Here is a 143,767-nt window from a genome sequence, read left to right on the forward strand (position 1 = left end):
AGTATTTGTCGATCAGTGCATTCATAAGAGTCTTCGAGAGATGTGCTGCTCCATGTGCCCATTGTACCACAGCAGGATACAGTGCCCGTGGCAGACAAAGTTTCTTCTTGTACTCGTAAATTCCTTCTTGGGGTGATCCACCTCTTTTCTTCCAGCTTTCCTTTTCTTCCTTTGTTGCAGATTCTTGCAACTTCTTCAGATATTCTCGATTCACTGGGAGGTTCTGCATTAACGGAACCATCCTTATCGTGTCCACTCGATCTTCCACTTCTCGTATCCCACTGGCAGCTTGTTTTGCCGCCACATCCGCCAGATGGTTTCCTCTGGCTTCTTCTGTGTTCAGTTTCCCATGGGCTTTTACCTTTAGGATGGCCACATGGCTTGGAAGGAGTAGGGCGTCCATCAGAGCTTGTATGGCTGAGCTGTGTTTCACTGGTGTTCCTGCTGCTGTCAGAAATCCCCTGGTTTGCCAAATGACGCCAAAATCGTGTGCTACACCAAAGGCATATCTAGAGTCAGTGTAGATATTCGCCGTATGTCCTTCGGCCAGTTTACACGCTGCAGTGAGAGCTTGTAGTTCGGCCTCTTGTGCGGATGCTGTTGACGGTAGTGTGCTTGCCAGTAGGACCACAGAGTCTGTGGTGACAGCATAACCCGTATGGTAGGTGCCTTGTTGATCAGCATATCGAGAACCATCCACAAACAGGATTAGATCGGGGTTCTGTATCAGCGTTTCACTCACCGTGGGCAGATGAGCTGTTTCTAGCTTCATGAGTTCGAAGCAATCATGGGGTGGGTCGGCTCCAGCTGTGCTTTGTTCTTGTTCGTGTCCCTGCACATCTCCCCCTCGGGAAGTGGAAGAAGAGTGGAGGGGTTAAGCACTTGGCACCGGAGAAGTGTGACATTGTCTGGAATGAGAAGCGAGCATTGCAACCTGAGGTGTCTGGCAGCGGACAGATGTTTTGGCTGTGTCTGATTGAGAATAGCAGCAATGTCATGTGGTGCCAGGAGAATGAGATCATGCCCTAGAACGATATCCGAAGTTTTATCCAGCAGTGCTTGAGCAGCAAAAACAGCACGAAGACAGGACGGTCCACCACGAGCCACAGCGTCGAGACGGCTGGAGTAATAACCAATAGGTCGACATCGGCCAGCGTGTGGCTGTGTTAAAACTCCAGTTGCATGTCCATTTCGTTCTGATACGAAAAGCTTGAAGGGTAAATCATAGTCTGTGAGGCCCAAGGTAGGGGCCGAAGATATTACCTGTTTGAGAATAGTGAAATTCTTGGAAGCCTCTGGGGTCATCTGGAAGGGATTTGTTGTTAAGACATCGTACAATGGTTGCATCAATGCTCGAAGATCTTGAACCATTCTATACTTATCAGGTTCACCCTTCGCGGTGCGTTTCTTCACAGGGAAAAGAGGTGTATTGCAGGGTGAGGTGCAAGGTATTAATGCGCCATTTGCAAGGAGAGCCTTAACATGTTTCATGATAGCATCAGCTTGTGCTATCTTTAGTGGGTATTATAACCTGGGCTAGGGGACCTTCTCCTTCCCGGGCAGCTACGGCTAGAAGGGGGGTTGACACAGGCCGGATTCCTAGCGGGGCTGGTCCCCACCATGATTGGTGGGCTGAAAGGGCATTTGACGGGGAGGAAGCTGATCATCATGGGGGTAGCGGTTGTCCCTGCTTTGGTTCCACTGGGAGTAAGGGGAGTTACTATTATTCCCGGTATTATATTGTATCCTGCGAGGACGCCTGGGTGCCGTGCAGTCCCTTTTGAAGTGGCCAGGTTGGCCGCAATTAAAACAAGTGGGAGGTGGTCGTGGCTCATACTGCACATGATTGTAACCTTGGCCATAAGTGGGGGCAGAGACATTCTCCGCCACCATAATAGGGGTGGTTTTCTTCAGGGCCTGGCTTGATTCAAGACTCTTCACTTACCAACAAAAGGGTATCTAGAGGGAGTACCCGGAATTCTGGTCGTGTCATAATTAAACCTTTCCGAATGGGTGCCTCGAGTCCTGGCTACAAATGCAGCAGATAACATCTGACTATGGGCTTTGTTGTAGGGGGAAAAACCTAAATCGGAAAAAACCTGGGACAATCTGATATGGAATTTCTCCACTGATTCCCCTTTTTCCTGAGTCACGTCCTGTATATTGATGGCTTGGTCAGCCAGCTTTTCCCTGGCCCAGTCACGTAATTGGTCACAAAAGTCCACCCCGGAGGCATATGTATCATCACCTGTCACCATAGCGTCCGTTAGGCTTTTTTCCATTATGGGCCAGTATGCTTCCCCCGCCTTAATCTCGCATAAGCTAACCAAATCCCGTCGAGCTGCCGAGTATGTTTTTTGAATCTGGGCCACTCTACGATAAAAGGGCATAGGTTTTTTCTCTGGGTCTGGTAGGGTGGTTACCAGGGAGGAGGCTTTGGGGGGTTGAAGGTGACATACATTATTGGGGCGCCTTCTACCTGCTTGGGCGTCTGCCCATATAACCTTGGGCCACGGTCGGGTACTGGGGGAGGTCTGGGGTTGGTGTTCCAGGTCATGTTCGCCTCCTGTGCAGCGGCCTGTGACTCAACATCTGAGTCAAAACTATCGGGCGCACTGTAGTGGACACTGCTGCTGGGTCTGTGTGCTATTGTTGTGTCGGGGTAGACTTGAATCCCTACCGCTGGGGCAGTTTTTGTTTGGGGTTAAAGGGCTGGCATCAGGGGCATTAGGGATGCAGTCGGGGTGTAATAGGAACCGTCCGCCTGCAGCACAGGATATAGTTGTGCTACATGGGCAGTCAAGGTTGGTTTGTCATTCGTGGGCGGGGTAGTGGGTTGTATAGGTGGGGGTGCTGTTGGAGCTGGGAGCGAAGGTAACAAAGGAGTGAGTACAGGTGAATCAGTCACACCGGGGCACTGCTCACCACAATTATAACAATCTTCCCTGCATTGGGGGTTTCGGGTGCCACACCTTAAACATGTCCAGGGGGGTGGGTCAGCACCAGCATCAACCACCCCGACTCTTGCGTTCTTCTCAAGGATGTCTTCTTTCTACCCCCTTTGTATCTAAAGCCCTCTCCCGCCTTAAACCTTTCTCACTGACTGCCACGCACCTCTGGAATGCCCTTCCCCTCAATACCCGACTAGCACCCTCTCTATCCACCTTTAAGACTCACCTTAAGACACATTTGCTTAAAGAAGCATATGAATAGCACTGGATAATCCTGGACACATGATACATAAAGCGTGGCCCCCTGCAGACGCACTTACTAGAATTCCCTCCTACTGTCTCTATATGTTCCCCTACCTACCAATTAGATTGTAAGCTCCTCGGAACAGGGACTCCTCTTCCTTAATGTTACTTTTATGTCTGAAGCACTTATTCCCATGACCTGTTATTTATATTATTTGTTATTTATATGATTACAACATGTATTACTACTGTGAAGCGCTATGTACATTTATGGCGCTATATAAATAAAGACATACAATACAATAAACATTTGAACTCTGATGTTTTTTCATGCAGTCTCATGTACGACAAAAACACTTTCTAAGTATGTCAGGATGGCCGAGCGGTCTAAGGCGCTGCGTTCAGGTCGCAGTCTCCTCTGGAGGCGTGGGTTCGAATCCCACTTCTGACAACTGTTTTTGTTCTTTGCACAATGTTATTTTCAAATTGCATTTCCATTTCAGAACTGATATATGTAGCTGCCATTAAATAATAAAAACTTTTACATAGCGCTGGCTGTGTATTCAGCGCTATACATATAATTTTCCAGGCATGGTCTATGAGTTTACTATCTATTTTTTGGTGTCTGAAGTACAGGGGAGATAAAGTGAAGTCTTATAATTTTATATGTCGGTCTAAAACTTTTCATTATTTATCTCACATTGTGAAAAGCTTTAATAGCAATGAAGTATCTATCTATCTATCTATCTATCTATCTATCTATCTATCTATCTATCTATCTATCTATCTATCTATCTATCTATCTATCTTTCTATCTATCTATCTATCTATCTATCTATCTATCTATCTATCTATCTAATCTAATCTAATCTAATACTGCTCCTGTTGTCACCCATGCAAGTACAGGATACAAGCACTACAAGGAGGCCTTTTTAAGTGCCGATTGAATTCTAGCCCAAGAGTCCTGTAGGAGGGAGATGTGTTCATCCATAGCTGGAACTCCAGAGGAGATATTGGAAATAGCGAGCCGGGTGAAATCCGTAATTAATAAAGAAAGGTGTCTCACGAGTGGATTAATTCCTGGAGGAATTAAAGGCATACTCAGCCCAGGGAAGTAATTCTGCCCAGTCATACTGGGAGTCAGAGACAAAGCACCTTAAATACTTCTCGAGAGATTGATTAACCCTCCTCCTTGATTAACCATCCTCCTTCAAGCATGCAACCGTTATACAATTACTCAAAAACAGCAAGCTTGACCCTACCTGTCTTAACTATCGACCTGTCTCCCTCCTGCCTTTTGCCTCCAAACTCCTTGAACGTCATGTATTCTCTCGTTTGCTCCACTTTCTCAACACCTATTTTCTTCTAGACCCTCTAAATTTGGCTTCCGCACTGCTCACTCTACTGAAACAGCCCTCACTAAAATAACCGACGACCTCCATGCTGCCAAAGACAGAGGTCATTACACTCTGCTCCTATTACTCGACCTCTCTGCCACATTTGACACCGTGGACCACCCTCTTCTCCACATTCTCCATACTCTTGGTATTCAGAACAAAGCTCTATCCTGGATCTCCTCTTACCTCTCCCATTGTAATTTCAGTGTCTCTTTTGCCAACACCTCCTCCACCTCTATCGATCTCTCTGTGGGGGTACCCCATGGCTCTGTCCTGGGACCCCTTCTCTTTTCTTTTTACACACTCTCCAGGTAACCTAATCACATCTTTTGGGTTTAAATATCACCTCTATGCTGACGACACACAAATTTACCTTTCAACCCCTGACCTTACACCTGCTATACAGACCAAAATTTCTGAATGTCTCTCTGGAATATCATCCTGGATGGCTATCCGCCGACTGAAACTTAACATGGCAAAAACAGAGCTCCTTATACTTCCTCCCAAACCTGGCCCTACTACCTCCTTCCACAATACTGTTGGAAATACGATCATTCACCCAGTAGCCCAAGCACGCTGCCTATGGGTCACACTCGATTCCTCTCTCACATACTCCTCTCACATTCAAAACGTTTCTAAAACTTGTCGCTTTTTCCTCTGCAATATCACAAAGATACGCCCTTTCCTCTGTTACTCGACTGCTAAAACTCTGACTCAGGCCCTCATTCTCTCCCGTCTCGATTACTGCAACCTCCTGCTGTCCGGCCTTCCTGCCTCTCACCTGTCTCGCCTACAATCTATCCTAAACGCTGCTGCCAGAATCACTCTACTCTTTCCTAAATCTGTCTCCGCGTCCCCCTTCTGAAATCCCTCTCCTGGCTTCCGATCAAATCCCGCATCTCACACTCAATTCTCCTCCTCACTTTTAAAGCTTTACACTCTTCTGCCCCTCCTTACATCTCAGCCCTAATTTCTCGCTATCAACCATCCCGACTCTTGCGTTCTTCTCAAGGATGTCTTCTTTCTACCCCCTTTGTATCTAAAGCCCTCTCCCGCCTTAAACCTTTCTCACTGACTGCCCCGCACCTCTGGAATGCCCTTCCCCTCAATACCCGACTAGCACCCTCTCTATCCACCTTTGAACGGAAACTTTTTGGAAACGTTTGAGAAGCCCAGGTGTGTGAATGTCTTTAAGAGATACCCATGATCTCTCTTCGGGTCCAAAGCCCTTCCAATGGACCAAGAATTGAACCTTACCTCTCGAGAGGCGGGAATCCAGTATGGCTTGGACTGGGTCTGGTCTCAGAGTGTGGTCCGGAAAGAGAGGACTGTAAATGAATGGTTTGAGAAGACCCCTTCTCTTTTCTTTTTACACACTCTCCAGGTAACCTAATCACATCTTTTGGGTTTAAATATCACCTCTATGCTGACGACACACAAATTTACCTTTCAACCCCTGACCTTACACCTGCTATACAGACCAAAATTTCTGAATGTCTCTCTGGAATATCATCCTGGATGGCTATCCGCCGACTGAAACTTAACATGGCAAAAACAGAGCTCCTTATACTTCCTCCCAAACCTGGCCCTACTACCTCCTTCCACAATACTGTTGGAAATACGATCATTCACCCAGTAGCCCAAGCACGCTGCCTATGGGTCACACTCGATTCCTCTCTCACATACTCCTCTCACATTCAAAACGTTTCTAAAACTTGTCGCTTTTTCCTCTGCAATATCACAAAGATACGCCCTTTCCTCTGTTACTCGACTGCTAAAACTCTGACTCAGGCCCTCATTCTCTCCCGTCTCGATTACTGCAACCTCCTGCTGTCCGGCCTTCCTGCCTCTCACCTGTCTCGCCTACAATCTATCCTAAACGCTGCTGCCAGAATCACTCTACTCTTTCCTAAATCTGTCTCCGCGTCCCCCTTCTGAAATCCCTCTCCTGGCTTCCGATCAAATCCCGCATCTCACACTCAATTCTCCTCCTCACTTTTAAAGCTTTACACTCTTCTGCCCCTCCTTACATCTCAGCCCTAATTTCTCGCTATCAACCATCCCGACTCTTGCGTTCTTCTCAAGGATGTCTTCTTTCTACCCCCTTTGTATCTAAAGCCCTCTCCCGCCTTAAACCTTTCTCACTGACTGCCCCGCACCTCTGGAATGCCCTTCCCCTCAATACCCGACTAGCACCCTCTCTATCCACCTTTAAGACCCACCTTAAGACACATTTGCTTAAAGAAGCATATGAATAGCACTGGATAATCCTGGATACATGATACATAAAGCTTGGCCCCTTGCAGACGCACTTACTAGAATTCCCTCCTACTGTCTCTATATGTTCCCCTACCTACCAATTTTATTGTAAGCTCCTCGGAACAGGGACTCCTCTTCCTTAATGTTACTTTTATGTCTGAAGCATTTATTCCCATGACCTGTTATTTATATTATTTGTTATTTATATGATTACAACATGTATTACTACTGTGAAGCGCTATGTACATTTATGGCGCTATATAAATAAAGACATACAATACAATAAACATTTGAACTCTGATGTTTTTTCATGCAGTCTCATGTACGACAAAAACACTTTCTAAGTATGTCAGGATGGCCGAGCGGTCTAAGGCGCTGTGTTCAGGTCGCAGTCTCCTCTGGAGGCGTGGGTTCGAATCCCACTTCTGACAACTGTTTTTGTTCTTTGCACAATGTTATTTTCAAATTGCATTTCCATTTCAGAACTGATATATGTAGCTGCCATTAAATAATAAAAACTTTTACATGGCTTTGTATTCAGCGCTATACATATAATTTTCCAGGCATGGTCTATGAGTTTACTATCTATTTTTTGGTGTCTGAAGTACAGGGGAGATAAAGTGAAGTCTTATAATTTTATATGTCGGTCTAAAACTTTTCATTATTTATCTCACATTGTGAAAAGCTTTAATAGCAATGAAGTATCTATTTATCTATCTATCTATCTATCTATCTATCTATCTATCTATCTATCTATCTATCTATCTATCTAATCTAATCTAATACTGCTCCTGTTGTCACCCATGCAAGTACAACCCGATGTTGCCTAACTTCAGTGATCAGAAACCTTGGTTTGCAGAATATAATCCTTGGATTCAGAAATCCGTTGGCGGATTGCTGAATTCGTGGATTGTATTCTACAAATCCATCGGTGGATTGTATCCAATGGCGGTTTTTGATGAATCCACGTGGATTAAAACCGCCCAAATCCGTTTGCGGATAGCAGATTGATCTTCCACAGATCCCTTTTACCACTGCACACGCAGGCTAATACAACAGATAACAAGGATGTAGTGCTTCTTGGTATAATAAAGAATGGACTGTGGGGAAGACCCTGGTAATTGCACCCAGTGCTAGGATAGATCAATTGATCTAAGGCAGTGAATAAATTATCCTTGCCCGGCACGCGTTCTGTAAAGTCGGAGAGCGCGCGCCCAGGACCAGAGAGAAGCGCCAGAAAACCTGAGAGACCGCGGGGCAGTGCTGGTCTGTCGGGAACGAGGGGGGCGCCCCCGCACAGCGGGAGCAGGTTGAGAGAGGTGAGGAAGCCGTCTCACGACAGCGGGGGCATTTGGAGGTAAGGAGGGGCCGCGCTGTGAGCGCCGCGATCCACGCATCCTTACAGTACCCCCCCTCCGTCGGCCTCAGGATGATCCTCCCATGGTTTGAACGGAAACTTTTTGGAAACGTTTGAGAAGCCCAGGTGTGTGAATGTCTTTAAGAGATACCCATGATCTCTCTTCGGGTCCAAAGCCCTTCCAATGGACCAAGAATTGAACCTTACCTCTCGAGAGGCGGGAATCCAGTATGGCTTGGACTGGGTCTGGTCTCAGAGTGTGGTCCGGAAAGAGAGGACTGTAAATGAATGGTTTGAGAAGAGATGTGTGAAAAACATTAGGAATTCTCATGCTTTGAGGTAATTGAAGAAGGAAGGCCACCGGGTTTATTTGCTCCATGATAGGAAATGGCCCCAGAAACCTAGGTGCCAATTTAGGGGAAGGGGTTTTGAGGTGGATATTTTTAGTAGACAACCAAACCTTGTCCCCTGGTTTGTAGTTGGTTGCAGGTCGGCGACGGTGGTCAGTCTGGATTTTAGAAGTCAAGGAGGCCTTTTTAAGTGCCGATTGAATTCTAGCCCAAGAGTCCTGTAGGAGGGAGATGTGTTCATCCACAGCTGGAACTCCAGAGGAGATATTGGAAATAGCGAGCCGGGTGAAATCCGTAATTAATAAAGAAAGGTGTCTCACGAGTGGATTAATTCCTGGAGGAATTAAAGGCATACTCAGCCCAGGGAAGTAATTCTGCCCAGTCATACTGGGAGTCAGAGACAAAGCACCTTAAATACTTCTCGAGAGATTGATTAACCCTCCTCCTTGATTAACCATCCTCCTTCAAGCATGCAACCGTTATACAATTACTCAAAAACAGCAAGCTTGACCCTACCTGTCTTAACTATCGACCTGTCTCCCTCCTGCCTTTTGCCTCCAAACTCCTTGAACGTCATGTATTCTCTCGTTTGCTCCACTTTCTCAACACCTATTTTCTTCTAGACCCTCTAAATTTGGCTTCCGCACTGCTCACTCTACTGAAACAGCCCTCACTAAAATAACCGACGACCTCCATGCTGCCAAAGACAGAGGTCATTACACTCTGCTCCTATTACTCGACCTCTCTGCCACATTTGACACCGTGGACCACCCTCTTCTCCACATTCTCCATACTCTTGGTATCCATCGGTGGATTGTATCCAATGGCGGTTTTTGATGAATCCACGTGGATTAAAACCGCCCAAATCCGTTTGCGGATAGCAGATTGATCTTCCACAGATCCCTTTTACCACTGCACACGCAGGCTAATACAACAGATAACAAGGATGTAGTGCTTCTTGGTATAATAAAGAATGGACTGTGGGGAAGACCCTGGTAATTGCACCCAGTGCTAGGATAGATCAATTGATCTAAGGCAGTGAATAAATTATCCTTGCCCGGCACGCGTTCTGTAAAGTCGGAGAGCGCGCGCCCAGGACCAGAGAGAAGCGCCAGAAAACCTGAGAGACCGCGGGGCAGTGCTGGTCTGTCGGGAACGAGGGGGGCGCCCCCGCACAGCGGGAGCAGGTTGAGAGAGGTGAGGAAGCCGTCTCACGACAGCGGGGGCATTTGGAGGTAAGGAGGGGCCGCGCTGTGAGCGCCGCGATCCACGCATCCTTACAGTACCCCCCCTCCGTCGGCCTCAGGATGATCCTCCCATGGTTTGAACGGAAACTTTTTGGAAACGTTTGAGAAGCCCAGGTGTGTGAATGTCTTTAAGAGATACCCATGATCTCTCTTCGGGTCCAAAGCCCTTCCAATGGACCAAGAATTGAACCTTACCTCTCGAGAGGCGGGAATCCAGTATGGCTTGGACTGGGTCTGGTCTCAGAGTGTGGTCCGGAAAGAGAGGACTGTAAATGAATGGTTTGAGAAGAGATGTGTGAAAAACATTAGGAATTCTCATGCTTTGAGGTAATTGAAGAAGGAAGGCCACCGGGTTTATTTGCTCCATGATAGGAAATGGCCCCAGAAACCTAGGTGCCAATTTAGGGGAAGGGGTTTTGAGGTGGATATTTTTAGTAGACAACCAAACCTTGTCCCCTGGTTTGTAGTTGGTTGCAGGTCGGCGACGGTGGTCAGTCTGGATTTTAGAAGTCAAGGAGGCCTTTTTAAGTGCCGATTGAATTCTAGCCCAAGAGTCCTGTAGGAGGGAGATGTGTTCATCCACAGCTGGAACTCCAGAGGAGATATTGGAAATAGCGAGCCGGGTGAAATCCGTAATTAATAAAGAAAGGTGTCTCACGAGTGGATTAATTCCTGGAGGAATTAAAGGCATACTCAGCCCAGGGAAGTAATTCTGCCCAGTCATACTGGGAGTCAGAGACAAAGCACCTTAAATACTTCTCGAGAGATTGATTAACCCTCCTCCTTGATTAACCATCCTCCTTCAAGCATGCAACCGTTATACAATTACTCAAAAACAGCAAGCTTGACCCTACCTGTCTTAACTATCGACCTGTCTCCCTCCTGCCTTTTGCCTCCAAACTCCTTGAACGTCATGTATTCTCTCGTTTGCTCCACTTTCTCAACACCTATTTTCTTCTAGACCCTCTAAATTTGGCTTCCGCACTGCTCACTCTACTGAAACAGCCCTCACTAAAATAACCGACGACCTCCATGCTGCCAAAGACAGAGGTCATTACACTCTGCTCCTATTACTCGACCTCTCTGCCACATTTGACACCGTGGACCACCCTCTTCTCCACATTCTCCATACTCTTGGTATTCAGAACAAAGCTCTATCCTGGATCTCCTCTTACCTCTCCCATTGTAATTTCAGTGTCTCTTTTGCCAACACCTCCTCCACCTCTATCGATCTCTCTGTGGGGGTACCCCATGGCTCTGTCCTGGGACCCCTTCTCTTTTCTTTTTACACACTCTCCAGGTAACCTAATCACATCTTTTGGGTTTAAATATCACCTCTATGCTGACGACACACAAATTTACCTTTCAACCCCTGACCTTACACCTGCTATACAGACCAAAATTTCTGAATGTCTCTCTGGAATATCATCCTGGATGGCTATCCGCCGACTGAAACTTAACATGGCAAAAACAGAGCTCCTTATACTTCCTCCCAAACCTGGCCCTACTACCTCCTTCCACAATACTGTTGGAAATACGATCATTCACCCAGTAGCCCAAGCACGCTGCCTATGGGTCACACTCGATTCCTCTCTCACATACTCCTCTCACATTCAAAACGTTTCTAAAACTTGTCGCTTTTTCCTCTGCAATATCACAAAGATACGCCCTTTCCTCTGTTACTCGACTGCTAAAACTCTGACTCAGGCCCTCATTCTCTCCCGTCTCGATTACTGCAACCTCCTGCTGTCCGGCCTTCCTGCCTCTCACCTGTCTCGCCTACAATCTATCCTAAACGCTGCTGCCAGAATCACTCTACTCTTTCCTAAATCTGTCTCCGCGTCCCCCTTCTGAAATCCCTCTCCTGGCTTCCGATCAAATCCCGCATCTCACACTCAATTCTCCTCCTCACTTTTAAAGCTTTACACTCTTCTGCCCCTCCTTACATCTCAGCCCTAATTTCTCGCTATCAACCATCCCGACTCTTGCGTTCTTCTCAAGGATGTCTTCTTTCTACCCCCTTTGTATCTAAAGCCCTCTCCCGCCTTAAACCTTTCTCACTGACTGCCCCGCACCTCTGGAATGCCCTTCCCCTCAATACCCAACTAGCACCCTCTCTATCCACCTTTAAGACCCACCTTAAGACACATTTGCTTAAAGAAGCATATGAATAGCACTGGATAATCCTGGATACATGATACATAAAGCTTGGCCCCTTGCAGACGCACTTACTAGAATTCCCTCCTACTGTCTCTATATGTTCCCCTACCTACCAATTTTATTGTAAGCTCCTCGGAACAGGGACTCCTCTTCCTTAATGTTACTTTTATGTCTGAAGCATTTATTCCCATGACCTGTTATTTATATTATTTGTTATTTATATGATTACAACATGTATTACTACTGTGAAGCGCTATGTACATTTATGGCGCTATATAAATAAAGACATACAATACAATAAACATTTGAACTCTGATGTTTTTTCATGCAGTCTCATGTACGACAAAAACACTTTCTAAGTATGTCAGGATGGCCGAGCGGTCTAAGGCGCTGCGTTCAGGTCGCAGTCTCCTCTGGAGGCGTGGGTTCGAATCCCACTTCTGACAACTGTTTTTGTTCTTTGCACAATGTTATTTTCAAATTGCATTTCCATTTCAGAACTGATATATGTAGCTGCCATTAAATAATAAAAACTTTTACATGGCTTTGTATTCAGCGCTATACATATAATTTTCCAGGCATGGTCTATGAGTTTACTATCTATTTTTTGGTGTCTGAAGTACAGGGGAGATAAAGTGAAGTCTTATAATTTTATATGTCGGTCTAAAACTTTTCATTATTTATCTCACATTGTGAAAAGCTTTAATAGCAATGAAGTATCTATTTATCTATCTATCTATCTATCTATCTATCTATCTATCTATCTATCTATCTATCTATCTAATCTAATCTAATCTAATACTGCTCCTGTTGTCACCCATGCAAGTACAACCCGATGTTGCCTAACTTCAGTGATCAGAAACCTTGGTTTGCAGAATATAATCCTTGGATTCAGAAATCCGTTGGCGGATTGCTGAATTCGTGGATTGGATTCTACAAATCCATCGGTGGATTGTATCCAATGGCGGTTTTTGATGAATCCACGTGGATTAAAACCGCCCAAATCCGTTTGCAGATTGATCTTCCACAGATCCCTTTTACCACTGCACACGCAGGCTAATACAACAGATAACAAGGATGTAGTGCTTCTTGGTATAATAAAGAATGGACTGTGGGGAAGACCCTGGTAATTGCACCCAGTGCTAGGATAGATCAATTGATCTAAGGCAGTGAATAAATTATCCTTGCCCGGCACGCGTTCTGTAAAGTCGGAGAGCGCGCGCCCAGGACCAGAGAGAAGCGCCAGAAAACCTGAGAGACCGCGGGGCAGTGCTGGTCTGTCGGGAACGAGGGGGGCGCCCCCGCACAGCGGGAGCAGGTTGAGAGAGGTGAGGAAGCCGTCTCACGACAGCGGGGGCATTTGGAGGTAAGGAGGGGCCGCGCTGTGAGCGCCGCGATCCACGCATCCTTACAGTACCCCCCCTCCGTCGGCCTCAGGATGATCCTCCCATGGTTTGAACGGAAACTTTTTGGAAACGTTTGAGAAGCCCAGGTGTGTGAATGTCTTTAAGAGATACCCATGATCTCTCTTCGGGTCCAAAGCCCTTCCAATGGACCAAGAATTGAACCTTACCTCTCGAGAGGCGGGAATCCAGTATGGCTTGGACTGGGTCTGGTCTCAGAGTGTGGTCCGGAAAGAGAGGACTGTAAATGAATGGTTTGAGAAGAGATGTGTGAAAAACATTAGGAATTCTCATGCTTTGAGGTAATTGAAGAAGGAAGGCCACCGGGTTTATTTGCTCCATGATAGGAAATGGCCCCAGAAACCTAGGTGCCAATTTAGGGGAAGGGGTTTTGAGGTGGATATTTTTAGTAGACAACCAAACCTTGTCCCCTGGTTTGTAGTTGGTTGCAGGTCGGCGACGGTGGTCAGTCTGGATTTTAGAAGTCAAGGAGGCCTTTTTAAGTGCCGATTGAATTCTAGCCCAAGAGTCCTGTAGGAGGGAGATGTGTTCATCCACAGCTGGAACTCCAGAGGAGATATTGGAAATAGCGAGCCGGGTGAAATCCGTAATTAATAAAGAAAGGTGTCTCACGAGTGGATTCATTCCTGGAGGAATTAAAGGCATACTCAGCCCAGGGAAGTAATTCTGCCCAGTCATACTGGGAGTCAGAGACAAAGCACCTTAAATACTTCTCGAGAGATTGATTAACCCTCCTCCTTGATTAACCATCCTCCTTCAAGCATGCAACCGTTATACAATTACTCAAAAACAGCAAGCTTGACCCTACCTGTCTTAACTATCGACCTGTCTCCCTTCTGCCTTTTGCCTCCAAACTCCTTGAACGTCATGTATTCTCTCGATTGCTCCACTTTCTCAACACCTATTCTCTTCTAGACCCTCTACAATCTGGCTTCCGCACTGCTCACTCTACTGAAACAGCCCTCACTAAAATAACCGATGACCTCCATGCTGCCAAAGACAGAGATCATTACATTCTGCTCATATTACTCAACCTCTCTGCCACATTTGACACCGTGGACCACCCTCTTCTCCACATTCTCCATACTCTTGGTATTCAGAACAAAGCTCTATCCTGGATCTCCTCTTACCACTCCTATCGTACTTTCAGTGTCTCTTTTGCCAACACCTCCTCCTCCTCTATCGATCTCTCTGTGGGGGTACCCCATGGCTCTGTCCTGGGACCCCTTCTCTTTTCTTTTTACACACTCTTCAGGTAACCTAATCACATCTTTTGGGTTTAAATATCACCTCTATGCTGACGACACACAAATTTACCTTTCAACCCCTGACCTTACACCTGCTATACAGACCAAAGTTTCTGAATGTCTCTCTGGAATATCATCCTGGATGGCTATCCGCCGACTGAAACTTAACATGGCAAAAACAGAGCTCCTTATACTTCCTCCCAAACCTGGCCCTACTACCTCCTTCCACAATACTGTTGGAAATACGATCATTCACCCAGTAGCCCAAGCACGCTGCCTATGGGTCACACTCGATTCCTCTCTCACATACTCCTCTCACATTCAAAACGTTTCTAAAACTTGTCGCTTTTTCCTCCGCAATATCACAAAGATACGCCCTTTCCTCTGTTACTCGACTGCTAAAACTCTGACTCAGGCCCTCATTCTCTCCCGTCTCGATTACTGCAACCTCCTGCTGTCCGGCCTTCCTGCCTCTCACCTGTCTCGCCTACAATCTATCCTAAACGCTGCTGCCAGAATCACTCTACTCTTTCCTAAATCTGTCTCCGCGTCCCCCTTCTGAAATCCCTCTCCTGGCTTCCGATCAAATCCCGCATCTCACACTCAATTCTCCTCCTCACTTTTAAAGCTTTACACTCTTCTGCCCCTCCTTACATCTCAGCCCTAATTTCTCGCTATCAACCACCCCGACTCTTGCGTTCTTCTCAAGGATGTCTTCTTTCTACCCCCTTTGTATCTAAAGCCCTCTCCCACCTTAAACCTTTCTCACTGACTGCCCCGCACCTCTGGAATGCCCTTCCCCTCAATACCCGACTAGCACCCTCTCTATCCACCTTTAAGACCCACCTTAAGACACATTTGCTTAAAGAAGCATATGAATAGCACTGGATAATCCTGGACACATGATACATAAAGCTTGGCCCCCTGCAGACGCACTTACTAGAATTCCCTCCTACTGTCTCTATATGTTCCCCTACCTACCAATTAGATTGTAAGCTCCTCGGAACAGGGACTCCTCTTCCTTAATGTTACTTTTATGTCTGAAGCATTTATTCCCATGACCTGTTATTTATATTATTTGTTATTTATATGATTACAACATGTATTACTACTGTGAAGCGCTATGTACATTTATGGCGCTATATAAATAAAGACATACAATACAATAAACATTTGAACTCTGATGTTTTTTCATGCAGTCTCATGTACGGCAAAAACACTTTCGAAGTATGTCAGGATGGCCGAGCGGTCTAAGGCGCTGCGTTCAGGTCGCAGTCTCCTCTGGAGGCGTGGGTTCGAATCCCACTTCTGACAACTGTTTTTGTTCTTTGCACAATGTTATTTTCAAATTGCATTTCCATTTCAGAACTGATATATGTAGCTGCCATTAAATAATAAAAACTTTTACATAGCGCTGGCTTTGTATTCAGCGCTATACATATAATTTTCCAGGCATGGTCTATGAGTTTACTATCTATTTTTTGGTGTCTGAAGTACAGGGGAGATAAAGTGAAGTCTTATAATTTTATATGTCGGTCTAAAACTTTTCATTATTTATCTCACATTGTGAAAAGCTTTAATAGCAATGAAGTATCTATTTATCTATCTATCTATCTATCTATCTATCTATCTATCTATCTATCTATCTATCTATCTATCTATCTATCTTTCTATCTTTCTATCTATCTATCTATCTATCTATCTATCTAATCTAATCTAATCTAATACTGCTCCTGTTGTCACCCATGCAAGTACAACCCGGTGTTGCCTAACTTCAGTGATCAGAAACCTTGGTTTGCAGAATATAATCCTTGGATTCAGAAATCCGTTGGCGGATTGCTGAATTCGTGGATTGGATTCTACAAATCCATCGGTGGATTGTATCCAATGGCGGTTTTTGATGAATCCACGTGGATTAAAACCGCCCAAATCCGTTTGCGGATTTTACACCGCAAAATGGATTTTGGGGGGGAAATGCGAGAAATTCCAGGAAACGGACTTGGCCGGATTCGCCGATCGCTTGTCACAAAGCCGAACGTTTAAATAAATATGCCTTTACCTACCTAAAAAGGAAGATAGCAGATTGATCTTCCACAGATCCCTTTTACCACTGCACACGCAGGCTAATACAACAGATAACAAGGATGTAGTGCTTCTTGGTATAATAAAGAATGGACTGTGGGGAAGACCCTGGTAATTGCACCCAGTGCTAGGATAGATCAATTGATCTAAGGCAGTGAATAAATTATCCTTGCCCGGCACGCGTTCTGTAAAGTCGGAGAGCGCGCGCCCAGGACCAGAGAGAAGCGCCAGAAAACCTGAGAGACCGCGGGGCAGTGCTGGTCTGTCGGGAACGAGGGGGGCGCCCCCGCACAGCGGGAGCAGGTTGAGAGAGGTGAGGAAGCCGTCTCACGACAGCGGGGGCATTTGGAGGTAAGGAGGGGCCGCGCTGTGAGCGCCGCGATCCACGCATCCTTACAGTACCCCCCCTCCGTCGGCCTCAGGATGATCCTCCCATGGTTTGAACGGAAACTTTTTGGAAACGTTTGAGAAGCCCAGGTGTGTGAATGTCTTTAAGAGATACCCATGATCTCTCTTCGGGTCCAAAGCCCTTCCAATGGACCAAGAATTGAACCTTACCTCTCGAGAGGCGGGAATCCAGTATGGCTTGGACTGGGTCTGGTCTCAGAGTGTGGTCCGGAAAGAGAGGACTGTAAATGAATGGTTTGAGAAGAGATGTGTGAAAAACATTAGGAATTCTCATGCTTTGAGGTAATTGAAGAAGGAAGGCCACCGGGTTTATTTGCTCCATGATAGGAAATGGCCCCAGAAACCTAGGTGCCAATTTAGGGGAAGGGGTTTTGAGGTTGATATTTTTAGTAGACAACCAAACCTTGTCCCCTGGTTTGTAGTTGGTTGCAGGTCGGCGACGGTGGTCAGTCTGGATTTTAGAAGTCAAGGAGGCCTTTTTAAGTGCCGATTGAATTCTAGCCCAAGAGTCCTGTAGGAGGGAGATGTGTTCATCCACAGCTGGAACTCCAGAGGAGATATTGGAAATAGCGAGCCGGGTGAAATCCGTAATTAATAAAGAAAGGTGTCTCACGAGTGGATTCATTCCTGGAGGAATTAAAGGCATACTCAGCCCAGGGAAGTAATTCTGCCCAGTCATACTGGGAGTCAGAGACAAAGCACCTTAAATACTTCTCGAGAGATTGATTAACCCTCCTCCTTGATTAACCATCCTCCTTCAAGCATGCAACCGTTATACAATTACTCAAAAACAGCAAGCTTGACCCTACCTGTCTTAACTATCGACCTGTCTCCCTTCTGCCTTTTGCCTCCAAACTCCTTGAACGTCATGTATTCTCTCGATTGCTCCACTTTCTCAACACCTATTCTCTTCTAGACCCTCTACAATCTGGCTTCCGCACTGCTCACTCTACTGAAACAGCCCTCACTAAAATAACCGATGACCTCCATGCTGCCAAAGACAGAGATCATTACATTCTGCTCATATTACTCAACCTCTCTGCCACATTTGACACCGTGGACCGCCCTCTTCTCCACATTCTCCATACTCTTGGTATTCAGAACAAAGCTCTATCCTGGATCTCCTCTTACCACTCCTATCGTACTTTCAGTGTCTCTTTTGCCAACACCTCCTCCTCCTCTATCGATCTCTCTGTGGGGGTACCCCATGGCTCTGTCCTGGGACCCCTTCTCTTTTCTTTTTACACACTCTTCAGGTAACCTAATCACATCTTTTGGGTTTAAATATCACCTCTATGCTGACGACACACAAATTTACCTTTCAACCCCTGACCTTACACCTGCTATACAGACCAAAGTTTCTGAATGTCTCTCTGGAATATCATCCTGGATGGCTATCCGCCGACTGAAACTTAACATGGCAAAAACAGAGCTCCTTATACTTCCTCCCAAACCTGGCCCTACTACCTCCTTCCACAATACTGTTGGAAATACGATCATTCACCCAGTAGCCCAAGCACGCTGCCTATGGGTCACACTCGATTCCTCTCTCACATACTCCTCTCACATTCAAAACGTTTCTAAAACTTGTCGCTTTTTCCTCCGCAATATCACAAAGATACGCCCTTTCCTCTGTTACTCGACTGCTAAAACTCTGACTCAGGCCCTCATTCTCTCCCGTCTCGATTACTGCAACCTCCTGCTGTCCGGCCTTCCTGCCTCTCACCTGTCTCGCCTACAATCTATCCTAAACGCTGCTGCCAGAATCACTCTACTCTTTCCTAAATCTGTCTCCGCGTCCCCCTTCTGAAATCCCTCTCCTGGCTTCCGATCAAATCCCGCATCTCACACTCAATTCTCCTCCTCACTTTTAAAGCTTTACACTCTTCTGCCCCTCCTTACATCTCAGCCCTAATTTCTCGCTATCAACCACCCCGACTCTTGCGTTCTTCTCAAGGATGTCTTCTTTCTACCCCCTTTGTATCTAAAGCCCTCTCCCGCCTTAAACCTTTCTCACTGACTGCCCCGCACCTCTGGAATGCCCTTCCCCTCAATACCCGACTAGCACCCTCTCTATCCACCTTTAAGACCCACCTTAAGACACATTTGCTTAAAGAAGCATATGAATAGCACTGGATAATCCTGGACACATGATACATAAAGCTTGGCCCCCTGCAGACGCACTTACTAGAATTCCCTCCTACTGTCTCTATATGTTCCCCTACCTACCAATTAGATTGTAAGCTCCTCGGAACAGGGACTCCTCTTCCTTAATGTTACTTTTATGTCTGAAGCATTTATTCCCATGACCTGTTATTTATATTATTTGTTATTTATATGATTACAACATGTATTACTACTGTGAAGCGCTATGTACATTTATGGCGCTATATAAATAAAGACATACAATACAATAAACATTTGAACTCTGATGTTTTTTCATGCAGTCTAATGTACGACAAAAACACTTTTGAAGTATGTCAGGATGGCCGAGCGGTCTAAGGCGCTGCGTTCAGGTCGCAGTCTCCTCTGGAGGCGTGGGTTCGAATCCCACTTCTGACAACTGTTTTTGTTCTTTGCACAATGTTATTTTCAAATTGCATTTCCATTTCAGAACTGATATATGTAGCTGCCATTAAATAATAAAAACTTTTACATAGCGCTGGCTTTGTATTCAGCGCTATACATATAATTTTCCAGGCATGGTCTATGAGTTTACTATCTATTTTTTGGTGTCTGAAGTACAGGGGAGATAAAGTGAAGTCTTATAATTTCATATGTCGGTCTAAAACTTTTCATTATTTATCTCACATTGTGAAAAGCTTTAATAGCAATGAAGTATCTATTTATCTATCTATCTATCTATCTATCTATCTATCTATCTATCTATCTATCTATCTATCTATCTATCTATCTATCTTTCTATCTATCTATCTATCTATCTAATCTAATCTAATCTAATACTGCTCCTGTTGTCACCCATGCAAGTACAACCCGGTGTTGCCTAACTTCAGTGATCAGAAACCTTGGTTTGCAGAATATAATCCTTGGATTCAGAAATCCGTTGGCGGATTGCTGAATTCGTGGATTGGATTCTACAAATCCATCGGTGGATTGTATCCAATGGCGGTTTTTGATGAATCCACGTGGATTAAAACCGCCCAAATCCGTTTGCGGATTTTACACCGCAAAATGGATTTTGGGGGGGAAATGCGAGAAATTCCAGGAAACGGACTTGGCCGGATTCGCCGATCGCTTGTCACAAAGCCGAACGTTTAAATAAATATGCCTTTACCTACTTAAAAAGGAAGATAGCAGATTGATCTTCCACAGATCCCTTTTACCACTGCACACGCAGGCTAATACAACAGATAACAAGGATGTAGTGCTTCTTGGTATAATAAAGAATGGACTGTGGGGAAGACCCTGGTAATTGCACCCAGTGCTAGGATAGATCAATTGATCTAAGGCAGTGAATAAATTATCCTTGCCCGGCACGCGTTCTGTAAAGTCGGAGAGCGCGCGCCCAGGACCAGAGAGAAGCGCCAGAAAACCTGAGAGACCGCGGGGCAGTGCTGGTCTGTCGGGAACGAGGGGGGCGCCCCCGCACAGCGGGAGCAGGTTGAGAGAGGTAAGGAAGCCGTCTCACGACAGCGGGGGCATTTGGAGGTAAGGAGGGGCCGCGCTGTGAGCGCCGCGATCCACGCATCCTTACAGTACCCCCCCTCCGTCGGCCTCAGGATGATCCTCCCATGGTTTGAACGGAAACTTTTTGGAAACGTTTGAGAAGCCCAGGTGTGTGAATGTCTTTAAGAGATACCCATGATCTCTCTTCGGGTCCAAAGCCCTTCCAATGGACCAAGAATTGAACCTTACCTCTCGAGAGGCGGGAATCCAGTATGGCTTGGACTGGGTCTGGTCTCAGAGTGTGGTCCGGAAAGAGAGGACTGTAAATGAATGGTTTGAGAAGAGATGTGTGAAAAACATTAGGAATTCTCATGCTTTGAGGTAATTGAAGAAGGAAGGCCACCGGGTTTATTTGCTCCATGATAGGAAATGGCCCCAGAAACCTAGGTGCCAATTTAGGGGAAGGGGTTTTGAGGTGGATATTTTTAGTAGACAACCAAACCTTGTCCCCTGGTTTGTAGTTGGTTGCAGGTCGGCGACGGTGGTCAGTCTGGATTTTAGAAGTCAAGGAGGCCTTTTTAAGTGCCGATTGAATTCTAGCCCAAGAGTCCTGTAGGAGGGAGATGTGTTCATCCACAGCTGGAACTCCAGAGGAGATATTGGAAATAGCGAGCCGGGTGAAATCCGTAATTAATAAAGAAAGGTGTCTCACGAGTGGATTAATTCCTGGAGGAATTAAAGGCATACTCAGCCCAGGGAAGTAATTCTGCCCAGTCATACTGGGAGTCAGAGACAAAGCACCTTAAATACTTCTCGAGAGATTGATTAACCCTCCTCCTTGATTAACCATCCTCCTTCAAGCATGCAACCGTTATACAATTACTCAAAAACAGCAAGCTTGACCCTACCTGTCTTAACTATCGACCTGTCTCCCTTCTGCCTTTTGCCTCCAAACTCCTTGAACGTCATGTATTCTCTCGATTGCTCCACTTTCTCAACACCTATTCTCTTCTAGACCCTCTACAATCTGGCTTCCGCACTGCTCACTCTACTGAAACAGCCCTCACTAAAATAACCGATGACCTCCATGCTGCCAAAGACAGAGATCATTACATTCTGCTCATATTACTCAACCTCTCTGCCACATTTGACACCGTGGACCACCCTCTTCTCCACATTCTCCATACTCTTGGTATTCAGAACAAAGCTCTATCCTGGATCTCCTCTTACCACTCCTATCGTACTTTCAGTGTCTCTTTTGCCAACACCTCCTCCTCCTCTATCGATCTCTCTGTGGGGGTACCCCATGGCTCTGTCCTGGGACCCCTTCTCTTTTCTTTTTACACACTCTTCAGGTAACCTAATCACATCTTTTGGGTTTAAATATCACCTCTATGCTGACGACACACAAATTTACCTTTCAACCCCTGACCTTACACCTGCTATACAGACCAAAGTTTCTGAATGTCTCTCTGGAATATCATCCTGGATGGCTATCCGCCGACTGAAACTTAACATGGCAAAAACAGAGCTCCTTATACTTCCTCCCAAACCTGGCCCTACTACCTCCTTCCACAATACTGTTGGAAATACGATCATTCACCCAGTAGCCCAAGCACGCTGCCTATGGGTCACACTCGATTCCTCTCTCACATACTCCTCTCACATTCAAAACGTTTCTAAAACTTGTCGCTTTTTCCTCCGCAATATCACAAAGATACGCCCTTTCCTCTGTTACTCGACTGCTAAAACTCTGACTCAGGCCCTCATTCTCTCCCGTCTCGATTACTGCAACCTCCTGCTGTCCGGCCTTCCTGCCTCTCACCTGTCTCGCCTACAATCTATCCTAAACGCTGCTGCCAGAATCACTCTACTCTTTCCTAAATCTGTCTCCGCGTCCCCCTTCTGAAATCCCTCTCCTGGCTTCCGATCAAATCCCGCATCTCACACTCAATTCTCCTCCTCACTTTTAAAGCTTTACACTCTTCTGCCCCTCCTTACATCTCAGCCCTAATTTCTCGCTATCAACCACCCCGACTCTTGCGTTCTTCTCAAGGATGTCTTCTTTCTACCCCCTTTGTATCTAAAGCCCTCTCCCGCCTTAAACCTTTCTCACTGACTGCCCCGCACCTCTGGAATGCCCTTCCCCTCAATACCCGACTAGCACCCTCTCTATCCACCTTTAAGACCCACCTTAAGACACATTTGCTTAAAGAAGCATATGAATAGCACTGGATAATCCTGGACACATGATACATAAAGCTTGGCCCCCTGCAGACGCACTTACTAGAATTCCCTCCTACTGTCTCTATATGTTCCCCTACCTACCAATTAGATTGTAAGCTCCTCGGAACAGGGACTCCTCTTCCTTAATGTTACTTTTATGTCTGAAGCATTTATTCCCATGACCTGTTATTTATATTATTTGTTATTTATATGATTACAACATGTATTACTACTGTGAAGCGCTATGTACATTTATGGCGCTATATAAATAAAGACATACAATACAATAAACATTTGAACTCTGATGTTTTTTCATGCAGTCTAATGTACGACAAAAACACTTTCGAAGTATGTCAGGATGGCCGAGCGGTCTAAGGCGCTGCGTTCAGGTCGCAGTCTCCTCTGGAGGCGTGGGTTCGAATCCCACTTCTGACAACTGTTTTTGTTCTTTGCACAATGTTATTTTCAAATTGCATTTCCATTTCAGAACTGATATATGTAGCTGCCATTAAATAATAAAAACTTTTACATAGCGCTGGCTTTGTATTCAGCGCTATACATATAATTTTCCAGGCATGGTCTATGAGTTTACTATCTATTTTTTGGTGTCTGAAGTACAGGGGAGATAAAGTGAAGTCTTATAATTTTATATGTCGGTCTAAAACTTTTCATTATTTATCTCACATTGTGAAAAGCTTTAATAGCAATGAAGTATCTATTTATCTATCTATCTATCTATCTATCTATCTATCTATCTATCTATCTATCTATCTATCTATCTATCTATCTTTCTATCTATCTATCTATCTATCTAATCTAATCTAATCTAATACTGCTCCTGTTGTCACCCATGCAAGTACAACCCGGTGTTGCCTAACTTCAGTGATCAGAAACCTTGGTTTGCAGAATATAATCCTTGGATTCAGAAATCCGTTGGCGGATTGCTGAATTCGTGGATTGGATTCTACAAATCCATCGGTGGATTGTATCCAATGGCGGTTTTTGATGAATCCACGTGGATTAAAACCGCCCAAATCCGTTTGCGGATTTTACACCGCAAAATGGATTTTGGGGGGGAAATGCGAGAAATTCCAGGAAACGGACTTGGCCGGATTCGCCGATCGCTTGTCACAAAGCCGAACGTTTAAATAAATATGCCTTTACCTACTTAAAAAGGAAGATAGCAGATTGATCTTCCACAGATCCCTTTTACCACTGCACACGCAGGCTAATACAACAGATAACAAGGATGTAGTGCTTCTTGGTATAATAAAGAATGGACTGTGGGGAAGACCCTGGTAATTGCACCCAGTGCTAGGATAGATCAATTGATCTAAGGCAGTGAATAAATTATCCTTGCCCGGCACGCGTTCTGTAAAGTCGGAGAGCGCGCGCCCAGGACCAGAGAGAAGCGCCAGAAAACCTGAGAGACCGCGGGGCAGTGCTGGTCTGTCGGGAACGAGGGGGGCGCCCCCGCACAGCGGGAGCAGGTTGAGAGAGGTGAGGAAGCCGTCTCACGACAGCGGGGGCATTTGGAGGTAAGGAGGGGCCGCGCTGTGAGCGCCGCGATCCACGCATCCTTACAGTACCCCCCCTCCGTCGGCCTCAGGATGATCCTCCCATGGTTTGAACGGAAACTTTTTGGAAACGTTTGAGAAGCCCAGGTGTGTGAATGTCTTTAAGAGATACCCATGATCTCTCTTCGGGTCCAAAGCCCTTCCAATGGACCAAGAATTGAACCTTACCTCTCGAGAGGCGGGAATCCAGTATGGCTTGGACTGGGTCTGGTCTCAGAGTGTGGTCCGGAAAGAGAGGACTGTAAATGAATGGTTTGAGAAGAGATGTGTGAAAAACATTAGGAATTCTCATGCTTTGAGGTAATTGAAGAAGGAAGGCCACCGGGTTTATTTGCTCCATGATAGGAAATGGCCCCAGAAACCTAGGTGCCAATTTAGGGGAAGGGGTTTTGAGGTGGATATTTTTAGTAGACAACCAAACCTTGTCCCCTGGTTTGTAGTTGGTTGCAGGTCGGCGACGGTGGTCAGTCTGGATTTAAGAAGTCAAGGAGGCCTTTTTAAGTGCCGATTGAATTCTAGCCCAAGAGTCCTGTAGGAGGGAGATGTGTTCATCCACAGCTGGAACTCCAGAGGAGATATTGGAAATAGCGAGCCGGGTGAAATCCGTAATTAATAAAGAAAGGTGTCTCACGAGTGGATTAATTCCTGGAGGAATTAAAGGCATACTCAGCCCAGGGAAGTAATTCTGCCCAGTCATACTGGGAGTCAGAGACAAAGCACCTTAAATACTTCTCGAGAGATTGATTAACCCTCCTCCTTGATTAACCATCCTCCTTCAAGCATGCAACCGTTATACAATTACTCAAAAACAGCAAGCTTGACCCTACCTGTCTTAACTATCGACCTGTCTCCCTTCTGCCTTTTGCCTCCAAACTCCTTGAACGTCATGTATTCTCTCGATTGCTCCACTTTCTCAACACCTATTCTCTTCTAGACCCTCTACAATCTGGCTTCCGCACTGCTCACTCTACTGAAACAGCCCTCACTAAAATAACCGATGACCTCCATGCTGCCAAAGACAGAGATCATTACATTCTGCTCATATTACTCAACCTCTCTGCCACATTTGACACCGTGGACCACCCTCTTCTCCACATTCTCCATACTCTTGGTATTCAGAACAAAGCTCTATCCTGGATCTCCTCTTACCACTCCTATCGTACTTTCAGTGTCTCTTTTGCCAACACCTCCTCCTCCTCTATCGATCTCTCTGTGGGGGTACCCCATGGCTCTGTCCTGGGACCCCTTCTCTTTTCTTTTTACACACTCTTCAGGTAACCTAATCACATCTTTTGGGTTTAAATATCACCTCTATGCTGACGACACACAAATTTACCTTTCAACCCCTGACCTTACACCTGCTATACAGACCAAAGTTTCTGAATGTCTCTCTGGAATATCATCCTGGATGGCTATCCGCCGACTGAAACTTAACATGGCAAAAACAGAGCTCCTTATACTTCCTCCCAAACCTGGCCCTACTACCTCCTTCCACAATACTGTTGGAAATACGATCATTCACCCAGTAGCCCAAGCACGCTGCCTATGGGTCACACTCGATTCCTCTCTCACATACTCCTCTCACATTCAAAACGTTTCTAAAACTTGTCGCTTTTTCCTCCGCAATATCACAAAGATACGCCCTTTCCTCTGTTACTCGACTGCTAAAACTCTGACTCAGGCCCTCATTCTCTCCCGTCTCGATTACTGCAACCTCCTGCTGTCCGGCCTTCCTGCCTCTCACCTGTCTCGCCTACAATCTATCCTAAACGCTGCTGCCAGAATCACTCTACTCTTTCCTAAATCTGTCTCCGCGTCCCCCTTCTGAAATCCCTCTCCTGGCTTCCGATCAAATCCCGCATCTCACACTCAATTCTCCTCCTCACTTTTAAAGCTTTACACTCTTCTGCCCCTCCTTACATCTCAGCCCTAATTTCTCGCTATCAACCACCCCGACTCTTGCGTTCTTCTCAAGGATGTCTTCTTTCTACCCCCTTTGTATCTAAAGCCCTCTCCCGCCTTAAACCTTTCTCACTGACTGCCCCGCACCTCTGGAATGCCCTTCCCCTCAATACCCGACTAGCACCCTCTCTATCCACCTTTAAGACCCACCTTAAGACACATTTGCTTAAAGAAGCATATGAATAGCACTGGATAATCCTGGACACATGATACATAAAGCTTGGCCCCCTGCAGACGCACTTACTAGAATTCCCTCCTACTGTCTCTATATGTTCCCCTACCTACCAATTAGATTGTAAGCTCCTCGGAACAGGGACTCCTCTTCCTTAATGTTACTTTTATGTCTGAAGCATTTATTCCCATGACCTGTTATTTATATTATTTGTTATTTATATGATTACAACATGTATTACTACTGTGAAGCGCTATGTACATTTATGGCGCTATATAAATAAAGACATACAATACAATAAACATTTGAACTCTGATGTTTTTTCATGCAGTCTCATGTACATTTATGGCGCTATATAAATAAAGACATACAATACAATAAACATTTGAACTCTGATGTTTTTTCATGTAGTCTCATGTACGACAAAAACACTTTCAAAGTATGTCAGGATGGCCGAGCGGTCTAAGGCGCTGCGTTCAGGTCGCAGTCTCCTCTGGAGGCGTGGGTTCGAATCCCACTTCTGACAACTGTTTTTGTTCTTTGCACAATGTTATTTTCAAATTGCATTTCCATTTCAGAACTGATATATGTAGCTGCCATTAAATAATAAAAACTTTTACATAGCGCTGGCTTTGTATTCAGCGCTATACATATAATTTTCCAGGCATGGTCTATGAGTTTACTATCTATTTTTTGGTGTCTGAAGTACAGGGGAGATAAAGTGAAGTCTTATAATTTTATATGTCGGTCTAAAACTTTTCATTATTTATCTCACATTGTGAAAAGCTTTAATAGCAATGAAGTATCTATCTATCTATCTATCTATCTATCTATCTATCTATCTATCTATCTATCTATCTATCTATCTATCTATCTATCTATCTTTCTATCTTTCTATCTATCTATCTATCTATCTAATCTAATCTAATCTAATACTGCTCCTGTTGTCACCCATGCAAGTACAACCCGGTGTTGCCTAACTTCAGTGATCAGAAACCTTGGTTTGCAGAATATAATCCTTGGATTCAGAAATCCGTTGGCGGATTGCTGAATTCGTGGATTGGATTCTACAAATCCATCGGTGGATTGTATCCAATGGCGGTTTTTGATGAATCCACGTGGATTAAAACCGCCCAAATCCGTTTGCGGATTTTACACCGCAAAATGGATTTTGGGGGGGAAATGCGAGAAATTCCAGGAAACGGACTTGGCCGGATTCGCCGATCGCTTGTCACAAAGCCGAACGTTTAAATAAATATGCCTTTACCTACCTAAAAAGGAAGATAGCAGATTGATCTTCCACAGATCCCTTTTACCACTGCACACGCAGGCTAATACAACAGATAACAAGGATGTAGTGCTTCTTGGTATAATAAAGAATGGACTGTGGGGAAGACCCTGGTAATTGCACCCAGTGCTAGGATAGATCAATTGATCTAAGGCAGTGAATAAATTATCCTTGCCCGGCACGCGTTCTGTAAAGTCGGAGAGCGCGCGCCCAGGACCAGAGAGAAGCGCCAGAAAACCTGAGAGACTGCGGGGCAGTGCTGGTCTGTCGGGAACGAGGGGGCGCCCCCGCACAGCGGGAGCAGGTTGAGAGAGGTGAGGAAGTCGTCTCACAACAGCGGGGGCATTTGGAGGTAAGGAGGGGCCGCGCTGTGAGCGCCGCGATCCACGCATCCTTACAGTACCCCCCCTCCGTCGGCCTCAGGATGATCCTCCCATGGTTTGAACGGAAACTTTTTGGAAACGTTTGAGAAGCCCAGGTGTGTGAATGTCTTTAAGAGATACCCATGATCTCTCTTCGGGTCCAAAGCCCTTCCAATGGACCAAGAATTGAACCTTACCTCTCGAGAGGCGGGAATCCAGTATGGCTTGGACTGGGTCTGGTCTCAGAGTGTGGTCCGGAAAGAGAGGACTGTAAATGAATGGTTTGAGAAGAGATGTGTGAAAAACATTAGGAATTCTCATGCTTTGAGGTAATTGAAGAAGGAAGGCCACCGGGTTTATTTGCTCCATGATAGGAAATGGCCCCAGAAACCTAGGTGCCAATTTAGGGGAAGGGGTTTTGAGGTGGATATTTTTAGTAGACAACCAAACCTTGTCCCCTGGTTTGTAGTTGGTTGCAGGTCGGCGACGGTGGTCAGTCTGGATTTTAGAAGTCAAGGAGGCCTTTTTAAGTGCCGATTGAATTCTAGCCCAAGAGTCCTGTAGGAGGGAGATGTGTTCATCCACAGCTGGAACTCCAGAGGAGATATTGGAAATAGCGAGCCGGGTGAAATCCGTAATTAATAAAGAAAGGTGTCTCACGAGTGGATTCATTCCTGGAGGAATTAAAGGCATACTCAGCCCAGGGAAGTAATTCTGCCCAGTCATACTGGGAGTCAGAGACAAAGCACCTTAAATACTTCTCGAGAGATTGATTAACCCTCCTCCTTGATTAACCATCCTCCTTCAAGCATGCAACCGTTATACAATTACTCAAAAACAGCAAGCTTGACCCTACCTGTCTTAACTATCGACCTGTCTCCCTTCTGCCTTTTGCCTCCAAACTCCTTGAACGTCATGTATTCTCTCGATTGCTCCACTTTCTCAACACCTATTCTCTTCTAGACCCTCTACAATCTGGCTTCCGCACTGCTCACTCTACTGAAACAGCCCTCACTAAAATAACCGATGACCTCCATGCTGCCAAAGACAGAGATCATTACATTCTGCTCATATTACTCAACCTCTCTGCCACATTTGACACCGTGGACCACCCTCTTCTCCACATTCTCCATACTCTTGGTATTCAGAACAAAGCTCTATCCTGGATCTCCTCTTACCACTCCTATCGTACTTTCAGTGTCTCTTTTGCCAACACCTCCTCCTCCTCTATCGATCTCTCTGTGGGGGTACCCCATGGCTCTGTCCTGGGACCCCTTCTCTTTTCTTTTTACACACTCTTCAGGTAACCTAATCACATCTTTTGGGTTTAAATATCACCTCTATGCTGACGACACACAAATTTACCTTTCAACCCCTGACCTTACACCTGCTATACAGACCAAAGTTTCTGAATGTCTCTCTGGAATATCATCCTGGATGGCTATCCGCCGACTGAAACTTAACATGGCAAAAACAGAGCTCCTTATACTTCCTCCCAAACCTGGCCCTACTACCTCCTTCCACAATACTGTTGGAAATACGATCATTCACCCAGTAGCCCAAGCACGCTGCCTATGGGTCACACTCGATTCCTCTCTCACATACTCCTCTCACATTCAAAACGTTTCTAAAACTTGTCGCTTTTTCCTCCGCAATATCACAAAGATACGCCCTTTCCTCTGTTACTCGACTGCTAAAACTCTGACTCAGGCCCTCATTCTCTCCCGTCTCGATTACTGCAACCTCCTGCTGTCCGGCCTTCCTGTCTCTCACCTGTCTCGCCTACAATCTATCCTAAACGCTGCTGCCAGAATCACTCTACTCTTTCCTAAATCTGTCTCCGCGTCCCCCTTCTGAAATCCCTCTCCTGGCTTCCGATCAAATCCCGCATCTCACACTCAATTCTCCTCCTCACTTTTAAAGCTTTACACTCTTCTGCCCCTCCTTACATCTCAGCCCTAATTTCTCGCTATCAACCACCCCGACTCTTGCGTTCTTCTCAAGGATGTCTTCTTTCTACCCCCTTTGTATCTAAAGCCCTCTCCCGCCTTAAACCTTTCTCACTGACTGCCCCGCACCTCTGGAATGCCCTTCCCCTCAATACCCGACTAGCACCCTCTCTATCCACCTTTAAGACCCACCTTAAGACACATTTGCTTAAAGAAGCATATGAATAGCACTGGATAATCCTGGACACATGATACATAAAGCTTGGCCCCCTGCAGATGCACTTACTAGAATTCCCTCCTACTGTCTCTATATGTTCCCCTACCTACCAATTAGATTGTAAGCTCCTCGGAACAGGGACTCCTCTTCCTTAATGTTACTTTTATGTCTGAAGCATTTATTCCCATGACCTGTTATTTATATTATTTATATGATTACAACATGTATTACTACTGTGAAGCGCTATGTACATTTATGGCGCTATATAAATAAAGACATACAATACAATAAACATTTGAACTCTGATGTTTTTTCATGCAGTCTCATGTACGACAAAAACACTTTCAAAGTATGTCAGGATGGCCGAGCGGTCTAAGGCGCTGCGTTCAGGTCGTAGTCTCCTCTGGAGGCGTGGGTTCAAATCCCACTTCTGACAACTGTTTTTGTTCTTTGCACAATGTTATTTTCAAATTGCATTTCCATTTCAGAACTGATATATGTAGCTGCCATTAAATAATAAAAACTTTTACATAGCGCTGGCTTTGTATTCAGCGCTATACATATAATTTTCCAGGCATGGTCTATGAGTTTACTATCTATTTTTTGGTGTCTGAAGTACAGGGGAGATAAAGTGAAGTCTTATAATTTTATATGTCGGTCTAAAACTTTTCATTATTTATCTCACATTGTGAAAAGCTTTAATAGCAATGAAGTATCTATCTATCTATCTATCTATCTATCTATCTATCTATCTATCTATCTATCTATCTATCTAATCTAATCTAATACTGCTCCTGTTGTCACCCATGCAAGTACAACCCGATGTTGCCTAACTTCAGTGATCAGAAACCTTGGTTTGCAGAATATAATCCTTGGATTCAGAAATCCGTTGGCGGATTGCTGAATTCGTGGATTGGATTCTACAAATCCATCGGTGGATTGTATCCAATGGCGGTTTTTGATGAATCCGCGTGGATTAAAACCGCCCAAATCCGTTTGCGGATTTTACACCGCAAAATGGATTTTGGGGGGGAAATGCGAGAAATTCCAGGAAACGGACTTGGCCGGATTCGCCGATCGCTTGTCACAAAGCCGAACGTTTAAAAAAATATGCCTTTACCTACCTAAAAAGGAAGATAGCAGATTGATCTTCCACAGATCCCTTTTACCACTGCACATGCAGGCTAATACAACAGATAACAAGGATGTAGTGCTTCTTGGTATAATAAAGAATGGACTGTGGGGAAGACCCTGGTAATTGCACCCAGTGCTAGGATAGATCAATTGATCTAAGGCAGTGAATAAATTATCCTTGCCCGGCACGCGTTCTGTAAAGTTTGAGAGCGCGCGCCCAGGACCAGAGAGAAGCGCCAGAAAACCTGAGAGACCGCGGGGCAGTGCTGGTCTGTCGGGAACAAGGGGGCGCCCCCGCACAGCGGGAGCAGGTTGAGAGAGGTGAGGAAGTCGTCTCACGACAGCGGGGGCATTTGGAGGTAAGGAGGGGCCGCGCTGTGAGCGCCGCGATCCACGCATCCTTACAGTACCCCCCCTCCGTCGGCCTCAGGATGATCCTCCCATGGTTTGAACGGAAACTTTTTGGAAACGTTTGAGAAGCCCAGGTGTGTGAATGTCTTTAAGAGATACCCATGATCTCTCTTCGGGTCCAAAGCCCTTCCAATGGACCAAGAATTGAACCTTACCTCTCGAGAGGCGGGAATCCAGTATGGCTTGTACTGGGTCTGGTCTCAGAGTGTGGTCCGGAAAGAGAGGACTGTAAATGAATGGTTTGAGAAGAGATGTGTGAAAAACATTAGGAATTCTCATGCTTTGAGGTAATTGAAGAAGGAAGGCCACCGGGTTTATTTGCTCCATGATAGGAAATGGCCCCAGAAACCTAGGTGCCAATTTAGGGGAAGGGGTTTTGAGGTGGATATTTTTAGTAGACAACCAAACCTTGTCCCCTGGTTTGTAGTTGGTTGCAGGTCGGCGACGGTGGTCAGTCTGGATTTTAGAAGTCAAGGAGGCCTTTTTAAGTGCCGATTGAATTCTAGCCCAAGAGTCCTGTAGGAGGGAGATGTGTTCATCCACAGCTGGAACTCCAGAGGAGATATTGGAAATAGCGAGCCGGGTGAAATCCGTAATTAATAAAGAAAGGTGTCTCACGAGTGGATTCATTCCTGGAGGAATTAAAGGCATACTCAGCCCAGGGAAGTAATTCTGCCCAGTCATACTGGGAGTCAGAGACAAAGCACCTTAAATACTTCTCGAGAGATTGATTAACCCTCCTCCTTGATTAACCATCCTCCTTCAAGCATGCAACCGTTATACAATTACTCAAAAACAGCAAGCTTGACCCTACCTGTCTTAACTATCGACCTGTCTCCCTTCTGCCTTTTGCCTCCAAACTCCTTGAACGTCATGTATTCTCTCGATTGCTCCACTTTCTCAACACCTATTCTCTTCTAGACCCTCTACAATCTGGCTTCCGCACTGCTCACTCTACTGAAACAGCCCTCACTAAAATAACCGATGACCTCCATGCTGCCAAAGACAGAGATCATTACATTCTGCTCATATTACTCAACCTCTCTGCCACATTTGACACCGTGGACCACCCTCTTCTCCACATTCTCCATACTCTTGGTATTCAGAACAAAGCTCTATCCTGGATCTCCTCTTACCACTCCTATCGTACTTTCAGTGTCTCTTTTGCCAACACCTCCTCCTCCTCTATCGATCTCTCTGTGGGGGTACCCCATGGCTCTGTCCTGGGACCCCTTCTCTTTTCTTTTTACACACTCTTCAGGTAACCTAATCACATCTTTTGGGTTTAAATATCACCTCTATGCTGACGACACACAAATTTACCTTTCAACCCCTGACCTTACACCTGCTATACAGACCAAAGTTTCTGAATGTCTCTCTGGAATATCATCCTGGATGGCTATCCGCCGACTGAAACTTCACATGGCAAAAACAGAGCTCCTTATACTTCCTCCCAAACCTGGCCCTACTACCTCCTTCCACAATACTGTTGGAAATACGATCATTCACCCAGTAGCCCAAGCACGCTGCCTATGGGTCACACTCGATTCCTCTCTCACATACTCCTCTCACATTCAAAACGTTTCTAAAACTTGTCGCTTTTTCCTCCGCAATATCACAAAGATACGCCCTTTCCTCTGTTACTCGACTGCTAAAACTCTGACTCAGGCCCTCATTCTCTCCCGTCTCGATTACTGCAACCTCCTGCTGTCCGGCCTTCCTGCCTCTCACCTGTCTCGCCTACAATCTATCCTAAACGCTGCTGCCAGAATCACTCTACTCTTTCCTAAATCTGTCTCCGCGTCCCCCTTCTGAAATCCCTCTCCTGGCTTCCGATCAAATCCCGCATCTCACACTCAATTCTCCTCCTCACTTTTAAAGCTTTACACTCTTCTGCCCCTCCTTACATCTCAGCCCTAATTTCTCGCTATCAACCACCCCGACTCTTGCGTTCTTCTCAAGGATGTCTTCTTTCTACCCCCTTTGTATCTAAAGCCCTCTCCCGCCTTAAACCTTTCTCACTGACTGCCCCGCACCTCTGGAATGCCCTTCCCCTCAATACCCGACTAGCACCCTCTCTATCCACCTTTAAGACCCACCTTAAGACACATTTGCTTAAAGAAGCATATGAATAGCACTGGATAATCCTGGACACATGATACATAAAGCTTGGCCCCCTGCAGACGCACTTACTAGAATTCCCTCCTACTGTCTCTATATGTTCCCCTACCTACCAATTAGATTGTAAGCTCCTCGGAACAGGGACTCCTCTTCCTTAATGTTACTTTTATGTCTGAAGCATTTATTCCCATGACCTGTTATTTATATTATTTGTTATTTATATGATTACAACATGTATTACTACTGTGAAGCGCTATGTACATTTATGGCGCTATATAAATAAAGACATACAATACAATAAACATTTGAACTCTGATGTTTTTTCATGCAGTCTCATGTACGACAAAAACACTTTCAAAGTATGTCAGGATGGCCGAGCGGTCTAAGGCGCTGCGTTCAGGTCGCAGTCTCCTCTGGAGGCGTGGGTTCGAATCCCACTTCTGACAACTGTTTTTGTTCTTTGCACAATGTTATTTTCAAATTGCATTTCCATTTCAGAACTGATATATGTAGCTGCCATTAAATAATAAAAACTTTTACATAGCGCTGGCTTTGTATTCAGCGCTATACATATAATTTTCCAGGCATGGTCTATGAGTTTACTATCTATTTTTTGGTGTCTGAAGTACAGGGGAGATAAAGTGAAGTCTTATAATTTTATATGTCAGTCTAAAACTTTTCATTATTTATCTCACATTGTGAAAAGCTTTAATAGCAATGAAGTATCTATTTATCTATCTATCTATCTATCTATCTATCTAATCTAATCTAATACTGCTCCTGTTGTCACCCATGCAAGTACAACCCGATGTTGCCTAACTTCAGTGATCAGAAACCTTGGTTTGCAGAATATAATCCTTGGATTCAGAAATCCGTTGGCGGATTGCTGAATTCGTGGATTGGATTCTACAAATCCATCGGTGGATTGTATCCAATGGCGGTTTTTGATGAATCCACGTGGATTAAAACCGCCCAAATCCGTTTGCGGATTTTACACCGCAAAATGGATTTTGGGGGGGAAATGCGAGAAATTCCAGGAAACGGACTTGGCCGGATTCGCCGATCGCTTGTCACAAAGCCGAACGTTTAAAAAAATATGCCTTTACCTACCTAAAAAGGAAGATAGCAGATTGATCTTCCACAGATCCCTTTTACCACTGCACACGCAGGCTAATACAACAGATAACAAGGATGTAGTGCTTCTTGGTATAATAAAGAATGGACTGTGGGGAAGACCCTGGTTATTGCACCCAGTGCTAGGATAGATCAATTGATCTAAGGCAGTGAATAAATTATCCTTGCCCGGCACGCGTTCTGTAAAGTCGGAGAGTGCGCGCCCAGGACCAGAGAGAAGCGCCAGAAAACCTGAGAGACCGCGGGGCAGTGCTGGTCTGTCGGGAACGAGGGGGGCGCCCCCGCACAGCGGGAGCAGGTTGAGAGAGGTGAGGAAGCCGTCTCACGACAGCGGGGGCATTTGGAGGTAAGGAGGGGCCGCGCTGTGAGCGCTGCGATCCACGCATCCTTACAGTACCCCCCCTCTGTCGGCCTCAGGATGATCCTCCCATGGTTTGAACGGAAACTTTTTGGAAACGTTTGAGAAGCCCAGGTGTGTGAATGTCTTTAAGAGATACCCATGATCTCTCTTCGGGTCCAAAGCCCTTCCAATGGACCAAGAATTGAACCTTACCTCTCGAGAGGCGGGAATCCAGTATGGCTTGTACTGGGTCTGGTCTCAGAGTGTGGTCCGGAAAGAGAGGACTGTAAATGAATGGTTTGAGAAGAGATGTGTGAAAAACATTAGGAATTCTCATGCTTTGAGGTAATTGAAGAAGGAAGGCCACCGGGTTTATTTGCTCCATGATAGGAAATGGCCCCAGAAACCTAGGTGCCAATTTAGGGGAAGGGGTTTTGAGGTGGATATTTTTAGCAGACAACCAAACCTTGTCCCCTGGTTTGTAGTTGGTTGCAGGTCGGCGACGGTGGTCAGTCTGGATTTTAGAAGTCAAGGAGGCCTTTTTAAGTGCCGATTGAATTCTAGCCCAAGAGTCCTGTAGGAGGGAGATGTGTTCATCCACAGCGGGAACTCCAGAGGAGATATTGGAAATAGCGAGCCGGGTGAAATCCGTAATTAATAAAGAAAGGTGTCTCACGAGTGGATTCATTCCTGGAGGAATTAAAGGCATACTCAGCCCAGGGAAGTAATTCTGCCCAGTCATACTGGGAGTCAGAGACAAAGCACCTTAAATACTTCTCGAGAGATTGATTAACCCTCCTCCTTGATTAACCATCCTCCTTCAAGCATGCAACCGTTATACAATTACTCAAAAACAGCAAGCTTGACCCTACCTGTCTTAACTATCGACCTGTCTCCCTTCTGCCTTTTGCCTCCAAACTCCTTGAACGTCATGTATTCTCTCGATTGCTCCACTTTCTCAACACCTATTCTCTTCTAGACCCTCTACAATCTGGCTTCCGCACTGCTCACTCTACTGAAACAGCCCTCACTAAAATAACCGATGACCTCCATGCTGCCAAAGACAGAGATCATTACATTCTGCTCATATTACTCAACCTCTCTGCCACATTTGACACCGTGGACCACCCTCTTCTCCACATTCTCCATACTCTTGGTATTCAGAACAAAGCTCTATCCTGGATCTCCTCTTACCACTCCTATCATACTTTCAGTGTCTCTTTTGCCAACACCTCCTCCTCCTCTATCGATCTCTCTGTGGGGGTACCCCATGGCTCTGTCCTGGGACCCATTCTCTTTTCTTTTTACACACTCTTCAGGTAACCTAATCACATCTTTTGGGTTTAAATATCACCTCTATGCTGACGACACACAAATTTACCTTTCAACCCCTGACCTTACACCTGCTATACAGACCAAAGTTTCTGAATGTCTCTCTGGAATATCATCCTGGATGGCTATCCGCCGACTGAAACTTAACATGGCAAAAACAGAGCTCCTTATACTTCCTCCCAAACCTGGCCCTACTACCTCCTTCCACAATACTGTTGGAAATACGATCATTCACCCAGTAGCCCAAGCACGCTGCCTATGGGTCACACTCGATTCCTCTCTCACATACTCCTCTCACATTCAAAACGTTTCTAAAACTTATCGCTTTTTCCTCCGCAATATCACAAAGATACGCCCTTTCCTCTGTTACTCGACTGCTAAAACTCTGACTCAGGCCCTCATTCTCTCCCGTCTCGATTACTGCAACCTCCTGCTGTCCGGCCTTCCTGCCTCTCACCTGTCTCGCCTACAATCTATCCTAAACGCTGCTGCCAGAATCACTCTACTCTTTCCTAAATCTGTCTCCGCGTCCCCCTTCTGAAATCCCTCTCCTGGCTTCCGATCAAATCCCGCATCTCACACTCAATTCTCCTCCTCACTTTTAAAGCTTTACACTCTTCTGCCCCTCCTTACATCTCAGCCCTAATTTCTCGCTATCAACCACCCCGACTCTTGCGTTCTTCTCAAGGATGTCTTCTTTCTACCCCCTTTGTATCTAAAGCCCTCTCCCGCCTTAAACCTTTCTCACTGACTGCCCCGCACCTCTGGAATGCCCTTCCCCTCAATACCCGACTAGCACCCTCTCTATCCACCTTTAAGACCCACCTTAAGACACATTTGCTTAAAGAAGCATATGAATAGCACTGGATAATCCTGGACACATGATACATAAAGCTTGGCCCCCTGCAGACGCACTTACTAGAATTCCCTCCTACTGTCTCTATATGTTCCCCTACCTACCAATTAGATTGTAAGCTCCTCGGAACAGGGACTCCTCTTCCTTAATGTTACTTTTATGTCTGAAGCATTTATTCCCATGACCTGTTATTTATATTATTTGTTATTTATATGATTACAACATGTATTACTACTGTGAAGCGCTATGTACATTTATGGCGCTATATAAATAAAGACATACAATACAATAAACATTTGTACTCTTATGTTTTTTCATGCAGTCTCATGTACGACAAAAACAATTTCGAAGTATGTCAGGATGGCCGAGCGGTCTAAGGCGCTGCGTTCAGGTCGCAGTCTCCTCTGGAGGCGTGGGTTCGAATCCCACTTCTGACAACTGTTTTTGTTCTTTGCACAATGTTATTTTCAAATTGCATTTCCATTTCAGAACTGATATATGTAGCTGCCATTAAATAATAAAAACTTTTACATAGCGCTGGCTTTGTATTCAGCGCTATACATATAATTTTCCAGGCATGGTCTATGAGTTTACTATCTATTTTTTGGTGTCTGAAGTACAGGGGAGATAAAGTGAAGTCTTATAATTTTATATGTCGGTCTAAAACTTTTCATTATTTATCTCACATTGTGAAAAGCTTTAATAGCAATGAAGTATCTATTTATCTATCTATCTATCTATCTATCTATCTATCTATCTATCTATCTATCTATCTATCTTTCTTTCTATCTATCTATCTATCTAGCTATCTATCTAATCTAATCTAATACTGCTCCTGTTGTCACCCATGCAAGTACAACCCGATGTTGCCTAACTTCAGTGATCAGAAACCTTGGTTTGCAGAATATAATCCTTGGATTCAGAAATCCGTTGGCGGATTGCTGAATTCGTGGATTGGATTCTACAAATCCATCGGTGGATTGTATCCAATGGCGGTTTTTGATGAATCCGCGTGGATTAAAACCGCCCAAATCCGTTTGCGGATTTTACACCGCAAAATGGATTTTGGGGGGGAAATGCGAGAAATTCCAGGAAACGGACTTGGCCGGATTCGCCGATCGCTTGTCACAAAGCCGAACGTTTAAAAAAATATGCCTTTACCTACCTAAAAAGGAAGATAGCAGATTGATCTTCCACAGATCCCTTTTACCACTGCACACGCAGGCTAATACAACAGATAACAAGGATGTAGTGCTTCTTGGTATAATAAAGAATGGACTGTGGGGAAGACCCTGGTAATTGCACCCAGTGCTAGGATAGATCAATTGATCTAAGGCAGTGAATAAATTATCCTTGCCCGGCACGCGTTCTGTAAAGTCGGAGAGCGCGCGCCCAGGACCAGAGAGAAGCGCCAGAAAACCTGAGAGACCGCGGGGCAGTGCTGGTCTGTCGGGAACGAGGGGGCGCCCCCGCACAGCGGGAGCAGGTTGAGAGAGGTGAGGAAGCCGTCTCACGACAGCGGGGGCATTTGGAGGTAAGGAGGGGCCGCGCTGTGAGCGCCGCGATCCACGCATCCTTACAGTACCCCCCCTCCGTCGGCCTCAGGATGATTCTCCCATGGTTTGAACGGAAACTTTTTGGAAACGTTTGAGAAGCCCAGGTGTGTGAATGTCTTTAAGAGATACCCATGATCTCTCTTCGGGTCCAAAGCCCTTCCAATGGACCAAGAATTGAACCTTACCTCTCGAGAGGCGGGAATCCAGTATGGCTTGGACTGGGTCTGGTCTCAGAGTGTGGTCCGGAAAGAGAGGACTGTAAATGAATGGTTTGAGAAGAGATGTGTGAAAAACATTAGGAATTCTCATGCTTTGAGGTAATTGAAGAAGGAAGGCCACCGGGTTTATTTGCTCCATGATAGAAAATGGCCCCAGAAACCTAGGTGCCAATTTAGGGGAAGGGGTTTTGAGGTGGATATTTTTAGTAGACAACCAAACCTTGTCCCCTGGTTTGTAGTTGGTTGCAGGTCGGCGACGGTGGTCAGTCTGGATTTTAGAAGTCAAGGAGGCCTTTTTAAGTGCCGATTGAATTCTAGCCCAAGAGTCCTGTAGGAGGGAGATGTGTTCATCCACAGCTGGAACTCCAGAGGAGATATTGGAAATAGCGAGCCGGGTGAAATCCGTAATTAATAAAGAAAGGTGTCTCACGAGTGGATTCATTCCTGGAGGAATTAAAGGCATACTCAGCCCAGGGAAGTAATTCTGCCCAGTCATACTGGGAGTCAGAGACAAAGCACCTTAAATACTTCTCGAGAGATTGATTAACCCTCCTCCTTGATTAACCATCCTCCTTCAAGCATGCAACCGTTATACAATTACTCAAAAACAGCAAGCTTGACCCTACCTGTCTTAACTATCGACCTGTCTCCCTTCTGCCTTTTGCCTCCAAACTCCTTGAACGTCATGTATTCTCTCGATTGCTCCACTTTCTCAATACCTATTCTCTTCTAGACCCTCTACAATCTGGCTTCCGCACTGCTCACTCTACTGAAACAGCCCTCACTAAAATAACCGATGACCTCCATGCTGCCAAAGACAGAGATCATTACATTCTGCTCATATTACTCAACCTCTCTGCCACATTTGACACCGTGGACCACCCTCTTCTCCACATTCTCCATACTCTTGGTATTCAGAACAAAGCTCTATCCTGGATCTCCTCTTACCACTCCTATCGTACTTTCAGTGTCTCTTTTGCCAACACCTCCTCCTCCTCTATCGATCTCTCTGTGGGGGTACCCCATGGCTCTGTCCTGGGACCCCTTCTCTTTTCTTTTTACACACTCTTCAGGTAACCTAATCACATCTTTTGGGTTTAAATATCACCTCTATGCTGACGACACACAAATTTACCTTTCAACCCCTGACCTTACACCTGCTATACAGACCAAAGTTTCTGAATGTCTCTCTGGAATATCATCCTGGTTGGCTATCCGCCGACTGAAACTTAACATGGCAAAAACAGAGCTCCTTATACTTCCTCCCAAACCTGGCCCTACTACCTCCTTCCACAATACTGTTGGAAATACGATCATTCACCCAGTAGCCCAAGCACGCTGCCTATGGGTCACACTCGATTCCTCTCTCACATACTCCTCTCACATTCAAAACGTTTCTAAAACTTGTCGCTTTTTCCTCCGCAATATCACAAAGATACGCCCTTTCCTCTGTTACTCGACTGCTAAAACTCTGACTCAGGCCCTCATTCTCTCCCGTCTCGATTACTGCAACCTCCTGCTGTCCGGCCTTCCTGCCTCTCACCTGTCTCGCCTACAATCTATCCTAAACGCTGCTGCCAGAATCACTCTACTCTTTCCTAAATCTGTCTCCGCGTCCCCCTTCTGAAATCCCTCTCCTGGCTTCCGATCAAATCCCGCATCTCACACTCAATTCTCCTCCTCACTTTTAAAGCTTTACACTCTTCTGCCCCTCCTTACATCTCAGCCCTAATTTCTCGCTATCAACCACCCCGACTCTTGCGTTCTTCTCAAGGATGTCTTCTTTCTACCCCCTTTGTATCTAAAGCCCTCTCCCGCCTTAAACCTTTCTCACTGACTGCCCCGCACCTCTGGAATGCCCTTCCCCTCAATACCCGACTAGCACCCTCTCTATCCACCTTTAAGACCCACCTTAAGACACATTTGCTTAAAGAAGCATATGAATAGCACTGGATAATCCTGGACACATGATACATAAAGCTTGGCCCCCTGCAGACGCACTTACTAGAATTCCCTCCTACTGTCTCTATATGTTCCCCTACCTACCAATTAGATTGTAAGCTCCTCGGAACAGGGACTCCTCTTCCTTAATGTTACTTTTATGTCTGAAGCATTTATTCCCATGACCTGTTATTTATATTATTTGTTATTTATATGATTACAACATGTATTACTACTGTGAAGCGCTATGTACATTTATGGCGCTATATAAATAAAGACATACAATACAATAAACATTTGAACTCTGATGTTTTTTCATGCAGTCTCATGTACGACAAAAACACTTTCAAAGTATGTCAGGATGGCCGAGCGGTCTAAGGCGCTGCGTTCAGGTCGCAGTCTCCTCTGGAGGCGTGGGTTCGAATCCCACTTCTGACAACTGTTTTTGTTCTTTGCACAATGTTATTTTCAAATTGCATTTCCATTTCAGAACTGATATATGTAGCTGCCATTAAATAATAAAAACTTTTACATAGCGCTGGCTTTGTATTCAGCGCTATACATATAATTTTCCAGGCATGGTCTATGAGTTTACTATCTATTTTTTGGTGTCTGAAGTACAGGGGAGATAAAGTGAAGTCTTATAATTTTATATGTCGGTCTAAAACTTTTCATTATTTATCTCACATTGTGAAAAGCTTTAATAGCAATGAAGTATCTATTTATCTATCTATCTATCTATCTATCTATCTATCTATCTATCTTTCTATCTTTCTATCTATCTAATCTAATCTAATCTAATACTGCTCCTGTTGTCACCCATGCAAGTACAACCCGGTGTTGCCTAACTTCAGTGATCAGAAACCTTGGTTTGCAGAATATAATCCTTGGATTCAGAAATCCGTTGGCGGATTGCTGAATTCGTGGATTGGATTCTACAAATCCATCGGTGGATTGTATCCAATGGCGGTTTTTGATGAATCCGCGTGGATTAAAACCGCCCAAATCCGTTTGACGATTTTACACCGCAAAATGGATTTTGGGGGGGAAATGCGAGAAATTCCAGGAAACGGACTTGGCCGGATTCGCCGATCGCTTGTCACAAAGCCGAACGTTTAAAAAAATATGCCTTTACCTACCTAAAAAGGAAGATAGCAGATTGATCTTCCACAGATCCCTTTTACCACTGCACACGCAGGCTAATACAACAGATAACAAGGATGTAGTGCTTCTTGGTATAATAAAGAATGGACTGTGGGGAAGACCCTGGTAATTGCACCCAGTGCTAGGATAGATCAATTGATCTAAGGCAGTGAATAAATTATCCTTGCCCGGCACGCGTTCTGTAAAGTCGGAGAGCGCGCGCCCAGGACCAGAGAGAAGCGCCAGAAAACCTGAGAGACCGCGGGGCAGTGCTGGTCTGTCGGGAACGAGGGGGCGCCCCCGCACAGCGGGAGCAGGTTGAGAGAGGTGAGGAAGCCGTCTCACGACAGCGGGGGCATTTGGAGGTAAGGAGGGGCCGCGCTGTGAGCGCCGCGATCCACGCATCCTTACAGTACCCCCCCTCCGTCGGCCTCAGGATGATTCTCCCATGGTTTGAACGGAAACTTTTTGGAAACGTTTGAGAAGCCCAGGTGTGTGAATGTCTTTAAGAGATACCCATGATCTCTCTTCGGGTCCAAAGCCCTTCCAATGGACCAAGAATTGAACCTTACCTCTCGAGAGGCGGGAATCCAGTATGGCTTGGACTGGGTCTGGTCTCAGAGTGTGGTCCGGAAAGAGAGGACTGTAAATGAATGGTTTGAGAAGAGATGTGTGAAAAACATTAGGAATTCTCATGCTTTGAGGTAATTGAAGAAGGTAGGCCACCGGGTTTATTTGCTCCATGATAGGAAATGGCCCCAGAAACCTAGGTGCCAATTTAGGGGAAGGGGTTTTGAGGTGGATATTTTTAGTAGACAACCAAACCTTGTCCCCTGGTTTGTAGTTGGTTGCAGGTCGGCGACGGTGGTCAGTCTGGATTTTAGAAGTCAAGGAGGCCTTTTTAAGTGCCGATTGAATTCTAGCCCAAGAGTCCTGTAGGAGGGAGATGTGTTCATCCACAGCTGGAACTCCAGAGGAGATATTGGAAATAGCGAGCCGGGTGAAATCCGTAATTAATAAAGAAAGGTGTCTCACGAGTGGATTCATTCCTGGAGGAATTAAAGGCATACTCAGCCCAGGGAAGTAATTCTGCCCAGTCATACTGGGAGTCAGAGACAAAGCACCTTAAATACTTCTCGAGAGATTGATTAACCCTCCTCCTTGATTAACCATCCTCCTTCAAGCATGCAACCGTTATACAATTACTCAAAAACAGCAAGCTTGACCCTACCTGTCTTAACTATCGACCTGTCTCCCTTCTGCCTTTTGCCTCCAAACTCCTTGAACGTCATGTATTCTCTCGATTGCTCCACTTTCTCAATACCTATTCTCTTCTAGACCCTCTACAATCTGGCTTCCGCACTGCTCACTCTACTGAAACAGCCCTCACTAAAATAACCGATGACCTCCATGCTGCCAAAGACAGAGATCATTACATTCTGCTCATATTACTCAACCTCTCTGCCACATTTGACACCGTGGACCACCCTCTTCTCCACATTCTCCATACTCTTGGTATTCAGAACAAAGCTCTATCCTGGATCTCCTCTTACCACTCCTATCGTACTTTCAGTGTCTCTTTTGCCAACACCTCCTCCTCCTCTATCGATCTCTCTGTGGGGGTACCCCATGGCTCTGTCCTGGGACCCCTTCTCTTTTCTTTTTACACACTCTTCAGGTAACCTAATCACATCTTTTGGGTTTAAATATCACCTCTATGCTGACGACACACAAATTTACCTTTCAACCCCTGACCTTACACCTGCTATACAGACCAAAGTTTCTGAATGTCTCTCTGGAATATCATCCTGGTTGGCTATCCGCCGACTGAAACTTAACATGGCAAAAACAGAGCTCCTTATACTTCCTCCCAAACCTGGCCCTACTACCTCCTTCCACAATACTGTTGGAAATATGATCATTCACCCAGTAGCCCAAGCACGCTGCCTATGGGTCACACTCGATTCCTCTCTCACATACTCCTCTCACATTCAAAACGTTTCTAAAACTTGTCGCTTTTTCCTCCGCAATATCACAAAGATACGCCCTTTCCTCTGTTACTCGACTGCTAAAACTCTGACTCAGGCCCTCATTCTCTCCCGTCTCGATTACTGCAACCTCCTGCTGTCCGGCCTTCCTGCCTCTCACCTGTCTCGCCTACAATCTATCCTAAACGCTGCTGCCAGAATCACTCTACTCTTTCCTAAATCTGTCTCCACGTCCCCCTTCTGAAATCCCTCTCCTGGCTTCCGATCAAATCCCGCATCTCACACTCAATTCTCCTCCTCACTTTTAAAGCTTTACACTCTTCTGCCCCTCCTTACATCTCAGCCCTAATTTCTCGCTATCAACCACCCCGACTCTTGCGTTCTTCTCAAGGATGTCTTCTTTCTACCCCCTTTGTATCTAAAGCCCTCTCCCGCCTTAAACCTTTCTCACTGACTGCCCCGCACCTCTGGAATGCCCTTCCCCTCAATACCCGACTAGCACCCTCTCTATCCACCTTTAAGACCCACCTTAAGACACATTTGCTTAAAGAAGCATATGAATAGCACTGGATAATCCTGGACACATGATACATAAAGCTTGGCCCCCTGCAGACGCACTTACTAGAATTCCCTCCTACTGTCTCTATATGTTCCCCTACCTACCAATTAGATTGTAAGCTCCTCGGAACAGGGACTCCTCTTCCTTAATGTTACTTTTATGTCTGAAGCATTTATTCCCATGACCTGTTATTTATATTATTTGTTATTTATATGATTACAACATGTATTACTACTGTGAAGCGCTATGTACATTTATGGCGCTATATAAATAAAGACATACAATACAATAAACATTTGAACTCTGATGTTTTTTCATGCAGTCTCATGTACGACAAAAACACTTTCAAAGTATGTCAGGATGGCCGAGCGGTCTAAGGCGCTGCGTTCAGGTCGCAGTCTCCTCTGGAGGCGTGGGTTCGAATCCCACTTCTGACAACTGTTTTTGTTCTTTGCACAATGTTATTTTCAAATTGCATTTCCATTTCAGAACTGATATATGTAGCTGCCATTAAATAATAAAAACTTTTACATAGCGCTGGCTTTGTATTCAGCGCTATACATATAATTTTCCAGGCATGGTCTATGAGTTTACTATCTATTTTTTGGTGTCTGAAGTACAGGGGAGATAAAGTGAAGTCTTATAATTTTATATGTCGGTCTAAAACTTTTCATTATTTATCTCACATTGTGAAAAGCTTTAATAGCAATGAAGTATCTATTTATCTATCTATCTATCTATCTATCTATCTATCTATCTATCTATCTATCTATCTATCTATCTATCTTTCTTTCTATCTATCTATCTATCTAATCTAATCTAATACTGCTCCTGTTGTCACCCATGCAAGTACAACCCGATGTTGCCTAACTTCAGTGATCAGAAACCTTGGTTTGCAGAATATAATCCTTGGATTCAGAAATCCGTTGGCGGATTGCTGAATTCGTGGATTGGATTCTACAAATCCATCGGTGGATTGTATCCAATGGCGGTTTTTGATGAATCCGCGTGGATTAAAACCGCCCAAATCCGTTTGCGGATTTTACACCGCAAAATGGATTTTGGGGGGGAAATGCGAGAAATTCCAGGAAACGGACTTGGCCGGATTCGCCGATCGCTTGTCACAAAGCCGAACGTTTAAAAAAATATGCCTTTACCTACCTAAAAAGGAAGATAGCAGATTGATCTTCCACAGATCCCTTTTACCACTGCACACGCAGGCTAATACAACAGATAACAAGGATGTAGTGCTTCTTGGTATAATAAAGAATGGACTGTGGGGAAGACCCTGGTAATTGCACCCAGTGCTAGGATAGATCAATTGATCTAAGGCAGTGAATAAATTATCCTTGCCCGGCACGCGTTCTGTAAAGTCGGAGAGCGCGCGCCCAGGACCAGAGAGAAGCGCCAGAAAACCTGAGAGACCGCGGGGCAGTGCTGGTCTGTCGGGAACGAGGGGGCGCCCCCGCACAGCGGGAGCAGGTTGAGAGAGGTGAGGAAGCCGTCTCACGACAGCGGGGGCATTTGGAGGTAAGGAGGGGCCGCGCTGTGAGCGCCGCGATCCACGCATCCTTACAGTACCCCCCCTCCGTCGGCCTCAGGATGATTCTCCCATGGTTTGAACGGAAACTTTTTGGAAACGTTTGAGAAGCCCAGGTGTGTGAATGTCTTTAAGAGATACCCATGATCTCTCTTCGGGTCCAAAGCCCTTCCAATGGACCAAGAATTGAACCTTACCTCTCGAGAGGCGGGAATCCAGTATGGCTTGGACTGGGTCTGGTCTCAGAGTGTGGTCCGGAAAGAGAGGACTGTAAATGAATGGTTTGAGAAGAGATGTGTGAAAAACATTAGGAATTCTCATGCTTTGAGGTAATTGAAGAAGGAAGGCCACCGGGTTTATTTGCTCCATGATAGGAAATGGCCCCAGAAACCTAGGTGCCAATTTAGGGGAAGGGGTTTTGAGGTGGATATTTTTAGTAGACAACCAAACCTTGTCCCCTGGTTTGTAGTTGGTTGCAGGTCGGCGACGGTGGTCAGTCTGGATTTTAGAAGTCAAGGAGGCCTTTTTAAGTGCCGATTGAATTCTAGCCCAAGAGTCCTGTAGGAGGGAGATGTGTTCATCCACAGCTGGAACTCCAGAGGAGATATTGGAAATAGCGAGCCGGGTGAAATCCGTAATTAATAAAGAAAGGTGTCTCACGAGTGGATTCATTCCTGGAGGAATTAAAGGCATACTCAGCCCAGGGAAGTAATTCTGCCCAGTCATACTGGGAGTCAGAGACAAAGCACCTTAAATACTTCTCGAGAGATTGATTAACCCTCCTCCTTGATTAACCATCCTCCTTCAAGCATGCAACCGTTATACAATTACTCAAAAACAGCAAGCTTGACCCTACCTGTCTTAACTATCGACCTGTCTCCCTTCTGCCTTTTGCCTCCAAACTCCTTGAACGTCATGTATTCTCTCGATTGCTCCACTTTCTCAATACCTATTCTCTTCTAGACCCTCTACAATCTGGCTTCCGCACTGCTCACTCTACTGAAACAGCCCTCAGTAAAATAACCGATGACCTCCATGCTGCCAAAGACAGAGATCATTACATTCTGCTCATATTACTCAACCTCTCTGCCACATTTGACACCGTGGACCACCCTCTTCTCCACATTCTCCATACTCTTGGTATTCAGAACAAAGCTCTATCCTGGATCTCCTCTTACCACTCCTATCGTACTTTCAGTGTCTCTTTTGCCAACACCTCCTCCTCCTCTATCGATCTCTCTGTGGGGGTACCCCATGGCTCTGTCCTGGGACCCCTTCTCTTTTCTTTTTACACACTCTTCAGGTAACCTAATCACATCTTTTGGGTTTAAATATCACCTCTATGCTGACGACACACAAATTTACCTTTCAACCCCTGACCTTACACCTGCTATACAGACCAAAGTTTCTGAATGTCTCTCTGGAATATCATCCTGGTTGGCTATCCGCCGACTGAAACTTAACATGGCAAAAACAGAGCTCCTTATACTTCCTCCCAAACCTGGCCCTACTACCTCCTTCCACAATACTGTTGGAAATACGATCATTCACCCAGTAGCCCAAGCACGCTGCCTATGGGTCACACTCGATTCCTCTCTCACATACTCCTCTCACATTCAAAACGTTTCTAAAACTTGTCGCTTTTTCCTCCGCAATATCACAAAGATACGCCCTTTCCTCTGTTACTCGACTGCTAAAACACTGACTCAGGACCTCATTCTCTCCCGTCTCGATTACTGCAACCTCCTGCTGTCCGGCCTTCCTGCCTCTCACCTGTCTCGCCTACAATCTATCCTAAACGCTGCTGCCAGAATCACTCTACTCTTTCCTAAATCTGTCTCCGCGTCCCCCTTCTGAAATCCCTCTCCTGGCTTCCGATCAAATCCCGCATCTCACACTCAATTCTCCTCCTCACTTTTAAAGCTTTACACTCTTCTGCCCCTCCTTACATCTCAGCCCTAATTTCTCGCTATCAACCACCCCGACTCTTGCGTTCTTCTCAAGGATGTCTTCTTTCTACCCCCTTTGTATCTAAAGCCCTCTCCCGCCTTAAACCTTTCTCACTGACTGCCCCGCACCTCTGGAATGCCCTTCCCCTCAATACCCGACTAGCACCCTCTCTATCCACCTTTAAGACCCACCTTAAGACACATTTGCTTAAAGAAGCATATGAATAGCACTGGATAATCCTGGACACATGATACATAAAGCTTGGCCCCCTGCAGACGCACTTACTAGAATTCCCTCCTACTGTCTCTATATGTTCCCCTACCTACCAATTAGATTGTAAGCTCCTCGGAACAGGGACTCCTCTTCCTTAATGTTACTTTTATGTCTGAAGCATTTATTCCCATGACCTGTTATTTATATTATTTGTTATTTATATGATTACAACATGTATTACTACTGTGAAGCGCTATGTACATTTATGGCGCTATATAAATAAAGACATACAATACAATAAACATTTGAACTCTGATGTTTTTTCATGCAGTCTCATGTACGACAAAAACACTTTCAAAGTATGTCAGGATGGCCGAGCGGTCTAAGGCGCTGCGTTCAGGTCGCAGTCTCCTCTGGAGGCGTGGGTTCGAATCCCACTTCTGACAACTGTTTTTGTTCTTTGCACAATGTTATTTTCAAATTGCATTTCCATTTCAGAACTGATATATGTAGCTGCCATTAAATAATAAAAACTTTTACATAGCGCTGGCTTTGTATTCAGCGCTATACATATAATTTTCCAGGCATGGTCTATGAGTTTACTATCTATTTTTTGGTGTCTGAAGTACAGGGGAGATAAAGTGAAGTCTTATAATTTTATATGTCGGTCTAAAACTTTTCATTATTTATCTCACATTGTGAAAAGCTTTAATAGCAATGAAGTATCTATTTATCTATCTATCTATCTATCTATCTATCTATCTATCTATCTATCTATCTATCTATCTATCTATCTATCTATCTATCTATCTATCTTTCTATCTATCTATCTATCTATCTAATCTAATCTAATACTGCTCCTGTTGTCACCCATGCAAGTACAACCCGATGTTGCCTAACTTCAGTGATCAGAAACCTTGGTTTGCAGAATATAATCCTTGGATTCAGAAATCCGTTGGCGGATTGCTGAATTCGTGGATTGGATTCTACAAATCCATCGGTGGATTGTATCCAATGGCGGTTTTTGATGAATCCGCGTGGATTAAAACCGCCCAAATCAGTTTGCGGATTTTACACCGCAAAATGGATTTTGGGGGGGAAATGCGAGAAATTCCAGGAAACGGACTTGGCCGGATTCGCCGATCGCTTGTCACAAAGCCGAACGTTTAAAAAAATATGCCTTTACCTACCTAAAAAGGAAGATAGCAGATTGATCTTCCACAGATCCCTTTTACCACTGCACACGCAGGCTAATACAACAGATAACAAGGATGTAGTGCTTCTTGGTATAATAAAGAATGGACTGTGGGGAAGACCCTGGTAATTGCACCCAGTGCTAGGATAGATCAATTGATCTAAGGCAGTGAATAAATTATCCTTGCCCGGCACGCGTTCTGTAAAGTCGGAGAGCGCGCGCCCAGGACCAGAGAGAAGCGCCAGAAAACCTGAGAGACCGCGGGGCAGTGCTGGTCTGTCGGGAACGAGGGGGCGCCCCCGCACAGCGGGAGCAGGTTGAGAGAGGTGAGGAAGCCGTCTCACGACAGCGGGGGCATTTGGAGGTAAGGAGGGGCCGCGCTGTGAGCGCCGCGATCCACGCATCCTTACAGTACCCCCCCTCCGTCGGCCTCAGGATGATTCTCCCATGGTTTGAACGGAAACTTTTTGGAAACGTTTGAGAAGCCCAGGTGTGTGAATGTCTTTAAGAGATACCCATGATCTCTCTTCGGGTCCAAAGCCCTTCCAATGGACCAAGAATTGAACCTTACCTCTCGAGAGGCGGGAATCCAGTATGGCTTGGACTGGGTCTGGTCTCAGAGTGTGGTCCGGAAAGAGAGGACTGTAAATGAATGGTTTGAGAAGAGATGTGTGAAAAACATTAGGAATTCTCATGCTTTGAGGTAATTGAAGAAGGAAGGCCACCGGGTTTATTTGCTCCATGATAGGAAATGGCCCCAGAAACCTAGGTGCCAATTTAGGGGAAGGGGTTTTGAGGTGGATATTTTTAGTAGACAACCAAACCTTGTCCCCTGGTTTGTAGTTGGTTGCAGGTCGGCGACGGTGGTCAGTCTGGATTTTAGAAGTCAAGGAGGCCTTTTTAAGTGCCGATTGAATTCTAGCCCAAGAGTCCTGTAGGAGGGAGATGTGTTCATCCACAGCTGGAACTCCAGAGGAGATATTGGAAATAGCGAGCCGGGTGAAATCCGTAATTAATAAAGAAAGGTGTCTCACGAGTGGATTCATTCCTGGAGGAATTAAAGGCATACTCAGCCCAGGGAAGTAATTCTGCCCAGTCATACTGGGAGTCAGAGACAAAGCACCTTAAATACTTCTCGAGAGATTGATTAACCCTCCTCCTTGATTAACCATCCTCCTTCAAGCATGCAACCGTTATACAATTACTCAAAAACAGCAAGCTTGACCCTACCTGTCTTAACTATCGACCTGTCTCCCTTCTGCCTTTTGCCTCCAAACTCCTTGAACGTCATGTATTCTCTCGATTGCTCCACTTTCTCAATACCTATTCTCTTCTAGACCCTCTACAATCTGGCTTCCGCACTGCTCACTCTACTGAAACAGCCCTCACTAAAATAACCGATGACCTCCATGCTGCCAAAGACAGAGATCATTACATTCTGCTCATATTACTCAACCTCTCTGCCACATTTGACACCGTGGACCACCCTCTTCTCCACATTCTCCATACTCTTGGTATTCAGAACAAAGCTCTATCCTGGATCTCCTCTTACCACTCCTATCGTACTTTCAGTGTCTCTTTTGCCAACACCTCCTCCTCCTCTATCGATCTCTCTGTGGGGGTACCCCATGGCTCTGTCCTGGGACCCCTTCTCTTTTCTTTTTACACACTCTTCAGGTAACCTAATCACATCTTTTGGGTTTAAATATCACCTCTATGCTGACGACACACAAATTTACCTTTCAACCCCTGACCTTACACCTGCTATACAGACCAAAGTTTCTGAATGTCTCTCTGGAATATCATCCTGGTTGGCTATCCGCCGACTGAAACTTAACATGGCAAAAACAGAGCTCCTTATACTTCCTCCCAAACCTGGCCCTACTACCTCCTTCCACAATATTGTTGGAAATACGATCATTCACCCAGTAGCCCAAGCACGCTGCCTATGGGTCACACTCGATTCCTCTCTCACATACTCCTCTCACATTCAAAACGTTTCTAAAACTTGTCGCTTTTTCCTCCGCAATATCACAAAGATACGCCCTTTCCTCTGTTACTCGACTGCTAAAACTCTGACTCAGGCCCTCATTCTCTCCCGTCTCGATTACTGCAACCTCCTGCTGTCCGGCCTTCCTGCCTCTCACCTGTCTCGCCTACAATCTATCCTAAACGCTGCTGCCAGAATCACTCTACTCTTTCCTAAATCTGTCTCCGCGTCCCCCTTCTGAAATCCCTCTCCTGGCTTCCGATCAAATCCCGCATCTCACACTCAATTCTCCTCCTCACTTTTAAAGCTTTACACTCTTCTGCCCCTCCTTACATCTCAGCCCTAATTTCTCGCTATCAACCACCCCGACTCTTGCGTTCTTCTCAAGGATGTCTTCTTTCTACCCCCTTTGTATCTAAAGCCCTCTCCCGCCTTAAACCTTTCTCACTGACTGCCCCGCACCTCTGGAATGCCCTTCCCCTCAATACCCGACTAGCACCCTCTCTATCCACCTTTAAGACCCACCTTAAGACACATTTGCTTAAAGAAGCATATGAATAGCACTGGATAATCCTGGACACATGATACATAAAGCTTGGCCCCCTGCAGACGCACTTACTAGAATTCCCTCCTACTGTCTCTATATGTTCCCCTACCTACCAATTAGATTGTAAGCTCCTCGGAACAGGGACTCCTCTTCCTTAATGTTACTTTTATGTCTGAAGCATTTATTCCCATGACCTGTTATTTATATTATTTGTTATTTATATGATTACAACATGTATTACTACTGTGAAGCGCTATGTACATTTATGGCGCTATATAAATAAAGACATACAATACAATAAACATTTGAACTCTGATGTTTTTTCATGCAGTCTCATGTACGACAAAAACACTTTCAAAGTATGTCAGGATGGCCGAGCGGTCTAAGGCGCTGCGTTCAGGTCGCAGTCTCCTCTGGAGGCGTGGGTTCGAATCCCACTTCTGACAACTGTTTTTGTTCTTTGCACAATGTTATTTTCAAATTCCATTTCCATTTCAGAACTGATATATGTAGCTGCCATTAAATAATAAAAACTTTTACATAGCGCTGGCTTTGTATTCAGCGCTATACATATAATTTTCCAGGCATGGTCTATGAGTTTACTATCTATTTTTTGGTGTCTGAAGTACAGGGGAGATAAAGTGAAGTCTTATAATTTTATATGTCGGTCTAAAACTTTTCATTATTTATCTCACATTGTGAAAAGCTTTAATAGCAATGAAGTATCTATCTATCTATCTATCTATCTATCTATCTATCTATCTATCTATCTATCTATCTATCTATCTATCTATCTATCTATCTATATTTCTTTCTATCTATCTATCTATCTAATCTAATCTAATACTGCTCCTGTTGTCACCCATGCAAGTACAACCCGATGTTGCCTAACTTCAGTGATCAGAAACCTTGGTTTGCAGAATATAATCCTTGGATTCAGAAATCCGTTGGCGGATTGCTGAATTCGTGGATTGGATTCTACAAATCCATCGGTGGATTGTATCCAATGGCGGTTTTTGATGAATCCGCGTGGATTAAAACCGCCCAAATCAGTTTGCGGATTTTACACCGCAAAATGGATTTTGGGGGGGAAATGCGAGAAATTCCAGGAAACGGACTTGGCCGGATTCGCCGATCGCTTGTCACAAAGCCGAACGTTTAAAAAAATATGCCTTTACCTACCTAAAAAGGAAGATAGCAGATTGATCTTCCACAGATCCCTTTTACCACTGCACACGCAGGCTAATACAACAGATAACAAGGATGTAGTGCTTCTTGGTATAATAAAGAATGGACTGTGGGGAAGACCCTGGTAATTGCACCCAGTGCTAGGATAGATCAATTGATCTAAGGCAGTGAATAAATTATCCTTGCCCGGCACGCGTTCTGTAAAGTCGGAGAGCGCGCGCCCAGGACCAGAGAGAAGCGCCAGAAAACCTGAGAGACCGCGGGGCAGTGCTGGTCTGTCGGGAACGAGGGGGCGCCCCCGCACAGCGGGAGCAGGTTGAGAGAGGTGAGGAAGCCGTCTCACGACAGCGGGGGCATTTGGAGGTAAGGAGGGGCCGCGCTGTGAGCGCCGCGATCCACGCATCCTTACAGTACCCCCCCTCCGTCGGCCTCAGGATGATTCTCCCATGGTTTGAACGGAAACTTTTTGGAAACGTTTGAGAAGCCCAGGTGTGTGAATGTCTTTAAGAGATACCCATGATCTCTCTTCGGGTCCAAAGCCCTTCCAATGGACCAAGAATTGAACCTTACCTCTCGAGAGGCGGGAATCCAGTATGGCTTGGACTGGGTCTGGTCTCAGAGTGTGGTCCGGAAAGAGAGGACTGTAAATGAATGGTTTGAGAAGAGATGTGTGAAAAACATTAGGAATTCTCATGCTTTGAGGTAATTGAAGAAGGAAGGCCACCGGGTTTATTTGCTCCATGATAAGAAATGGCCCCAGAAACCTAGGTGCCAATTTAGGGGAAGGGGTTTTGAGGTGGATATTTTTAGTAGACAACCAAACCTTGTCCCCTGGTTTGTAGTTGGTTGCAGGTCGGCGACGGTGGTCAGTCTGGATTTTAGAAGTCAAGGAGGCCTTTTTAAGTGCCGATTGAATTCTAGCCCAAGAGTCCTGTAGGAGGGAGATGTGTTCATCCACAGCTGGAACTCCAGAGGAGATATTGGAAATAGCGAGCCGGGTGAAATCCGTAATTAATAAAGAAAGGTGTCTCACGAGTGGATTCATTCCTGGAGGAATTAAAGGCATACTCAGCCCAGGGAAGTAATTCTGCCCAGTCATACTGGGAGTCAGAGACAAAGCACCTTAAATACTTCTCGAGAGATTGATTAACCCTCCTCCTTGATTAACCATCCTCCTTCAAGCATGCAACCGTTATACAATTACTCAAAAACAGCAAGCTTGACCCTACCTGTCTTAACTATCGACCTGTCTCCCTTCTGCCTTTTGCCTCCAAACTCCTTGAACGTCATGTATTCTCTCGATTGCTCCACTTTCTCAATACCTATTCTCTTCTAGACCCTCTACAATCTGGCTTCCGCACTGCTCACTCTACTGAAACAGCCCTCACTAAAATAACCGATGACCTCCATGCTGCCAAAGACAGAGATCATTACATTCTGCTCATATTACTCAACCTCTCTGCCACATTTGACACCGTGGACCACCCTCTTCTCCACATTCTCCATACTCTTGGTATTCAGAACAAAGCTCTATCCTGGATCTCCTCTTACCACTCCTATCGTACTTTCAGTGTCTCTTTTGCCAACACCTCCTCCTCCTCTATCGATCTCTCTGTGGGGGTACCCCATGGCTCTGTCCTGGGACCCCTTCTCTTTTCTTTTTACACACTCTTCAGGTAACCTAATCACATCTTTTGGGTTTAAATATCACCTCTATGCTGACGACACACAAATTTACCTTTCAACCCCTGACCTTACACCTGCTATACAGACCAAAGTTTCTGAATGTCTCTCTGGAATATCATCCTGGTTGGCTATCCGCCGACTGAAACTTAACATGGCAAAAACAGAGCTCCTTATACTTCCTCCCAAACCTGGCCCTACTACCTCCTTCCACAATATTGTTGGAAATACGATCATTCACCCAGTAGCCCAAGCACGCTGCCTATGGGTCACACTCGATTCCTCTCTCACATACTCCTCTCACATTCAAAACGTTTCTAAAACTTGTCGCTTTTTCCTCCGCAATATCACAAAGATACGCCCTTTCCTCTGTTACTCGACTGCTAAAACTCTGACTCAGGCCCTCATTCTCTCCCGTCTCGATTACTGCAACCTCCTGCTGTCCGGCCTTCCTGCCTCTCACCTGTCTCGCCTACAATCTATCCTAAACGCTGCTGCCAGAATCACTCTACTCTTTCCTAAATCTGTCTCCGCGTCCCCCTTCTGAAATCCCTCTCCTGGCTTCCGATCAAATCCCGCATCTCACACTCAATTCTCCTCCTCACTTTTAAAGCTTTACACTCTTCTGCCCCTCCTTACATCTCAGCCCTAATTTCTCGCTATCAACCACCCCGACTCTTGCGTTCTTCTCAAGGATGTCTTCTTTCTACCCCCTTTGTATCTAAAGCCCTCTCCCGCCTTAAACCTTTCTCACTGACTGCCCCGCACCTCTGGAATGCCCTTCCCCTCAATACCCGACTAGCACCCTCTCTATCCACCTTTAAGACCCACCTTAAGACACATTTGCTTAAAGAAGCATATGAATAGCACTGGATAATCCTGGACACATGATACATAAAGCTTGGCCCCCTGCAGACGCACTTACTAGAATTCCCTCCTACTGTCTCTATATGTTCCCCTACCTACCAATTAGATTGTAAGCTCCTCGGAACAGGGACTCCTCTTCCTTAATGTTACTTTTATGTCTGAAGCATTTATTCCCATGACCTGTTATTTATATTATTTGTTATTTATATGATTACAACATGTATTACTACTGTGAAGCGCTATGTACATTTATGGCGCTATATAAATAAAGACATACAATACAATAAACATTTGAACTCTGATGTTTTTTCATGCAGTCTCATGTACGACAAAAACACTTTCAAAGTATGTCAGGATGGCCGAGCGGTCTAAGGCGCTGCGTTCAGGTCGCAGTCTCCTCTGGAGGCGTGGGTTCGAATCCCACTTCTGACAACTGTTTTTGTTCTTTGCACAATGTTATTTTCAAATTGCATTTCCATTTCAGAACTGATATATGTAGCTGCCATTAAATAATAAAAACTTTTACATAGCGCTGGCTTTGTATTCAGCGCTATACATATAATTTTCCAGGCATGGTCTATGAGTTTACTATCTATTTTTTGGTGTCTGAAGTACAGGGGAGATAAAGTGAAGTCTTATAATTTTATATGTCGGTCTAAAACTTTTCATTATTTATCTCACATTGTGAAAAGCTTTAATAGCAATGAAGTATCTATTTATCTATCTATCTATCTATCTATCTATCTATCTATCTATCTATCTATCTATCTATCTATCTATCTATCTATCTTTCTATCTATCTATCTATCTATCTATCTAATCTAATCTAATACTGCTCCTGTTGTCACCCATGCAAGTACAACCCGATGTTGCCTAACTTCAGTGATCAGAAACCTTGGTTTGCAGAATATAATCCTTGGATTCAGAAATCCGTTGGCGGATTGCTGAATTCGTGGATTGGATTCTACAAATCCATCGGTGGATTGTATCCAATGGCGGTTTTTGATGAATCCACGTGGATTAAAACCGCCCAAATCCGTTTGCGGATTTTACACCGCAAAATGGATTTTGGGGGGGAAATGCGAGAAATTCCAGGAAACGGACTTTTCCGGATTCGCCGATCGCTTGTCACAAAGCCGAACGTTTAAAAAAATATGCCTTTACCTACCTAAAAAGGAAGATAGCAGATTGATCTTCCACAGATCCCTTTTACCACTGCACATGCAGGCTAATACAACAGATAACAAGGATGTAGTGCTTCTTGGTATAATAAAGAATGGACTGTGGGGAAGACCCTGGTAATTGCACCCAGTGCTAGGATAGATCAATTGATCTAAGGCAGTGAATAAATTATCCTTGCCCGGCACGCGTTCTGTAAAGTCGGAGAGTGCGCGCCCAGGACCAGAGAGAAGCGCCAGAAAACCTGAGAGACCGCGGGGCAGTGCTGGTCTGTCGGGAACGAGGGGGGAGCCCCCGCACAGCGGGAGCAGGTTGAGAGAGGTGAGGAAGCCGTCTCACGACAGCGGGGGCATTTGGAGGTAAGGAGGGGCCGCGCTGTGAGCGCCGTGATCCACGCATCCTTACAGTACCCCCCCTCCGTCGGCCTCAGGATGATCCTCCCATGGTTTGAACGGAAACTTTTTGGAAACGTTTGAGAAGCCCAGGTGTGTGAATGTCTTTAAGAGATACCCATGATCTCTCTTCGGGTCCAAAGCCCTTCCAATGGACCAAGAATTGAACCTTACCTCTCGAGAGGCGGGAATCCAGTATGGCTTGGACTGGGTCTGGTCTCAGAGTGTGGTCCGGAAAGAGAGGACTGTAAATGAATGGTTTGAGAAGAGATGTGTGAAAAACATTAGGAATTCTCATGCTTTGAGGTAATTGAAGAAGGAAGGCCACCGGGTTTATTTGCTCCATGATAGGAAATGGCCCCAGAAACCTAGGTGCCAATTTAGGGGAAGGGGTTTTGAGGTGGATATTTTTAGTAGACAACCAAACCTTGTCCCCTGGTTTGTAGTTGGTTGCAGGTCGGCGACGGTGGTCAGTCTGGATTTTAGAAGTCAAGGAGGCCTTTTTAAGTGCCGATTGAATTCTAGCCCAAGAGTCCTGTAGGAGGGAGATGTGTTCATCCACAGCTGGAACTCCAGAAGAGATATTGGAAATAGCGAGCCGGGTGAAATCCGTAATTAATAAAGAAAGGTGTCTCACGAGTGGATTCATTCCTGGAGGAATTAAAGGCATACTCAGCCCAGGGAAGTAATTCTGCCCAGTCATACTGGGAGTCAGAGACAAAGCACCTTAAATACTTCTCGAGAGATTGATTAACCCTCCTCCTTGATTAACCATCCTCCTTCAAGCATGCAACCGTTATACAATTACTCAAAAACAGCAAGCTTGACCCTACCTGTCTTAACTATCGACCTGTCTCCCTTCTGCCTTTTGCCTCCAAACTCCTTGAACGTCATGTATTCTCTCGATTGCTCCACTTTCTCAACACCTATTCTCTTCTAGACCCTCTACAATCTGGCTTCCGCACTGCTCACTCTACTGAAACAGCCCTCACTAAAATAACCGATGACCTCCATGCTGCCAAAGACAGAGATCATTACATTCTGCTCATATTACTCAACCTCTCTGCCACATTTGACACCGTGGACCACCCTCTTCTCCACATTCTCCATACTCTTGGTATTCAGAACAAAGCTCTATCCTGGATCTCCTCTTACCACTCCTATCGTACTTTCAGTGTCTCTTTTGCCAACACCTCCTCCTCCTCTATCGATCTCTCTGTGGGGGTACCCCATGGCTCTGTCCTGGGACCCCTTCTCTTTTCTTTTTACACACTCTTCAGGTAACCTAATCACATCTTTTGGGTTTAAATATCACCTCTATGCTGACGACACACAAATTTACCTTTCAACCCCTGACCTTACACCTGCTATACAGACCAAAGTTTCTGAATGTCTCTCTGGAATATCATCCTGGATGGCTATCCGCCGACTGAAACTTAACATGGCAAAAACAGAGCTCCTTATACTTCCTCCCAAACCTGGCCCTACTACCTCCTTCCACAATACTGTTGGAAATACGATCATTCACCCAGTAGCCCAAGCACGCTGCCTATGGGTCACACTCGATTCCTCTCTCACATACTCCTCTCACATTCAAAACGTTTCTAAAACTTGTCGCTTTTTCCTCCGCAATATCACAAAGATACGCCCTTTCCTCTGTTACTCGACTGCTAAAACTCTGACTCAGGCCCTCATTCTCTCCCGTCTCGATTACTGCAACCTCCTGCTGTCCGGCCTTCCTGCCTCTCACCTGTCTCGCCTACAATCTATCCTAAACGCTGCTGCCAGAATCACTCTACTCTTTCCTAAATCTGTCTCCACGTCCCCCTTCTGAAATCCCTCTCCTGGCTTCCGATCAAATCCCGCATCTCACACTCAATTCTCCTCCTCACTTTTAAAGCTTTACACTCTTCTGCCCCTCCTTACATCTCAGCCCTAATTTCTCGCTATCAACCACCCCGACTCTTGCGTTCTTCTCAAGGATGTCTTCTTTCTACCCCCTTTGTATCTAAAGCCCTCTCCCGCCTTAAACCTTTCTCACTGACTGCCCCGCACCTCTGGAATGCCCTTCCCCTCAATACCCGACTAGCACCCTCTCTATCCACCTTTAAGACCCACCTTAAGACACATTTGCTTAAAGAAGCATATGAATAGCACTGGATAATCCTGGACACATGATACATAAAGCTTGGCCCCCTGCAGACGCACTTACTAGAATTCCCTCCTACTGTCTCTATATGTTCCCCTACCTACCAATTAGATTGTAAGCTCCTCGGAACAGGGACTCCTCTTCCTTAATGTTACTTTTATGATGAATCCACGTGGATTAAAACCGCCCAAATCCGTTTGCGGATTTTACACCGCAAAATGGATTTTGGGGGGGAAATGCGAGAAATTCCAGGAAACGGACTTTTCCGGATTCGCCGATCGCTTGTCACAAAGCCGAACGTTTAAAAAAATATGCCTTTACCTACCTAAAAAGGAAGATAGCAGATTGATCTTCCACAGATCCCTTTTACCACTGCACATGCAGGCTAATACAACAGATAACAAGGATGTAGTGCTTCTTGGTATAATAAAGAATGGACTGTGGGGAAGACCCTGGTAATTGCACCCAGTGCTAGGATAGATCAATTGATCTAAGGCAGTGAATAAATTATCCTTGCCCGGCACGCGTTCTGTAAAGTCGGAGAGTGCGCGCCCAGGACCAGAGAGAAGCGCCAGAAAACCTGAGAGACCGCGGGGCAGTGCTGGTCTGTCGGGAACGAGGGGGGAGCCCCCGCACAGCGGGAGCAGGTTGAGAGAGGTGAGGAAGCCGTCTCACGACAGCGGGGGCATTTGGAGGTAAGGAGGGGCCGCGCTGTGAGCGCCGTGATCCACGCATCCTTACAGTACCCCCCCTCCGTCGGCCTCAGGATGACTGCCCCGCACCTCTGGAATGCCCTTCCCCTCAATACCCGACTAGCACCCTCTCTATCCACCTTTAAGACCCACCTTAAGACACATTTGCTTAAAGAAGCATATGAATAGCACTGGATAATCCTGGACACATGATACATAAAGCTTGGCCCCCTGCAGACGCACTTACTAGAATTCCCTCCTACTGTCTCTATATGTTCCCCTACCTACCAATTAGATTGTAAGCTCCTCGGAACAGGGACTCCTCTTCCTTAATGTTACTTTTATGTCTGAAGCATTTATTCCCATGACCTGTTATTTATATTATTTGTTATTTATATGATTACAACATGTATTACTACTGTGAAGCGCTATGTACATTTATGGCGCTATATAAATAAAGACATACAATACAATAAACATTTGAACTCTGATGTTTTTTCATGCAGTCTCATGTACGACAAAAACACTTTCAAAGTATGTCAGGATGGCCGAGCGGTCTAAGGCGCTGCGTTCAGGTCGCAGTCTCCTCTGGAGGCGTGGGTTCGAATCCCACTTCTGACAACTGTTTTTGTTCTTTGCACAATGTTATTTTCAAATTGCATTTCCATTTCAGAACTGATATATGTAGCTGCCATTAAATAATAAAAACTTTTACATAGCGCTGGCTTTGTATTCAGCGCTATACATATAATTTTCCAGGCATGGTCTATGAGTTTACTATCTATTTTTTGGTGTCTGAAGTACAGGGGAGATAAAGTGAAGTCTTATAATTTTATATGTCGGTCTAAAACTTTTCATTATTTATCTCACATTGTGAAAAGCTTTAATAGCAATGAAGTATCTATTTATCTATCTATCTATCTATCTATCTATCTATCTATCTATCTATCTATCTATCTATCTTTCTATCTTTCTATCTATCTATCTATCTAATCTAATCTAATACTGCTCCTGTTGTCACCCATGCAAGTACAACCCGATGTTGCCTAACTTCAGTGATCAGAAACCTTGGTTTGCAGAATATAATCCTTGGATTCAGAAATCCGTTGGCGGATTGCTGAATTCGTGGATTGGATTCTACAAATCCATCGGTGGATTGTATCCAATGGCGGTTTTTGATGAATCCACGTGGATTAAAACCGCCCAAATCCGTTTGCGGATTTTACACCGCAAAATGGATTTTGGGGGGGAAATGCGAGAAATTCCAGGAAACGGACTTGGCCGGATTCGCCGATCGCTTGTCACAAAGCCGAACGTTTAAAAAAATATGCCTTTACCTACCTAAAAAGGAAGATAGCAGATTGATCTTCCACAGATCCCTTTTACCACTGCACATGCAGGCTAATACAACAGATAACAAGGATGTAGTGCTTCTTGGTATAATAAAGAATGGACTGTGGGGAAGACCCTGGTAATTGCACCCAGTGCTAGGATAGATCAATTGATCTAAGGCAGTGAATAAATTATCCTTGCCCGGCACGCGTTCTGTAAAGTCGGAGAGTGCGCGCCCAGGACCAGAGAGAAGCGCCAGAAAACCTGAGAGACCGCGGGGCAGTGCTGGTCTGTCGGGAACGAGGGGGGCGCCCCCGCACAGCGGGAGCAGGTTGAGAGAGGTGAGGAAGCCGTCTCACGACAGCGGGGGCATTTGGAGGTAAGGAGGGGCCGCGCTGTGAGCGCCGCGATCCACGCATCCTTACAGTACCCCCCCTCCGTCGGCCTCAGGATGATCCTCCCATGGTTTGAACGGAAACTTTTTGGAAACGTTTGAGAAGCCCAGGTGTGTGAATGTCTTTAAGAGATACCCATGATCTCTCTTCGGGTCCAAAGCCCTTCCAATGGACCAAGAATTGAACCTTACCTCTCGAGAGGCGGGAATCCAGTATGGCTTGGACTGGGTCTGGTCTCAGAGTGTGGTCCGGAAAGAGAGGACTGTAAATGAATGGTTTGAGAAGAGATGTGTGAAAAACATTAGGAATTCTCATGCTTTGAGGTAATTGAAGAAGGAAGGCCACCGGGTTTATTTGCTCCATGATAGGAAATGGCCCCAGAAACCTAGGTGCCAATTTAGGGGAAGGGGTTTTGAGGTGGATATTTTTAGTAGACAACCAAACCTTGTCCCCTGGTTTGTAGTTGGTTGCAGGTCGGCGACGGTGGTCAGTCTGGATTTTAGAAGTCAAGGAGGCCTTTTTAAGTGCCGATTGAATTCTAGCCCAAGAGTCCTATAGGAGGGAGATGTGTTCATCCACAGCTGGAACTCCAGAGGAGATATTGGAAATAGCGAGCCGGGTAAAATCCGTAATTAATAAAGAAAGGTGTCTCACGAGTGGATTCATTCCTGGAGGAATTAAAGGCATACTCAGCCCAGGGAAGTAATTCTGCCCAGTCATACTGGGAGTCAGAGACAAAGCACCTTAAATACTTCTCGAGAGATTGATTAACCCTCCTCCTTGATTAACCATCCTCCTTCAAGCATGCAACCGTTATACAATTACTCAAAAACAGCAAGCTTGACCCTACCTGTCTTAACTATCGACCTGTCTCCCTTCTGCCTTTTGCCTCCAAACTCCTTGAACGTCATGTATTCTCTCGATTGCTCCACTTTCTCAACACCTATTCTCTTCTAGACCCTCTACAATCTGGCTTCCGCACTGCTCACTCTACTGAAACAGCCCTCACTAAAATAACCGATGACCTCCATGCTGCCAAAGACAGAGATCATTACATTCTGCTCATATTACTCAACCTCTCTGCCACATTTGACACCGTGGACCACCCTCTTCTCCACATTCTCCATACTCTTGGTATTCAGAACAAAGCTCTATCCTGGATCTCCTCTTACCACTCCTATCGTACTTTCAGTGTCTCTTTTGCCAACACCTCCTCCTCCTCTATCGATCTCTCTGTGGGGGTACCCCATGGCTCTGTCCTGGGACCCCTTCTCTTTTCTTTTTACACACTCTTCAGGTAACCTAATCACATCTTTTGGGTTTAAATATCACCTCTATGCTGACGACACACAAATTTACCTTTCAACCCCTGACCTTACACCTGCTATACAGACCAAAGTTTCTGAATGTCTCTCTGGAATATCATCCTGGATGGCTATCCGCCGACTGAAACTTAACATGGCAAAAACAGAGCTCCTTATACTTCCTCCCAAACCTGGCCCTACTACCTCCTTCCACAATACTGTTGGAAATACGATCATTCACCCAGTAGCCCAAGCACGCTGCCTATGGGTCACACTCGATTCCTCTCTCACATACTCCTCTCACATTCAAAACGTTTCTAAAACTTGTCGCTTTTTCCTCCGCAATATCACAAAGATACGCCCTTTCCTCTGTTACTCGACTGCTAAAACTCTGACTCAGGCCCTCATTCTCTCCCGTCTCGATTACTGCAACCTCCTGCTGTCCGGCCTTCCTGCCTCTCACCTGTCTCGCCTACAATCTATCCTAAACGCTGCTGCCAGAATCACTCTACTCTTTCCTAAATCTGTCTCCGCGTCCCCCTTCTGAAATCCCTCTCCTGGCTTCCGATCAAATCCCGCATCTCACACTCAATTCTCCTCCTCACTTTTAAAGCTTTACACTCTTCTGCCCCTCCTTACATCTCAGCCCTAATTTCTCGCTATCAACCACCCCGACTCTTGCGTTCTTCTCAAGGATGTCTTCTTTCTACCCCCTTTGTATCTAAAGCCCTCTCCCGCCTTAAACCTTTCTCACTGACTGCCCCGCACCTCTGGAATGCCCTTCCCCTCAATACCCGACTAGCACCCTCTCTATCCACCTTTAAGACCCACCTTAAGACACATTTGCTTAAAGAAGCATATGAATAGCACTGGATAATCCTGGACACATGATACATAAAGCTTGGCCCCCTGCAGACGCACTTACTAGAATTCCCTCCTACTGTCTCTATATGTTCCCCTACCTACCAATTAGATTGTAAGCTCCTCGGAACAGGGACTCCTCTTCCTTAATGTTACTTTTATGTCTGAAGCATTTATTCCCATGACCTGTTATTTATATTATTTGTTATTTATATGATTACAACATGTATTACTACTGTGAAGCGCTATGTACATTTATGGCGCTATATAAATAAAGACATACAATACAATAAACATTTGAACTCTGATGTTTTTTCATGCAGTCTCATGTACGACAAAAACACTTTCAAAGTATGTCAGGATGGCCGAGCGGTCTAAGGCGCTGCGTTCAGGTCGCAGTCTCCTCTGGAGGCGTGGGTTCGAATCCCACTTCTGACAACTGTTTTTGTTCTTTGCACAATGTTATTTTCAAATTGCATTTCCATTTCAGAACTGATATATGTAGCTGCCATTAAATAATAAAAACTTTTACATAGCGCTGGCTTTGTATTCAGCGCTATACATATAATTTTCCAGGCATGGTCTATGAGTTTACTATCTATTTTTTGGTGTCTGAAGTACAGGGGAGATAAAGTGAAGTCTTATAATTTTATATGTCGGTCTAAAACTTTTCATTATTTATCTCACATTGTGAAAAGCTTTAATAGCAATGAAGTATCTATTTATCTATCTATCTATCTATCTATCTATCTATCTATCTATCTATCTATCTATCTATCTATCTATCTATCTATCTATCTATCTTTCTATCTATCTATCTATCTATCTATCTAATCTAATCTAATACTGCTCCTGTTGTCACCCATGCAAGTACAACCCGATGTTGCCTAACTTCAGTGATCAGAAACCTTGGTTTGCAGAATATAATCCTTGGATTCAGAAATCCGTTGGCGGATTGCTGAATTCGTGGATTGGATTCTACAAATCCATCGGTGGATTGTATCCAATGGCGGTTTTTGATGAATCCACGTGGATTAAAACCGCCCAAATCCGTTTGCGGATTTTACACCGCAAAATGGATTTTGGGGGGGAAATGCGAGAAATTCCAGGAAACGGACTTTTCCGGATTCGCCGATCGCTTGTCACAAAGCCGAACGTTTAAAAAAATATGCCTTTACCTACCTAAAAAGGAAGATAGCAGATTGATCTTCCACAGATCCCTTTTACCACTGCACATGCAGGCTAATACAACAGATAACAAGGATGTAGTGCTTCTTGGTATAATAAAGAATGGACTGTGGGGAAGACCCTGGTAATTGCACCCAGTGCTAGGATAGATCAATTGATCTAAGGCAGTGAATAAATTATCCTTGCCCGGCACGCGTTCTGTAAAGTCGGAGAGTGCGCGCCCAGGACCAGAGAGAAGCGCCAGAAAACCTGAGAGACCGCGGGGCAGTGCTGGTCTGTCGGGAACGAGGGGGGAGCCCCCGCACAGCGGGAGCAGGTTGAGAGAGGTGAGGAAGCCGTCTCACGACAGCGGGGGCATTTGGAGGTAAGGAGGGGCCGCGCTGTGAGCGCCGTGATCCACGCATCCTTACAGTACCCCCCCTCCGTCGGCCTCAGGATGATCCTCCCATGGTTTGAACGGAAACTTTTTGGAAACGTTTGAGAAGCCCAGGTGTGTGAATGTCTTTAAGAGATACCCATGATCTCTCTTCGGGTCCAAAGCCCTTCCAATGGACCAAGAATTGAACCTTACCTCTCGAGAGGCGGGAATCCAGTATGGCTTGGACTGGGTCTGGTCTCAGAGTGTGGTCCGGAAAGAGAGGACTGTAAATGAATGGTTTGAGAAGAGATGTGTGAAAAACATTAGGAATTCTCATGCTTTGAGGTAATTGAAGAAGGAAGGCCACCGGGTTTATTTGCTCCATGATAGGAAATGGCCCCAGAAACCTAGGTGCCAATTTAGGGGAAGGGGTTTTGAGGTGGATATTTTTAGTAGACAACCAAACCTTGTCCCCTGGTTTGTAGTTGGTTGCAGGTCGGCGACGGTGGTCAGTCTGGATTTTAGAAGTCAAGGAGGCCTTTTTAAGTGCCGATTGAATTCTAGCCCAAGAGTCCTGTAGGAGGGAGATGTGTTCATCCACAGCTGGAACTCCAGAAGAGATATTGGAAATAGCGAGCCGGGTGAAATCCGTAATTAATAAAGAAAGGTGTCTCACGAGTGGATTCATTCCTGGAGGAATTAAAGGCATACTCAGCCCAGGGAAGTAATTCTGCCCAGTCATACTGGGAGTCAGAGACAAAGCACCTTAAATACTTCTCGAGAGATTGATTAACCCTCCTCCTTGATTAACCATCCTCCTTCAAGCATGCAACCGTTATACAATTACTCAAAAACAGCAAGCTTGACCCTACCTGTCTTAACTATCGACCTGTCTCCCTTCTGCCTTTTGCCTCCAAACTCCTTGAACGTCATGTATTCTCTCGATTGCTCCACTTTCTCAACACCTATTCTCTTCTAGACCCTCTACAATCTGGCTTCCGCACTGCTCACTCTACTGAAACAGCCCTCACTAAAATAACCGATGACCTCCATGCTGCCAAAGACAGAGATCATTACATTCTGCTCATATTACTCAACCTCTCTGCCACATTTGACACCGTGGACCACCCTCTTCTCCACATTCTCCATACTCTTGGTATTCAGAACAAAGCTCTATCCTGGATCTCCTCTTACCACTCCTATCGTACTTTCAGTGTCTCTTTTGCCAACACCTCCTCCTCCTCTATCGATCTCTCTGTGGGGGTACCCCATGGCTCTGTCCTGGGACCCCTTCTCTTTTCTTTTTACACACTCTTCAGGTAACCTAATCACATCTTTTGGGTTTAAATATCACCTCTATGCTGACGACACACAAATTTACCTTTCAACCCCTGACCTTACACCTGCTATACAGACCAAAGTTTCTGAATGTCTCTCTGGAATATCATCCTGGATGGCTATCCGCCGACTGAAACTTAACATGGCAAAAACAGAGCTCCTTATACTTCCTCCCAAACCTGGCCCTACTACCTCCTTCCACAATACTGTTGGAAATACGATCATTCACCCAGTAGCCCAAGCACGCTGCCTATGGGTCACACTCGATTCCTCTCTCACATACTCCTCTCACATTCAAAACGTTTCTAAAACTTGTCGCTTTTTCCTCCGCAATATCACAAAGATACGCCCTTTCCTCTGTTACTCGACTGCTAAAACTCTGACTCAGGCCCTCATTCTCTCCCGTCTCGATTACTGCAACCTCCTGCTGTCCGGCCTTCCTGCCTCTCACCTGTCTCGCCTACAATCTATCCTAAACGCTGCTGCCAGAATCACTCTACTCTTTCCTAAATCTGTCTCCACGTCCCCCTTCTGAAATCCCTCTCCTGGCTTCCGATCAAATCCCGCATCTCACACTCAATTCTCCTCCTCACTTTTAAAGCTTTACACTCTTCTGCCCCTCCTTACATCTCAGCCCTAATTTCTCGCTATCAACCACCCCGACTCTTGCGTTCTTCTCAAGGATGTCTTCTTTCTACCCCCTTTGTATCTAAAGCCCTCTCCCGCCTTAAACCTTTCTCACTGACTGCCCCGCACCTCTGGAATGCCCTTCCCCTCAATACCCGACTAGCACCCTCTCTATCCACCTTTAAGACCCACCTTAAGACACATTTGCTTAAAGAAGCATATGAATAGCACTGGATAATCCTGGACACATGATACATAAAGCTTGGCCCCCTGCAGACGCACTTACTAGAATTCCCTCCTACTGTCTCTATATGTTCCCCTACCTACCAATTAGATTGTAAGCTCCTCGGAACAGGGACTCCTCTTCCTTAATGTTACTTTTATGTCTGAAGCATTTATTCCCATGACCTGTTATTTATATTATTTGTTATTTATATGATTACAACATGTATTACTACTGTGAAGCGCTATGTACATTTATGGCGCTATATAAATAAAGACATACAATACAATAAACATTTGAACTCTGATGTTTTTTCATGCAGTCTCATGTACGACAAAAACACTTTCAAAGTATGTCAGGATGGCCGAGCGGTCTAAGGCGCTGCGTTCAGGTCGCAGTCTCCTCTGGAGGCGTGGGTTCGAATCCCACTTCTGACAACTGTTTTTGTTCTTTGCACAATGTTATTTTCAAATTGCATTTCCATTTCAGAACTGATATATGTAGCTGCCATTAAATAATAAAAACTTTTACATAGCGCTGGCTTTGTATTCAGCGCTATACATATAATTTTCCAGGCATGGTCTATGAGTTTACTATCTATTTTTTGGTGTCTGAAGTACAGGGGAGATAAAGTGAAGTCTTATAATTTTATATGTCGGTCTAAAACTTTTCATTATTTATCTCACATTGTGAAAAGCTTTAATAGCAATGAAGTATCTATTTATCTATCTATCTATCTATCTATCTATCTATCTATCTATCTATCTATCTATCTATCTATCTTTCTATCTTTCTATCTATCTATCTATCTAATCTAATCTAATACTGCTCCTGTTGTCACCCATGCAAGTACAACCCGATGTTGCCTAACTTCAGTGATCAGAAACCTTGGTTTGCAGAATATAATCCTTGGATTCAGAAATCCGTTGGCGGATTGCTGAATTCGTGGATTGGATTCTACAAATCCATCGGTGGATTGTATCCAATGGCGGTTTTTGATGAATCCACGTGGATTAAAACCGCCCAAATCCGTTTGCGGATTTTACACCGCAAAATGGATTTTGGGGGGGAAATGCGAGAAATTCCAGGAAACGGACTTTTCCGGATTCGCCGATCGCTTGTCACAAAGCCGAACGTTTAAAAAAATATGCCTTTACCTACCTAAAAAGGAAGATAGCAGATTGATCTTCCACAGATCCCTTTTACCACTGCACATGCAGGCTAATACAACAGATAACAAGGATGTAGTGCTTCTTGGTATAATAAAGAATGGACTGTGGGGAAGACCCTGGTAATTGCACCCAGTGCTAGGATAGATCAATTGATCTAAGGCAGTGAATAAATTATCCTTGCCCGGCACGCGTTCTGTAAAGTCGGAGAGTGCGCGCCCAGGACCAGAGAGAAGCGCCAGAAAACCTGAGAGACCGCGGGGCAGTGCTGGTCTGTCGGGAACGAGGGGGGAGCCCCCGCACAGCGGGAGCAGGTTGAGAGAGGTGAGGAAGCCGTCTCACGACAGCGGGGGCATTTGGAGGTAAGGAGGGGCCGCGCTGTGAGCGCCGTGATCCACGCATCCTTACAGTACCCCCCCTCCGTCGGCCTCAGGATGATCCTCCCATGGTTTGAACGGAAACTTTTTGGAAACGTTTGAGAAGCCCAGGTGTGTGAATGTCTTTAAGAGATACCCATGATCTCTCTTCGGGTCCAAAGCCCTTCCAATGGACCAAGAATTGAACCTTACCTCTCGAGAGGCGGGAATCCAGTATGGCTTGGACTGGGTCTGGTCTCAGAGTGTGGTCCGGAAAGAGAGGACTGTAAATGAATGGTTTGAGAAGAGATGTGTGAAAAACATTAGGAATTCTCATGCTTTGAGGTAATTGAAGAAGGAAGGCCACCGGGTTTATTTGCTCCATGATAGGAAATGGCCCCAGAAACCTAGGTGCCAATTTAGGGGAAGGGGTTTTGAGGTGGATATTTTTAGTAGACAACCAAACCTTGTCCCCTGGTTTGTAGTTGGTTGCAGGTCGGCGACGGTGGTCAGTCTGGATTTTAGAAGTCAAGGAGGCCTTTTTAAGTGCCGATTGAATTCTAGCCCAAGAGTCCTGTAGGAGGGAGATGTGTTCATCCACAGCTGGAACTCCAGAAGAGATATTGGAAATAGCGAGCCGGGTGAAATCCGTAATTAATAAAGAAAGGTGTCTCACGAGTGGATTCATTCCTGGAGGAATTAAAGGCATACTCAGCCCAGGGAAGTAATTCTGCCCAGTCATACTGGGAGTCAGAGACAAAGCACCTTAAATACTTCTCGAGAGATTGATTAACCCTCCTCCTTGATTAACCATCCTCCTTCAAGCATGCAACCGTTATACAATTACTCAAAAACAGCAAGCTTGACCCTACCTGTCTTAACTATCGACCTGTCTCCCTTCTGCCTTTTGCCTCCAAACTCCTTGAACGTCATGTATTCTCTCGATTGCTCCACTTTCTCAACACCTATTCTCTTCTAGACCCTCTACAATCTGGCTTCCGCACTGCTCACTCTACTGAAACAGCCCTCACTAAAATAACCGATGACCTCCATGCTGCCAAAGACAGAGATCATTACATTCTGCTCATATTACTCAACCTCTCTGCCACATTTGACACCGTGGACCACCCTCTTCTCCACATTCTCCATACTCTTGGTATTCAGAACAAAGCTCTATCCTGGATCTCCTCTTACCACTCCTATCGTACTTTCAGTGTCTCTTTTGCCAACACCTCCTCCTCCTCTATCGATCTCTCTGTGGGGGTACCCCATGGCTCTGTCCTGGGACCCCTTCTCTTTTCTTTTTACACACTCTTCAGGTAACCTAATCACATCTTTTGGGTTTAAATATCACCTCTATGCTGACGACACACAAATTTACCTTTCAACCCCTGACCTTACACCTGCTATACAGACCAAAGTTTCTGAATGTCTCTCTGGAATATCATCCTGGATGGCTATCCGCCGACTGAAACTTAACATGGCAAAAACAGAGCTCCTTATACTTCCTCCCAAACCTGGCCCTACTACCTCCTTCCACAATACTGTTGGAAATACGATCATTCACCCAGTAGCCCAAGCACGCTGCCTATGGGTCACACTCGATTCCTCTCTCACATACTCCTCTCACATTCAAAACGTTTCTAAAACTTGTCGCTTTTTCCTCCGCAATATCACAAAGATACGCCCTTTCCTCTGTTACTCGACTGCTAAAACTCTGACTCAGGCCCTCATTCTCTCCCGTCTCGATTACTGCAACCTCCTGCTGTCCGGCCTTCCTGCCTCTCACCTGTCTCGCCTACAATCTATCCTAAACGCTGCTGCCAGAATCACTCTACTCTTTCCTAAATCTGTCTCCACGTCCCCCTTCTGAAATCCCTCTCCTGGCTTCCGATCAAATCCCGCATCTCACACTCAATTCTCCTCCTCACTTTTAAAGCTTTACACTCTTCTGCCCCTCCTTACATCTCAGCCCTAATTTCTCGCTATCAACCACCCCGACTCTTGCGTTCTTCTCAAGGATGTCTTCTTTCTACCCCCTTTGTATCTAAAGCCCTCTCCCGCCTTAAACCTTTCTCACTGACTGCCCCGCACCTCTGGAATGCCCTTCCCCTCAATACCCGACTAGCACCCTCTCTATCCACCTTTAAGACCCACCTTAAGACACATTTGCTTAAAGAAGCATATGAATAGCACTGGATAATCCTGGACACATGATACATAAAGCTTGGCCCCCTGCAGACGCACTTACTAGAATTCCCTCCTACTGTCTCTATATGTTCCCCTACCTACCAATTAGATTGTAAGCTCCTCGGAACAGGGACTCCTCTTCCTTAATGTTACTTTTATGTCTGAAGCATTTATTCCCATGACCTGTTATTTATATTATTTGTTATTTATATGATTACAACATGTATTACTACTGTGAAGCGCTATGTACATTTATGGCGCTATATAAATAAAGACATACAATACAATAAACATTTGAACTCTGATGTTTTTTCATGCAGTCTCATGTACGACAAAAACACTTTCAAAGTATGTCAGGATGGCCGAGCGGTCTAAGGCGCTGCGTTCAGGTCGCAGTCTCCTCTGGAGGCGTGGGTTCGAATCCCACTTCTGACAACTGTTTTTGTTCTTTGCACAATGTTATTTTCAAATTGCATTTCCATTTCAGAACTGATATATGTAGCTGCCATTAAATAATAAAAACTTTTACATAGCGCTGGCTTTGTATTCAGCGCTATACATATAATTTTCCAGGCATGGTCTATGAGTTTACTATCTATTTTTTGGTGTCTGAAGTACAGGGGAGATAAAGTGAAGTCTTATAATTTTATATGTCGGTCTAAAACTTTTCATTATTTATCTCACATTGTGAAAAGCTTTAATAGCAATGAAGTATCTATTTATCTATCTATCTATCTATCTATCTATCTATCTATCTATCTATCTATCTATCTATCTTTCTATCTTTCTATCTATCTATCTATCTAATCTAATCTAATACTGCTCCTGTTGTCACCCATGCAAGTACAACCCGATGTTGCCTAACTTCAGTGATCAGAAACCTTGGTTTGCAGAATATAATCCTTGGATTCAGAAATCCGTTGGCGGATTGCTGAATTCGTGGATTGGATTCTACAAATCCATCGGTGGATTGTATCCAATGGCGGTTTTTGATGAATCCACGTGGATTAAAACCGCCCAAATCCGTTTGCGGATTTTACACCGCAAAATGGATTTTGGGGGGGAAATGCGAGAAATTCCAGGAAACGGACTTGGCCGGATTCGCCGATCGCTTGTCACAAAGCCGAACGTTTAAAAAAATATGCCTTTACCTACCTAAAAAGGAAGATAGCAGATTGATCTTCCACAGATCCCTTTTACCACTGCACATGCAGGCTAATACAACAGATAACAAGGATGTAGTGCTTCTTGGTATAATAAAGAATGGACTGTGGGGAAGACCCTGGTAATTGCACCCAGTGCTAGGATAGATCAATTGATCTAAGGCAGTGAATAAATTATCCTTGCCCGGCACGCGTTCTGTAAAGTCGGAGAGTGCGCGCCCAGGACCAGAGAGAAGCGCCAGAAAACCTGAGAGACCGCGGGGCAGTGCTGGTCTGTCGGGAACGAGGGGGGCGCCCCCGCACAGCGGGAGCAGGTTGAGAGAGGTGAGGAAGCCGTCTCACGACAGCGGGGGCATTTGGAGGTAAGGAGGGGCCGCGCTGTGAGCGCCGCGATCCACGCATCCTTACAGTACCCCCCCTCCGTCGGCCTCAGGATGATCCTCCCATGGTTTGAACGGAAACTTTTTGGAAACGTTTGAGAAGCCCAGGTGTGTGAATGTCTTTAAGAGATACCCATGATCTCTCTTCGGGTCCAAAGCCCTTCCAATGGACCAAGAATTGAACCTTACCTCTCGAGAGGCGGGAATCCAGTATGGCTTGGACTGGGTCTGGTCTCAGAGTGTGGTCCGGAAAGAGAGGACTGTAAATGAATGGTTTGAGAAGAGATGTGTGAAAAACATTAGGAATTCTCATGCTTTGAGGTAATTGAAGAAGGAAGGCCACCGGGTTTATTTGCTCCATGATAGGAAATGGCCCCAGAAACCTAGGTGCCAATTTAGGGGAAGGGGTTTTGAGGTGGATATTTTTAGTAGACAACCAAACCTTGTCCCCTGGTTTGTAGTTGGTTGCAGGTCGGCGACGGTGGTCAGTCTGGATTTTAGAAGTCAAGGAGGCCTTTTTAAGTGCCGATTGAATTCTAGCCCAAGAGTCCTATAGGAGGGAGATGTGTTCATCCACAGCTGGAACTCCAGAGGAGATATTGGAAATAGCGAGCCGGGTAAAATCCGTAATTAATAAAGAAAGGTGTCTCACGAGTGGATTCATTCCTGGAGGAATTAAAGGCATACTCAGCCCAGGGAAGTAATTCTGCCCAGTCATACTGGGAGTCAGAGACAAAGCACCTTAAATACTTCTCGAGAGATTGATTAACCCTCCTCCTTGATTAACCATCCTCCTTCAAGCATGCAACCGTTATACAATTACTCAAAAACAGCAAGCTTGACCCTACCTGTCTTAACTATCGACCTGTCTCCCTTCTGCCTTTTGCCTCCAAACTCCTTGAACGTCATGTATTCTCTCGATTGCTCCACTTTCTCAACACCTATTCTCTTCTAGACCCTCTACAATCTGGCTTCCGCACTGCTCACTCTACTGAAACAGCCCTCACTAAAATAACCGATGACCTCCATGCTGCCAAAGACAGAGATCATTACATTCTGCTCATATTACTCAACCTCTCTGCCACATTTGACACCGTGGACCACCCTCTTCTCCACATTCTCCATACTCTTGGTATTCAGAACAAAGCTCTATCCTGGATCTCCTCTTACCACTCCTATCGTACTTTCAGTGTCTCTTTTGCCAACACCTCCTCCTCCTCTATCGATCTCTCTGTGGGGGTACCCCATGGCTCTGTCCTGGGACCCCTTCTCTTTTCTTTTTACACACTCTTCAGGTAACCTAATCACATCTTTTGGGTTTAAATATCACCTCTATGCTGACGACACACAAATTTACCTTTCAACCCCTGACCTTACACCTGCTATACAGACCAAAGTTTCTGAATGTCTCTCTGGAATATCATCCTGGATGGCTATCCGCCGACTGAAACTTAACATGGCAAAAACAGAGCTCCTTATACTTCCTCCCAAACCTGGCCCTACTACCTCCTTCCACAATACTGTTGGAAATACGATCATTCACCCAGTAGCCCAAGCACGCTGCCTATGGGTCACACTCGATTCCTCTCTCACATACTCCTCTCACATTCAAAACGTTTCTAAAACTTGTCGCTTTTTCCTCCGCAATATCACAAAGATACGCCCTTTCCTCTGTTACTCGACTGCTAAAACTCTGACTCAGGCCCTCATTCTCTCCCGTCTCGATTACTGCAACCTCCTGCTGTCCGGCCTTCCTGCCTCTCACCTGTCTCGCCTACAATCTATCCTAAACGCTGCTGCCAGAATCACTCTACTCTTTCCTAAATCTGTCTCCGCGTCCCCCTTCTGAAATCCCTCTCCTGGCTTCCGATCAAATCCCGCATCTCACACTCAATTCTCCTCCTCACTTTTAAAGCTTTACACTCTTCTGCCCCTCCTTACATCTCAGCCCTAATTTCTCGCTATCAACCACCCCGACTCTTGCGTTCTTCTCAAGGATGTCTTCTTTCTACCCCCTTTGTATCTAAAGCCCTCTCCCGCCTTAAACCTTTCTCACTGACTGCCCCGCACCTCTGGAATGCCCTTCCCCTCAATACCCGACTAGCACCCTCTCTATCCACCTTTAAGACCCACCTTAAGACACATTTGCTTAAAGAAGCATATGAATAGCACTGGATAATCCTGGACACATGATACATAAAGCTTGGCCCCCTGCAGACGCACTTACTAGAATTCCCTCCTACTGTCTCTATATGTTCCCCTACCTACCAATTAGATTGTAAGCTCCTCGGAACAGGGACTCCTCTTCCTTAATGTTACTTTTATGTCTGAAGCATTTATTCCCATGACCTGTTATTTATATTATTTGTTATTTATATGATTACAACATGTATTACTACTGTGAAGCGCTATGTACATTTATGGCGCTATATAAATAAAGACATACAATACAATAAACATTTGAACTCTGATGTTTTTTCATGCAGTCTCATGTACGACAAAAACACTTTCAAAGTATGTCAGGATGGCCGAGCGGTCTAAGGCGCTGCGTTCAGGTCGCAGTCTCCTCTGGAGGCGTGGGTTCGAATCCCACTTCTGACAACTGTTTTTGTTCTTTGCACAATGTTATTTTCAAATTGCATTTCCATTTCAGAACTGATATATGTAGCTGCCATTAAATAATAAAAACTTTTACATAGCGCTGGCTTTGTATTCAGCGCTATACATATAATTTTCCAGGCATGGTCTATGAGTTTACTATCTATTTTTTGGTGTCTGAAGTACAGGGGAGATAAAGTGAAGTCTTATAATTTTATATGTCGGTCTAAAACTTTTCATTATTTATCTCACATTGTGAAAAGCTTTAATAGCAATGAAGTATCTATTTATCTATCTATCTATCTATCTATCTATCTATCTATCTATCTATCTATCTATCTATCTATCTATCTATCTATCTTTCTATCTTTCTATCTATCTATCTATCTAATCTAATCTAATACTGCTCCTGTTGTCACCCATGCAAGTACAACCCGATGTTGCCTAACTTCAGTGATCAGAAACCTTGGTTTGCAGAATATAATCCTTGGATTCAGAAATCCGTTGGCGGATTGCTGAATTCGTGGATTGGATTCTACAAATCCATCGGTGGATTGTATCCAATGGCGGTTTTTGATGAATCCACGTGGATTAAAACCGCCCAAATCCGTTTGCGGATTTTACACCGCAAAATGGATTTTGGGGGGGAAATGCGAGAAATTCCAGGAAACGGACTTGGCCGGATTCGCCGATCGCTTGTCACAAAGCCGAACGTTTAAAAAAATATGCCTTTACCTACCTAAAAAGGAAGATAGCAGATTGATCTTCCACAGATCCCTTTTACCACTGCACATGCAGGCTAATACAACAGATAACAAGGATGTAGTGCTTCTTGGTATAATAAAGAATGGACTGTGGGGAAGACCCTGGTAATTGCACCCAGTGCTAGGATAGATCAATTGATCTAAGGCAGTGAATAAATTATCCTTGCCCGGCACGCGTTCTGTAAAGTCGGAGAGTGCGCGCCCAGGACCAGAGAGAAGCGCCAGAAAACCTGAGAGACCGCGGGGCAGTGCTGGTCTGTCGGGAACGAGGGGGGCGCCCCCGCACAGCGGGAGCAGGTTGAGAGAGGTGAGGAAGCCGTCTCACGACAGCGGGGGCATTTGGAGGTAAGGAGGGGCCGCGCTGTGAGCGCCGCGATCCACGCATCCTTACAGTACCCCCCCTCCGTCGGCCTCAGGATGATCCTCCCATGGTTTGAACGGAAACTTTTTGGAAACGTTTGAGAAGCCCAGGTGTGTGAATGTCTTTAAGAGATACCCATGATCTCTCTTCGGGTCCAAAGCCCTTCCAATGGACCAAGAATTGAACCTTACCTCTCGAGAGGCGGGAATCCAGTATGGCTTGGACTGGGTCTGGTCTCAGAGTGTGGTCCGGAAAGAGAGGACTGTAAATGAATGGTTTGAGAAGAGATGTGTGAAAAACATTAGGAATTCTCATGCTTTGAGGTAATTGAAGAAGGAAGGCCACCGGGTTTATTTGCTCCATGATAGGAAATGGCCCCAGAAACCTAGGTGCCAATTTAGGGGAAGGGGTTTTGAGGTGGATATTTTTAGTAGACAACCAAACCTTGTCCCCTGGTTTGTAGTTGGTTGCAGGTCGGCGACGGTGGTCAGTCTGGATTTTAGAAGTCAAGGAGGCCTTTTTAAGTGCCGATTGAATTCTAGCCCAAGAGTCCTATAGGAGGGAGATGTGTTCATCCACAGCTGGAACTCCAGAGGAGATATTGGAAATAGCGAGCCGGGTAAAATCCGTAATTAATAAAGAAAGGTGTCTCACGAGTGGATTCATTCCTGGAGGAATTAAAGGCATACTCAGCCCAGGGAAGTAATTCTGCCCAGTCATACTGGGAGTCAGAGACAAAGCACCTTAAATACTTCTCGAGAGATTGATTAACCCTCCTCCTTGATTAACCATCCTCCTTCAAGCATGCGACCGTTATACAATTACTCAAAAACAGCAAGCTTGACCCTACCTGTCTTAACTATCGACCTGTCTCCCTTCTGCCTTTTGCCTCCAAACTCCTTGAACGTCATGTATTCTCTCGATTGCTCCACTTTCTCAACACCTATTCTCTTCTAGACCCTCTACAATCTGGCTTCCGCACTGCTCACTCTACTGAAACAGCCCTCACTAAAATAACCGATGACCTCCATGCTGCCAAAGACAGAGATCATTACATTCTGCTCATATTACTCAACCTCTCTGCCACATTTGACACCGTGGACCACCCTCTTCTCCACATTCTCCATACTCTTGGTATTCAGAACAAAGCTCTATCCTGGATCTCCTCTTACCACTCCTATCGTACTTTCAGTGTCTCTTTTGCCAACACCTCCTCCTCCTCTATCGATCTCTCTGTGGGGGTACCCCATGGCTCTGTCCTGGGACCCCTTCTCTTTTCTTTTTACACACTCTTCAGGTAACCTAATCACATCTTTTGGGTTTAAATATCACCTCTATGCTGACGACACACAAATTTACCTTTCAACCCCTGACCTTACACCTGCTATACAGACCAAAGTTTCTGAATGTCTCTCTGGAATATCATCCTGGATGGCTATCCGCCGACTGAAACTTAACATGGCAAAAACAGAGCTCCTTATACTTCCTCCCAAACCTGGCCCTACTACCTCCTTCCACAATACTGTTGGAAATACGATCATTCACCCAGTAGCCCAAGCACGCTGCCTATGGGTCACACTCGATTCCTCTCTCACATACTCCTCTCACATTCAAAACGTTTCTAAAACTTGTCGCTTTTTCCTCCGCAATATCACAAAGATACGCCCTTTCCTCTGTTACTCGACTGCTAAAACTCTGACTCAGGCCCTCATTCTCTCCCGTCTCGATTACTGCAACCTCCTGCTGTCCAGCCTTCCTGCCTCTCACCTGTCTCGCCTACAATCTATCCTAAACGCTGCTGCCAGAATCACTCTACTCTTTCCTAAATCTGTCTCCGCGTCCCCCTTCTGAAATCCCTCTCCTGGCTTCCGATCAAATCCCGCATCTCACACTCAATTCTCCTCCTCACTTTTAAAGCTTTACACTCTTCTGCCCCTCCTTACATCTCAGCCCTAATTTCTCGCTATCAACCACCCCGACTCTTGCGTTCTTCTCAAGGATGTCTTCTTTCTACCCCCTTTGTATCTAAAGCCCTCTCCCGCCTTAAACCTTTCTCACTGACTGCCCCGCACCTCTGGAATGCCCTTCCCCTCAATACCCGACTAGCACCCTCTCTATCCACCTTTAAGACCCACCTTAAGACACATTTGCTTAAAGAAGCATATGAATAGCACTGGATAATCCTGGACACATGATACATAAAGCTTGGCCCCCTGCAGACGCACTTACTAGAATTCCCTCCTACTGTCTCTATATGTTCCCCTACCTACCAATTAGATTGTAAGCTCCTCGGAACAGGGACTCCTCTTCCTTAATGTTACTTTTATGTCTGAAGCATTTATTCCCATGACCTGTTATTTATATTATTTGTTATTTATATGATTACAACATGTATTACTACTGTGAAGCGCTATGTACATTTATGGCGCTATATAAATAAAGACATACAATACAATAAACATTTGAACTCTGATGTTTTTTCATGCAGTCTCATGTACGACAAAAACACTTTCAAAGTATGTCAGGATGGCCGAGCGGTCTAAGGCGCTGCGTTCAGGTCGCAGTCTCCTCTGGAGGCGTGGGTTCGAATCCCACTTCTGACAACTGTTTTTGTTCTTTGCACAATGTTATTTTCAAATTGCATTTCCATTTCAGAACTGATATATGTAGCTGCCATTAAATAATAAAAACTTTTACATAGCGCTGGCTTTGTATTCAGCGCTATACATATAATTTTCCAGGCATGGTCTATGAGTTTACTATCTATTTTTTGGTGTCTGAAGTACAGGGGAGATAAAGTGAAGTCTTATAATTTTATATGTCGGTCTAAAACTTTTCATTATTTATCTCACATTGTGAAAAGCTTTAATAGCAATGAAGTATCTATTTATCTATCTATCTATCTATCTATCTATCTATCTATCTATCTATCTTTCTATCTTTCTATCTATCTATCTATCTAATCTAATCTAATACTGCTCCTGTTGTCACCCATGCAAGTACAACCCGATGTTGCCTAACTTCAGTGATCAGAAACCTTGGTTTGCAGAATATAATCCTTGGATTCAGAAATCCGTTGGCGGATTGCTGAATTCGTGGATTGGATTCTACAAATCCATCGGTGGATTGTATCCAATGGCGGTTTTTGATGAATCCACGTGGATTAAAACCGCCCAAATCCGTTTGCGGATTTTACACCGCAAAATGGATTTTGGGGGGGAAATGCGAGAAATTCCAGGAAACGGACTTGGCCGGATTCGCCAATCGCTTGTCACAAAGCCGAACGTTTAAAAAAATATGCCTTTACCTACCTAAAAAGGAAGATAGCAGATTGATCTTCCACAGATCCCTTTTACCACTGCACATGCAGGCTAATACAACAGATAACAAGGATGTAGTGCTTCTTGGTATAATAAAGAATGGACTGTGGGGAAGACCCTGGTAATTGCACCCAGTGCTAGGATAGATCAATTGATCTAAGGCAGTGAATAAATTATCCTTGCCCGGCACGCGTTCTGTAAAGTCGGAGAGTGCGCGCCCAGGACCAGAGAGAAGCGCCAGAAAACCTGAGAGACCGCGGGGCAGTGCTGGTCTGTCGGGAACGAGGGGGGCGCCCCCGCACAGCGGGAGCAGGTTGAGAGAGGTGAGGAAGCCGTCTCACGACAGCGGGGGCATTTGGAGGTAAGGAGGGGCCGCGCTGTGAGCGCCGCGATCCACGCATCCTTACAGTACCCCCCCTCCGTCGGCCTCAGGATGATCCTCCCATGGTTTGAACGGAAACTTTTTGGAAACGTTTGAGAAGCCCAGGTGTGTGAATGTCTTTAAGAGATACCCATGATCTCTCTTCGGGTCCAAAGCCCTTCCAATGGACCAAGAATTGAACCTTACCTCTCGAGAGGCGGGAATCCAGTATGGCTTGGACTGGGTCTGGTCTCAGAGTGTGGTCCGGAAAGAGAGGACTGTAAATGAATGGTTTGAGAAGAGATGTGTGAAAAACATTAGGAATTCTCATGCTTTGAGGTAATTGAAGAAGGAAGGCCACCGGGTTTATTTTCTCCATGATAGGAAATGGCCCCAGAAACCTAGGTGCCAATTTAGGGGAAGGGGTTTTGAGGTGGATATTTTTAGTAGACAACCAAACCTTGTCCCCTGGTTTGTAGTTGGTTGCAGGTCGGCGACGGTGGTCAGTCTGGATTTTAGAAGTCAAGGAGGCCTTTTTAAGTGCCGATTGAATTCTAGCCCAAGAGTCCTATAGGAGGGAGATGTGTTCATCCACAGCTGGAACTCCAGAGGAGATATTAGAAATAGCGAGCCGGGTGAAATCCGTAATTAATAAAGAAAGGTGTCTCACGAGTGGATTCATTCCTGGAGGAATTAAAGGCATACTCAGCCCAGGGAAGTAATTCTGCCCAGTCATACTGGGAGTCAGAGACAAAGCACCTTAAATACTTCTCGAGAGATTGATTAACCCTCCTCCTTGATTAACCATCCTCCTTCAAGCATGCAACCGTTATACAATTACTCAAAAACAGCAAGCTTGACCCTACCTGTCTTAACTATCGACCTGTCTCCCTTCTGCCTTTTGCCTCCAAACTCCTTGAACGTCATGTATTCTCTCGATTGCTCCACTTTCTCAACACCTATTCTCTTCTAGACCCTCTACAATCTGGCTTCCGCACTGCTCACTCTACTGAAACAGCCCTCACTAAAATAACCGATGACCTCCATGCTGCCAAAGACAGAGATCATTACATTCTGCTCATATTACTCAACCTCTCTGCCACATTTGACACCGTGGACCACCCTCTTCTCCACATTCTCCATACTCTTGGTATTCAGAACAAAGCTCTATCCTGGATCTCCTCTTACCACTCCTATCGTACTTTCAGTGTCTCTTTTGCCAACACCTCCTCCTCCTCTATCGATCTCTCTGTGGGGGTACCCCATGGCTCTGTCCTGGGACCCCTTCTCTTTTCTTTTTACACACTCTTCAGGTAACCTAATCACATCTTTTGGGTTTAAATATCACCTCTATGCTGACGACACACAAATTTACCTTTCAACCCCTGACCTTACACCTGCTATACAGACCAAAGTTTCTGAATGTCTCTCTGGAATATCATCCTGGATGGCTATCCGCCGACTGAAACTTAACATGGCAAAAACAGAGCTCCTTATACTTCCTCCCAAACCTGGCCCTACTACCTCCTTCCACAATACTGTTGGAAATACGATCATTCACCCAGTAGCCCAAGCACGCTGCCTATGGGTCACACTCGATTCCTCTCTCACATACTCCTCTCACATTCAAAACGTTTCTAAAACTTGTCACTTTTTCCTCCGCAATATCACAAAGATACGCCCTTTCCTCTGTTACTCGACTGCTAAAACTCTGACTCAGGCCCTCATTCTCTCCCGTCTCGATTACTGCAACCTCCTGCTGTCCGGCCTTCCTGCCTCTCACCTGTCTCGCCTACAATCTATCCTAAACGCTGCTGCCAGAATCACTCTACTCTTTCCTAAATCTGTCTCCGCGTCCCCCTTCTGAAATCCCTCTCCTGGCTTCCGATCAAATCCCGCATCTCACACTCAATTCTCCTCCTCACTTTTAAAGCTTTACACTCTTCTGCCCCTCCTTACATCTCAGCCCTAATTTCTCGCTATCAACCACCCCGACTCTTGCGTTCTTCTCAAGGATGTCTTCTTTCTACCCCCTTTGTATCTAAAGCCCTCTCCCGCCTTAAACCTTTCTCACTGACTGCCCCGCACCTCTGGAATGCCCTTCCCCTCAATACCCGACTAGCACCCTCTCTATCCACCTTTAAGACCCACCTTAAGACACATTTGCTTAAAGAAGCATATGAATAGCACTGGATAATCCTGGACACATGATACATAAAGCTTGGCCCCCTGCAGACGCACTTACTAGAATTCCCTCCTACTGTCTCTATATGTTCCCCTACCTACCAATTAGATTGTAAGCTCCTCGGAACAGGGACTCCTCTTCCTTAATGTTACTTTTATGTCTGAAGCATTTATTCCCATGACCTGTTATTTATATTATTTGTTATTTATATGATTACAACATGTATTACTACTGTGAAGCGCTATGTACATTTATGGCGCTATATAAATAAAGACATACAATACAATAAACATTTGAACTCTGATGTTTTATCATGCAGTCTCATGTACGACAAAACCACTTTCAAAGTATGTCAGGATGGCCGAGCGGTCTAAGGCGCTGCGTTCAGGTCGCAGTCTCCTCTGGAGGCGTGGGTTCGAATCCCACTTCTGACAACTGTTTTTGTTCTTTGCACAATGTTATTTTCAAATTGCATTTCCATTTCAGAACTGATATATGTAGCTGCCATTAAATAATAAAAACTTTTACATAGCGCTGGCTTTGTATTCAGCGCTATACATATAATTTTCCAGGCATGGTCTATGAGTTTACTATCTATTTTTTGGTGTCTGAAGTACAGGGGAGATAAAGTGAAGTCTTATAATTTTATATGTCGGTCTAAAACTTTTCATTATTTATCTCACATTGTGAAAAGCTTTAATAGCAATGAAGTATCTATTTATCTATCTATCTATCTATCTATCTATCTATCTATCTATCTATCTTTCTATCTTTCTATCTTTCTATCTTTCTATCTATCTATCTATCTAATCTAATCTAATACTGCTCCTGTTGTCACCCATGCAAGTACAACCCGATGTTGCCTAACTTCAGTGATCAGAAACCTTGGTTTGCAGAATATAATCCTTGGATTCAGAAATCCGTTGGCGGATTGCTGAATTCGTGGATTGGATTCTACAAATCCATCGGTGGATTGTATCCAATGGCGGTTTTTGATGAATCCACGTGGATTAAAACCGCCCAAATCCGTTTGCGGATTTTACACCGCAAAATGGATTTTGGGGGGGAAATGCGAGAAATTCCAGGAAACGGACTTGGCCGGATTCGCCGATCGCTTGTCACAAAGCCGAACGTTTAAAAAAATATGCCTTTACCTACCTAAAAAGGAAGATAGCAGATTGATCTTCCACAGATCCCTTTTACCACTGCACATGCAGGCTAATACAACAGATAACAAGGATGTAGTGCTTCTTGGTATAATAAAGAATGGACTGTGGGGAAGACCCTGGTAATTGCACCCAGTGCTAGGATAGATCAATTGATCTAAGGCAGTGAATAAATTATCCTTGCCCGGCACGCGTTCTGTAAAGTCGGAGAGTGCGCGCCCAGGACCAGAGAGAAGCGCCAGAAAACCTGAGAGACCGCGGGGCAGTGCTGGTCTGTCGGGAACGAGGGGGGCGCCCCCGCACAGCGGGAGCAGGTTGAGAGAGGTGAGGAAGCCGTCTCACGACAGCGGGGGCATTTGGAGGTAAGGAGGGGCCGCGCTGTGAGCGCCGCGATCCACGCATCCTTACAGTACCCCCCCTCCGTCGGCCTCAGGATGATCCTCCCATGGTTTGAACGGAAACTTTTTGGAAACGTTTGAGAAGCCCAGGTGTGTGAATGTCTTTAAGAGATACCCATGATCTCTCTTCGGGTCCAAAGCCCTTCCAATGGACCAAGAATTGAACCTTACCTCTCGAGAGGCGGGAATCCAGTATGGCTTGGACTGGGTCTGGTCTCAGAGTGTGGTCCGGAAAGAGAGGACTGTAAATGAATGGTTTGAGAAGAGATGTGTGAAAAACATTAGGAATTCTCATGCTTTGAGGTAATTGAAGAAGGAAGGCCACCGGGTTTATTTGCTCCATGATAGGAAATGGCCCCAGAAACCTAGGTGCCAATTTAGGGGAAGGGGTTTTGAGGTGGATATTTTTAGTAGACAACCAAACCTTGTCCCCTGGTTTGTAGTTGGTTGCAGGTCGGCGACGGTGGTCAGTCTGGATTTTAGAAGTCAAGGAGGCCTTTTTAAGTGCCGATTGAATTCTAGCCCAAGAGTCCTATAGGAGGGAGATGTGTTCATCCACAGCTGGAACTCCAGAGGAGATATTGGAAATAGCGAGCCGGGTGAAATCCGTAATTAATAAAGAAAGGTGTCTCACGAGTGGATTCATTCCTGGAGGAATTAAAGGCATACTCAGCCCAGGGAAGTAATTCTGCCCAGTCATACTGGGAGTCAGAGACAAAGCACCTTAAATACTTCTCGAGAGATTGATTAACCCTCCTCCTTGATTAACCATCCTCCTTCAAGCATGCAACCGTTATACAATTACTCAAAAACAGCAAGCTTGACCCTACCTGTCTTAACTATCGACCTGTCTCCCTTCTGCCTTTTGCCTCCAAACTCCTTGAACGTCATGTATTCTCTCGATTGCTCCACTTTCTCAACACCTATTCTCTTCTAGACCCTCTACAATCTGGCTTCCGCACTGCTCACTCTACTGAAACAGCCCTCACTAAAATAACCGATGACCTCCATGCTGCCAAAGACAGAGATCATTACATTCTGCTCATATTACTCAACCTCTCTGCCACATTTGACACCGTGGACCACCCTCTTCTCCACATTCTCCATACTCTTGGTATTCAGAACAAAGCTCTATCCTGGATCTCCTCTTACCACTCCTATCGTACTTTCAGTGTCTCTTTTGCCAACACCTCCTCCTCCTCTATCGATCTCTCTGTGGGGGTACCCCATGGCTCTGTCCTGGGACCCCTTCTCTTTTCTTTTTACACACTCTTCAGGTAACCTAATCACATCTTTTGGGTTTAAATATCACCTCTATGCTGACGACACACAAATTTACCTTTCAACCCCTGACCTTACACCTGCTATACAGACCAAAGTTTCTGAATGTCTCTCTGGAATATCATCCTGGTTGGCTATCCGCCGACTGAAACTTAACATGGCAAAAACAGAGCTCCTTATACTTCCTCCCAAACCTGGCCCTACTACCTCCTTCCACAATACTGTTGGAAATACAATCATTCACCCAGTAGCCCAAGCACGCTGCCTATGGGTCACACTCGATTCCTCTCTCACATACTCCTCTCACATTCAAAACGTTTCTAAAACTTGTCGCTTTTTCCTCCGCAATATCACAAAGATACGCCCTTTCCTCTGTTACTCGACTGCTAAAACTCTGACTCAGGCCCTCATTCTCTCCCGTCTCGATTACTGCAACCTCCTGCTGTCCGGCCTTCCTGCCTCTCACCTGTCTCGCCTACAATCTATCCTAAACGCTGCTGCCAGAATCACTCTACTCTTTCCTAAATCTGTCTCCGCGTCCCCCTTCTGAAATCCCTCTCCTGGCTTCCGATCAAATCCCGCATCTCACACTCAATTCTCCTCCTCACTTTTAAAGCTTTACACTCTTCTGCCCCTCCTTACATCTCAGCCCTAATTTCTCGCTATCAACCACCCCGACTCTTGCGTTCTTCTCAAGGATGTCTTCTTTCTACCCCCTTTGTATCTAAAGCCCTCTCCCGCCTTAAACCTTTCTCACTGACTGCCCCGCACCTCTGGAATGCCCTTCCCCTCAATACCCGACTAGCACCCTCTCTATCCACCTTTAAGACCCACCTTAAGACACATTTGCTTAAAGAAGCATATGAATAGCACTGGATAATCCTGGACACATGATACATAAAGCTTGGCCCCCTGCAGACGCACTTACTAGAATTCCCTCCTACTGTCTCTATATGTTCCCCTACCTACCAATTAGATTGTAAGCTCCTCGGAACAGGGACTCCTCTTCCTTAATGTTACTTTTATGTCTGAAGCATTTATTCCCATGACCTGTTATTTATATTATTTGTTATTTATATGATTACAACATGTATTACTACTGTGAAGCGCTATGTACATTTATGGCGCTATATAAATAAAGACATACAATACAATAAACATTTGAACTCTGATGTTTTATCATGCAGTCTCATGTACGACAAAAACACTTTCAAAGTATGTCAGGATGGCCGAGCGGTCTAAGGCGCTGCGTTCAGGTCGCAGTCTCCTCTGGAGGCGTGGGTTCGAATCCCACTTCTGACAACTGTTTTTGTTCTTTGCACAATGTTATTTTCAAATTGCATTTCCATTTCAGAACTGATATATGTAGCTGCCATTAAATAATAAAAACTTTTACATAGCGCTGGCTTTGTATTCAGCGCTATACATATAATTTTCCAGGCATGGTCTATGAGTTTACTATCTATTTTTTGGTGTCTGAAGTACAGGGGAGATAAAGTGAAGTCTTATAATTTTATATGTCGGTCTAAAACTTTTCATTATTTATCTCACATTGTGAAAAGCTTTAATAGCAATGAAGTATCTATTTATCTATCTATCTATCTATCTATCTATCTATCTATCTATCTTTCTATCTTTCTATCTTTCTATCTATCTATCTATCTAATCTAATCTAATACTGCTCCTGTTGTCACCCATGCAAGTACAACCCGATGTTGCCTAACTTCAGTGATCAGAAACCTTGGTTTGCAGAATATAATCCTTGGATTCAGAAATCCGTTGGCGGATTGCTGAATTCGTGGATTGGATTCTACAAATCCATCGGTGGATTGTATCCAATGGCGGTTTTTGATGAATCCACGTGGATTAAAACCGCCCAAATCCGTTTGCGGATTTTACACCGCAAAATGGATTTTGGGGGGGAAATGCGAGAAATTCCAGGAAACGGACTTGGCCGGATTCGCCGATCGCTTGTCACAAAGCCGAACGTTTAAAAAAATATGCCTTTACCTACCTAAAAAGGAAGATAGCAGATTGATCTTCCACAGATCCCTTTTACCACTGCACATGCAGGCTAATACAACAGATAACAAGGATGTAGTGCTTCTTGGTATAATAAAGAATGGACTGTGGGGAAGACCCTGGTAATTGCACCCAGTGCTAGGATAGATCAATTGATCTAAGGCAGTGAATAAATTATCCTTGCCCGGCACGCGTTCTGTAAAGTCGGAGAGTGCGCGCCCAGGACCAGAGAGAAGCGCCAGAAAACCTGAGAGACCGCGGGGCAGTGCTGGTCTGTCGGGAACGAGGGGGGCGCCCCCGCACAGCGGGAGCAGGTTGAGAGAGGTGAGGAAGCCGTCTCACGACAGCGGGGGCATTTGGAGGTAAGGAGGGGCCGCACTGTGAGCGCCGCGATCCACGCATCCTTACAGTACCCCCCCTCCGTCGGCCTCAGGATGATCCTCCCATGGTTTGAACGGAAACTTTTTGGAAACGTTTGAGAAGCCCAGGTGTGTGAATGTCTTTAAGAGATACCCATGATCTCTCTTCGGGTCCAAAGCCCTTCCAATGGACCAAGAATTGAACCTTACCTCTCGAGAGGCGGGAATCCAGTATGGCTTGGACTGGGTCTGGTCTCAGAGTGTGGTCCGGAAAGAGAGGACTGTAAATGAATGGTTTGAGAAGAGATGTGTGAAAAACATTAGGAATTCTCATGCTTTGAGGTAATTGAAGAAGGAAGGCCACCGGGTTTATTTGCTCCATGATAGGAAATGGCCCCAGAAACCTAGGTGCCAATTTAGGGGAAGGGGTTTTGAGGTGGATATTTTTAGTAGACAACCAAACCTTGTCCCCTGGTTTGTAGTTGGTTGCAGGTCGGCGACGGTGGTCAGTCTGGATTTTAGAAGTCAAGGAGGCCTTTTTAAGTGCCGATTGAATTCTAGCCCAAGAGTCCTATAGGAGGGAGATGTGTTCATCCACAGCTGGAACTCCAGAGGAGATATTGGAAATAGCGAGCCGGGTGAAATCCGTAATTAATAAAGAAAGGTGTCTCACGAGTGGATTCATTCCTGGAGGAATTAAAGGCATACTCAGCCCAGGGAAGTAATTCTGCCCAGTCATACTGGGAGTCAGAGACAAAGCACCTTAAATACTTCTCGAGAGATTGATTAACCCTCCTCCTTGATTAACCATCCTCCTTCAAGCATGCAACCGTTATACAATTACTCAAAAACAGCAAGCTTGACCCTACCTGTCTTAACTATCGACCTGTCTCCCTTCTGCCTTTTGCCTCCAAACTCCTTGAACGTCATGTATTCTCTCGATTGCTCCACTTTCTCAACACCTATTCTCTTCTAGACCCTCTACAATCTGGCTTCCGCACTGCTCACTCTACTGAAACAGCCCTCACTAAAATAACCGATGACCTCCATGCTGCCAAAGACAGAGATCATTACATTCTGCTCATATTACTCAACCTCTCTGCCACATTTGACACCGTGGACCACCCTCTTCTCCACATTCTCCATACTCTTGGTATTCAGAACAAAGCTCTATCCTGGATCTCCTCTTACCACTCCTATCGTACTTTCAGTGTCTCTTTTGCCAACACCTCCTCCTCCTCTATCGATCTCTCTGTGGGGGTACCCCATGGCTCTGTCCTGGGACCCCTTCTCTTTTCTTTTTACACACTCTTCAGGTAACCTAATCACATCTTTTGGGTTTAAATATCACCTCTATGCTGACGACACACAAATTTACCTTTCAACCCCTGACCTTACACCTGCTATACAGACCAAAGTTTCTGAATGTCTCTCTGGAATATCATCCTGGATGGCTATCCGCCGACTGAAACTTAACATGGCAAAAACAGAGCTCCTTATACTTCCTCCCAAACCTGGCCCTACTACCTCCTTCCACAATACTGTTGGAAATACGATCATTCACCCAGTAGCCCAAGCACGCTGCCTATGGGTCACACTCGATTCCTCTCTCACATACTCCTCTCACATTCAAAACGTTTCTAAAACTTGTCGCTTTTTCCTCCGCAATATCACAAAGATACGCCCTTTCCTCTGTTACTCGACTGCTAAAACTCTGACTCAGGCCCTCATTCTCTCCCGTCTCGATTACTGCAACCTCCTGCTGTCCGGCCTTCCTGCCTCTCACCTGTCTCGCCTACAATCTATCCTAAACGCTGCTGCCAGAATCACTCTACTCTTTCCTAAATCTGTCTCCGCGTCCCCCTTCTGAAATCCCTCTCCTGGCTTCCGATCAAATCCCGCATCTCACACTCAATTCTCCTCCTCACTTTTAAAGCTTTACACTCTTCTGCCCCTCCTTACATCTCAGCCCTAATTTCTCGCTATCAACCACCCCGACTCTTGCGTTCTTCTCAAGGATGTCTTCTTTCTACCCCCTTTGTATCTAAAGCCCTCTCCCGCCTTAAACCTTTCTCACTGACTGCCCCGCACCTCTGGAATGCCCTTCCCCTCAATACCCGACTAGCACCCTCTCTATCCACCTTTAAGACCCACCTTAAGACACATTTGCTTAAAGAAGCATATGAATAGCACTGGATAATCCTGGACACATGATACATAAAGCTTGGCCCCCTGCAGACGCACTTACTAGAATTCCCTCCTACTGTCTCTATATGTTCCCCTACCTACCAATTAGATTGTAAGCTCCTCGGAACAGGGACTCCTCTTCCTTAATGTTACTTTTATGTCTGAAGCATTTATTCCCATGACCTGTTATTTATATTATTTGTTATTTATATGATTACAACATGTATTACTACTGTGAAGCGCTATGTACATTTATGGCGCTATATAAATAAAGACATACAATACAATAAACATTTGAACTCTGATGTTTTTTCATGCAGTCTCATGTACGACAAAAACACTTTCAAAGTATGTCAGGATGGCCGAGCGGTCTAAGGCGCTGCGTTCAGGTCGCAGTCTCCTCTGGAGGCGTGGGTTCGAATCCCACTTCTGACAACTGTTTTTGTTCTTTGCACAATGTTATTTTCAAATTGCATTTCCATTTCAGAACTGATATATGTAGCTGCCATTAAATAATAAAAACTTTTACATAGCGCTGGCTTTGTATTCAGCGCTATACATATAATTTTCCAGGCATGGTCTATGAGTTTACTATCTATTTTTTGGTGTCTGAAGTACAGGGGAGATAAAGTGAAGTCTTATAATTTTATATGTCGGTCTAAAACTTTTCATTATTTATCTCACATTGTGAAAAGCTTTAATAGCAATGAAGTATCTATTTATCTATCTATCTATCTATCTATCTATCTATCTATCTATCTATCTATCTATCTATCTATCTATCTTTCTATCTTTCTATCTATCTATCTATCTAATCTAATCTAATACTGCTCCTGTTGTCACCCATGCAAGTACAACCCGATGTTGCCTAACTTCAGTGATCAGAAACCTTGGTTTGCAGAATATAATCCTTGGATTCAGAAATCCGTTGGCGGATTGCTGAATTCGTGGATTGGATTCTACAAATCCATCGGTGGATTGTATCCAATGGCGGTTTTTGATGAATCCACGTGGATTAAAACCGCCCAAATCCGTTTGCGGATTTTACACCGCAAAATGGATTTTGGGGGGGAAATGCGAGAAATTCCAGGAAACGGACTTGGCCGGATTCGCCGATCGCTTGTCACAAAGCCGAACGTTTAAAAAAATATGCCTTTACCTACCTAAAAAGGAAGATAGCAGATTGATCTTCCACAGATCCCTTTTACCACTGCACATGCAGGCTAATACAACAGATAACAAGGATGTAGTGCTTCTTGGTATAATAAAGAATGGACTGTGGGGAAGACCCTGGTAATTGCACCCAGTGCTAGGATAGATCAATTGATCTAAGGCAGTGAATAAATTATCCTTGCCCGGCACGCGTTCTGTAAAGTCGGAGAGCGCGCGCCCAGGACAAGAGAGAAGCGCCAGAAAACCTGAGAGACCGCGGGGCAGTGCTGGTCTGTCGGGAACGAGGGGGGCGCCCCCGCACAGCGGGAGCAGGTTGAGAGAGGTGAGGAAGCCGTCTCACGACAGCGGGGGCATTTGGAGGTAAGGAGGGGCCGCGCTGTGAGCGCCGCGATCCACGCATCCTTACAGTACCCCCCCTCCGTCGGCCTCAGGATGATCCTCCCATGGTTTGAACGGAAACTTTTTGGAAACGTTTGAGAAGCCCAGGTGTGTGAATGTCTTTAAGAGATACCCATGATCTCTCTTCGGGTCCAAAGCCCTTCCAATGGACCAAGAATTGAACCTTACCTCTCGAGAGGCGGGAATCCAGTATGGCTTGGACTGGGTCTGGTCTCAGAGTGTGGTCCGGAAAGAGAGGACTGTAAATGAATGGTTTGAGAAGAGATGTGTGAAAAACATTAGGAATTCTCATGCTTTGAGGTAATTGAAGAAGGAAGGCCACCGGGTTTATTTTCTCCATGATAGGAAATGGCCCCAGAAACCTAGGTGCCAATTTAGGGGAAGGGGTTTTGAGGTGGATATTTTTAGTAGACAACCAAACCTTGTCCCCTGGTTTGTAGTTGGTTGCAGGTCGGCGACGGTGGTCAGTCTGGATTTTAGAAGTCAAGGAGGCCTTTTTAAGTGCCGATTGAATTCTAGCCCAAGAGTCCTATAGGAGGGAGATGTGTTCATCCACAGCTGGAACTCCAGAGGAGATATTGGAAATAGCGAGCCGGGTGAAATCCGTAATTAATAAAGAAAGGTGTCTCACGAGTGGATTCATTCCTGGAGGAATTAAAGGCATACTCAGCCCAGGGAAGTAATTCTGCCCAGTCATACTGGGAGTCAGAGACAAAGCACCTTAAATACTTCTCGAGAGATTGATTAACCCTCCTCCTTGATTAACCATCCTCCTTCAAGCATGCAACCGTTATACAATTACTCAAAAACAGCAAGCTTGACCCTACCTGTCTTAACTATCGACCTGTCTCCCTTCTGCCTTTTGCCTCCAAACTCCTTGAACGTCATGTATTCTCTCGATTGCTCCACTTTCTCAACACCTATTCTCTTCTAGACCCTCTACAATCTGGCTTCCGCACTGCTCACTCTACTGAAACAGCCCTCACTAAAATAACCGATGACCTCCATGCTGCCAAAGACAGAGATCATTACATTCTGCTCATATTACTCAACCTCTCTGCCACATTTGACACCGTGGACCACCCTCTTCTCCACATTCTCCATACTCTTGGTATTCAGAACAAAGCTCTATCCTGGATCTCCTCTTACCACTCCTATCGTACTTTCAGTGTCTCTTTTGCCAACACCTCCTCCTCCTCTATCGATCTCTCTGTGGGGGTACCCCATGGCTCTGTCCTGGGACCCCTTCTCTTTTCTTTTTACACACTCTTCAGGTAACCTAATCACATCTTTTGGGTTTAAATATCACCTCTATGCTGACGACACACAAATTTACCTTTCAACCCCTGACCTTACACCTGCTATACAGACCAAAGTTTCTGAATGTCTCTCTGGAATATCATCCTGGATGGCTATCCGCCGACTGAAACTTAACATGGCAAAAACAGAGCTCCTTATACTTCCTCCCAAACCTGGCCCTACTACCTCCTTCCACAATACTGTTGGAAATACGATCATTCACCCAGTAGCCCAAGCACGCTGCCTATGGGTCACACTCGATTCCTCTCTCACATACTCCTCTCACATTCAAAACGTTTCTAAAACTTGTCGCTTTTTCCTCCGCAATATCACAAAGATACGCCCTTTCCTCTGTTACTCGACTGCTAAAACTCTGACTCAGGCCCTCATTCTCTCCCGTCTCGATTACTGCAACCTCCTGCTGTCCGGCCTTCCTGCCTCTCACCTGTCTCGCCTACAATCTATCCTAAACGCTGCTGCCAGAATCACTCTACTCTTTCCTAAATCTGTCTCCGCGTCCCCCTTCTGAAATCCCTCTCCTGGCTTCCGATCAAATCCCACATCTCACACTCAATTCTCCTCCTCACTTTTAAAGCTTTACACTCTTCTGCCCCTCCTTACATCTCAGCCCTAATTTCTCGCTATCAACCACCCCGACTCTTGCGTTCTTCTCAAGGATGTCTTCTTTCTACCCCCTTTGTATCTAAAGCCCTCTCCCGCCTTAAACCTTTCTCACTGACTGCCCCGCACCTCTGGAATGCCCTTCCCCTCAATACCCGACTAGCACCCTCTCTATCCACCTTTAAGACCCACCTTAAGACACATTTGCTTAAAGAAGCATATGAATAGCACTGGATAATCCTGGACACATGATACATAAAGCTTGGCCCCCTGCAGACGCACTTACTAGAATTCCCTCCTACTGTCTCTATATGTTCCCCTACCTACCAATTAGATTGTAAGCTCCTCGGAACAGGGACTCCTCTTCCTTAATGTTACTTTTATGTCTGAAGCATTTATTCCCATGACCTGTTATTTATATTATTTGTTATTTATATGATTACAACATGTATTACTACTGTGAAGCGCTATGTACATTTATGGCGCTATATAAATAAAGACATACAATACAATAAACATTTGAACTCTGATGTTTTTTCATGCAGTCTCATGTACGACAAAAACACTTTCAAAGTATGTCAGGATGGCCGAGCGGTCTAAGGCGCTGCGTTCAGGTCGCAGTCTCCTCTGGAGGCGTGGGTTCGAATCCCACTTCTGACAACTGTTTTTGTTCTTTGCACAATGTTATTTTCAAATTGCATTTCCATTTCAGAACTGATATATGTAGCTGCCATTAAATAATAAAAACTTTTACATAGCGCTGGCTTTGTATTCAGCGCTATACATATAATTTTCCAGGCATGGTCTATGAGTTTACTATCTATTTTTTGGTGTCTGAAGTACAGGGGAGATAAAGTGAAGTCTTATAATTTTATATGTCGGTCTAAAACTTTTCATTATTTATCTCACATTGTGAAAAGCTTTAATAGCAATGAAGTATCTATTTATCTATCTATCTATCTATCTATCTATCTATCTATCTATCTATCTATCTTTCTATCTTTCTATCTTTCTATCTATCTATCTATCTAATCTAATCTAATACTGCTCCTGTTGTCACCCATGCAAGTACAACCCGATGTTGCCTAACTTCAGTGATCAGAAACCTTGGTTTGCAGAATATAATCCTTGGATTCAGAAATCCGTTGGCGGATTGCTGAATTCGTGGATTGGATTCTACAAATCCATCGGTGGATTGTATCCAATGGCGGTTTTTGATGAATCCACGTGGATTAAAACCGCCCAAATCCGTTTGCGGATTTTACACCGCAAAATGGATTTTGGGGGGGAAATGCGAGAAATTCCAGGAAACGGACTTGGCCGGATTCGCCGATCGCTTGTCACAAAGCCGAACGTTTAAAAAAATATGCCTTTACCTACCTAAAAAGGAAGATAGCAGATTGATCTTCCACAGATCCCTTTTACCACTGCACATGCAGGCTAATACAACAGATAACAAGGATGTAGTGCTTCTTGGTATAATAAAGAATGGACTGTGGGGAAGACCCTGGTAATTGCACCCAGTGCTAGGATAGATCAATTGATCTAAGGCAGTGAATAAATTATCCTTGCCCGGCACGCGTTCTGTAAAGTCGGAGAGTGCGCGCCCAGGACCAGAGAGAAGCGCCAGAAAACCTGAGAGACCGCGGGGCAGTGCTGGTCTGTCGGGAACGAGGGGGGCGCCCCCGCACAGCGGGAGCAGGTTGAGAGAGGTGAGGAAGCCGTCTCACGACAGCGGGGGCATTTGGAGGTAAGGAGGGGCCGCGCTGTGAGCGCCGCGATCCACGCATCCTTACAGTACCCCCCCTCCGTCGGCCTCAGGATGATCCTCCCATGGTTTGAACGGAAACTTTTTGGAAACGTTTGAGAAGCCCAGGTGTGTGAATGTCTTTAAGAGATACCCATGATCTCTCTTCGGGTCCAAAGCCCTTCCAATGGACCAAGAATTGAACCTTACCTCTCGAGAGGCGGGAATCCAGTATGGCTTGGACTGGGTCTGGTCTCAGAGTGTGGTCCGGAAAGAGAGGACTGTAAATGAATGGTTTGAGAAGAGATGTGTGAAAAACATTAGGAATTCTCATGCTTTGAGGTAATTGAAGAAGGAAGGCCACCGGGTTTATTTTCTCCATGATAGGAAATGGCCCCAGAAACCTAGGTGCCAATTTAGGGGAAGGGGTTTTGAGGTGGATATTTTTAGTAGACAACCAAACCTTGTCCCCTGGTTTGTAGTTGGTTGCAGGTCGGCGACGGTGGTCAGTCTGGATTTTAGAAGTCAAGGAGGCCTTTTTAAGTGCCGATTGAATTCTAGCCCAAGAGTCCTATAGGAGGGAGATGTGTTCATCCACAGCTGGAACTCCAGAGGAGATATTGGAAATAGCGAGCCGGGTGAAATCCGTAATTAATAAAGAAAGGTGTCTCACGAGTGGATTCATTCCTGGAGGAATTAAAGGCATACTCAGCCCAGGGAAGTAATTCTGCCCAGTCATACTGGGAGTCAGAGACAAAGCACCTTAAATACTTCTCGAGAGATTGATTAACCCTCCTCCTTGATTAACCATCCTCCTTCAAGCATGCAACCGTTATACAATTACTCAAAAACAGCAAGCTTGACCCTACCTGTCTTAACTATCGACCTGTCTCCCTTCTGCCTTTTGCCTCCAAACTCCTTGAACGTCATGTATTCTCTCGATTGCTCCACTTTCTCAACACCTATTCTCTTCTAGACCCTCTACAATCTGGCTTCCGCACTGCTCACTCTACTGAAACAGCCCTCACTAAAATAACCGATGACCTCCATGCTGCCAAAGACAGAGATCATTACATTCTGCTCATATTACTCAACCTCTCTGCCACATTTGACACCGTGGACCACCCTCTTCTCCACATTCTCCATACTCTTGGTATTCAGAACAAAGCTCTATCCTGGATCTCCTCTTACCACTCCTATCGTACTTTCAGTGTCTCTTTTGCCAACACCTCCTCCTCCTCTATCGATCTCTCTGTGGGGGTACCCCATGGCTCTGTCCTGGGACCCCTTCTCTTTTCTTTTTACACACTCTTCAGGTAACCTAATCACATCTTTTGGGTTTAAATATCACCTCTATGCTGACGACACACAAATTTACCTTTCAACCCCTGACCTTACACCTGCTATACAGACCAAAGTTTCTGAATGTCTCTCTGGAATATCATCCTGGATGGCTATCCGCCGACTGAAACTTAACATGGCAAAAACAGAGCTCCTTATACTTCCTCCCAAACCTGGCCCTACTACCTCCTTCCACAATACTGTTGGAAATACGATCATTCACCCAGTAGCCCAAGCACGCTGCCTATGGGTCACACTCGATTCCTCTCTCACATACTCCTCTCACATTCAAAACGTTTCTAAAACTTGTCGCTTTTTCCTCCGCAATATCACAAAGATACGCCCTTTCCTCTGTTACTCGACTGCTAAAACTCTGACTCAGGCCCTCATTCTCTCCCGTCTCGATTACTGCAACCTCCTGCTGTCCGGCCTTCCTGCCTCTCACCTGTCTCGCCTACAATCTATCCTAAACGCTGCTGCCAGAATCACTCTACTCTTTCCTAAATCTGTCTCCGCGTCCCCCTTCTGAAATCCCTCTCCTGGCTTCCGATCAAATCCCGCATCTCACACTCAATTCTCCTCCTCACTTTTAAAGCTTTACACTCTTCTGCCCCTCCTTACATCTCAGCCCTAATTTCTCGCTATCAACCACCCCGACTCTTGCGTTCTTCTCAAGGATGTCTTCTTTCTACCCCCTTTGTATCTAAAGCCCTCTCCCGCCTTAAACCTTTCTCACTGACTGCCCCGCACCTCTGGAATGCCCTTCCCCTCAATACCCGACTAGCACCCTCTCTATCCACCTTTAAGACCCACCTTAAGACACATTTGCTTAAAGAAGCATATGAATAGCACTGGATAATCCTGGACACATGATACATAAAGCTTGGCCCCCTGCAGACGCACTTACTAGAATTCCCTCCTACTGTCTCTATATGTTCCCCTACCTACCAATTAGATTGTAAGCTCCTCGGAACAGGGACTCCTCTTCCTTAATGTTACTTTTATGTCTGAAGCATTTATTCCCATGACCTGTTATTTATATTATTTGTTATTTATATGATTACAACATGTATTACTACTGTGAAGCGCTATGTACATTTATGGCGCTATATAAATAAAGACATACAATACAATAAACATTTGAACTCTGATGTTTTTTCATGCAGTCTCATGTACGACAAAAACACTTTCAAAGTATGTCAGGATGGCCGAGCGGTCTAAGGCGCTGCGTTCAGGTCGCAGTCTCCTCTGGAGGCGTGGGTTCGAATCCCACTTCTGACAACTGTTTTTGTTCTTTGCACAATGTTATTTTCAAATTGCATTTCCATTTCAGAACTGATATATGTAGCTGCCATTAAATAATAAAAACTTTTACATAGCGCTGGCTTTGTATTCAGCGCTATACATATAATTTTCCAGGCATGGTCTATGAGTTTACTATCTATTTTTTGGTGTCTGAAGTACAGGGGAGATAAAGTGAAGTCTTATAATTTTATATGTCGGTCTAAAACTTTTCATTATTTATCTCACATTGTGAAAAGCTTTAATAGCAATGAAGTATCTATTTATCTATCTATCTATCTATCTATCTATCTATCTATCTATCTATCTTTCTATCTTTCTATCTATCTATCTATCTATCTATCTAATCTAATACTGCTCCTGTTGTCACCCATGCAAGTACAACCCGATGTTGCCTAACTTCAGTGATCAGAAACCTTGGTTTGCAGAATATAATCCTTGGATTCAGAAATCCGTTGGCGGATTGCTGAATTCGTGGATTGGATTCTACAAATCCATCGGTGGATTGTATCCAATGGCGGTTTTTGATGAATCCACGTGGATTAAAACCGCCCAAATCCGTTTGCGGATAGCAGATTGATCTTCCACAGATCCCTTTTACCACTGCACACGCAGGCTAATACAACAGATAACAAGGATGTAGTGCTTCTTGGTATAATAAAGAATGGACTGTGGGGAAGACCCTGGTAATTGCACCCAGTGCTAGGATAGATCAATTGATCTAAGGCAGTGAATAAATTATCCTTGCCCGGCACGCGTTCTGTAAAGTCGGAGAGCGCGCGCCCAGGACCAGAGAGAAGCGCCAGAAAACCTGAGAGACCGCGGGGCAGTGCTGGTCTGTCGGGAACGAGGGGGGCGCCCCCGCACAGCGGGAGCAGGTTGAGAGAGGTGAGGAGGCCGTCTCACGACAGCGGGGGCATTTGGAGGTAAGGAGGGGCCGCGCTGTGAGCGCCGCGATCCACGCATCCTTACAGTACCCCCCCTCCGTCGGCCTCAGGATGATCCTCCCATGGTTTGAACGGAAACTTTTTGGAAACGTTTGAGAAGCCCAGGTGTGTGAATGTCTTTAAGAGATACCCATGATCTCTCTTCGGGTCCAAAGCCCTTCCAATGGACCAAGAATTGAACCTTACCTCTCGAGAGGCGGGAATCCAGTATGGCTTGGACTGGGTCTGGTCTCAGAGTGTGGTCCGGAAAGAGAGGACTGTAAATGAATGGTTTGAGAAGAGATGTGTGAAAAACATTAGGAATTCTCATGCTTTGAGGTAATTGAAGAAGGAAGGCCACCGGGTTTATTTGCTCCATGATAGGAAATGGCCCCAGAAACCTAGGTGCCAATTTAGGGGAAGGGGTTTTGAGGTGGATATTTTTAGTAGACAACCAAACCTTGTCCCCTGGTTTGTAGTTGGTTGCAGGTCGGCGACGGTGGTCAGTCTGGATTTTAGAAGTCAAGGAGGCCTTTTTAAGTGCCGATTGAATTCTAGCCCAAGAGTCCTGTAGGAGGGAGATGTGTTCATCCACAGCTGGAACTCCAGAGGAGATATTGGAAATAGCGAGCCGGGTGAAATCCGTAATTAATAAAGAAAGGTGTCTCACGAGTGGATTCATTCCTGGAGGAATTAAAGGCATACTCAGCCCAGGGAAGTAATTCTGCCCAGTCATACTGGGAGTCAGAGACAAAGCACCTTAAATACTTCTCGAGAGATTGATTAACCCTCCTCCTTGATTAACCATCCTCCTTCAAGCATGCAACCGTTATACAATTACTCAAAAACAGCAAGCTTGACCCTACCTGTCTTAACTATCGACCTGTCTCCCTTCTGCCTTTTGCCTCCAAACTCCTTGAACGTCATGTATTCTCTCGATTGCTCCACTTTCTCAACACCTATTCTCTTCTAGACCCTCTACAATCTGGCTTCCGCACTGCTCACTCTACTGAAACAGCCCTCACTAAAATAACCGATGACCTCCATGCTGCCAAAGACAGAGATCATTACATTCTGCTCATATTACTCAACCTCTCTGCCACATTTGACACCGTGGACCACCCTCTTCTCCACATTCTCCATACTCTTGGTATTCAGAACAAAGCTCTATCCTGGATCTCCTCTTACCACTCCTATCGTACTTTCAGTGTCTCTTTTGCCAACACCTCCTCCTCCTCTATCGATCTCTCTGTGGGGGTACCCCATGGCTCTGTCCTGGGACCCCTTCTCTTTTCTTTTTACACACTCTTCAGGTAACCTAATCACATCTTTTGGGTTTAAATATCACTTCTATGCTGACGACACACAAATTTACCTTTCAACCCCTGACCTTACACCTGCTATATAGACCAAAGTTTCTGAATGTCTCTCTGGAATATCATCCTGGATGGCTATCCGCCGACTGAAACTTAACATGGCAAAAACAGAGCTCCTTATACTTCCTCCCAAACCTGGCCCTACTACCTCCTTCCACAATACTGTTGGAAATACGATCATTCACCCAGTAGCCCAAGCACGCTGCCTATGGGTCACACTCGATTCCTCTCTCACATACTCCTCTCACATTCAAAACGTTTCTAAAACTTGTCGCTTTTTCCTCCGCAATATCACAAAGATACGCCCTTTCCTCTGTTACTCGACTGCTAAAACTCTGACTCAGGCCCTCATTCTCTCCCGTCTCGATTACTGCAACCTCCTGCTGTCCGGCCTTCCTGCCTCTCACCTGTCTCGCCTACAATCTATCCTAAACGCTGCTGCCAGAATCACTCTACTCTTTCCTAAATCTGTCTCCGCGTCCCCCTTCTGAAATCCCTCTCCTGGCTTCCGATCAAATCCCGCATCTCACACTCAATTCTCCTCCTCACTTTTAAAGCTTTACACTCTTCTGCCCCTCCTTACATCTCAGCCCTAATTTCTCGCTATCAACCACCCCGACTCTTGCGTTCTTCTCAAGGATGTCTTCTTTCTACCCCCTTTGTATCTAAAGCCCTCTCCCGCCTTAAACCTTTCTCACTGACTGCCCCGCACCTCTGGAATGCCCTTCCCCTCAATACCCGACTAGCACCCTCTCTATCCACCTTTAAGACCCACCTTAAGACACATTTGCTTAAAGAAGCATATGAATAGCACTGGATAATCCTGGACACATGATACATAAAGCTTGGCCCCCTGCAGACGCACTTACTAGAATTCCCTCCTACTGTCTCTATATGTTCCCCTACCTACCAATTAGATTGTAAGCTCCTCGGAACAGGGACTCCTCTTCCTTAATGTTACTTTTATGTCTGAAGCATTTATTCCCATGACCTGTTATTTATATTATTTGTTATTTATATGATTACAACATGTATTACTACTGTGAAGCGCTATGTACATTTATGGCGCTATATAAATAAAGACATACAATACAATAAACATTTGAACTCTGATGTTTTTTCATGCAGTCTCATGTACGACAAAAACACTTTCAAAGTATGTCAGGATGGCCGAGCGGTCTAAGGCGCTGCGTTCAGGTCGCAGTCTCCTCTGGAGGCGTGGGTTCGAATCCCACTTCTGACAACTGTTTTTGTTCTTTGCACAATGTTATTTTCAAATTGCATTTCCATTTCAGAACTGATATATGTAGCTGCCATTAAATAATAAAAACTTTTACATAGCGCTGGCTTTGTATTCAGCGCTATACATATAATTTTCCAGGCATGGTCTATGAGTTTACTATCTATTTTTTGGTGTCTGAAGTACAGGGGAGATAAAGTGAAGTCTTATAATTTTATATGTCGGTCTAAAACTTTTCATTATTTATCTCACATTGTGAAAAGCTTTAATAGCAATGAAGTATCTATTTATCTATCTATCTATCTATCTATCTATCTATCTATCTATCTTTCTATCTTTCTATCTATCTATCTATCTATCTAATCTAATACTGCTCCTGTTGTCACCCATGCAAGTACAACCCGATGTTGCCTAACTTCAGTGATCAGAAACCTTGGTTTGCAGAATATAATCCTTGGATTCAGAAATCCGTTGGCGGATTGCTGAATTCGTGGATTGGATTCTACAAATCCATCGGTGGATTGTATCCAATGGCGGTTTTTGATGAATCCACGTGGATTAAAACCGCCCAAATCCGTTTGCGGATAGCAGATTGATCTTCCACAGATCCCTTTTACCACTGCACACGCAGGCTAATACAACAGATAACAAGGATGTAGTGCTTCTTGGTATAATAAAGAATGGACTGTGGGGAAGACCCTGGTAATTGCACCCAGTGCTAGGATAGATCAATTGATCTAAGGCAGTGAATAAATTATCCTTGCCCGGCACGCGTTCTGTAAAGTCGGAGAGCGCGCGCCCAGGACCAGAGAGAAGCGCCAGAAAACCTGAGAGACCGCGGGGCAGTGCTGGTCTGTCGGGAACGAGGGGGGCGCCCCCGCACAGCGGGAGCAGGTTGAGAGAGGTGAGGAGGCCGTCTCACGACAGCGGGGGCATTTGGAGGTAAGGAGGGGCCGCGCTGTGAGCGCCGCGATCCACGCATCCTTACAGTACCCCCCCTCCGTCGGCCTCAGGATGATCCTCCCATGGTTTGAACGGAAACTTTTTGGAAACGTTTGAGAAGCCCAGGTGTGTGAATGTCTTTAAGAGATACCCATGATCTCTCTTCGGGTCCAAAGCCCTTCCAATGGACCAAGAATTGAACCTTACCTCTCGAGAGGCGGGAATCCAGTATGGCTTGGACTGGGTCTGGTCTCAGAGTGTGGTCCGGAAAGAGAGGACTGTAAATGAATGGTTTGAGAAGAGATGTGTGAAAAACATTAGGAATTCTCATGCTTTGAGGTAATTGAAGAAGGAAGGCCACCGGGTTTATTTGCTCCATGATAGGAAATGGCCCCAGAAACCTAGGTGCCAATTTAGGGGAAGGGGTTTTGAGGTGGATATTTTTAGTAGACAACCAAACCTTGTCCCCTGGTTTGTAGTTGGTTGCAGGTCGGCGACGGTGGTCAGTCTGGATTTTAGAAGTCAAGGAGGCCTTTTTAAGTGCCGATTGAATTCTAGCCCAAGAGTCCTGTAGGAGGGAGATGTGTTCATCCACAGCTGGAACTCCAGAGGAGATATTGGAAATAGCGAGCCGGGTGAAATCCGTAATTAATAAAGAAAGGTGTCTCACGAGTGGATTCATTCCTGGAGGAATTAAAGGCATACTCAGCCCAGGGAAGTAATTCTGCCCAGTCATACTGGGAGTCAGAGACAAAGCACCTTAAATACTTCTCGAGAGATTGATTAACCCTCCTCCTTGATTAACCATCCTCCTTCAAGCATGCAACCGTTATACAATTACTCAAAAACAGCAAGCTTGACCCTACCTGTCTTAACTATCGACCTGTCTCCCTTCTGCCTTTTGCCTCCAAACTCCTTGAACGTCATGTATTCTCTCGATTGCTCCACTTTCTCAACACCTATTCTCTTCTAGACCCTCTACAATCTGGCTTCCGCACTGCTCACTCTACTGAAACAGCCCTCACTAAAATAACCGATGACCTCCATGCTGCCAAAGACAGAGATCATTACATTCTGCTCATATTACTCAACCTCTCTGCCACATTTGACACCGTGGACCACCCTCTTCTCCACATTCTCCATACTCTTGGTATTCAGAACAAAGCTCTATCCTGGATCTCCTCTTACCACTCCTATCGTACTTTCAGTGTCTCTTTTGCCAACACCTCCTCCTCCTCTATCGATCTCTCTGTGGGGGTACCCCATGGCTCTGTCCTGGGACCCCTTCTCTTTTCTTTTTACACACTCTTCAGGTAACCTAATCACATCTTTTGGGTTTAAATATCACCTCTATGCTGACGACACACAAATTTACCTTTCAACCCCTGACCTTACACCTGCTATACAGACCAAAGTTTCTGAATGTCTCTCTGGAATATCATCCTGGATGGCTATCCGCCGACTGAAACTTAACATGGCAAAAACAGAGCTCCTTATACTTCCTCCCAAACCTGGCCCTACTACCTCCTTCCACAATACTGTTGGAAATACGATCATTCACCCAGTAGCCCAAGCACGCTGCCTATGGGTCACACTCGATTCCTCTCTCACATACTCCTCTCACATTCAAAACGTTTCTAAAACTTGTCGCTTTTTCCTCCGCAATATCACAAAGATACGCCCTTTCCTCTGTTACTCGACTGCTAAAACTCTGACTCAGGCCCTCATTCTCTCCCGTCTCGATTACTGCAACCTCCTGCTGTCCGGCCTTCCTGCCTCTCACCTGTCTCGCCTACAATCTATCCTAAACGCTGCTGCCAGAATCACTCTACTCTTTCCTAAATCTGTCTCCGCGTCCCCCTTCTGAAATCCCTCTCCTGGCTTCCGATCAAATCCCGCATCTCACACTCAATTCTCCTCCTCACTTTTAAAGCTTTACACTCTTCTGCCCCTCCTTACATCTCAGCCCTAATTTCTCGCTATCAACCACCCCGACTCTTGCGTTCTTCTCAAGGATGTCTTCTTTCTACCCCCTTTGTATCTAAAGCCCTCTCCCGCCTTAAACCTTTCTCACTGACTGCCCCGCACCTCTGGAATGCCCTTCCCCTCAATACCCGACTAGCACCCTCTCTATCCACCTTTAAGACCCACCTTAAGACACATTTGCTTAAAGAAGCATATGAATAGCACTGGATAATCCTGGACACATGATACATAAAGCTTGGCCCCCTGCAGACGCACTTACTAGAATTCCCTCCTACTGTCTCTATATGTTCCCCTACCTACCAATTAGATTGTAAGCTCCTCGGAACAGGGACTCCTCTTCCTTAATGTTACTTTTATGTCTGAAGCATTTATTCCCATGACCTGTTATTTATATTATTTGTTATTTATATGATTACAACATGTATTACTACTGTGAAGCGCTATGTACATTTATGGCGCTATATAAATAAAGACATACAATACAATAAACATTTGAACTCTGATGTTTTTTCATGCAGTCTCATGTACGACAAAAACACTTTCAAAGTATGTCAGGATGGCCGAGCGGTCTAAGGCGCTGCGTTCAGGTCGCAGTCTCCTCTGGAGGCGTGGGTTCGAATCCCACTTCTGACAACTGTTTTTGTTCTTTGCACAATGTTATTTTCAAATTGCATTTCCATTTCAGAACTGATATATGTAGCTGCCATTAAATAATAAAAACTTTTACATAGCGCTGGCTTTGTATTCAGCGCTATACATATAATTTTCCAGGCATGGTCTATGAGTTTACTATCTATTTTTTGGTGTCTGAAGTACAGGGGAGATAAAGTGAAGTCTTATAATTTTATATGTCGGTCTAAAACTTTTCATTATTTATCTCACATTGTGAAAAGCTTTAATAGCAATGAAGTATCTATTTATCTATCTATCTATCTATCTATCTATCTATCTATCTATCTATCTATCTTTCTATCTTTCTATCTATCTATCTATCTATCTATCTATCTATCTATCTATCTAATCTAATACTGCTCCTGTTGTCACCCATGCAAGTACAACCCGATGTTGCCTAACTTCAGTGATCAGAAACCTTGGTTTGCAGAATATAATCCTTGGATTCAGAAATCCGTTGGCGGATTGCTGAATTCGTGGATTGGATTCTACAAATCCATCGGTGGATTGTATCCAATGGCGGTTTTTGATGAATCCACGTGGATTAAAACCGCCCAAATCCGTTTGCGGATAGCAGATTGATCTTCCACAGATCCCTTTTACCACTGCACACGCAGGCTAATACAACAGATAACAAGGATGTAGTGCTTCTTGGTATAATAAAGAATGGACTGTGGGGAAGACCCTGGTAATTGCACCCAGTGCTAGGATAGATCAATTGATCTAAGGCAGTGAATAAATTATCCTTGCCCGGCACGCGTTCTGTAAAGTCGGAGAGCGCGCGCCCAGGACCAGAGAGAAGCGCCAGAAAACCTGAGAGACCGCGGGGCAGTGCTGGTCTGTCGGGAACGAGGGGGGCGCCCCCGCACAGCGGGAGCAGGTTGAGAGAGGTGAGGAGGCCGTCTCACGACAGCGGGGGCATTTGGAGGTAAGGAGGGGCCGCGCTGTGAGCGCCGCGATCCACGCATCCTTACAGTACCCCCCCTCCGTCGGCCTCAGGATGATCCTCCCATGGTTTGAACGGAAACTTTTTGGAAACGTTTGAGAAGCCCAGGTGTGTGAATGTCTTTAAGAGATACCCATGATCTCTCTTCGGGTCCAAAGCCCTTCCAATGGACCAAGAATTGAACCTTACCTCTCGAGAGGCGGGAATCCAGTATGGCTTGGACTGGGTCTGGTCTCAGAGTGTGGTCCGGAAAGAGAGGACTGTAAATGAATGGTTTGAGAAGAGATGTGTGAAAAACATTAGGAATTCTCATGCTTTGAGGTAATTGAAGAAGGAAGGCCACCGGGTTTATTTGCTCCATGATAGGAAATGGCCCCAGAAACCTAGGTGCCAATTTAGGGGAAGGGGTTTTGAGGTGGATATTTTTAGTAGACAACCAAACCTTGTCCCCTGGTTTGTAGTTGGTTGCAGGTCGGCGACGGTGGTCAGTCTGGATTTTAGAAGTCAAGGAGGCCTTTTTAAGTGCCGATTGAATTCTAGCCCAAGAGTCCTGTAGGAGGGAGATGTGTTCATCCACAGCTGGAACTCCAGAGGAGATATTGGAAATAGCGAGCCGGGTGAAATCCGTAATTAATAAAGAAAGGTGTCTCACGAGTGGATTCATTCCTGGAGGAATTAAAGGCATACTCAGCCCAGGGAAGTAATTCTGCCCAGTCATACTGGGAGTCAGAGACAAAGCACCTTAAATACTTCTCGAGAGATTGATTAACCCTCCTCCTTGATTAACCATCCTCCTTCAAGCATGCAACCGTTATACAATTACTCAAAAACAGCAAGCTTGACCCTACCTGTCTTAACTATCGACCTGTCTCCCTTCTGCCTTTTGCCTCCAAACTCCTTGAACGTCATGTATTCTCTCGATTGCTCCACTTTCTCAACACCTATTCTCTTCTAGACCCTCTACAATCTGGCTTCCGCACTGCTCACTCTACTGAAACAGCCCTCACTAAAATAACCGATGACCTCCATGCTGCCAAAGACAGAGATCATTACATTCTGCTCATATTACTCAACCTCTCTGCCACATTTGACACCGTGGACCACCCTCTTCTCCACATTCTCCATACTCTTGGTATTCAGAACAAAGCTCTATCCTGGATCTCCTCTTACCACTCCTATCGTACTTTCAGTGTCTCTTTTGCCAACACCTCCTCCTCCTCTATCGATCTCTCTGTGGGGGTACCCCATGGCTCTGTCCTGGGACCCCTTCTCTTTTCTTTTTACACACTCTTCAGGTAACCTAATCACATCTTTTGGGTTTAAATATCACTTCTATGCTGACGACACACAAATTTACCTTTCAACCCCTGACCTTACACCTGCTATATAGACCAAAGTTTCTGAATGTCTCTCTGGAATATCATCCTGGATGGCTATCCGCCGACTGAAACTTAACATGGCAAAAACAGAGCTCCTTATACTTCCTCCCAAACCTGGCCCTACTACCTCCTTCCACAATACTGTTGGAAATACGATCATTCACCCAGTAGCCCAAGCACGCTGCCTATGGGTCACACTCGATTCCTCTCTCACATACTCCTCTCACATTCAAAACGTTTCTAAAACTTGTCGCTTTTTCCTCCGCAATATCACAAAGATACGCCCTTTCCTCTGTTACTCGACTGCTAAAACTCTGACTCAGGCCCTCATTCTCTCCCGTCTCGATTACTGCAACCTCCTGCTGTCCGGCCTTCCTGCCTCTCACCTGTCTCGCCTACAATCTATCCTAAACGCTGCTGCCAGAATCACTCTACTCTTTCCTAAATCTGTCTCCGCGTCCCCCTTCTGAAATCCCTCTCCTGGCTTCCGATCAAATCCCGCATCTCACACTCAATTCTCCTCCTCACTTTTAAAGCTTTACACTCTTCTGCCCCTCCTTACATCTCAGCCCTAATTTCTCGCTATCAACCACCCCGACTCTTGCGTTCTTCTCAAGGATGTCTTCTTTCTACCCCCTTTGTATCTAAAGCCCTCTCCCGCCTTAAACCTTTCTCACTGACTGCCCCGCACCTCTGGAATGCCCTTCCCCTCAATACCCGACTAGCACCCTCTCTATCCACCTTTAAGACCCACCTTAAGACACATTTGCTTAAAGAAGCATATGAATAGCACTGGATAATCCTGGACACATGATACATAAAGCTTGGCCCCCTGCAGACGCACTTACTAGAATTCCCTCCTACTGTCTCTATATGTTCCCCTACCTACCAATTAGATTGTAAGCTCCTCGGAACAGGGACTCCTCTTCCTTAATGTTACTTTTATGTCTGAAGCATTTATTCCCATGACCTGTTATTTATATTATTTGTTATTTATATGATTACAACATGTATTACTACTGTGAAGCGCTATGTACATTTATGGCGCTATATAAATAAAGACATACAATACAATAAACATTTGAACTCTGATGTTTTTTCATGCAGTCTCATGTACGACAAAAACACTTTCAAAGTATGTCAGGATGGCCGAGCGGTCTAAGGCGCTGCGTTCAGGTCGCAGTCTCCTCTGGAGGCGTGGGTTCGAATCCCACTTCTGACAACTGTTTTTGTTCTTTGCACAATGTTATTTTCAAATTGCATTTCCATTTCAGAACTGATATATGTAGCTGCCATTAAATAATAAAAACTTTTACATAGCGCTGGCTTTGTATTCAGCGCTATACATATAATTTTCCAGGCATGGTCTATGAGTTTACTATCTATTTTTTGGTGTCTGAAGTACAGGGGAGATAAAATGAAGTCTTATAATTTTATATGTCGGTCTAAAACTTTTCATTATTTATCTCACATTGTGAAAAGCTTTAATAGCAATGAAGTATCTATTTATCTATCTATCTATCTATCTATCTATCTATCTTTCTATCTTTCTATCTATCTATCTATCTATCTAATCTAATACTGCTCCTGTTGTCACCCATGCAAGTACAACCCGATGTTGCCTAACTTCAGTGATCAGAAACCTTGGTTTGCAGAATATAATCCTTGGATTCAGAAATCCGTTGGCGGATTGCTGAATTCGTGGATTGGATTCTACAAATCCATCGGTGGATTGTATCCAATGGCGGTTTTTGATGAATCCACGTGGATTAAAACCGCCCAAATCCGTTTGCGGATAGCAGATTGATCTTCCACAGATCCCTTTTACCACTGCACACGCAGGCTAATACAACAGATAACAAGGATGTAGTGCTTCTTGGTATAATAAAGAATGGACTGTGGGGAAGACCCTGGTAATTGCACCCAGTGCTAGGATAGATCAATTGATCTAAGGCAGTGAATAAATTATCCTTGCCCGGCACGCGTTCTGTAAAGTCGGAGAGCGCGCGCCCAGGACCAGAGAGAAGCGCCAGAAAACCTGAGAGACCGCGGGGCAGTGCTGGTCTGTCGGGAACGAGGGGGGCGCCCCCGCACAGCGGGAGCAGGTTGAGAGAGGTGAGGAGGCCGTCTCACGACAGCGGGGGCATTTGGAGGTAAGGAGGGGCCGCGCTGTGAGCGCCGCGATCCACGCATCCTTACAGTACCCCCCCTCCGTCGGCCTCAGGATGATCCTCCCATGGTTTGAACGGAAACTTTTTGGAAACGTTTGAGAAGCCCAGGTGTGTGAATGTCTTTAAGAGATACCCATGATCTCTCTTCGGGTCCAAAGCCCTTCCAATGGACCAAGAATTGAACCTTACCTCTCGAGAGGCGGGAATCCAGTATGGCTTGGACTGGGTCTGGTCTCAGAGTGTGGTCCGGAAAGAGAGGACTGTAAATGAATGGTTTGAGAAGAGATGTGTGAAAAACATTAGGAATTCTCATGCTTTGAGGTAATTGAAGAAGGAAGGCCACCGGGTTTATTTGCTCCATGATAGGAAATGGCCCCAGAAACCTAGGTGCCAATTTAGGGGAAGGGGTTTTGAGGTGGATATTTTTAGTAGACAACCAAACCTTGTCCCCTGGTTTGTAGTTGGTTGCAGGTCGGCGACGGTGGTCAGTCTGGATTTTAGAAGTCAAGGAGGCCTTTTTAAGTGCCGATTGAATTCTAGCCCAAGAGTCCTGTAGGAGGGAGATGTGTTCATCCACAGCTGGAACTCCAGAGGAGATATTGGAAATAGCGAGCCGGGTGAAATCCGTAATTAATAAAGAAAGGTGTCTCACGAGTGGATTCATTCCTGGAGGAATTAAAGGCATACTCAGCCCAGGGAAGTAATTCTGCCCAGTCATACTGGGAGTCAGAGACAAAGCACCTTAAATACTTCTCGAGAGATTGATTAACCCTCCTCCTTGATTAACCATCCTCCTTCAAGCATGCAACCGTTATACAATTACTCAAAAACAGCAAGCTTGACCCTACCTGTCTTAACTATCGACCTGTCTCCCTTCTGCCTTTTGCCTCCAAACTCCTTGAACGTCATGTATTCTCTCGATTGCTCCACTTTCTCAACACCTATTCTCTTCTAGACCCTCTACAATCTGGCTTCCGCACTGCTCACTCTACTGAAACAGCCCTCACTAAAATAACCGATGACCTCCATGCTGCCAAAGACAGAGATCATTACATTCTGCTCATATTACTCAACCTCTCTGCCACATTTGACACCGTGGACCACCCTCTTCTCCACATTCTCCATACTCTTGGTATTCAGAACAAAGCTCTATCCTGGATCTCCTCTTACCACTCCTATCGTACTTTCAGTGTCTCTTTTGCCAACACCTCCTCCTCCTCTATCGATCTCTCTGTGGGGGTACCCCATGGCTCTGTCCTGGGACCCCTTCTCTTTTCTTTTTACACACTCTTCAGGTAACCTAATCACATCTTTTGGGTTTAAATATCACTTCTATGCTGACGACACACAAATTTACCTTTCAACCCCTGACCTTACACCTGCTATATAGACCAAAGTTTCTGAATGTCTCTCTGGAATATCATCCTGGATGGCTATCCGCCGACTGAAACTTAACATGGCAAAAACAGAGCTCCTTATACTTCCTCCCAAACCTGGCCCTACTACCTCCTTCCACAATACTGTTGGAAATACGATCATTCACCCAGTAGCCCAAGCACGCTGCCTATGGGTCACACTCGATTCCTCTCTCACATACTCCTCTCACATTCAAAACGTTTCTAAAACTTGTCGCTTTTTCCTCCGCAATATCACAAAGATACGCCCTTTCCTCTGTTACTCGACTGCTAAAACTCTGACTCAGGCCCTCATTCTCTCCCGTCTCGATTACTGCAACCTCCTGCTGTCCGGCCTTCCTGCCTCTCACCTGTCTCGCCTACAATCTATCCTAAACGCTGCTGCCAGAATCACTCTACTCTTTCCTAAATCTGTCTCCGCGTCCCCCTTCTGAAATCCCTCTCCTGGCTTCCGATCAAATCCCGCATCTCACACTCAATTCTCCTCCTCACTTTTAAAGCTTTACACTCTTCTGCCCCTCCTTACATCTCAGCCCTAATTTCTCGCTATCAACCACCCCGACTCTTGCGTTCTTCTCAAGGATGTCTTCTTTCTACCCCCTTTGTATCTAAAGCCCTCTCCCGCCTTAAACCTTTCTCACTGACTGCCCCGCACCTCTGGAATGCCCTTCCCCTCAATACCCGACTAGCACCCTCTCTATCCACCTTTAAGACCCACCTTAAGACACATTTGCTTAAAGAAGCATATGAATAGCACTGGATAATCCTGGACACATGATACATAAAGCTTGGCCCCCTGCAGACGCACTTACTAGAATTCCCTCCTACTGTCTCTATATGTTCCCCTACCTACCAATTAGATTGTAAGCTCCTCGGAACAGGGACTCCTCTTCCTTAATGTTACTTTTATGTCTGAAGCATTTATTCCCATGACCTGTTATTTATATTATTTGTTATTTATATGATTACAACATGTATTACTACTGTGAAGCGCTATGTACATTTATGGCGCTATATAAATAAAGACATACAATACAATAAACATTTGAACTCTGATGTTTTTTCATGCAGTCTCATGTACGACAAAAACACTTTCAAAGTATGTCAGGATGGCCGAGCGGTCTAAGGCGCTGCGTTCAGGTCGCAGTCTCCTCTGGAGGCGTGTGTTCGAATCCCACTTCTGACAACTGTTTTTGTTCTTTGCACAATGTTATTTTCAAATTGCATTTCCATTTCAGAACTGATATATGTAGCTGCCATTAAATAATAAAAACTTTTACATAGCGCTGGCTTTGTATTCAGCGCTATACATATAATTTTCCAGGCATGGTCTATGAGTTTACTATCTATTTTTTGGTGTCTGAAGTACAGGGGAGATAAAGTGAAGTCTTATAATTTTATATGTCGGTCTAAAACTTTTCATTATTTATCTCACATTGTGAAAAGCTTTAATAGCAATGAAGTATCTATTTATCTATCTATCTATATATCTATCTATCTATCTATCTATCTATCTATCTATCTATCTTTCTATCTTTCTATCTTTCTATCTATCTATCTATCTATCTAATCTAATCTAATACTGCTCCTGTTGTCACCCATGCAAGTACAACCCGATGTTGCCTAACTTCAGTGATCAGAAACCTTGGTTTGCAGAATATAATCCTTGGATTCAGAAATCCGTTGGCGGATTGCTGAATTCGTGGATTGGATTCTACAAATCCATCGGTGGATTGTATCCAATGGCGGTTTTTGATGAATCCACGTGGAATAAAACCGCCCAAATCCGTTTGCGGATTTTACACCGCAAAATGGATTTTGGGGGGGAAATGCGAGAAATTCCAGGAAACGGACTTGGCCGGATTCGCCGATCGCTTGTCACAAAGCCGAACGTTTAAAAAAATATGCCTTTACCTACCTAAAAAGGAAGATAGCAGATTGATCTTCCACAGATCCCTTTTACCACTGCACATGCAGGCTAATACAACAGATAACAAGGATGTAGTGCTTCTTGGTATAATAAAGAATGGACTGTGGGGAAGACCCTGGTAATTGCACCCAGTGCTAGGATAGATCAATTGATCTAAGGCAGTGAATAAATTATCCTTGCCCGGCACGCGTTCTGTAAAGTCGGAGAGTGCGCGCCCAGGACCAGAGAGAAGCGCCAGAAAACCTGAGAGACCGCGGGGCAGTGCTGGTCTGTCGGGAACGAGGGGGGCGCCCCCGCACAGCGGGAGCAGGTTGAGAGAGGTGAGGAAGCCGTCTCACGACAGCGGGGGCATTTGGAGGTAAGGAGGGGCCGCGCTGTGAGCGCCGCGATCCACGCATCCTTACAGTACCCCCCCTCCGTCGGCCTCAGGATGATCCTCCCATGGTTTGAACGGAAACTTTTTGGAAACGTTTGAGAAGCCCAGGTGTGTGAATGTCTTTAAGAGATACCCATGATCTCTCTTCGGGTCCAAAGCCCTTCCAATGGACCAAGAATTGAACCTTACCTCTCGAGAGGCGGGAATCCAGTATGGCTTGGACTGGGTCTGGTCTCAGAGTGTGGTCCGGAAAGAGAGGACTGTAAATGAATGGTTTGAGAAGAGATGTGTGAAAAACATTAGGAATTCTCATGCTTTGAGGTAATTGAAGAAGGAAGGCCACCGGGTTTATTTGCTCCATGATAGGAAATGGCCCCAGAAACCTAGGTGCCAATTTAGGGGAAGGGGTTTTGAGGTGGATATTTTTAGTAGACAACCAAACCTTGTCCCCTGGTTTGTAGTTGGTTGCAGGTCGGCGACGGTGGTCAGTCTGGATTTTAGAAGTCAAGGAGGCCTTTTTAAGTGCCGATTGAATTCTAGCCCAAGAGTCCTGTAGGAGGGAGATGTGTTCATCCACAGCTGGAACTCCAGAGGAGATATTGGAAATAGCGAGCCGGGTGAAATCCGTAATTAATAAAGAAAGGTGTCTCACGAGTGGATTCATTCCTGGAGGAATTAAAGGCATACTCAGCCCAGGGAAGTAATTCTGCCCAGTCATACTGGGAGTCAGAGACAAAGCACCTTAAATACTTCTCGAGAGATTGATTAACCCTCCTCCTTGATTAACCATCCTCCTTCAAGCATGCAACCGTTATACAATTACTCAAAAACAGCAAGCTTGACCCTACCTGTCTTAACTATCGACCTGTCTCCCTTCTGCCTTTTGCCTCCAAACTCCTTGAACGTCATGTATTCTCTCGATTGCTCCACTTTCTCAACACCTATTCTCTTCTAGACCCTCTACAATCTGGCTTCCGCACTGCTCACTCTACTGAAACAGCCCTCACTAAAATAACCGATGACCTCCATGCTGCCAAAGACAGAGATCATTACATTCTGCTCATATTACTCAACCTCTCTGCCACATTTGACACCGTGGACCACCCTCTTCTCCACATTCTCCATACTCTTGGTATTCAGAACAAAGCTCTATCCTGGATCTCCTCTTACCACTCCTATCGTACTTTCAGTGTCTCTTTTGCCAACACCTCCTCCTCCTCTATCGATCTCTCTGTGGGGGTACCCCATGGCTCTGTCCTGGGACCCCTTCTCTTTTCTTTTTACACACTCTTCAGGTAACCTAATCACATCTTTTGGGTTTAAATATCACCTCTATGCTGACGACACACAAATTTACCTTTCAACCCCTGACCTTACACCTGCTATACAGACCAAAGTTTCTGAATGTCTCTCTGGAATATCATCCTGGATGGCTATCCGCCGACTGAAACTTAACATGGCAAAAACAGAGCTCCTTATACTTCCTCCCAAACCTGGCCCTACTACCTCCTTCCACAATACTGTTGGAAATACGATCATTCACCCAGTAGCCCAAGCACGCTGCCTATGGGTCACACTCGATTCCTCTCTCACATACTCCTCTCACATTCAAAACGTTTCTAAAACTTGTCGCTTTTTCCTCCGCAATATCACAAAGATACGCCCTTTCCTCTGTTACTCGACTGCTAAAACTCTGACTCAGGCCCTCATTCTCTCCCGTCTCGATTACTGCAACCTCCTGCTGTCCGGCCTTCCTGCCTCTCACCTGTCTCGCCTACAATCTATCCTAAACGCTGCTGCCAGAATCACTCTACTCTTTCCTAAATCTGTCTCCGCGTCCCCCTTCTGAAATCCCTCTCCTGGCTTCCGATCAAATCCCGCATCTCACACTCAATTCTCCTCCTCACTTTTAAAGCTTTACACTCTTCTGCCCCTCCTTACATCTCAGCCCTAATTTCTCGCTATCAACCACCCCGACTCTTGCGTTCTTCTCAAGGATGTCTTCTTTCTACCCCCTTTGTATCTAAAGCCCTCTCCCGCCTTAAACCTTTCTCACTGACTGCCCCGCACCTCTGGAATGCCCTTCCCCTCAATACCCGACTAGCACCCTCTCTATCCACCTTTAAGACCCACCTTAAGACACATTTGCTTAAAGAAGCATATGAATAGCACTGGATAATCTTGGACACATGATACATAAAGCTTGGCCCCCTGCAGACGCACTTACTAGAATTCCCTCCTACTGTCTCTATATGTTCCCCTACCTACCAATTAGATTGTAAGCTCCTCGGAACAGGGACTCCTCTTCCTTAATGTTACTTTTATGTCTGAAGCATTTATTCCCATGACCTGTTATTTATATTATTTGTTATTTATATGATTACAACATGTATTACTACTGTGAAGCGCTATGTACATTTATGGCGCTATATAAATAAAGACATACAATACAATAAACATTTGAACTCTGATGTTTTTTCATGCAGTCTCATGTACGACAAAAACACTTTCAAAGTATGTCAGGATGGCCGAGCGGTCTAAGGCGCTGCGTTCAGGTCGCAGTCTCCTCTGGAGGCGTGGGTTCGAATCCCACTTCTGACAACTGTTTTTGTTCTTTGCACAATGTTATTTTCAAATTGCATTTCCATTTCAGAACTGATATATGTAGCTGCATTAAATAATAAAAACTTTTACATAGCGCTGGCTTTGTATTCAGCGCTATACATATAATTTTCCAGGCATGGTCTATGAGTTTACTATCTATTTTTTGGTGTCTGAAGTACAGGGGAGATAAAGTGAAGTCTTATAATTTTATATGTCGGTCTAAAACTTTTCATTATTTATCTCACATTGTGAAAAGCTTTAATAGCAATGAAGTATCTATTTATCTATCTATCTATCTATCTATCTATCTATCTATCTATCTATCTATCTATCTATCTATCTATCTATCTTTCTTTCTATCTATCTATCTAATCTAATCTAATACTGCTCCTGTTGTCACCCATGCAAGTACAACCCGATGTTGCCTAACTTCAGTGATCAGAAACCTTGGTTTGCAGAATATAATCCTTGGATTCAGAAATCCGTTGGCGGATTGCTGAATTCGTGGATTGGATTCTACAAATCCATCGGTGGATTGTATCCAATGGCGGTTTTTGATGAATCCGCGTGGATTAAAACCGCCCAAATCCGTTTGCGGATTTTACACCGCAAAATGGATTTTGGGGGGGAAATGCGAGAAATTCCAGGAAACGGACTTGGCCGGATTCGCCGATCGCTTGTCACAAAGCCGAACGTTTAAAAAAATATGCCTTTACCTACCTAAAAAGGAAGATAGCAGATTGATCTTCCACAGATCCCTTTTACCACTGCACACGCAGGCTAATACAACAGATAACAAGGATGTAGTGCTTCTTGGTATAATAAAGAATGGACTGTGGGGAAGACCCTGGTAATTGCACCCAGTGCTAGGATAGATCAATTGATCTAAGGCAGTGAATAAATTATCCTTGCCCGGCACGCGTTCTGTAAAGTCGGAGAGCGCGCCCAGGACCAGAGAGAAGCGCCAGAAAACCTGAGAGACCGCGGGGCAGTGCTGGTCTGTCGGGAACGAGGGGGCGCCCCCGCACAGCGGGAGCAGGTTGAGAGAGGTGAGGAAGCTGTCTCACGACAGCGGGGGCATTTGGAGGTAAGGAGGGGCCGCGCTGTGAGCGCCGCGATCCACGCATCCTTACAGTACCCCCCCTCCGTCGGCCTCAGGATGATCCTCCCATGGTTTGAACGGAAACTTTTTGGAAACGTTTGAGAAGCCCAGGTGTGTGAATGTCTTTAAGAGATACCCATGATCTCTCTTCGGGTCCAAAGCCCTTCCAATGGACCAAGAATTGAACCTTACCTCTCGAGAGGCGGGAATCCAGTATGGCTTGGACTGGGTCTGGTCTCAGAGTGTGGTCCGGAAAGAGAGGACTGTAAATGAATGGTTTGAGAAGAGATGTGTGAAAAACATTAGGAATTCTCATGCTTTGAGGTAATTGAAGAAGGAAGGCCACCGGGTTTATTTGCTCCATGATAGGAAATGGCCCCAGAAACCTAGGTGCCAATTTAGGGGAAGGGGTTTTGAGGTGGATATTTTTAGTAGACAACCAAACCTTGTCCCCTGGTTTGTAGTTGGTTGCAGGTCGGCGACGGTGGTCAGTCTGGATTTTAGAAGTCAAGGAGGCCTTTTTAAGTGCCGATTGAATTCTAGCCCAAGAGTCCTGTAGGAGGGAGATGTGTTCATCCACAGCTGGAACTCCAGAGGAGATATTGGAAATAGCGAGCCGGGTGAAATCCGTAATTAATAAAGAAAGGTGTCTCACGAGTGGATTCATTCCTGGAGGAATTAAAGGCATACTCAGCCCAGGGAAGTAATTCTGCCCAGTCATACTGGGAGTCAGAGACAAAGCACCTTAAATACTTCTCGAGAGATTGATTAACCCTCCTCCTTGATTAACCATCCTCCTTCAAGCATGCAACCGTTATACAATTACTCAAAAACAGCAAGCTTGACCCTACCTGTCTTAACTATCGACCTGTCTCCCTTCTGCCTTTTGCCTCCAAACTCCTTGAACGTCATGTATTCTCTCGATTGCTCCACTTTCTCAACACCTATTCTCTTCTAGACCCTCTACAATCTGGCTTCCGCACTGCTCACTCTACTGAAACAGCCCTCACTAAAATAACCGATGACCTCCATGCTGCCAAAGACAGAGATCATTACATTCTGCTCATATTACTCAACCTCTCTGCCACATTTGACACCGTGGACCACCCTCTTCTCCACATTCTCCATACTCTTGGTATTCAGAACAAAGCTCTATCCTGGATCTCCTCTTACCACTCCTATCGTACTTTCAGTGTCTCTTTTGCCAACACCTCCTCCTCCTCTATCGATCTCTCTGTGGGGGTACCCCATGGCTCTGTCCTGGGACCCCTTCTCTTTTCTTTTTACACACTCTTCAGGTAACATAATCACATCTTTTGGGTTTAAATATCACCTCTATGCTGACGACACACAAATTTACCTTTCAACCCCTGACCTTACACCTGCTATACAGACCAAAGTTTCTGAATGTCTCTCTGGAATATCATCCTGGATGGCTATCCGCCGACTGAAACTTAACATGGCAAAAACAGAGCTCCTTATACTTCCTCCCAAACGTGGCCCTACTACCTCCTTCCACAATACTGTTGGAAATACGATCATTCACCCAGTAGCCCAAGCACGCTGCCTATGGGTCACACTCGATTCCTCTCTCACATACTCCTCTCACATTCAAAACGTTTCTAAAACTTGTCGCTTTTTCCTCCGCAATATCACAAAGATACGCCCTTTCCTCTGTTACTCGACTGCTAAAACTCTGACTCAGGCCCTCATTCTCTCCCGTCTCGATTACTGCAACCTCCTGCTGTCCGGCCTTCCTGCCTCTCACCTGTCTCGCCTACAATCTATCCTAAACGCTGCTGCCAGAATCACTCTACTCTTTCCTAAATCTGTCTCCGCGTCCCCCTTCTGAAATCCCTCTCCTGGCTTCCGATCAAATCCCGCATCTCACACTCAATTCTCCTCCTCACTTTTAAAGCTTTACACTCTTCTGCCCCTCCTTACATCTCAGCCCTAATTTCTCGCTATCAACCACCCCGACTCTTGCGTTCTTCTCAAGGATGTCTTCTTTCTACCCCCTTTGTATCTAAAGCCCTCTCCCGCCTTAAACCTTTCTCACTGACTGCCCCGCACCTCTGGAATGCCCTTCCCCTCAATACCCGACTAGCACCCTCTCTATCCACCTTTAAGACCCACCTTAAGACACATTTGCTTAAAGAAGCATATGAATAGCACTGGATAATCCTGGACACATGATACATAAAGCTTGGCCCCCTGCAGACGCACTTACTAGAATTCCCTCCTACTGTCTCTATATGTTCCCCTACCTACCAATTAGATTGTAAGCTCCTCGGAACAGGGACTCCTCTTCCTTAATGTTACTTTTATGTCTGAAGCATTTATTCCCATGACCTGTTATTTATATTATTTGTTATTTATATGATTACAACATGTATTACTACTGTGAAGCGCTATGTACATTTATGGCGCTATATAAATAAAGACATACAATACAATAAACATTTGAACTCTGATGTTTTTTCATGCAGTCTCGTGTACGACAAAAACACTTTCAAAGTATGTCAGGATGGCCGAGCGGTCTAAGGCGCTGCGTTCAGGTCGCAGTCTCCTCTGGAGGCGTGGGTTCGAATCCCACTTCTGACAACTGTTTTTGTTCTTTGCACAATGTTATTTTCAAATTGCATTTCCATTTCAGAACTGATATATGTAGCTGCCATTAAATAATAAAAACTTTTACATAGCGCTGGCTTTGTATTCAGCGCTATACATATAATTTTCCAGGCATGGTCTATGAGTTTACTATCTATTTTTTGGTGTCTGAAGTACAGGGGAGATAAAGTGAAGTCTTATAATTTTATATGTCGGTCTAAAACTTTTCATTATTTATCTCACATTGTGAAAAGCTTTAATAGCAATGAAGTATCTATTTATCTATCTATCTATCTATCTATCTATCTATCTATCTATCTATCTATCTTTCTATCTTTCTATCTTTCTATCTATCTATCTATCTAATCTAATCTAATACTGCTCCTGTTGTCACCCATGCAAGTACAACCCGATGTTGCCTAACTTCAGTGATCAGAAACCTTGGTTTGCAGAATATAATCCTTGGATTCAGAAATCCGTTGGCGGATTGCTGAATTCGTGGATTGGATTCTACAAATCCATCGGTCGATTGTATCCAATGGCGGTTTTTGATGAATCCACGTGGATTAAAACCGCCCAAATCCGTTTGCGGATTTTACACCGCAAAATGGATTTTGGGGGGGAAATGCGAGAAATTCCAGGAAACGGACTTGGCCGGATTCGCCGATCGCTTGTCACAAAGCCGAACGTTTAAAAAAATATGCCTTTACCTACCTAAAAAGGAAGATAGCAGATTGATCTTCCACAGATCCCTTTTACCACTGCACATGCAGGCTAATACAACAGATAACAAGGATGTAGTGCTTCTTGGTATAATAAAGAATGGACTGTGGGGAAGACCCTGGTAATTGCACCCAGTGCTAGGATAGATCAATTGATCTAAGGCAGTGAATAAATTATCCTTGCCCGGCACGCGTTCTGTAAAGTCGGAGAGTGCGCGCCCAGGACCAGAGAGAAGCGCCAGAAAACCTGAGAGACCGCGGGGCAGTGCTGGTCTGTCGGGAACGAGGGGGGCGCCCCCGCACAGCGGGAGCATGTTGAGAGAGGTGAGGAAGCCGTCTCACGACAGCGGGGGCATTTGGAGGTAAGGAGGGGCCGCGCTGTGAGCGCCGCGATCCACGCATCCTTACAGTACCCCCCCTCCGTCGGCCTCAGGATGATCCTCCCATGGTTTGAACGGAAACTTTTTGGAAACGTTTGAGAAGCCCAGGTGTGTGAATGTCTTTAAGAGATACCCATGATCTCTCTTCGGGTCCAAAGCCCTTCCAATGGACCAAGAATTGAACCTTACCTCTCGAGAGGCGGGAATCCAGTATGGCTTGGACTGGGTCTGGTCTCAGAGTGTGGTCCGGAAAGAGAGGACTGTAAATGAATGGTTTGAGAAGAGATGTGTGAAAAACATTAGGAATTCTCATGCTTTGAGGTAATTGAAGAAGGAAGGCCACCGGGTTTATTTGCTCCATGATAGGAAATGGCCCCAGAAACCTAGGTGCCAATTTAGGGGAAGGGGTTTTGAGGTGGATATTTTTAGTAGACAACCAAACCTTGTCCCCTGGTTTGTAGTTGGTTGCAGGTCGGCGACGGTGGTCAGTCTGGATTTTAGAAGTCAAGGAGGCCTTTTTAAGTGCCGATTGAATTCTAGCCCAAGAGTCCTGTAGGAGGGAGATGTGTTCATCCACAGCTGGAACTCCAGAGGAGATATTGGAAATAGCGAGCCGGGTGAAATCCGTAATTAATAAAGAAAGGTGTCTCACGAGTGGATTCATTCCTGGAGGAATTAAAGGCATACTCAGCCCAGGGAAGTAATTCTGCCCAGTCATACTGGGAGTCAGAGACAAAGCACCTTAAATACTTCTCGAGAGATTGATTAACCCTCCTCCTTGATTAACCATCCTCCTTCAAGCATGCAACCGTTATACAATTACTCAAAAACAGCAAGCTTGACCCTACCTGTCTTAACTATCGACCTGTCTCCCTTCTGCCTTTTGCCTCCAAACTCCTTGAACGTCATGTATTCTCTCGATTGCTCCACTTTCTCAACACCTATTCTCTTCTAGACCCTCTACAATCTGGCTTCCGCACTGCTCACTCTACTGAAACAGCCCTCACTAAAATAACCGATGACCTCCATGCTGCCAAAGACAGAGATCATTACATTCTGCTCATATTACTCAACCTCTCTGCCACATTTGACACCGTGGACCACCCTCTTCTCCACATTCTCCATACTCTTGGTATTCAGAACAAAGCTCTATCCTGGATCTCCTCTTACCACTCCTATCGTACTTTCAGTGTCTCTTTTGCCAACACCTCCTCCTCCTCTATCGATCTCTCTGTGGGGGTACCCCATGGCTCTGTCCTGGGACCCCTTCTCTTTTCTTTTTACACACTCTTCAGGTAACCTAATCACATCTTTTGGGTTTAAATATCACCTCTATGCTGACGACACACAAATTTACCTTTCAACCCCTGACCTTACACCTGCTATACAGACCAAAGTTTCTGAATATCTCTCTGGAATATCATCCTGGATGGCTATCCGCCGACTGAAACTTAACATGGCAAAAATAGAGCTCCTTATACTTCCTCCCAAACCTGGCCCTACTACCTCCTTCCACAATACTGTTGGAAATACGATCATTCACCCAGTAGCCCAAGCACGCTGCCTATGGGTCACACTCGATTCCTCTCTCACATACTCCTCTCACATTCAAAACGTTTCTAAAACTTGTCGCTTTTTCCTCCGCAATATCACAAAGATACGCCCTTTCCTCTGTTACTCGACTGCTAAAACTCTGACTCAGGCCCTCATTCTCTCCCGTCTCGATTACTGCAACCTCCTGCTGTCCGGCCTTCCTGCCTCTCACCTGTCTCGCCTACAATCTATCCTAAACGCTGCTGCCAGAATCACTCTACTCTTTCCTAAATCTGTCTCCGCGTCCCCCTTCTGAAATCCCTCTCCTGGCTTCCGATCAAATCCCGCATCTCACACTCAATTCTCCTCCTCACTTTTAAAGCTTTACACTCTTCTGCCCCTCCTTACATCTCAGCCCTAATTTCTCGCTATCAACCACCCCGACTCTTGCGTTCTTCTCAAGGATGTCTTCTTTCTACCCCCTTTGTATCTAAAGCCCTCTCCCGCCTTAAACCTTTCTCACTGACTGCCCCGCACCTCTGGAATGCCCTTCCCCTCAATACCCGACTAGCACCCTCTCTATCCACCTTTAAGACCCACCTTAAGACACATTTGCTTAAAGAAGCATATGAATAGCACTGGATAATCCTGGACACATGATACATAAAGCTTGGCCCCCTGCAGACGCACTTACTAGAATTCCCTCCTACTGTCTCTATATGTTCCCCTACCTACCAATTAGATTGTAAGCTCCTCGGAACAGGGACTCCTCTTCCTTAATGTTACTTTTATGTCTGAAGCATTTATTCCCATGACCTGTTATTTATATTATTTGTTATTTATATGATTACAACATGTATTACTACTGTGAAGCGCTATGTACATTTATGGCGCTATATAAATAAAGACATACAATACAATAAACATTTGAACTCTGATGTTTTTTCATGCAGTCTCATGTACGACAAAAACACTTTCAAAGTATGTCAGGATGGCCGAGCGGTCTAAGGCGCTGCGTTCAGGTCGCAGTCTCCTCTGGAGGCGTGGGTTCGAATCCCACTTCTGACAACTGTTTTTGTTCTTTGCACAATGTTATTTTCAAATTGCATTTCCATTTCAGAACTGATATATGTAGCTGCCATTAAATAATAAAAACTTTTACATAGCGCTGGCTTTGTATTCAGCGCTATACATATAATTTTCCAGGCATGGTCTATGAGTTTACTATCTATTTTTTGGTGTCTGAAGTACAGGGGAGATAAAGTGAAGTCTTATAATTTTATATGTCGGTCTAAAACTTTTCATTATTTATCTCACATTGTGAAAAGCTTTAATAGCAATGAAGTATCTATTTATCTATCTATCTATCTATCATCTATCTATCTATCTATCTATCTATCTATCTATCTATCTATCTATCTATCTATCTATCTATCTATCTATCTTTCTATCTATCTATCTATCTTTCTATCTTTCTATCTATCTATCTATCTATCTATCTAATCTAATCTAATCTAATACTGCTCCTGTTGTCACCCATGCAAGTACAACCCGATTTTGCCTAACTTCAGTGATCAGAAACCTTGGTTTGCAGAATATAATCCTTGGATTCAGAAATCCGTTGGCGGATTGCTGAATTCGTGGATTGGATTCTACAAATCCATCGGTGGATTGTATCCAATGGCGGTTTTTGATGAATCCACGTGGATTAAAACCGCCCAAATCCGTTTGCGGATTTTACACCGCAAAATGGATTTTGGGGGGGAAATGCGAGAAATTCCAGGAAACGGACTTGGCCGGATTCGCCGATCGCTTGTCACAAAGCCGAACGTTTAAAAAAATATGCCTTTACCTACCTAAAAAGGAAGATAGCAGATTGATCTTCCACAGATCCCTTTTACCACTGCACACGCAGGCTAATACAACAGATAACAAGGATGTAGTGCTTCTTGGTATAATAAAGAATGGACTGTGGGGAAGACCCTGGTAATTGCACCCAGTGCTAGGATAGATCAATTGATCTAAGGCAGTGAATAAATTATCCTTGCCCGGCACGCGTTCTGTAAAGTCGGAGAGCGCGCGCCCAGGACCAGAGAGAAGCGCCAGAAAACCTGAGAGACCGCGGGGCAGTGCTGGTCTGTCGGGAACGAGGGGGGCGCCCCCGCACAGCGGGAGCAGGTTGAGAGAGGTGAGGAAGCCGTCTCACGACAGCGGGGGCATTTGGAGGTAAGGAGGGGCCGCGCTGTGAGCGCCACGATCCACGCATCCTTACAGTACCCCCCCTCCGTCGGCCTCAGGATGATCCTCCCATGGTTTGAACGGAAACTTTTTGGAAACGTTTGAGAAGCCCAGGTGTGTGAATGTCTTTAAGAGATACCCATGATCTCTCTTCGGGTCCAAAGCCCTTCCAATGGACCAAGAATTGAACCTTACCTCTCGAGAGGCGGGAATCCAGTATGGCTTGGACTGGGTCTGGTCTCAGAGTGTGGTCCGGAAAGAGAGGACTGTAAATGAATGGTTTGAGAAGAGATGTGTGAAAAACATTAGGAATTCTCATGCTTTGAGGTAATTGAAGAAGGAAGGCCACCGGGTTTATTTGCTCCATGATAGGAAATGGCCCCAGAAACCTAGGTGCCAATTTAGGGGAAGGGGTTTTGAGGTGGATATTTTTAGTAGACAACCAAACCTTTTCCCCTGGTTTGTAGTTGGTTGCAGGTCGGCGACGGTGGTCAGTCTGGATTTTAGAAGTCAAGGAGGCCTTTTTAAGTGCCGATTGAATTCTAGCCCAAGAGTCCTGTAGGAGGGAGATGTGTTCATCCACAGCTGGAACTCCAGAGGAGATATTGGAAATAGCGAGCCGGGTGAAATCCGTAATTAATAAAGAAAGGTGTCTCACGAGTGGATTCATTCCTGGAGGAATTAAAGGCATACTCAGCCCAGGGAAGTAATTCTGCCCAGTCATACTGGGAGTCAGAGACAAAGCACCTTAAATACTTCTCGAGAGATTGATTAACCCTCCTCCTTGATTAACCATCCTCCTTCAAGCATGCAACCGTTATACAATTACTCAAAAACAGCAAGCTTGACCCTACCTGTCTTAACTATCGACCTGTCTCCCTTCTGCCTTTTGCCTCCAAACTCCTTGAACGTCATGTATTCTCTCGATTGCTCCACTTTCTCAACACCTATTCTCTTCTAGACCCTCTACAATCTGGCTTCCGCACTGCTCACTCTACTGAAACAGCCCTCACTAAAATAACCGATGACCTCCATGCTGCCAAAGACAGAGATCATTACATTCTGCTCATATTACTCAACCTCTCTGCCACATTTGACACCGTGGACCACCCTCTTCTCCACATTCTCCATACTCTTGGTATTCAGAACAAAGCTCTATCCTGGATCTCCTCTTACCACTCCTATCGTACTTTCAGTGTCTCTTTTGCCAACACCTCCTCCTCCTCTATCGATCTCTCTGTGGGGGTACCCCATGGCTCTGTCCTGGGACCCCTTCTCTTTTCTTTTTACACACTCTTCAGGTAACCTAATCACATCTTTTGGGTTTAAATATCACCTCTATGCTGACGACACACAAATTTACCTTTCAACCCCTGACCTTACACCTGCTATACAGACCAAAGTTTCTGAATGTCTCTCTGGAATATCATCCTGGATGGCTATCCGCCGACTGAAACTTAACATGGCAAAAACAGAGCTCCTTATACTTCCTCCCAAACCTGGCCCTACTACCTCCTTCCACAATACTGTTGGAAATACGATCATTCACCCAGTAGCCCAAGCACGCTGCCTATGGGTCACACTCGATTCCTCTCTCACATACTCCTCTCACATTCAAAACGTTTCTAAAACTTGTCGCTTTTTCCTCCGCAATATCACAAAGATACGCCCTTTCCTCTGTTACTCGACTGCTAAAACTCTGACTCAGGCCCTCATTCTCTCCCGTCTCGATTACTGCAACCTCCTGCTGTCCGGCCTTCCTGCCTCTCACCTGTCTCGCCTACAATCTATCCTAAACGCTGCTGCCAGAATCACTCTACTCTTTCCTAAATCTGTCTCCGCGTCCCCCTTCTGAAATCCCTCTCCTGGCTTCCGATCAAATCCCGCATCTCACACTCAATTCTCCTCCTCACTTTTAAAGCTTTACACTCTTCTGCCCCTCCTTACATCTCAGCCCTAATTTCTCGCTATCAACCACCCCGACTCTTGCGTTCTTCTCAAGGATGTCTTCTTTCTACCCCCTTTGTATCTAAAGCCCTCTCCCGCCTTAAACCTTTCTCACTGACTGCCCCGCACCTCTGGAATGCCCTTCCCCTCAATACCCGACTAGCACCCTCTCTATCCACCTTTAAGACCCACCTTAAGACACATTTGCTTAAAGAAGCATATGAATAGCACTGGATAATCCTGGACACATGATACATAAAGCTTGGCCCCCTGCAGACACACTTACTAGAATTCCCTCCTACTGTCTCTATATGTTCCCCTACCTACCAATTAGATTGTAAGCTCCTCGGAACAGGGACTCCTCTTCCTTAATGTTACTTTTATGTCTGAAGCATTTATTCCCATGACCTGTTATTTATATTATTTGTTATTTATATGATTACAACATGTATTACTACTGTGAAGCGCTATGTACATTTATGGCGCTATATAAATAAAGACATACAATACAATAAACATTTGAACTCTGATGTTTTTTCATGCAGTCTCATGTACGACAAAAACACTTTCTAAGTATGTCAGGATGGCCGAGCGGTCTAAGGCGCTGCGTTCAGGTCGCAGTCTCCTCTGGAGGCGTGGGTTCGAATCCCACTTCTGACAACTGTTTTTGTTCTTTGCACAATGTTATTTTCAAATTGCATTTCCATTTCAGAACTGATATATGTAGCTGCCATTAAATAATAAAAACTTTTACATAGCGCTGGCTGTGTATTCAGCGCTATACATATAATTTTCCAGGCATGGTCTATGAGTTTACTATCTATTTTTTGGTGTCTGAAGTACAGGGGAGATAAAGTGAAGTCTTATAATTTTATATGTCGGTCTAAAACCTTTCATTATTTATCTCACATTGTGAAAAGCTTTAATAGCAATGAAGTATCTATTTATCTATCTATCTATCTATCTATCTATCTATCTATCTTTCTATCTATCTAATCTAATCTAATACTGCTCCTGTTGTCACCCATGCAAGTACTAACTGTAGAGTGAGAAAGGGGGTGGCCCGGGATTAAAGGGGTTACACCCCATTTGGCCATCCCCTGACCTCACCCAGGAGTCAAAGGGTTAACTGGGCTAAAACCCAGAACAGTGATTTAACCCCTGTAAGGACATGTGCATGTGTATTCCCCTGTTCCCCTGTTCCATTGTAATGTCTGGTTTAATCAGTGTCTGCATCACACACACACTGGAATCCATCCGGGAGCACAAGGGTTAATAGTCCTTTAATGATTATAGCTCTTTGTGAAGTTTTCCCGCCTTTTCAGGCACCATTTTGCAGGTCCCCATTGGCCGCCATTAGGGCTCCATGCATTCTAATTGAGAATCTTGTTGTTTTAGTCCTGTTTCCTGTAAAGACCAGCAGGTGGCGTCCGAGAGGGAGAGCGGCGGTTTCCCATTGAAATTCAATGGGCCCATCGACTTCAATGGAGGTTCCTCGAGGTAACTTTCGAAGAACAAGTTGGCTGCCGTCCAGACCGCAAACCGCAAAGCGGATACATTTTCAATAGGAGAGCTTTGATCACTTACAAGTCAAGGTCAACGTCAAGTGGCGTGGGAATAAACAGTTCTAGGGCCCCTATGAATAAAATTATTTTTGCCCCTAGTCCCTAGGCGTCCCCCCACTCGACCACAACCGGGTCCCCAAATCCTGGACCCCCAATAAGGGTCGTACCGAGAAGAACGGGTCACGCCATAGGCTTTGCCGGCGGCGGCAGAAACGGCTCAGAAAAATGACTAAGTGTGAAATGCTGTATTTTGATACTCCATATCTCCGGTTCCGGAGGGCCCAGCGGATCAAGGTTTGGGGTGTCTGCAGTCACTGCTCCGGCATCACTGCAGAACCATCCTTGGCCCTCCTGGACCAACCCGACGGAGTATGGACCCCCTTGAAAGTTCGAGACATTTCCCATAGACTTCAATGGCGGAGAAACCCCATTGACCTCAATGGCGGCAATTTACCATTGAAAGTCTATGACTGAGAAGCCCATTGTTTTCAATGGGGATTTAGTGAAAAGCTGAGATTTCTTTTTTAACGGAGATTTCTGTATTAAAATGAAAAATGATTTAATGTGCATTTGTGTAACTCCGGTTCCATAGGTCGTAGCAAGTCTCTTTTTGGATCATATGGTGTCCCAGTTCCAGCCATGAGAACTGGGAAGTTTGGTTCTGCTAGACCCAATAGAACCGGATATTTTAATACGTTTATGTTTTATGTTTTATGTTTTATGTTTGATACTGTGTCCCAAGGTATGGACAAAGACTCGGAGGAAAATTCCTTTGTCCACCAGGATAGCAGATGGCCCAAGAGCCATGTTGATTGCGATAATTCCTTTCCAAGTGTTGCATCCAAATGGTAGCAGATTGAATTTGACAGTCTGGTTGTACCAAAGTGGGACTTGCCGTTATTACTCTCAGTACTATCAGATAAGCCATATGAACCACTACAAGACATCACTATAAGACTTTTAACTCTTAAAACTATCTTGCTTGTTTCCGTCACATCCGCTAGAAGAATTGTCGAGTTACAAGCACTTTCTGCAAGAGAACCATACATGTTCCTTCACAAGAATAAGGTGGTGCTGAGTAGTGATGGGCGAATTTGGATCCGCCACTGATCGACCAGTTCCTTTTGGTCCGTGGATTTCTGCGGATCAGTCTTAAAATGGCGATCCGCCTTTTGTTCTGCAATCCGTTGATGCATTTTAGGAATCCAATCCATGGATGTGTATAAAAAGGCTGCTTGGGCCCTCCCCTAGCAGAGTCGCTCGCTGACCCTCCTGTATGATCATTCAGTATATTACTCAATAAACATTCCTTGATACTCACCAAACCTGTCTGCAGTTTCTTGGTGCCCCTGAGAAGGCTCCGGTCACACTAGATATCTGTCTGTCTGTCTGTCTGTCTATATGTATATTTATTTATATATTACGTAAGTCACAAAATGTTTCTCTCTGGTAACTTGTGCGGCACAAATACAAGAAAACAAAAAACATGTTGTCTGATAAAGGTGCAGTGGGAACGGAAAGAGACCCCTATTCCCTTCATATTATATTATTGTCCCCGGCACACACATGAAAAGAATACAGGAAGCATGAATTGCAAAAATATTTTTTAGTAGTAATAAACTAAAGACAGATACAGTGGCAGATTTCCCATTAGGCCCACTAGGCCTGGGGGGCAACATTTTGGGATGGCAAAAATGTCCGCCCCTATATACATTTGCTGCGTTTTGGGGCATTTAGGCTTGATGGGAAGGCACTTATATGTGTCGGTTGCCTCCTTGCTTCCGCCCCCCTCCTCCTTCTGAACCGCAGCATCGAATGACGCCGTGGATGTCACCAAAGTGACGTCACACGGCATCTTATTGCCAGAGCAACACGACATCGCGACGTTAAATGACGTCATAACGTCGCGTTATCATGGCAACGCGATGCCGTGCGACATCATTTTCTGAGTTTGACGAGCCGACTTTACGGGCCAGGGACCCACGCCTGGAAATCTTGATAGGTCTTATTGTGCTTGACACAATACCAAAACATCGATCTGTGTTGGTTAAAATGTCTTTTTTGTATGAAGACCTCTGGAGTGCCCGTTCCTTCTTGTTTTCGGAGGGTGTCTTCTGTATTATAGGTCTCTCCAGTGGGGGATGATCGCAGTGCACCTGAGGCAGATACATAAATCCAGTGCGGGCACCTAATTTCGTTCTTCTGTATTTGGGAACTGCCACTTCCACTTAGACTGATGAGGAACTTTAGCGCTGATCCGTGGATAGAGCTGATCAACAGGCACCCAAGAGCCCTCTTTTCTTGAGACCCTCTATAGCGTGCCGTATTCCTTTTACCGAAACTGTACAGGACTCTTTTTCTGTCTGGAGGGGCTCCTTACTCAAAAGGTTCTGGCACTATCTGCAACATAACAAACAGTTAGGCCTGGACTAGGCTATCATCTTATTAACATTACTTATCTATACTCCCTGAGGCTCCGCTCATCTGGACCTCCTGGAACCTGACCTTCAAGAACAGTCCCTCCTCAAATACCTCTGCGTGATGTATGAGTCCCCATAGCAACCAGGTTGGGGCCAACCATATACCAGTATTATTAGTAACCCTTTCGGAGAGGGGGTTACACTTTCCCCTAACTAAAGCCAATGTTGCTCCCAACATTGCATAAGTATGGAAACAAAAGAAAACAGCGCACAACGCCAAATAGTGAAGCAAATTCAACAATATATTATAGAATTAAAAAGGGGGTAATATATCTGCGTACATGAAAAAAGTTGGTAAAAGGCATGTAGTGTGTATCACACTGTTTACCACTCGGCAGCTGTTAGCTGTAGATTCAGGTGCTTGCTTCCCTCTGCTGCTGCAGCTCAGTTGATTCTGGGGCAGGACGTCAGTCTTTTCACTCCCAAGGGGATTTCCCTTCATGCAGCCAGGTTCAGCAGCTGGTACTGGGGCTCGGTGAAATCGCTCCTGCTTCCTGGCCGATATGAAGCTGCTCCTGTACCTCGGCAGGTGTATCCTCTGCACAGAGGTTAAAACGCAGCTTGCTGGGGTGCCCTCAGCGTGCCACGATGCAGCAGTGGTGGATTCAATAGGGAAGTTTGAACAGTCTTTCAAAGTCTCTCACAAGTGTCCAAAACAGCACACAGGATGAAATAAAAACAGGACTTCCCTGAAGAAGTAGTTAATTCTACGAAACTAGTTGGATGTAACATTCTATTGCCTTATATCTGCTTACATTGGCCTTTGTCTATGTATTGGCCTGTCCTGTTTTTATTTCATCCTGTGTGCTGTTTTGGACACTTGTGAGAGACTTTGAAAGACTGTTCAAACTTCCCTATTGAATCCACCACTGCTGCATCGTGGCACGCTGAGGGCACCCCAGCAAGCTGCGTTTTAACCTCTGTGCAGAGGATACACCTGCCGAGGTACAGGAGCAGCTTCATATCGGCCAGGAAGCAGGAGCGATTTCACCGAGCCCCAGTACCAGCTGCTGAACCTGGCTGCATGAAGGGAAATCCCCTTGGGAGTGAAAAGACTGACGTCCTGCCCCAGAATCAACTGAGCTGCAGCAGCAGAGGGAAGCAAGCACCTGAATCTACAGCTAACAGCTGCCGAGTGGTAAACCGTGTGATACACACTACATGCCTTTTACCAACTTTTTTCATGTACGCAGATATATTACCCCCTTTTTAATTCTATAATATATTGTTGAATTTGCTTCACTATTTGGCGTTGTGAGCTGTTTTCTTTTGTTTCCATTCTCTTAGTGTGTGTGGGGTGCTGAGCCACCCCTGCGTTTACAGCTGCAGACGCCATTATCCCCAACACGGTTATGTGGCACTTATTATTTAATGTATAATTATCTCACTGTGGGAGTTGTGGTTTAATTTTTTATAAATGTTTTATCACTAAATTGATGGTATAGTCACTGCACTGTATATATTTATACATTTAAACTTTATAGGTAGTTAGGTAGTAGCGCACAGTTTTGTTTTTTGTGTTTATTGCATAAGTATACATTGCCATTGATAAAATACTGATACGATATGCACTTAGTTTCTTACAATCTGTAATAACATGAAATATCGTCATACATATCATATTCAATTTTGAGCACTTAACCTTATCCAGGTAGCTGCGCTATACACACACTGCACACTGAGCATGCAGCAGGTGCTTATGTCTTTTATTATCACATCCCATATCCTGATGGAAATGCGGGCATAGCAGTAACCGTAGAACATAGTATATTTCCGGTTCCAGAGAGGGTAGCATGAAACTATAAGGGAGTACAACTATTACTGTAATGGCATGGGACACGGCTGCATAAATGGATAATAACGCACAGGTTCCCAATAATTAGCTGAATCGGGTTTTCTAACCAGGCCACCTTTACCATTGAGTACCTCTACATAGTAAACCCGTTTAGCCCCTGTTTCGTCTATATACTCCATCCGGTCTTTGTAAATGCTCCGACCAATGTGCCATATTCCCAGTATATTATCTGCCGAATCTGTGTCTGCAGTGAGCCGGGTGTGACTGTAGTGAGTTAGCTGGGCCTTAGCTGCACATTGCACCCAGTAACCTCTATACTTATCTACTATGCTCATAGCATTCTCCGGGACATAGAGATATTCGTAACCCCTGGTCTCCTTAACCCAATCCCGGATCATCCGATCAGCCCGACTTAACTGTGCTAGCTTATAACCCACTGGAGCCCCGGGTAGCACCCATACTAACGACACCTCTTCAGGAAACTCAGCCATGAGCATATCCCACTGTATATAATCACTGAAATATAAATGATCATCAAGTCCTTCAGTGTGCTGTTTATAGGCCTCTGAAGGAGACGAGTGCAGAGGTACAACCAGGGAGACATAGATTGGGGAAATAAACATTGGCATTGGCTACCTGTCAACATACCAAACAAATAAAACAGGCTTATCCCCCTGTAGGGGCTAACTCACACTCCCAGTCCCTATCTCAAGTGCTCGGAAGCTAGGCCTCTAGTCCAAAGAGGTACCTGTAAGCAGGGGCTCTTTACATCAGTCTACGGTTCTGGGTTTGGTGTTCATGGGGTGCAACCTCTGGCAGATTCCAGGGTCTGCTATGTCCTGGAATAGGGGGTCTGGTTCCCTAGGATCTCTCTCTGGCCGCACCCACTTCCTAAGTGCCAGAGATATCCCCTGCAGATTAAGCAGGAGGATTTTCTACCTGTCTGATGAGCCAGGTGGAGACTGGCTAATTGTCTGTAGCTGCCATTAACCAGCTCCCTGCTGGACTCATCAGACAAATACAGGCTCTAGAGGCATCTCAGCAACTGTAGGGATAGGTACGGCATCGCTCCTCTCTTCTGGGGTGGAACTCATGTGTTCAGACTCACAGATTCTGTCCGCCGACCCATGTCATCTGGAATAAGAAGGAGGCGCTTCAGATTCTGCAGGAATCTCAGGGATGTATCCGTCTGTCTCACTCGTGTGTCCCCAATCCCGCGGGCAGATTTTATCAGCGACTCCATCGCTCAATGTGTGTGCCGCCGCATGTAAGCAACCCGCACTCCGCACACTTGGCGGTACTGGACAGGGCTCCTCCTGGACATCGACATCCAAAGCAAGGTTGTGAAATAATGGGCGCCAGGAACTTTTATAGTACAACCATAATTTGTCACTGGTACCTCCCTCCACCCTCTATCTCTCTCCATCCACTATCTCTTTCCCCATCATCTCTCTCCCTCCCCATCACCTCTCTGTAATGGATCGGGGGACTCATGCTCCCCAGCGTGTCCCCGTCACCTCTGTTCCCACGACTACTAGCCCTCACTCTCTCCCTTCCTTTCCTCGCGCCCGTTCCTCTGTGGCGCGGTCGGCATACCCTGACGCGCGTTCGGGTCACGTGCGCGGCTCCCGTGATGTGCGCGCATTCCCGTTCACTTGCTCCCCTCCGCGGCACCCGCATCCCTCGGCATACCTCTATTCCCCTAGCCTCCACTTTACCTTGCTCCTCCGCCTCTCCTTCCATCTCGCCTTCACTGCCAAGCACCCCCGCGGCGGTGCGTCCCTTGCGCTCGGTGACAAGCGCGGTGCGCACGCATAGTACTCTTACAGAGGGCGCGCGCACCCGCTCCAGTTATCTGCCGTCCCTTAACTCTAGCTCCGCCCCCCGTGGCTTACAAGCCATCTCCCTTGATTATTCCCCTGTCTCCTCCCCTGCTTTCTCTGGCCTATCCCTGCAAGCTCCCACTCTAGCCTCTGCTCCTCCTCTCTTCCCTATTGGTTCTCCCTCCTTTATAACCCCACTCTGTCCTCTTACTCATTGCTCTGCATAGCTTTCCTGTAGCTCCTGTGTGTGCAGTGTCTATGCCTAGCTCCCTTGTCTGTTTCAGCGCTGGTTCCTGTCCCTGCTCCTTTTTGGTTTCCCCTGGCTTGAACTTGTGTATCGCTTTGGATTTGACTACTCTGCTTTCTTCTACCCTTGAACCTTGGCTTACGGACTTCACTACGCTGCTCTCTCCAATCCTTGAACTCTGGCACATGGACATTACTATCCGATCTCTGGCACCCCGGACTCTGCAAGTATACGTTAACCCTTTCTTACCAGGCCCGGAAACGCATTACCACACTCCGGGCACGCCCTCACTGCTGTTGGTGCGTGTTATACCCTTACCCACCTCAGTACTGGGGACTGGCCAAGTCTGCGGGCATACAGGCGTTACACTCTCGCTCTCCCACCCGGGGAGAATTTGACGGCTTGTTTGCTTTTACCTTCTGTTTCTGTCATTTACATAATTTTCTTCCACCATTGTACCGCGCTTTGAAATATGTTGGTGCTTTATAAATAATAACAATAATAATGATAGTAACTGTAGATTGAAAATTGATGAAAAATAATATATGCAATCCTGTAAATAGCCTCATAGTGGCACTGTTGCTCCACAGATGTGATAGATAGATAGATAGATAGATAGATAGATAGATAGATAGATAGATAGATAGATAGATAGATAGATAGATAGATAGATAGATATGTAGCCAGGAGGCTAGCGCATGCGCAGAACAGTCACGGCGGTCATGTTAGGGTTGGCGCGAGGGATTGCAGACTGGCAGAAGAGGCGCTCCGTAGCAGAGGGACTTCCCACAGTTGCGCATGCACAGATAGAGCTAACGGCGGCCATTACAGACTCGAGCAGGCGCATTAGAGATAGCGCTCGTGGCGATAATGGTACAGAGGTCTGCAAGGGACTACAAGACCCAGCAGCCACTGGAGCTGCTGTACATGTGACCCACAGAAGCCAATAGCATGGCAAAGCTTCCCCTGAAGAAAGAGTTTCATTTGGCGCAGTGGGGAAGGATAGTGAGTTGGAGCTGGGATGCAGAGATGGTAGGTTGCATGTACAGGGAGCAGGTGGCCCCTGTATTTGGCCAGATACCCCCCCAGGCCCCAGCTAGGCCCCAACTCACCCTCAGCTTGTGGCTGCTGCAGGGACTCCCCTTAGGATAGGGACAGGTTCCTGTAGCACCAGTATAAGTGAGGGCCACAGCAGGGAAGAGTGAATATCCTGGGCACTGCTGTTGAAGGTGGATTATCCTCTGTAGTTTCAGAGGCAGAGACATTCAAAAGGTGGATCAATCCATGCGGGAACCACCCATCGCAGAGGAGGATCACGTTGTGGGATCACACTTTTGGATCAGGGATTCCAGTAAAGCATCTGCGCGCCCGGGTGTGGACACACCTGGCAGGTACCTCCATCATACACCAAGTGCACCAACCCTCATCTCAACTTAGTGGGCAGCGCTGTCTCACACTTGGGTGGAGACTCTTGGAACTCTTGGGTATATGGTGCTTAGTGTGAGGCTTAGTGTTACAGGGCGGCACTATGAGTGGCCAAGCCTATGAGGCTTAGTGTTACAGGGTGACACCGTTGATGTTATTATTGTTATGTGTTCTGTGTATCATCTGCATATAGTAAACTATTATACTTATACTCTGGTGTATGTGGTTGCTGTATGTGGGTCCTGTGTCACGGGTTATTCTACAGCCTGGGATGCTGCACAGGTGGAGGCGCTGTAAGTACGTTCCAGGATACACCCCAGGTTCCCATCAGCGGAGGCTCAGACCTACTGTGAGCCTGACAGGTATTGCACCACACCTGGTAATACATCTAATTCCCCCACATGGTCCCTATCTGCGATTGGTGGGGGGGAGTGTTTAGCAGCCAGTTCATGTAAGTGACAGCCTGTCTAGTTCCTGACTGTACTGGGAGTTGGAGGAGAGGAGTAGAGCAAGCTCCGTCCTGGGAGCAAGCAAGAGAGAGAACTCTGGCCCAATACATTTGGAGAGTGAGCGGGGCTCCGGTGGACCAATGCCTCTCACCCCGATGAGGGGGTGATGGGGAGAATCTACCCCCACCCAGGGGATACCCTCTGAGGTGGGCATTGGGGTATTGAGGCCCCTCACAGACCATCCTGTCGGAGTACTTCTTGGAGGAGCGGAGAGGAGAGGAGAGAGGCGGTACACCTTGGGATCTCCTTGTGTGCTGCTATTGTCGCTGCTATTGTCGCTGCTGTGTGCTGCCAAGGCTGCTGCGTGCGAGCTAGAGACAATAAAGAGACATTGCTATTTTACTCGAGACTGTGTGTGATTCTGGAGTATCCACCCTGGGACCAGGGGTCACTCTTCTATACGGGTCCTACCCCATATCCCTGGGAAGGTATAGAGGATGGAGGCGCTGCACCACCACTAAAGAATGAGGCAACCACCCCAGAAGCCTGGTCCTGTATCCCCAACATCATTGCGGGAAGCTCAGGCTCTCCTGTTACCTGCAGGTACGCACCACTCAAGCACGTGTAACCAGCCCTCATACACCCTAGATATAGTATCTGTGTCTGGGGGGGGAACATGGGTTACAGACAGACAGACAGACAGACAGACAGACAGACAGACAGACAGACAGACAGACAGACAGACAGACAGACAGACAGACAGACAGACAGACAGACAGACAGACAGACAGACAGACAGATAGATAGATAGATAGACAGATAGATGTGCTATTGAGTAATAGATATCTAAAATAATTTAGGGGCATATCCTTATTAAAATATAATTAGATTCAAAACAATGATGAAAGTGTATTTGCTCATCCTCTGGAGTCTGGGCATAGAAAACATAAGTTGCACTAAGGGAAATACAGATATAGACCAAAAACGGAGAGAATGGAAAGAATGAGGCAACCACTCCAGAAGCCTGGTCCTGTATCCCCAACATCATTGTGGGAAGCTCAGGCCCTCCTGTTACCTGCAGGTACGCACCACTCAAGCACGTGTAACCAGCCCTCATACACCCTAGATATAGTATCTGTGTCTGGGGGGGGGAACATGGGTTACATTTGGAGGCGAGCTGCTTAGATCCAGAACAGGACAGGCTTACAGCGAAGCAGAGCGGGAAGAGTAATGTGCACTCTCCGGTCAAGTGCTACAGAACGTAGGGCATGCCATACCGGGGGTAGTCAGGGGAGCGTGGACGTCCGCTCCCGCAAAGTACGCCCTGGGTGCCCTAAGAGGGTGGCGTAAGATGGGTGCATAGCTATAGCTGTCCTAGTCCCTTGAGGCAGGTAGTGTGAGGCAACAGGGGGGGTTAGCCTGCTAACGTGTCCAGGGACCATGGCCCAAGGGCGGCACTATGAGTGGCCAAAAGTAGGGACGCCCGTACCTAGGGAGATGCCCGGTACACTAGCTAGCACCCACATAAAACGCACCACAGAGCACTTGACGGAACCGTCACCGAGTACAGTGCACAAGGAAGGAGTTCTGCCTAGCCTGGGGTATGCCACCTCATACTAGTGGGCAACAGAGAATGCATGCAGAGAGATGCAGAGACTGTCAGTGGGTACAGCCAGTGTCTAGGTTCGTGTTACACCATAGACACTGAGTGTAGTGCACATTTACATGTGGTGGGCGCATCGAAGATGGCGGCCGTCACTACATGTGCTCCGCGGAGCAAGGAAGAACCCAAAATGGCGACAAACGCGCCATCCACGGCCGAGCAGATAGCAGCCGACCTAAAATGGCGTTTCCCGCCAGTCCTAGAGCGAGCACGTGAATCGTGCAAAAAGACTGTGCGAGAGATGTGGCGGGAAATTTGCAGGGGTTTGGCGCCAAACCCAGATCCCCTGCAAGAGGAGTGGAGCGGCGCGAAAGCCGAAAGCCCACCCACCTGTGCTGTGACTGGTCAACAAACCAGGTCACGTCACACTGAAAGAAGGAGGGCCCGCCTCTGGATTCCACCAGAGGGAGGGGGCACAAGGAGAGCCAATCAGGAGCATCCTCTCCAGCTAAGGGAGGGACCGTAAGCAAGAGCGAAGAGCTTCACTTCTGCCTGGCATTCGAGGAGCAAGGAGCTGAAACACTGAACTGTTCCACCCTTGAGCTAACAATGTCCGAGATGAGCACCACGATCTACCAGCTACCAGGAGGCTTACTGGTAGTGGAGGTAGCGGAGCACGAATACCTCCGGTGTTTGTGCGTTCACTGCGGGATACCCGGAGCGGTCCCAAGCACCAAGGCACGATGCCCTCAATGCGGCATGTTTTACCTGTGGCCTAACGAGCCATGGCCACTGATCGAGACCCCACAGGGTGCCTCTCCGGGAACTCTAACGGAGGTAGCGGAGATGAAAGACAAGGCTGCCCTAGTTCCCCGTTGCAACCAAGCGGGAAGAACCAAGGCCCAGCCAGCTACGGAGCCGAGAGAACCGTCGGCAGAGAAGAGCGCGACCGCAGTGGAGGTACCGGAGCGGGCCCGTTTCGTACCTATACCCACTGGTTGTATCACAGAAGAACCCGGTGACTCCCTTGCGGACAATCCGATCATGATATCCTCGGAAGAAGAGGTTGGCGTACCATCGGTGGCGATGCGCCTACCGGCGAACCACCCCAGCGGTGACAAAGAGGAGCAGATGAGTCTGGACACCTTCCGATGGCGAGCGCTGGTGCGGCCTGCGGCCCGTAGAAGTCCCACGGCCGTGGTGACTCCCAGTGCGGCGGAGATGGCGACCGAGATGACTCCGGAGGATCCCAAGATCACCAAACAGCAACGGAGCGGTAAGGAGACACCACCACCCCCTTACTCCAGCCAGGCGAAGACAGCAACCGCGGAGGATGAGAAGGAGAGGCCTGAGGCCTACTTGTCCTTCCGTGAACCGGATGCTCCACCACCGCCCCTTCCGGTCCTCGACGCACTACCGGTGCATGACCACGGAGCGGATGGAGATTCCGCGGGCACTGGCGATGATGTCACTTCCGGGTCCGACGGAAAGAGAAGCCCGGGAGCGCTGTTCTCCCCACTGAGAGTAGCCATGGCCACTGCAATGGCCACCCTGAAGAGCCAAGGCCCATCGAGAGAGGCGCGAAGTATGGCGGAGAAAGCACCCAAGAAAGCGTCCCATGGTCGCGTTATTACCCGCTTCCTGGACACTGACTTGAACATTGCCCCTGCCCCAACCCCTACCTCCATCGCCCCGGCCACTGCCCCTGCCCCGTCACGAGTGTTGTCACTGGGACCTAGCGGGGATAAATTGAGCAAGTACCCCAAGTATTCCAGAGATTGGCGGGACTGGGAATTGAGCGATGAAGGGTCGGAGGTGGAAATACCATATGAAAGTGTGATACCTATGCCTAACCCTGTGCCGTTTTCTCCTACAGCTAGAGGGAGAGCCCGAGGGTCCCACACTCCAGCAGAGGCTGGGTCGGTCAGTACGGTGGTTCACAAGATGAACCCCACCAGGTATATCAATGCCAAAGGGAGGAGAGATTGCTCGCGCTCTACAGAGGCGGGGACGTCCGGTGTCTCGTCCCAAGCAGAGTCAGAGGTAGAGAATACAAGCCATTCCACAGAGTACGAGCTCCGTGACAAATGGTGGGCACCCCTGTTCACTGGGTACCATGAAGGTATGGACCGTACGCGGTTCCTGCTCATTAAAAACAACATAGTTGATCATTGGTGGGCGGCAGGTGCCTTTACTCCCCAGGAGGTAGAGGACGAGATAGATCACAGGTACCGGGAGATAGAGCAGAAACTCATTCAGCCCAAGGGCCCCAGTATATTGTATGACAAGATTGCTCCTATAGAACCAGAGTTTTGGGTACTGCCAAGCAGGGCGGGTCACCATAAGCTCACTAAGTTGAGCCCAGCTGACAGAGCCATAGTGGCTAGGTATAGGCAGTCACATGGATACGAATACCCTTACTGTATGTGCCTGAGCCCATCATGAGGGAAATAGAGGAGAACAGAGATAGTTGGCTCCGAGAAGCCGTACAAGAATACCTAAGAACAAAATTTGGTAAAGCTGGTTATCATAACGAGGACCGGATAAGTGAGTTGGTCAGGATCTGGAGTATAGGACGGTGCATCTACATGCACAGCGTGATATATCGACCGGAGCATGGGTCGGTCCAGTCCTTCTTTGTGACCGTTACGGATCACAATGTCAGGAGAGTAAGAAAACCTGACCCGAAACATTTCAGTTAGGGTTCTCCACGTTGGGAGTAACCGGTGTTATATTTCTACCTCATGTGAGCATATGTTATGACTACAAACTGCATGATATGTGTTTTGTGTTCCCAGGTTGTTCACCGCAGGATGGTACTGCTAACGTTAGGTCCAAGTGGGGACCATTGGATTCCACTAGAGGGAGAGTGTAGCCCCCTGTAAACTGCACGGGCTATACATATCTTTCTCCTACTGTGGTAAGTCCTGTTAAGGGCCGGCGCCAGTAGTAATCATGGGTTTTCCCCCTTCACGCCCTGCCCTGAGTGGTAGATGCAGGCCCCTGGCTCTGCTGCCGGCAAGAGACAGAGGGGAGGTCCTGCTGACATCATGAGGGGTGGGGCTGACACTATTTAGCAGCCAGTTCCTGTAAGTGACAGCCTGTCTAGTTCCTGTCTGTCCTGGGAGTTGGATGAGAGGAGTAGAGCAAGCTCCGTCCTGGGAGCAAGCAAGAGAGAGAACTCTGGCCCAATACATTTGGAGAGTGAGCGTAGCTCTGGTGGACCAATGCCTCTCACCCCGATGAGGGGGTGATGGGGAGAATCTACCCCCACCCAGGGGATACCCTCTGAGGTGGGCATTGGGGTATTGAGGCCCCTCACAGACCATCCTGTCGAAGTACTTCTTGGAGGAGCGGAGAGGAGAGGAGAGAGGCGGTACACCTTGGGATCTCCTTGTGTGCTGCTATTGTCGCTGCTATTGTCGCTGCTGCTATGTGCTGCCAAGGCTGCTGCGTGCGAACTAGAGACAATAAAGAGACATTGCTATTTTATTCGAGACTGTGTGTGATTCTGGAGTATCCACCCTGGGACCAGGGTCTTTTCTTCTATACGGGTCCTACCCCATATCCCTGGGAAGGTATAGAGGATGGAGGCGCTGCACCACCACTAAAGAATGAGGCAACCACCCCAGAAGCCTGGTCCTGTATCCCCAACATCATCGCGGGAAGCTCAGGCCCTCCTGTTACCTGCAGGTACGCACCACTCAAGCACGTGTAACCAGCCCTCATACACCCTAGATATAGTATCTGTGTCTGGGGGGGGAACATGGGTTACATATAGATAGATAGATAGATAGATAGATAGATAGATAGATAGATAGATAGATAGATAGATAGATAGATAGATAGATAGATAGATAGATAGATAGATAGATAGATAGATAGATAGATAGACAGATAGATGTGCTATTGAGTAATAGATAACTAAAATAATTTAGGGGCATATCCTTATTAAAATATAATTAGATTCAAAACAATGATGAAAGTGTATTTGCTCATCCTCTGGAGTCTGGGCATAGAAAACATAAGTTGCACTAAGGGAAATACAGATATAGACCAAAAACGGAGAGAGAAAGCCCCTAATTGTATGCACGTAGCAATTCTGGAGAGAAAGGAATCTGACAAATAATTACAATATAACTTTTAACCAGATAAAATTAGAATTCATGGGTCATAAGAACAAACGCAGATGAGGATCCTTAAAATCACAGGGGGAATGTAACCAGAGGATCATCACTTATTGCATTGATACCCCTGTGTCAGCGAAGGGTGAACTACGATCAGCAGCCCTGCTTATGCACAACTGGGGGATTGTGTTTCCCAAGGGAGACGAGAAATCCGAGAGGCTATTTATGTATTTATTTATTTATAAAAGTGTTTTACCAGGAAGTAATACGTTGAGAGTTACCTCTCGTTTCCAAGTATGTCCTGGGCACAGAGTTATAACAATACATGGTTACATTAAAAGAACAGGGTTAAACAGTTGTAGCCCCCTGTAAACAGCACAGGCTATACATATCTTTCTCCTATTGTGGTAAGTCCTGTTAAGGGCAGGCGCCAGTAGTAATCATGGGTTTTCCCCTTCACGCCCCTGCCCTGAGTGATAGATGCAGGCCCCTGACTCTGCTGCAGGCAAGAGACAGAGGGGAGGTCCTGCTGACATCATGAGGGGTGGGGCTGACTATATTTAGCAGCCAGCTCCTGTGAGTGACAGTGAGTTCTCATCCGAGTCTACTCTAGGAAGTCTGTCCTGGGAGTTGGAGGAGAGGAGTAGGTCGAGCTCTCTCCTGGGAGCAGGAGAGCTACAAAGAGAACTCTGGCCTATGATAGTCGGCGAGTGAGCATAGCTCCGGTGGAACCAATGCCCCTCATCCTGATGAGGGGGTGATGGGGAGGATCTACCCCCGCCCAGAGGGGACCCTCTGAGGTGGGCACTGGGGTATTGCGGCCCCTCACAGACCATCCTGTCGGGGTACCTCTTGGAGGAAAGGAGAGGAGAAAGGCTGTACACCTTGGGATCTCTGTGTGTGATGCTGCTATTGCTGTTGTTGTTGCGGCTGTATGCTGCAAGGCTGCTGTGTGCGATCTAGAGACAATAAAGAGAGACATTGCTGATCTTACTAAAGACTGTTGTGTGATTCTGGAGCATCCACCCTGGGACCGGGTTCAATTCTTCTATACGGGTCCTACCCCATACCTGGGAAGGTATAGAGGATGGAGGAGCTGCACCACCACTAAAAGAATGAGGCAACTACCCCAGAAGCCTGGTCCTGTATCCCCAACAACATCGTGGG

General features: G+C 45.7%; 34 non-coding genes across 34 annotated transcripts; all 34 read left to right on the forward strand.

Moving 5' to 3' along the window:
* The first annotated feature begins 3,562 nt into the window (after positions 1-3,562).
* TRNAL-CAG (transfer RNA leucine (anticodon CAG)) lies at positions 3,563-3,645 on the forward strand. Its single transcript has one exon. It is a non-coding gene; the product is annotated as a tRNA-Leu (tRNA).
* A 3,553-nt stretch (positions 3,646-7,198) lies between these two features.
* TRNAL-CAG (transfer RNA leucine (anticodon CAG)) lies at positions 7,199-7,281 on the forward strand. Its single transcript has one exon. It is a non-coding gene; the product is annotated as a tRNA-Leu (tRNA).
* A 5,046-nt stretch (positions 7,282-12,327) lies between these two features.
* On the forward strand, positions 12,328-12,410 carry TRNAL-CAG (transfer RNA leucine (anticodon CAG)). Its single transcript has one exon. It is a non-coding gene; the product is annotated as a tRNA-Leu (tRNA).
* A 3,456-nt stretch (positions 12,411-15,866) lies between these two features.
* Positions 15,867-15,949, forward strand: TRNAL-CAG (transfer RNA leucine (anticodon CAG)). The gene has a single exon. It is a non-coding gene; the product is annotated as a tRNA-Leu (tRNA).
* Positions 15,950-19,604: 3,655 nt separating this feature from the next.
* On the forward strand, positions 19,605-19,687 carry TRNAL-CAG (transfer RNA leucine (anticodon CAG)). The gene has a single exon. It is a non-coding gene; the product is annotated as a tRNA-Leu (tRNA).
* Positions 19,688-23,330: 3,643 nt separating this feature from the next.
* Positions 23,331-23,413, forward strand: TRNAL-CAG (transfer RNA leucine (anticodon CAG)). Its single transcript has one exon. It is a non-coding gene; the product is annotated as a tRNA-Leu (tRNA).
* Positions 23,414-27,132: 3,719 nt separating this feature from the next.
* TRNAL-CAG (transfer RNA leucine (anticodon CAG)) lies at positions 27,133-27,215 on the forward strand. Its single transcript has one exon. It is a non-coding gene; the product is annotated as a tRNA-Leu (tRNA).
* A 3,643-nt stretch (positions 27,216-30,858) lies between these two features.
* On the forward strand, positions 30,859-30,941 carry TRNAL-CAG (transfer RNA leucine (anticodon CAG)). Its single transcript has one exon. It is a non-coding gene; the product is annotated as a tRNA-Leu (tRNA).
* Positions 30,942-34,534: 3,593 nt separating this feature from the next.
* Positions 34,535-34,617, forward strand: TRNAL-CAG (transfer RNA leucine (anticodon CAG)). Its single transcript has one exon. It is a non-coding gene; the product is annotated as a tRNA-Leu (tRNA).
* Positions 34,618-38,187: 3,570 nt separating this feature from the next.
* Positions 38,188-38,270, forward strand: TRNAL-CAG (transfer RNA leucine (anticodon CAG)). The gene has a single exon. It is a non-coding gene; the product is annotated as a tRNA-Leu (tRNA).
* Positions 38,271-41,903: 3,633 nt separating this feature from the next.
* On the forward strand, positions 41,904-41,986 carry TRNAL-CAG (transfer RNA leucine (anticodon CAG)). The gene has a single exon. It is a non-coding gene; the product is annotated as a tRNA-Leu (tRNA).
* A 3,606-nt stretch (positions 41,987-45,592) lies between these two features.
* On the forward strand, positions 45,593-45,675 carry TRNAL-CAG (transfer RNA leucine (anticodon CAG)). Its single transcript has one exon. It is a non-coding gene; the product is annotated as a tRNA-Leu (tRNA).
* A 3,629-nt stretch (positions 45,676-49,304) lies between these two features.
* Positions 49,305-49,387, forward strand: TRNAL-CAG (transfer RNA leucine (anticodon CAG)). The gene has a single exon. It is a non-coding gene; the product is annotated as a tRNA-Leu (tRNA).
* A 3,649-nt stretch (positions 49,388-53,036) lies between these two features.
* On the forward strand, positions 53,037-53,119 carry TRNAL-CAG (transfer RNA leucine (anticodon CAG)). Its single transcript has one exon. It is a non-coding gene; the product is annotated as a tRNA-Leu (tRNA).
* A 3,641-nt stretch (positions 53,120-56,760) lies between these two features.
* Positions 56,761-56,843, forward strand: TRNAL-CAG (transfer RNA leucine (anticodon CAG)). The gene has a single exon. It is a non-coding gene; the product is annotated as a tRNA-Leu (tRNA).
* Positions 56,844-61,361: 4,518 nt separating this feature from the next.
* Positions 61,362-61,444, forward strand: TRNAL-CAG (transfer RNA leucine (anticodon CAG)). The gene has a single exon. It is a non-coding gene; the product is annotated as a tRNA-Leu (tRNA).
* A 3,626-nt stretch (positions 61,445-65,070) lies between these two features.
* TRNAL-CAG (transfer RNA leucine (anticodon CAG)) lies at positions 65,071-65,153 on the forward strand. The gene has a single exon. It is a non-coding gene; the product is annotated as a tRNA-Leu (tRNA).
* Positions 65,154-68,803: 3,650 nt separating this feature from the next.
* TRNAL-CAG (transfer RNA leucine (anticodon CAG)) lies at positions 68,804-68,886 on the forward strand. Its single transcript has one exon. It is a non-coding gene; the product is annotated as a tRNA-Leu (tRNA).
* A 3,630-nt stretch (positions 68,887-72,516) lies between these two features.
* TRNAL-CAG (transfer RNA leucine (anticodon CAG)) lies at positions 72,517-72,599 on the forward strand. The gene has a single exon. It is a non-coding gene; the product is annotated as a tRNA-Leu (tRNA).
* A 3,626-nt stretch (positions 72,600-76,225) lies between these two features.
* TRNAL-CAG (transfer RNA leucine (anticodon CAG)) lies at positions 76,226-76,308 on the forward strand. The gene has a single exon. It is a non-coding gene; the product is annotated as a tRNA-Leu (tRNA).
* A 3,642-nt stretch (positions 76,309-79,950) lies between these two features.
* On the forward strand, positions 79,951-80,033 carry TRNAL-CAG (transfer RNA leucine (anticodon CAG)). Its single transcript has one exon. It is a non-coding gene; the product is annotated as a tRNA-Leu (tRNA).
* A 3,614-nt stretch (positions 80,034-83,647) lies between these two features.
* Positions 83,648-83,730, forward strand: TRNAL-CAG (transfer RNA leucine (anticodon CAG)). Its single transcript has one exon. It is a non-coding gene; the product is annotated as a tRNA-Leu (tRNA).
* Positions 83,731-87,360: 3,630 nt separating this feature from the next.
* Positions 87,361-87,443, forward strand: TRNAL-CAG (transfer RNA leucine (anticodon CAG)). Its single transcript has one exon. It is a non-coding gene; the product is annotated as a tRNA-Leu (tRNA).
* A 3,618-nt stretch (positions 87,444-91,061) lies between these two features.
* On the forward strand, positions 91,062-91,144 carry TRNAL-CAG (transfer RNA leucine (anticodon CAG)). The gene has a single exon. It is a non-coding gene; the product is annotated as a tRNA-Leu (tRNA).
* A 3,634-nt stretch (positions 91,145-94,778) lies between these two features.
* On the forward strand, positions 94,779-94,861 carry TRNAL-CAG (transfer RNA leucine (anticodon CAG)). Its single transcript has one exon. It is a non-coding gene; the product is annotated as a tRNA-Leu (tRNA).
* Positions 94,862-98,487: 3,626 nt separating this feature from the next.
* Positions 98,488-98,570, forward strand: TRNAL-CAG (transfer RNA leucine (anticodon CAG)). The gene has a single exon. It is a non-coding gene; the product is annotated as a tRNA-Leu (tRNA).
* A 3,483-nt stretch (positions 98,571-102,053) lies between these two features.
* TRNAL-CAG (transfer RNA leucine (anticodon CAG)) lies at positions 102,054-102,136 on the forward strand. The gene has a single exon. It is a non-coding gene; the product is annotated as a tRNA-Leu (tRNA).
* A 3,475-nt stretch (positions 102,137-105,611) lies between these two features.
* Positions 105,612-105,694, forward strand: TRNAL-CAG (transfer RNA leucine (anticodon CAG)). Its single transcript has one exon. It is a non-coding gene; the product is annotated as a tRNA-Leu (tRNA).
* A 3,503-nt stretch (positions 105,695-109,197) lies between these two features.
* TRNAL-CAG (transfer RNA leucine (anticodon CAG)) lies at positions 109,198-109,280 on the forward strand. Its single transcript has one exon. It is a non-coding gene; the product is annotated as a tRNA-Leu (tRNA).
* Positions 109,281-112,747: 3,467 nt separating this feature from the next.
* TRNAL-CAG (transfer RNA leucine (anticodon CAG)) lies at positions 112,748-112,830 on the forward strand. Its single transcript has one exon. It is a non-coding gene; the product is annotated as a tRNA-Leu (tRNA).
* Positions 112,831-116,468: 3,638 nt separating this feature from the next.
* On the forward strand, positions 116,469-116,551 carry TRNAL-CAG (transfer RNA leucine (anticodon CAG)). The gene has a single exon. It is a non-coding gene; the product is annotated as a tRNA-Leu (tRNA).
* A 3,626-nt stretch (positions 116,552-120,177) lies between these two features.
* Positions 120,178-120,260, forward strand: TRNAL-CAG (transfer RNA leucine (anticodon CAG)). The gene has a single exon. It is a non-coding gene; the product is annotated as a tRNA-Leu (tRNA).
* Positions 120,261-123,886: 3,626 nt separating this feature from the next.
* On the forward strand, positions 123,887-123,969 carry TRNAL-CAG (transfer RNA leucine (anticodon CAG)). The gene has a single exon. It is a non-coding gene; the product is annotated as a tRNA-Leu (tRNA).
* A 3,694-nt stretch (positions 123,970-127,663) lies between these two features.
* Positions 127,664-127,746, forward strand: TRNAL-CAG (transfer RNA leucine (anticodon CAG)). Its single transcript has one exon. It is a non-coding gene; the product is annotated as a tRNA-Leu (tRNA).
* Positions 127,747-143,767: the final 16,021 nt, after the last annotated feature.

Source organism: Ascaphus truei, unplaced genomic scaffold (genome assembly GCF_040206685.1).
Source record: "Ascaphus truei isolate aAscTru1 unplaced genomic scaffold, aAscTru1.hap1 HAP1_SCAFFOLD_802, whole genome shotgun sequence".
In the NCBI taxonomy this organism is placed as follows: Eukaryota; Metazoa; Chordata; class Amphibia; order Anura; family Ascaphidae; genus Ascaphus; species Ascaphus truei.